The 144,179-nt window shown below is 40.0% G+C and overlaps 4 protein-coding genes across 16 annotated transcripts; 3 read left to right on the top strand and 1 right to left on the bottom strand.

Moving 5' to 3' along the window:
- Positions 1-18,935: 18,935 nt before the first annotated feature.
- Positions 18,936-26,902, top strand: calr3a (calreticulin 3a). The gene is made up of 9 exons (XM_022214409.2): positions 18,936-19,118; positions 19,929-20,030; positions 21,196-21,399; positions 21,595-21,689; positions 21,782-21,991; positions 22,484-22,597; positions 22,768-22,911; positions 23,086-23,178; positions 25,923-26,902. Exons 1-9 carry the CDS (start codon positions 19,025-19,027, stop codon positions 26,145-26,147), a joined length of 1,281 nt encoding a protein of 426 aa, XP_022070101.1. The 5' UTR covers positions 18,936-19,024; the 3' UTR covers positions 26,148-26,902.
- Positions 26,903-27,818: 916 nt separating this feature from the next.
- rad23ab (RAD23 homolog A, nucleotide excision repair protein b) lies at positions 27,819-42,491 on the top strand. 2 transcript variants are annotated; one of them, XM_051947164.1, is made up of 11 exons: positions 27,820-28,029; positions 31,567-31,626; positions 31,748-31,829; positions 32,871-32,950; positions 33,430-33,887; positions 34,672-34,718; positions 35,734-35,861; positions 35,944-36,061; positions 37,112-37,293; positions 37,917-38,063; positions 40,286-42,491. In XM_051947164.1, exons 2-11 carry the CDS (start codon positions 31,621-31,623, stop codon positions 40,397-40,399), a joined length of 1,362 nt encoding a protein of 453 aa, XP_051803124.1. In that variant the 5' UTR covers positions 27,820-28,029; positions 31,567-31,620; the 3' UTR covers positions 40,400-42,491. The 2 variants fall into 2 exon arrangements, with proteins under 2 accessions (XP_051803123.1, XP_051803124.1); XM_051947163.1 differs by lacking the exon at positions 31,567-31,626 and having other exon boundaries at positions 27,819-28,029.
- A 1,482-nt stretch (positions 42,492-43,973) lies between these two features.
- Positions 43,974-102,095, top strand: LOC110965388 (epidermal growth factor receptor substrate 15-like 1). 12 transcript variants are annotated; one of them, XM_022214412.2, is made up of 27 exons: positions 43,974-44,068; positions 46,223-46,264; positions 46,376-46,465; positions 47,492-47,539; positions 47,805-47,900; positions 48,107-48,175; positions 48,505-48,630; positions 48,830-48,889; positions 49,287-49,529; positions 50,149-50,306; positions 51,004-51,160; positions 54,711-54,773; positions 57,925-58,010; positions 60,079-60,111; positions 61,677-61,749; positions 62,019-62,180; positions 63,327-63,524; positions 65,444-65,623; positions 66,604-66,709; positions 66,967-67,017; positions 69,111-69,250; positions 71,263-71,326; positions 76,462-76,607; positions 76,928-77,021; positions 87,461-87,622; positions 93,786-93,802; positions 95,857-102,095. In XM_022214412.2, the coding sequence occupies exons 1-27, from the start codon at positions 44,042-44,044 to the stop codon at positions 96,001-96,003; spliced, it is 2,838 nt and encodes a 945-aa protein (XP_022070104.2). In that variant the 5' UTR covers positions 43,974-44,041; the 3' UTR covers positions 96,004-102,095. The 12 variants fall into 12 exon arrangements, with proteins under 12 accessions (XP_022070104.2, XP_022070105.2, XP_022070106.2 ...); XM_022214413.2 differs by having other exon boundaries at positions 69,114-69,250; XM_022214414.2 differs by having other exon boundaries at positions 65,444-65,608.
- Positions 102,096-118,311: 16,216 nt separating this feature from the next.
- LOC110965387 (Krueppel-like factor 2) lies at positions 118,312-121,481 on the bottom strand. The gene is made up of 3 exons (XM_022214411.2): positions 120,997-121,481; positions 119,641-120,640; positions 118,312-119,548 (listed from the first exon to the last, which is right to left on the bottom strand). The coding sequence occupies exons 1-3, from the start codon at positions 121,072-121,074 to the stop codon at positions 119,373-119,375; spliced, it is 1,254 nt and encodes a 417-aa protein (XP_022070103.1). The 5' UTR covers positions 121,075-121,481; the 3' UTR covers positions 118,312-119,372.
- Positions 121,482-144,179: the final 22,698 nt, after the last annotated feature.

The raw sequence follows: 144,179 nt of genomic DNA on the forward strand, positions 1-144,179 counted from the left end.
TCTTGTGTGTGACAGTAAAATGCCAAATCATCTTATTTTCATCCATTTACTGACTTTATTCTGCTCAACCAGAAAGTCAGGTCCCAGTGGCATTAGGCTAAGCAAGTCATTCTAAACATCTCGCCCCCCACCTGTGTTTTCCAGCTATTCCTGGGTGATCCCAAGGCATTCCCAGAACAGATGTGTATAGAATCATCCAGATCAGATGCCGAAACAACCTAGTCTGGCCCCTCTTAAGGTGTCTTTGGAAGTCCAAGCTTATCACCTGTCTAAGGATAAGTCGAGGCTCCCTTGGGAGGACATGTCATGTATCCACAACTCTTTCTTCCATCACCCAAAGCTCATGGTTTAAGTGAGGGTGAGAACATAGATAGACTGGTAAATGAAGAACTCTGCCTTCCAGCTCAGCTCCTTCTTCACCAGAACAATGACTGCATCACTGCTGAAGCTGCAACAAATCTCTCAGTCTAACTCACACTCCTTTTTCCTGTCAACAAGATCATAAGATACTCAAACTCCTTCACTTGAGAGAGCAACTGTACCTTAACCCAGAGGGAGCAATCGACCAGTTTACAGCCAAAAAACTGGGCTCCAGACTAACTTTGTCAATGGTGTGGTCAACTTTCTCAGTTGGCCACACCTACTACTGAGGCACAGGAGAGACACCTCACTTGCTTAACATTTTATCAAGACACATTACATTTATGGCTGTTCCTTTATTCGCCTCAGTACAGGCTGCAGCAGATGCTGCTTGGTGACTGATGTGCTCTCACAGGTGTGTGAGCAAAAATTACTTTGAAAAGAGTGAAATGATGACGTAATATCATATTTGTCCAAGATGAAATCGAGTGATTATATCATCACTGTTTTCTATGAGTGGAGAAAACAGCCCTTTTGAAAGTAAATACATCAGTTGATCGTGTTCATATTAGGGCCGAAGAGCAATTTCTGGGCTCTGGACATTAATGATGAGTATCTGAATATTCGGCTCATCTCAAAAATGTGCTTTGCCCCCTCTGCCAGCCCTAATATGAACACAGTTGCTCGTGTTCATATTTCTGATCATTTTGGGGCTTGTCTCAAAAATACGTTTCATATTTGGATCTAAAACTTAATATTCAGGTCCAGCCCTGATTCATATAATGATGGGAAGCTAAAATCATGATTGTACCCATTTATTTTGTGGCCAACTTCTGAATTAGCAAATAAAACTGAATGTAGTGTTCTTTTTTCCTTCAGTCAGTGTGTTCCTGTCTGCACCTGAACTCTGATCATTAGGTGTGTCTGAGTCTGGACTCATGTCCTTAATTTTGTTTTTAAAATAATCAGCGACAGACTGCTCTGTCTTTGGGCCACACAGCAGCTCAACAGCTTGTTCTACTGATGAGGAAGGGACAGACTGACAGAGTCAAAATGGAAATAAAAGTACTACGTTTCACCACTATAGTGAACGCAGTAGCTGGCAGTGGTTAGAGCAATGCCCAAACAGCTGACTGATCACCATGCACTCACAGGCTTGAAGGCGTTGACTCTCATCCTGACTGTTTGCTACTACTTTTCAATATCCTAAGTCTGGGTTAGCAGTTCTTCTGCTCCCCGAAAACAGCCTAGGCTTCATATTTGAGAAGTCGAAGTTAAATATTTGACATTTTTGCTTGAAAAGGACTAAATTCCTGATCAATTATCAAAACAGATTTCAATTAATTGTCAGTTGCTTGACTAATCTATTAATCAAGTGCATCACTGAAGAGTGTTGCAAGAATTTTGGAAAATGGAAAATGATAAAATTAAATTAATATAAAAAACCTGACAGTTTCAGTGAAAGCAGTGTCTTTTCATTATTTCATTATGTGTACCTAGAGATCAATGTTTCTCAAACATGCAACCAGAATTTGCAGTTTAGACCTTGTGTTCCACAGTTTGTCTAATTCAGGAGCAGAAGGAGAAACAAAGAGCACAGACTCCAAGAATCACTAATGTCATATAACAACAAATCAGCCTTGATTAATTGCTGCTTGAAACAATTCAAAGAATCTTGCTTCATCATCTGCTTCTGGAAGTGGTCATCAAATGTCAGTAGAACATTATGATAAAAAGTGGACTATCACATACTCAAGATTGGCATTTACTGAAAGTCTGCTATTTTATGTTCAGCTGTTACGGCACTCCAAGAGAAGCCTGCTGTCCCTTTTGATGACATGTCTGAAATGTGCTAGTAGCAGTGCTGGTACTTTTGCGTCTGTCTGTGTTGAGGATTGTAGACAGATTTTTTTTTAATGCATTGTTCACAACAGAAGCCAAAGGTATTACATTTTAAATGTTATCAAAACCATCCCTGTGGCCTCGAAAATACTTTTGTATACTACAAATCTACAACGGTGAATACGAAGACATTTCCAGCCAGAATATGCTTTCTTTTACATGACAAGCAAATGTAAAGTTACATATCTGGCAAGTTTCTGTGATGCTGACACGGAACATACTAGGAAAATGTTCACTGACAGTCTGTTTGATGTTTCTCCTGCTGAAATCTGCTGTCTCAAACTGCATTATCTGCTCGTGTAATCGACATCAACATAAACCTTTTCAAGGTTATGTTCTGGCTTTCACGGCACATGGGTAAAGTTAGACACTGACCGTGCTCTGGGTTAATACAGAAAAACATCTACAGCACACAACAAATTAAATAACATATAACAAAGCCATGATCGTTGCTTAACATTAACAAAACCACAGATGAATATGTGGATGCAAACACTGGACTCTAACCACCTCCTTCCCTGAGGCCTCCACATCTGTGGACTCACAGAGAGTCAGTTTACAGGGATGAACCAGAAAAGGTTTGATACTCCTGGATTATGTATGACTCGCATTAATACTCCAATATCAAAATTGTTCATGTTAACAATTTTTGTAATGCACTGCCTTTGTAAGCTACACCCAGCTTTAAATTTTAAACTAAGCCTTCATTAGTCAATAAAACAAAGCGCATAAACACATTATCACTCAGTATGACTGTCCTCAAACCAAAAACGACCACATAGGTCCTCTGTACACGCCCGTATTACGACCGAGTGTTACGTTTTGACTATGCGACCTCTGGCGGTTGAGTAAATATCGACACTCCGGTGTTGCAGGTGAAACGTCACCATGAAACAAACTTTGATCTAACACTATCCCTGTCCCTTTCCCTAACCCTAACCCTAACCCTAACCCTAAACCCGTGTTGGGAAAGTGAGGGAAAAGCCGTTTCTCGAATTAAATCCCGTAATGCGTTCCTTTTCCCCGTAGGGGCGCTAACGTAAATACGCTCTCATGGGTCGTATTCCGGTGCACGTTACAAACGACCGATGTGGTCGTATGAATTGGAGGACATCTTGCACTCAGTCAGTGCAGTCATTGTTACTCATGAAATTCTGGGGATATTCCTGGAGTTCCTCCCCTCTTGAGTCTGAGTACAAAACCACGACACATAAGCTACTGTTCAAAAGTTTGGGGTCACCCAGATAATTTCATGCTTTCCATGAAAACTCACACTTATATTCACATGCTAACATAACTGCACAAGGGTTTTCTAATCATCACTGAGCCTTTCAACACCATAAGCTAACACAGTGTAGCATTAGAACACAGGAGTGATGGTTGCTGGAAATGTTCCTCTGTACACCTATAGAGATATTTCATTAAAAATCAGCTGTTTCCAGCTAGAATAGTCATTTACCACATTATCAATGTCTAGACTGGATTTGTCTTCATGTAATGTTGTCTTCATTGAAGAAAACTGTTTTTCTTTCAAAAACCAGGACATTTCTAAGTTGTTTCCTCCTTAATACAAACAATACAAATAGCTGATTTTTGTCTTAAAAAATGTAACAGGCTCTACCTGTTAAGCGCAGAAATGAATTTAAAGCTACCATCTCCCGCCCTGTGTCACCCATTCCCAAAGTTCATGCACCATCTGATCACACCAACCGCTGAGCTTCACATCTGTCAATGCGCATTAAGGCACCTGTGAATGAGCACACTTTGAACAAATCAATAAGTCAGGTGGACTAAGTCTCTGCTCTGTAGGCTAGGATTTTGAGAAACATGCTTGGATTTGTATAATGCTCCACAGCCCACGGGCAGCTTTACATGAGGCCAAATGACCACCAAAAACATAAATTTAACAGCTATCAATTATTAACTCAGGATTATACAGTAAGCTTCTACTTTTCCCATCTTTTTCTCTGGCAGCTGTAGAATACTGACTGCGGAATGACTAGCCTCTGCTGTACTCAATTCTGAAAGCATCATTAACAGGTATTATTGAAAGACTGGCATTTAAACCAAGCAACTCTTCCTCCAGCACACATCTCTGTCGCTCTCCAACATTGGAAGATAATGGCGAACAGAGAGGCGCAGTTTTACTCCATTCATATATTCCACTGATAGGTTGTTTGAACGCCGAACCTCCCACAGGGAACTACTAATGCAAAAACGGCAGTCAATGTGTGCGTTATGAAATACGCAAATTTGTTAAGAAGCAAGTTCAAAAGAAACTGAATGATCTGCAAAGGAGTCTGGTGTTGCAATTTTCCTACGCCTAGCAGAGACAGGCACTGGATAGCTGTGAGGTTTTCCCCAGGTCTTGACAGCTCCAGGGTTAAATAAGATGGTGTTAGCAGGTAACAGGATGGTGCCACACTGTTCCATTTCCAGAGCCTCCTCCTGGGAGGCGCCTGAATCCATCGTAAGAATGAAGGATGCTGCGAGGGAGGATGTGGATGATGGGGCGAGTCCAGCCTCATCCCGACCTGCTCAGGGCTCAGAGGTGGGTCTGCTGCTAGCATACAGACGGAAAAGCAGGTTAGCTGCATTCCAGCAAAGAGATGGGAATTTAGACCGACAGGTGCAACAGCATCCTCCTCCAGCCACACGCAGCCTCCACACACCGCTGCCTCCACCTGGACAAATATTCGGAGCGAGATAGCCAAGCCAACCACCAACAACAGCAGACAGAAGACAAACCCGTAGTCCACAGTGTGAAAATTGTTGGATCGTGTGATGGAATAAGTAAGGAGCTAGCTGATGAGCAGGAGACCGAGCGGAGCGCGGCTAGCCTCGTCGCTGAGCTGGCTGCTCCCTCGGCTCGTCGCTCTTTCCTTTTCCCTTTCGTCAAATAAAACAACGGGCAGGAAAACATAAAACATGTATACTCTTAGACTCACCTCTCTGCCATTTTCCCGACGGTTTTTTAAAAGCCGTTTACGGTAAATCCTACACCGTCTCCCATGTTGCCGAAATTGCGGTCGCCGCAGTCACCGAGTCACTCCTTCCAGACTGCTGTCAAGCAGCCAACAATACCGCACAAAGCTTCCGGCCGGCGCTTTCACAGTAAAGGCAGGACTTCGAAACTACGGTTTTCAGATAGATAGATAGATAGATAGATAGATAGATAGATAGATAGATAGATAGATAGATAGATAGATAGATAGATAGATACTTTATTAATCCCAAGGGAATTTCAAGTAGCTCAGCAGCTTACATGCTGACGGTACTATACTATGCTATGGTATATAGTATAGTACAGTACAAAGTATTTAGTATGCTCTCTCTCTCTCTCTCTCTCTCTCTCTCTCTCTATATATATATATATATATATATACATATATATATATATATATATATATACACTAAATACTTTGCACTATACTATATACTCTATCTTTCTATCTTTTGGCTCCTCTCAGAACAAAACAATAAATCACTGGCTTAAAAATGCAATGGAATTCTAACAGAACATATCATTATTTAATGGAAAACATGTTATCGTTTTAAGAGTGGAAATAGTAATAACAATAATAATAATGATAATAATAATAATAATAATAATAATAATAAATAAGCAAGAATAGTAATAATTGTTGTCCCTCCTATTGTAATGTAACTTGTATAATGAAATGTCATGAATTGATGTTGGCAGCCTGCCATTTGCACCGCAAGATGTTTTTTATCCTGGTGTTTTGTCTCATAACAGCACCACAGCTATGAGATTGTCATGAGATACGTTCAATTGTCTGTGAGAAGATATTAACACCATTGCACAATAATCTTCACTTCACACACCTCATGGAATCACCAACAAACAAAAGGCATGAGATACTAATTAAATAAACCACCAATATTATGTTATGAAGTTACCTTGCACAAACTTCCGGTGTGAGGTAATTTTGGGTGACCTGACACCTGAGGAAACCAACACTTGTGGTGATGCATTGAATGGAAAGGACTGCATATGGATGTGGGCTTGTCCGTGATATGTTGCTCAGCACAGGTTTCATGTGGGATTTTTTGATAAAGGAGAGAGGACGTATGGGATGGCAGCACCCTGTGCAAGTCTATAATACATCACAAAGCTGTCGCAGACACAGACCTTCCTGCTGAGAGCCTACCTGAAGAATATTAGGAGACATACACATGGTGACTAAGGGACGAAACCCGCGTGTCATTTGGTGATATTTACTGTAGTGGAACGTGACCACTGTCTTTTAGAATTAGCCTCCTTGATGTCATTTGGTGTTTGATCGTTTGATCAGGCCTGGGATCTTTCTGCATGGAATTTGCATGTTCTCCCTGTGCATGCGTGGGTTTTCTCTGGGTTCTCCAGCTTCCTCCCAGAGTCCAAAAACAGGCCGAGGTTAATTGGTGATTCTAAAGTGTCCGTAGGTGTGAATGTGAGTGTGATTGTTTGTCTCTCTGTAGCCCTGTGATAGACTACTGACCTAGATGTCCCCTGTCTTCACCCTAAGTCAGCTGGGATAGACTCCAGCCCCCCCATGGCCCTAATGTGGATTAAGGTGCATAGAGGATGGATGGATGAATGGATACATGCTCAGGTAGATAATTCTAGTTGTAATAGGTGCTGGATTGTTGTTAGTCTACAGAGAGCATCATCATTTAGGTCAGGGTTAGAGTCAGTAGTGGGACTGGACACTTGCTACAGTTAAGGTTAGAGTAGAAAGCTGGGACTGTATAATGTCAAAAGGTGTCCTCACAAAAATGGAGGTAGCCTACAAACGTGTGTTTGTTTGATAGCACGCCCGCCTTTTGCGCCTCCCAGTGGAGACTGAGCAGAACTTCTGCAGCCTAAGCATCTGTGGAAGAGAATTCATAACAGATCCTCATAAATATTCAACATGAAGATAAGTCATGTAAATTTACTTTATTCTAAATTAGAAAACAGATGTGTAAATGCATACACATAGCATGCTTTTAGAGAGAGAAGCTTCAACAAAGCATAATACACATTTATCAACTTCTAAACAGATTTCATAGAGACACGAGTTGCCAAGTGTTGGAGCTAAGAATGTCCCAGTCTGGCCTCCCCGCACAACGAATACTGAAGCCAGTTAGGTTGCTACACATTTAAAGAACCAGAGTTATGTGCAGCAAACAGTATTTTTCTGGCAGAATTTTGTTTATTGTTTGTTTTCCTTTTGCAGAATAATTTCTCTGCAACTCTTGTTCCCATTCAGGTGAGTTTAATTTTCTTTTCTGAGGTTCACCAATGTGTAATTCAGTGCTTATTACTCCTCTGTGCTCCTTGATAAAGTTATGTGATGGTTGGCATTGGTTTGTCTGTTTCTCTGCGTATTACTCAAAAACATCCATTTTTGGAGGAAACTTTCAGAGAAGGTCAGAAATGGCACAAGGAACTGGTGATTAGATTTTGGCAGTGATGCGGCTAACATTCTGGATCCATAGATATGTTAAAGATTTCTGTATTATTGTGAGATAGTGGCATGGCGTTACTGTAATTATGACACCAAGTGAACACTATGTCAGCGGGTTGCTGACAATCATACAAATGTGATCGTACTACAAATCGACCATTGCAGACCGCATTTTTTTTTTAAAGATTTCATTCATCGAAAATGATACGACTGAGCGGAGAACTGCACTATCTGTCTGCTTTTCTTGTTGATTTTGTAATCTGAAGATTGTACAGCTGGTGTCTTGTTTTGCTCTTCAAATGTGATATATATATAGTTATTCCAAAGTAAAAAGAAACATAATATTTTCTACCTGCACATCTGCTACCTTGTGATTCTTTTTGTTTTCTTCCTTGTCCCAATTATCTTATCTTAATTCCTTCAGACTTTTGCAATTTGATTTTATCTTTTGCAATAAAAATTAATTAATACCTGCAGTAGTATATGCTTATGTCCTCAGCTCATGTTTGAAAATGAGTTCCTTTATAAGTACCAAGGTCTTAAGTCTTAATCCTGGGTTGTGTGAGATCTCATAGAGATGAAACACACCAGAACCAGACACTGGCACTAAACCTTTCAGGTGATTAACAGACAGATATGGTTGTTCTGTTGTACAGCTTCAGCAGAATTTGATCAAGGAGCTGTTACATGTTGACTGCAGGGTGCAGCTGTAAGATGTACGTGTTTCTTCCAAAGACTTCCTAAGTGTCCACCAGGACATTTATATTGGTTGCAATGGACTGCCTTTGTGTTCACAACAGAAACTACAGATCCCATGCAATTGCTCTGCTCTTGCAATGTCAGCTTCACAGTAAGTATGAGCTAAACACTGGGAATAGTTGCTGATAGAAATGGGGAATGTGTGACCAAGGCTCAAAACATATACATTATATGATGCAAAGATTGGATTACTTCCATTAAATGAGACCCTTTGTGCATTAAACATCAGATCATTCGTGTGTGTTGTTCTTCTGTCACTGGTGTCATTGTGATCTGTGTTCTGCCCAGTTTCCAATGGTCTTCACATTTTCACATGAAAAATTAGTCATCCTCTGAATACCTGATATTGATAGAACATGTTTACTTGTGCTGGTGACCGCTGACTAACTGGTCAAGTGATTTTGTTCTAAATATTTCAGTGACATCATATCATAGCACATTTACTCCTTTGTTTTGTTTCGACCTACTGCAGCAGTACTAACTTAGTATGCGGTACACAATTATATTCCAGAATCCAGACCTTTAACCCTTGTGTTGTCCTTACCAAAAAATGTTGTTGCCTTGTCTGAAAAAAGTCCAAAAATTCAGAAAAAATTTCCCCAAGTTTATAAAAAAATGCAAAATCTTCAGGAAGAAAATTCCTGGAAAGTTTCCCACAGAAGTTTTATTTTTTTAAATGAAAAATCCCCAAATTTGACAGTGAAATTCACTGGATTTTGGTAGATTTTTTCTGAATGTTCTTAAACATTTTTTGATTTGTTTTTTCCACCAAAAAATGTTCAAAAATTTCCTAAAAGAAATTTTGAAAATGTGGAAGTTTTCACAATTTTTCGCAATTTTTTCCCCCCATATTTTTAAAACTTTAAAACGGGTCAATTTGACCCGCATGACGACAGGTGGGTTAATGACATTTTATTATGTTGTCCTAAAAAAATTTTAAAATAGAGAAATATCTACTATAAACAATCAAAAACAAACTACAGCAAATATAAAGGCTGCAGTGCAGAAACTCAGTGGAGCAGAAATGAACCCAGCTGTGATCAGTGACACAGAACTGAACAAACCTGTGATCGCTGAAACTAAACGACTACACCTGTGTTTCCTAATTAGGCTAAACTGGTTACAAAAGGAGTTGTGAATGTCAGAACTTTATCATTTATAGGTTGATGAGGTGTGTCTGTTTTCATGTCTGCATCCTGAGTCCACATTTAATAGAACTGCCAGATGGCCTGAAAAATCTGATTGTGAGATTTCATAACATGGTCATCCTTCTAAAATTTACCCCACAGACTTTGCACGACTTGCACAGCACTGAAAACTGATGGGCAAATGTTTCAGACTTGACACAGAGTTATCAATGGAAATTTGAGTGTTTGTGAGAGCTCAGATGCTGTGAGGGACAATTCATAACATTAGCCTTTGTGGACACTGTCCAAGAAAAAAAACCCTTGTTGCTCTTTGGCACAAAACTGCAAGACAAAACTTTGCCAAAGAACACGAAAAGAAGCCTGATGAATAATGGGGGCACATTTTTCAGTCAAATGAAACCAAAAAAAGAAGTGTTTGACTCAGATGGAGTTCGGCATGTTGCGTAGCCCTGACAGTGAAGCACAGAGATGATATTTATAGATGACACCATGAATGCCTGTGGACAAAGCAAAACACTGGTAAACGGCCAGCATGATAATGGTCATAAGCACACTGGCAAAATTACACCAGAGTTTCTGAAAAGTATGTTGCCTGACTAGAATTTAACAGAACAGCTTTGGGACACACCTCTCCAGCAAAGAGCAGCTGAGAAAAACATTATCTGAATCTCAGTAATGAAAGGTGTATCGGCTTTGTATTTTAAATAAGGTAAATCTAAACGGTTTTAATTTTATGTAAGAACAAATACTGTACTGTTTAAAGTAGAAATAATGCAATTATTAAAAGGTGATACTATGTTGAAACATTTGATGTTTCAATGATATTCTTGGGGGGTGCAGACCTCTATTGTTTACTGTATATGGTAAAAAAAAAAAAAAAAAAATGCAGATTTAGGACAGTGACAGTGTAATAATCTGTCTTTATATGAAACTTTATGAGTTTAATCCTCAGTAAAATCAGTGAGTTTTCAAGTTTGTTTTAAAACTAACAGGGTTTGACTAAAACACAACAGTTTAACCCTTTAAGCCTTTGGTTATTTTTTAAAAATTCCCACCTGGATAAACATTTTGAACATTTGGTCAGGAACAGCTTCCACAACTGTAAAGCTAAAATGAACAATCTTGTCATCTATGGGTCAGAAACACTTGGGAGACATTTTAAACAAGTCTCTATGTCTCCATCATAAGATTTGGGAGAGATTTAAATTACTCCATTAAAACCAAACTGGTCAGACTGTGAATAACAGCAACATAACGATGAGTCACTACTGAACCTGTTCTATTCTAAAACTGCTAACCCAAATGTAACTCCACCAATTTCAAGGAGACAGACAGAAGCACATGGCCTCTTCACTCTATGTTCTCTGAGAGCAAAATTTGTGAGAGTGTTTATAAAACATGATAAACTATATGCAAAAGAAAAAGTGCTTAAGCAGTCAGTAAAGATGCAGATGGCTTTTCTCTTGTGTCAGGGGTCTGTATTGCTTGGTTTCTGGTACATTTTTTTTTACTGTACAGCCACTCTGAACACCCACAGCAGCTGAATGGAGCTTTGAATGAGTTGCACATGCCTCATGGTTCTTCTAGGGAGAGCAGTAAGGAGTACATTACAGTAGCTCACCCTACAAGTAATACAGGCGCAAGTGGATTTTGCTAACTATAGCTTGGATGCAAAGTTCCTCAAGTTGACTATTTATTTAAGATGCCAGAATAAGTTTCAGCTTTGATTTGGCTGCTTACATATATACTCAACAAATTTTTTGCTTTAAAGCCATATTCAGTCAATTATATCAGACGGAATTGGTGATATGAATAAAGTTCTTCATCCAGCTCACTCTGTCCAGCATTGCAGTTAAAAGTTCTTTGCCTTCCAGACCAATGTCTTCTTCTAGAACCTTCCTTGATGTTGTGCTAGACCTGCCATCCCTTTTGACAGCATCAGGTTTCCCTCACAGTACTTGACCAGCTGCTGCGTTGTGTCTTACCACGTGTCCAGTCGGAGCTAGTCTATGTCACCTAAAGATGGTTGACCAGTGAGGATGAGGACCATATAGTGACTCATTGGTGAGATCCAGTAAATGTTTTGTACCATAGCATTCTGGTATAAGTCCCATCAATTCTTTTTGAGAGAGTCTTCGAGAGTGACCAGGAGATGGATTCCACTGACGCCTTGAATATACTCATTTTAGTTGTTGTTTTAATAGGAGATATCCATACTTTTGACAGAGAGTTTAATGCTTAACAAGCTTCATCATTTTTTGTTTCTATGTCATGTGCTGTGTTGGTGTAGCCCCAAAGACTTAGGAAATTGTCAAATTTTTCGATATAAGACCCATCTAGTGCATGCACTGTCTCTTCAGATTTTGGGTTAAGGTCCATGAACTTCGTCTTTCCAACATTTAGGTCGAGTCCAATCAGTTTTGTTTCTTGCTCTAGCCGATGCAGAAGGTCTTGTACTTCACTGACAGTGTTTTCTAGGAGGGCGATGTCATCTGCGAATGCGAGCTCTGAGAGGACTTCTTCAGAGTGTTTTTTACTTTGACGACGCTTTAAAGTCAGGCCATCGGAGGGCAAGATTCCATTCCTCTGTGCATAGTCTAAGCAGATGATGAAGAGGAAAGGTGTGAGAGGGTCTCCTTGAAGTACTTTGGTGTATATGGTGAACAGATCTGTGTTGCCCTCATTAGTCTTGATTACTGCAGAAGTGTTCATACACATAACTTTTATTGCTTCAACAATAGGAGGAGGGATTCCATATGCCAGTAGAATTTCGAACATTTTGTTTCTGTCAAAAGTCATGCATTAAACTCCAAAAAAACTTTGTATGTCAGAGTCACATTTTCTGAACTTTTTTCACCAAAACTACACACATTGCAGTTCGAAGGTGAAAATACTCAGCAATGACAGTGACTGCTGCTGTCACTTGTGATATGTCTTTCAGCATATTAAAACACAACACAAACATGTTCACTAAATTAAAAACTGTTTCACCAGGAAGGGTCTTGAAAAGAGTCTTTGATGTTTCATTCCAACTTTAAAGGTTTTTCAGTAATACCAAGGAATCAGATATCAGAAAATATACAGTAATTGTCATTTGAATATTTCTGTTAGCTTTGCTGTTTTTTACAACTTAAAAAATACAAGAAAGGACTATTTTTTTTTTTAAGAAGAATCTTTAAATTCCAGCATCCAATGTGGAGTTGGGTTCCAGGACATTGCTTTTAAATTGATCGTAGATGGGGCACATTTTCTTCTAAATCATTAGCCTGGATTTTCTATCATCCACACTCAAACAAATGATGCAATGAATACCTTACACATTATACTTATAAAATGTTAAGACTTTTAGTTTTATAAGGTTGTTTTTGAAAATTCAAAAAGCCTACAAAGCTGGCAGCTTTGCTATGAGAGCTCCACCTAGTGGAGCTTTGTTCTAAAACCTTTAGGAATGCCATGCACATGTTGGAAATATTTAAAAAGATGTAAAATATCTGTACACTATAATATAATTCTAATATTTATTTTATTTAAAATTGTGACTAAATAGATTTAAGCCACCTGTTCACTGACAAGCATCATCCAAACATTGAGCTGCCCATGATTGCTTTTTAAGGGAGAATATGTGTGACATTCATTGAAGGTAAGGTAAGCAGTGGGGGAAGGCTTTGGGGAAGGTTTTATTAAGGATCAGTGGCAGCTCCTGGGCTGGCAGGCCCCAGAAAAGCCCCCTTACGAATGGAGAGTAGACTGAGAGACTGAGTAATGTGTAGATCTTTACTGTTGGAGAGGATATAAATTTAGTTAGCTCTAGCTGCTAAATTATATGAAGAGCTTGAAAGGGCTCAGGTGTGGATCTGATTTAAAACACAAGCAAAGGTCAGATTTCCATCGTGGGCAGTTATTTCATTTGAGTGAGTAACCCAGGCAGCATTCAGAGGTACAGTAGGGACAGTCTCTGTTCTATGTCCTGGCAGCTGTGTGTGCATGTTAGCAGCATCGACTGTATAAGAAAGATGGGTGCTGGTACTGTGCTATGCTGATTATGCAGGATAGATATTTTGATTCATTTGACCCACTTCATATTTTAAACCTTACCTTATATTAAAATTTATTAATGTGGTTCAACAGTTTCCATTATGTCCTGGGCCAAGATTATGCAGATCTACTGGCTCTTGGTTACAAGGAAGAGCCTTTCCTCACCATTTGACAGTCAAATCTGTATTGTGTCACTGTCAGTCTGTAAATGTAAACATAATTTATTAGCTAAGCCCTTCTACAAAATTCTCTTTTTCTTTTTAAATCTTGTCAACATGTTCATATGGTGCTTTTATATGATTGACCATACATCCTGCGCAAAACACACAGGTAACACAACTCAGTGGCTGAGCTGATATCTGATATCTGGGCTGATATCTACCTTGAAACAGATATGGACTCACCATAATCACCAAAACACAGTCTCAGGCTTCCTTGGTGTCACATATAGGCAGCATTGGATTGTTGGGTTTTCTGTTCTTTGTTCAAAATTTGTAAGCTCTTCACTTTATCATATGAAGTGCTGTGAGATGACTTATGTTGTGAATTGGTGCATAATAAGTAAAATTAAACTGAACTGAAATGTGTGGCAAACTTAAATAAACAATCCTGCAAACTTTCAGGATATAGCTTTCTGTATCATGATTCTTCCACAGACCTGATTTCCAGCAGCACTGAGTACAAATAGTGTTTGAGCAGAGTTGTAGTTGAACTGGTGTGCTCAAGGGTAAGCTAGTGAGAAGGGAGTGCACATTCATTTAGGAAGCAACAGTGTAGTTACATCTAACAGTATATGGCAGGGAAGGATTAATGTCACGGAAATGCCTCTAAATATATAACTTTGATACCCATAGATGATTTTTTTAGAGGTTTACTCAGTAATTTGACAGTGTGCTGTAGGTATGGTAAAAAATCATGTGACTGTGAATCAAATGGTCTTTCATATTCTTTGTTCTGCTCCATGTGTGTTTTCCCCTCCATCATCAGTGTCGATGATCATTGACACTGAGACCACCTCATTGTCATCATTGCCATCCAAGTCTCGCCATCTTTTTTCTGTCTTCTGTCCAGATCTCTCAATACTCATCTCATTCCTTCCATTTTACTATTTCTTCTTCTGTAGTAACTGTGGGGAAAGGGCGATGTTTACTCTAAGGATAATTTGCAATGCCCTGGTATCTCCTCTAAATCTGTTGCCAAACAGTTTGAATTGATTTTACTAAAAATCAGCCTATCTTAAAACTTCTCCCTCATGGTTGCTGGCTGCTATAGACCTCCCACTGCTCCTGCCTGTGCTCTGCCTACTCTATGTGAACTGGTTGCCCCTCACACCTCCTCTGAATTTATCTTGTTAGGGGACCTGAACTGGGATATGCTCAATATTCCATCATCCGTAAAGTTATAACCAGATGCATTAAATCTTTTCCAGATTGTGCAGGCCCCTACTAGACATATTAAGTGACTGGACTCTGGCAAACTGATTGATTTCATACTCACCAACAGACCTGACAAGTACACATCGGGAGTGTTTTGTCAAAGCATTAGTGACTACTGTGGCATAGCTTGCGTTCGCAAAGGTTCTACCTCAAAACTGCCACCATTGATTGTTATCAAACACCTACTGAAACATTTTAATGAGCAGGCTTTCCAGTGTGATTTGTCATTCCTACAATGGGATAGAATAAGTATTATCCCTGACATTGAAGATAGTCCTACTTTAAAACTCTGTTTACTGCTGTTCTCAGCAACCATGCTCCTTTCAAGTAACTCAGAATCAAAAATCATCCCAGTCCTTGGTTCAGTCCTCATCTGAGCTTATTCATCAGTTACACCAACTATGGCAAAGAGCTACGACCTCTAACAAAACATCTGACTGGCAGTTATACAGGACATCCACAAACAAGTGCACTCAGTCTATAAGACAAGCTAAATCTACTTATTTCAAACAGCAACTGCTCACTAACGACACGAACCCAAAGCATTTCTGGACAACTACTAAGTCACTCGAAAACAAAACCGTACCCTCACGTCCCCCCTCTGCAATTAAGTTTGATAGCATAATTATCACAGATAAAGCTACAATGGTTCAGTGTTTCAATAAGCATTTGGTCGAAGCTGGGTGCACATATAATAACATTACGCCTCCTCCTGTGGATTCCCCAGTCATCTCAGAATCTGTGACTCTCCCAGATTTTGGAACTACTCCCTTCTCCTTTCAGCCTATGCATGACTCCTTTCAGCCTATTCATGATGTACTTACAGAGTTGCTCAGCTTGGACACCCATAAATCTCCCAGACTGGATGGACTTGACCCATTCTTCTTAAGAATCGAAGCTCATGTCACTACAGCTCTCACCTGTGGTTTGTTCAACCTATCACTGCAGACTGGTGTGTTCCCCCAGCACTGGAAATCGGCTGCAGTCATCCCACTTTTTAAAGGAGGTGATAACTTGGACTTGAACTGCTACAGACCCATTTCTATTCTGCGTTGCCTTTTCAAAATTTTCGACAGCTAATAGACCATCTGGAGACCTATAATGTCTTTAACCCCTTGCAGTCTGGTTTTAGATCAGGGCACAGCTTCATTTCTGCCTCACTTAAAGTTATAAATTATATTGTGTGTGCCACTGACAATAGACAGTACGGTATAGCTGTTTTTTGTAGATCTGGCTAAGGAGATTTGGCAGTGGTTTTTCCAAGAATTGTGTAAACTGGTTCAGAAAAGAAAAAGTAAAATCCAGTATCAGCTTTTTCTACCGCAATGAATCTTCATTCACGCATTCTGCTAAATCCCTCCATGTTAAAATATCAGTCTTTCCAATATTTGAGTATGATGACGTGTTATACAGATCTGCTTTAAAAAACCCTCCTCCATAAATTAGATACCATCTACCACTCTGCCATCTGCTTTGCTACCTGAGCTCCTTACAACACTCACCACTGCAGCTTGTGCAGACTGGTGAACTGGTCTTCTCTTCACTCCTGCAGACAATTACACTGGTTTCTCTTCATCTACAAAACCTTCCTTGGTAAAACACCACCTTATTTATGCTCATTACTTACAATTCATAGCTCCACCCATAGTCTTTGTTCCAATAGTTTCATTTACCTCCTCATTCCCAAAGTTGGTACCATTCTTGGTCAATCCTCATTTCAGTTTTCTGCTGCTAACGACTGAAACTCTCTACAAAAGTCCCTAAAACTCTCCTCATAAATATCACTCTTGTCATTTAAAATATCAGCTAGAGAAACATTCAGAACCACTGCACCTGTTTTTCTTTTAGCCTTTCTATTTTTAACAGTCCTTTTTAGTCTTTCTATATATTTTTAAAGTCTTTGTGTATTTTGTTTTTGTAATACTGTCTGATTTGCTGTATATGTAACCTGCTGTTCATCTTGTTGTATGCTGCCTCTTGACCAGGGGCCTCATTTATAAAACATTGGGTAGGATCCATACTAAAGTTTGCGTACGCCGAAAATACGAAATGGGCGTATGCCCTTCGCCCTTGATTTATAAAACTGTGCGTAAGCACAGCTGCACGCTATTTCTTGATAAATCACACACCAGCTGGAAGATTGCTCAGGTGGATCCACCTCACATTCCGCCCACAACACACCCACATTTTACCATGAATGGTCAATGCAAAGTAACTCATGAATGTATCTGTATATAAATAAGCTGCTGATCCACGGCATTTCACGCAGCACCGGCCGGCAGTCTTTTCACTGCTGTGTGTCAGGATGAATGAATCATGTGTTGACCCAGGCCACCCTGCCACTAAATTTGTTATGATCATGTCCGATGTACAAATAATTTTTACACTGATTGAATGTACATTTTTTCGGTTCACATAGAGAAATTCATCTTCACTCGGGGGTTGTGGTGTGAAGCATGTGTGCCTGCGTGCCTGTACAGGGCTGATCAATGGTTGGACGCTCATCCCATTCGGCCGCATATGGACAAATAAACAAAATTCTTTACTTTTTTTTTTTTTTTTTGCCTTTTTACTGTGATAATTGCAGTGAAGAGTGACAGGAAATGGGGAGAAGAGTAGGGGGAAGACATGCATAAAATGCCGCGGGCAGGAATCGAAGCCGGGCCTCTGCGTCGGAGACCACCCCTGCAAATGGGTCTTCTGCTTTCCCCGATGAGCCATACGGACGCCGGGTGATCAGTAAACAAAAGTATTTAATAAAGATCACCGCACCGGCCCCAGATACCGGCCCTTCGGTCAAACGACCGAATGAAATAACGTTCAATCCGCCCCTGTTGATATATGAACATAGTTCTGCAAATATAGTCGTCGGCCGAATGGCGCACTATATGAACATCTACAACAATGAGGGTTTATGATTATCCGGCTCTACAAGTCTAATATGTGATAACAGTAAAGGTTTGAGATCGATCTGGTTTCAATTCTCCACTTCATCCTCCGGCACTGCCGTTCCCTCTGTCTCCAAAATGTGCTTAAGCAAGCATCAAAGTTGGCGCACCGGTGCGCACATTCTCACGCCAAGTTTGTTTTAGAAATCACAACGTACACAGCGTACGCCACTTTCTACGCAAAGTTTGTGATTTACGCCCTGTTGTGCGTAAGCAAGCATCAAGAATCAAGGTTGGCGCACCGGTGCGCACATTCTCACGCCAAGTTTGTTTTTATAAATCACAACCTTTGCGTAGATTTTCTAGCCCTGTTTTGTGCGTAGGTAAGCTTTATAAATGAGGCCCCAGGTCATTATTGAAAACTTACCTGGTAAAATAAAGGTTAAATAAGGGTTAATAAAATAAAATAAAATAAATGGGAAGGGAGGCTAAGTTTTAAGTGATCAGGTGGGAAGAATCACGTGGAAAGGTAAAGAGTGTTTGTGGATGAATGCCTTGCCGGTTAGAAACAAATTAATTAGTTATAACACAAATAAGGTAAAATTAAGACATAAAGACATGGGCACAGTTGCTTCCACGGATGTTGCTTTAACAAAACACCTGTATGCAGTCAAAGCAACAGACTTTTAATTTGAAGCCCAATCTCATATTCGGACCTAAAGCCTCTGTGTACTATTTAGTGGATTGGGAAATGAGCTCTGTGTTATTTTCAGCTAGCAATCGTTGCTTTCTGTCCCACAGCTCCTGAATACAGCAGCACAGCCGAGCAATCCTTCCGATCTTCGTCCGATGCAACACGAGCATTTCCGAAAAGTAACTCGTGGTCTAATTTCATTGGCGAAGCGCTCGTCCAATCAACTGCGGCCATCTGTGCAGGGCTCGGCGCCGTAGAAATTCTCGGGTTCCGTTTCCTCCAGCGTTACTAGCTGCCTGCTCTCGGACCTGCTCTCTGTACTCCCCGGCACCGGACCGAAGCTGCACAAATGAAGCTTCCAGCGGCCGTTCTTGCAGTTCTTGCATCGATAGCTGTCACCATTGAAGCTACGGTCTACTTCAAGGAACAGTTTGCAGATGGAGGTGCAGTATCGCCGGTTTTCTGACCTCTTGTCCTGTCAAGTGTGTGCATGGTTGTGTAGAAAGTCGCTCCTGAACTGTACTGGACAGGAGGCCTGTCACTTGGTCATTTCCGTCAGGCCGACTTAATATCTGGCCATTAAAAAGGACGTTGCTGTTAAAATAACCGTCTTGCGTCGAATAAAGCCGTTATAACAGCGATAGGCCTCTTTATATCTATTAAACAAGTGAGATGTTAGCTTAAAAGTAGCCTAATACAGCCGTAAAGTATATGTTCTAGTATTATTTTTAAAATGCTATTCAAGTAATGTGACTGCGGCCGATTGTGACTTCGAGTTTTTACATCCTTGTCTGAATATAATTTCACTTTTGATTTGACGATCCGTATTTGGGGCATTCAGGTCACTCCAGTTCAGCTGCAGGGCAGTTTTCAGTTTGTTTTTTTGTTAAAGCCTCTTACTTTATGCTCTTAGTCTGCATCAGCAGTGGGAATGAAAGGACAGCTTAGATAAAAATGTTTTTAAAAAACGACCAATTCACTATTAAGATACCATTTGCGCAATAAAGCGCTTAAAAATATAGAACAACCCCTAATTAGTGGTATATAGCTTGTACCAAAACCCCTGTCATGTAAATGTTTTCAAAATGTACACTCTGCATAGGAAGTATAGTACAGTTTGTAGAAGTGATTTTCTACTAATGCATTACAGCAGTTCTAAGCATGTGGGGAACGAGTGCTGTAATAGATATATAATGTCATGTGGTGATTTGATTTTCACAGCAGGAGTAACCAGGTGAGTTTCTGTCTTTCAGATGGATATAAGAGCCGGTGGCTGGAGTCGAAGCACAAGTCAGACTATGGCCAGTGGAAACTGACTGCTGGAAAGTTCTACGGGGAAGCTGAGGCTGATAAAGGTGACTCTTCTATAACTGTCACAGGGATAATTGTGGATTTGCAGGAAGCTGGTTTTCTGGCGTGTCTTTGATTGTTGCAGATGACGACAAGTCATGCAAATGCAGGAAAAACAGGTTTGTTTGTACGACGTGTCCTCAGTACACCTACAAAGACAAGAGCGAATATCTTGCTCTGGAACTTAAAAACTGGACCCTTCCCAACACCCCAAACTCTTATTGTTAGCATGCAGTTTTGCATTTGCTAAACTGAAATAATTTTAAAAATATTTAAAATAAAACATAATTTTTGACACAAGGACTCTCTTCAAGACAAAATTTCATAGATTCCACTAAAAGTCTGTTGCAATCATATCAATTGATAAATAAATGCTGACAGTATTGTTCCCAAAGCAAATTTTCAGTTAAGTGGCACAAACCAGTTTATACACAGTAAGGCCTGTGATGTTCTTCCTGTGTCCACATTCGAGTGAGTTCATGCAGACCTCTGCACACATTGCTGTGTCTGTGTGGACAGTCATCACGGTAACTACACTACAGAACAGTAGTAAGTATCCATGGAATACACAGATCCAATCTGCTGCACATGTATGGCACAGAGTTTTCCTCATGGTACCATTAATAGATACAGATGTCCTATTTTCTATAGTTTTTTATTTTATTTTAACCCTGGACGTTGTCACACCTTCTGATGATTCATTGTGACAGTGTGGTGTTTGTGCATGATTTATTGTCTTTGTTGGTGCTGTGAAGTTGGATGTTTAGGCATGGGGTTTTATGGGGAATGACTCACTTTCAGAACCAGCCTCAAGTGGCCATTGAAGAAACTGCAGTTTTGGCCCTTCTTGGTTACCTTTGTTTTTCAGCCCTGGAGGTTTTTGTATGAAATTGCCCCATGGGGGTAATAAAGTTTTACTCTACTATACTTTACTGCTAAAACTTTAGTGCACTGCATTCCTGGAGCCTTATTGCAGTTGTCAGATTGGTATTGTCTGTCAGTCCAGGTTTGAATAAATGGTATACAAAATCTTTTGATCTTTTTGGATAAGAATAACATAAAAAAAGGAAACCCCATCAAGAAGAAACTAATGCAGAGTCACTAAAAAAGTCATGGATTAGTGTCCGTCTCGCTATCAGTCGTTCACGTCTGTTTTTCTATCCGCACTAGGTCTCCAGACCAGCCAGGATGCCCGCTTTTATGCTCTGTCAGCCCGCTTTGATCCCTTTAGCAATGAAGGAAAGCCCCTGGTCATCCAGTTCACTGTCAAACATGAGCAGAAGATTGACTGTGGAGGCGGCTATGTCAAGATCTTCCCCTCTGACCTCGACCAGAGCGAAATGCACGGAGATTCACAATATTACATCATGTTTGGTAAGTCTCGTTTGCCAGTCGAGGCACTGTGGTCAGGCCCAATGTAGGAGAGAGCATTTGAAAGGACATCTGACCTATTGTCCTTGCTCTTGATTTTGATGTTCAGTAGTTTGAAATGTAGTCCTTACTCCGCTTGTTCTGTAATGCTAAAAAAAGGAAATATAAGAAATAACATCATGTGACTTGTGTGTTCAGGACCTGACATTTGTGGATACAGCACAAAGAAGGTTCACGTGATTTTCAACTACAAGGGCCAGAACCACCTCATCAAGAAAGACGTCAAATGCAAGGTAGCTATGCATAAAGCCTGGTGCATAATTAGGAATATTTTTATGTGAACATAAATTTAAAAACGATTCTTCTCTAACTTCTCTCCTTCCAGGATGATGAGCTGACCCACCTGTACACACTCATCCTGAATCCAGACCAGACCTACGAGGTAAAGATCGACAATGAGAAGGTGGAGTCTGGTTCCTTGGAGGATGACTGGGACATGCTCCCCCCGAAGAAGATTAAGGATCCCGAGGCCAAGAAACCAAGTGACTGGGATGACAGGGCCAAGATCGACGATCCCAGCGACTCCAAGCCTGAAGTAGGAGATCAGTTCTTCACATATCATGACCTGGGTGTTCAGCTCAGTTCCTTCTATCATGTGCAATATCTGAAAAGTATTTCAACTTTTGAAACTTGCTCACTGTCTCTCTAGTATTCGCAGACACAGTGAGTGTCAGTGATGAAAGCTAGGTCACTAGGCTCAAAACTCATATTGTGAAAAAACAGCCATCACAGTTTAAAAATCAAGTTGCCTCAAAACTCTGTGGTGTCTGAATCTGGCTTCATGTTTGGAGTTCATATTGAATGTTGAAGTTTTGGAGATGTTTTGACTTTCTGTGAATAAAGTGCACACTTCAGCATTTTTTGCCACTTCTGTGGAACTGAGAAACTCAGGCTTGTGTCAAATAATCACCAATCAAAGCAATCTAATTTAATTATCTGAATTCAGGGCCCAAGTCATATTACGGTCTTATTTTTCATTGTGTCATACAGTTGTATTTTTAGTGAGACAGTTCTGATGTTTTTCCAGGACTGGGACAAGCCAGAGACCATCCCTGACCCTGATGCCAAGAAACCTGACGACTGGGATGAGGACATGGACGGAGAGTGGGAACCTCCCATGATCAGCAACCCAGAGTATAAGGTACGGCTGCCGCTGCTGAAGACATGGCGTGGAGTTTTACAGATTACAGGATTGATAGCCCATGTTTGTGAGAAATTGAATCTATATTATATTCTGAAGGCATTACATTTAGTATCATGTAATAACCAGTGCCAGCACTAGTCCTAATGCCTGCTGTGACATCTTTGCAGGGTGAGTGGACACCCAAAAAGATTGACAACCCTGACTACAAGGGAGCATGGGTCCACCCTGAGATAGACAACCCAGAGTACACTCATGACCCCAACATGTACAAGTTTGACAACATTGGAGTCCTTGGCCTGGATCTGTGGCAGGTAATGATATCTACTGAGATTGTAATAACTCAGTTATGATGAGAATATGTCCAGGTTTGTTTCATTCAGGTTAAGTTGGAAAGATAGTACATTACTATTGAATCAAGACAAGCAGAAAAACAGGTCATCTGGATTTCTTGAGTAAAGAATCTTACTGTGTTTGTTTGTTCAAAGGTTAAATCTGGAACCATCTTTGACAACTTCCTGATCACTGATGATGTCAAAGAAGCAGAGGAGTTTGGGACGGAAACCTGGGGAGCTACTAAGGTAGGAGCGTAATATGTATGCATGGAAAGATGGTAGAGGCTAACAAACACTAAACAAAGCAATATTTTAGTTCACATTTGATTTCTGTATCACCCTTTGAACCCCAATAACCAGTGCAGCTACTAACTGATGGATGAGGCAGATTAGCAAATAAATAAAACAAACAAACATTAAGAGGGAAGAGAAACCTAGTCTGCGCCACGAGCAATACCCATGTAGTTTTACCTCTCCAGCTCACTTGCTAGGGTGGACAAGATTAAAGACAGTAAAGGGACTAAAAGTAAAGAAAAACTCCTCCCTAAAAAATAACGAAAATAGTTTTACGGCAGCAAGAGCAGCTCATTCCTAGCTGAAATCTGTACTCTCCTTCCCGCTCACTACGCTCGGCCAACAAAAGGGTCCTGATACAATCACCACAACAACGTAGCTAGACTCTTCTCCTCTGTGGTTCTCTGGTGGTGGAATGAGTTTCCAGACTGTGATCTTCAGAATCCCTCTCAGTGTTGAAGAAAAGACTAAAAACCAGCTCTTTGCTGAACACCTTCTTCTTCTTCTTCTTCTTCTTCTTCTTCTTCTTCTTCTTCTTCTTCTTCTTCTTCTTCTTCTTCTACTTGTTTTACGGCGGTTGGCATCCAGCTTCTTGGTGCATTACCGCCACCTTCTGTTCCGGAGTGTGGACCAGACAGTAGACTTACAGACTTTACCCGACCTAGTTCAAACTATCAAATCTACAAACACACACTACAAAGACCAAACAAAAACCCAAACAAACAAATAAACAAAAAAAAACAAAAAAAAACTCTAACTTGCGCTGAACACCTTTGCACTTGACAGACTGCAAAAAGAAAAAGGAAGAAAAATATCCTATTACCTCATGCACTTCCTGTAAGAACCAAAGTCCTGTTACAGCTGATGACACTTATCCAGGTTGTTTTCTCCTGGCTAGGTCCTTGCTTGTGTTGTATCTACTCTCTGATGTAAGTGGCTTTGGACAAAAGCATCTGATAAATTCAATTGTAGAATGGTAGCTGCAAATGGAGCAGTAATGCTCTGCAGGGAAACAAAAACTAACAGTCTTAAAAGCACACTATTACAATAATATTAAAGTACGTATTGATTAAGTGTTAAACAGTCCTACTGACTACCAGCTACCTTCAGCTCCACCAGGAACCAGGTCTGGAAAATGTTACACATTTTCACTTCTGACATCATTAAACAATACACACAAAAACAGACTTAGACCGACCTGTATTCTTGCACGTTTGTCTCTTGCACACCAGTGTGGAATGTGGTGTACATCCCAACATCTCAACCAATGTTCCTCCTGCAAGTAGCCCTGTATTTTCAAATCCACACTAATTTCACCTCCCCTTCATTTTGGTGCAACACACCAAATGGGCTCCCTTAAAATTTATCACTGCTCCCAAGCTGTACTGATTTAAAGAAGCATAAACCCACAGAAAGTACTTTATCTTTAAATTGGTAAACAGAGACTAATGTTTCAAATTTGCTATTACAATGCGCCATTATTGGGTGTCACAGACCCTGGCAGTCAATAAAGGTTAAGATTGTTTACTAAAATTACTGCAGGCACACTTTTGTCCAAATTCAACATCCACATCTAGCAAAGCAGGGTCGAACACAGCCTGCTTGAAAACTGTCTCTAACTTCAGAGAGGTGATGGCTTGCTAGCAGACTAAACTAATCCAGCTGAGATGGCCTATCATCATAGAAGGTGATCTGTAAGTAGGTGAGACGAGCAACTAATGATCATTTGAGCAGTCATATTTCAGCTTTAGCTGTAGTTCACATGGTACAATAGGTCAGCCATTAAACAAAGATATTGTTTGTTTATTAGCTATTGATGATCAGAAATCACAGCAACATAGAATGTATCCTTTTAATATAGATGTACCCACAAACAAAATGACTTTACTCTGAGCACAGGCGTGTGTTATGCATATGTACGTTGTGTACGGATGCTGCATAGTGTGACCTAAATATGTAGCAGGTGGTGGGAATTATGGGACTTGGACCCGCCACTCTTTAATCAATTGTTCCTTGTATGATTCCCGATGGATAAGTCCCAGTAAGTCTACAGTGGTCGATTTTGTACTAGGATCACAGTCATGTGATCGTCAGCAGGCATCTGATGTAGTGTTCACTTGTCATGGTTACAGTGACGCCGTGCCGCTATCTCACAATGACACAGAAATGTTTAACAAATCCACAGATCCAGACTATAAGCCGCATCACTGCCAAAATCGAATCACTTGGTCCTCGTTTCATTTCTGACCTCCCTAAAATTTTCATCTAAACAGACGGACAAACATACGCTGATCATCATATAACTCCGCTGCTTTCTTTGGTGGCGTAATAAACTTGAGTCTTGGTGTCAGTCCAGTTCCAAACTAATTTAATTTGGACACATCTTACCACAGTGCAACTCTATGGCATGTGTTCATACTTGCCATGTTTGACATAAAAGACCTCAGGACTTTGTGCATCAACTATTCTACTGATGGTGGACAAACTGGTATCTTGTGACTCATGCCACTCTACAGATTGCTATCGTTAGCCTTAAACTATCTTCACACTTATTTATGAGTCAATCTTTTATGTTCTTCATATACAGCATAATGTGTTTTCAGATTCAGATAAACTTTATTTATCCTCGAGGGGCAATTGTTAACTTCAACACTGGTCCAAATCATTAATTGAGCTTGTCTTGTTTCCCCACATAGGGACCAGAGAAGAAAATGAAGGAGGAGCAGGAGGACATGGAGAGGAAACTGAGGGAAGAGGAGGAGAAGAGCAAGAATAAGGACACTGAGGGTGATGAGGAGGATGACGATGAGGAGGAGGACAACGAAGATGGTGGGGAAGAGGATGATGAGGCAGAGGGTAAGCAAGATGAGGAAGATGCCGGGACAGAAGAGGAGGATGCCAAACAGAAGGACGAGTTGTAAAGGAGAGGGGCTGGTGGATGGACTGCTGTGTGCTCCTCTTCAAAACTAACGAAAATCAGCAAAAGCCCTCTGGACTCTGGCCTTTCATACAGCAGCCTTTTATTCAGGTGTAGGAATGGGGAAGGGGTGAAAAATAGGGTCAGGTCAGATATATTTTTTATTGATCCTCTTGTTGCTTTTTTAAACCTTCAAATTAGAGAAGGAGAAGGGTTTACGTGTTGTTTTTCCTTCTGTTTGTTTGTCTGCTTCAGTTGCAAGATTTCTAATTTAAGGTGATTTACTGCACATTGCAGGTATCATGGTGTGTGTGCATCCTGCAGTTACTCAGAGAGCCAATTCATTTTCATGTTTTTCCTTTGTGGGGATGTCCAGTAAATTGAGGGTCTATGTCAGGTTTATGCACTTTGATCTCTCATGCAATGTAGTAGTCTGTTTTTTGCAGTGACCCCATCATAATTTATTCAGACATTACATTCATTACCACACCTCCCAAACTCTGTGTGTGTGTGTGTGTGTGTGTGTGTGTGTGTGTGTGTGTGTGTGTGTGTGTGTGTGTGTGTGTGTGTGTGTGTGTGTGTGTGTGTGTGTGTGTGTGTGTGTGTGTGTGTGTGTGTGTGTGTGTGTGTGTGTGTGTGTGTGTGTGTGTGTGTGTGTGACAATCCTCACTTTCTCATTGCTCTGAATGAGTGACTGTACTGTGAGCGCACACTGTTTGAGTTCCAGTGAATAAAATGAAGCTTCTCTCAAAACATCAACGCCTGTTTTCAGAGGTCCTACTTTTATTTCAATGTGCTGTGAAAGAAATTATTCACTGGTGATACAATGGTGACCAAACAAACATGGTATTAATTGTTTTGTTGTAGTTATTAATTCAATATCCTTATTTTTTTACTGGCATACAACTTTGACTGTACCAAAATGGAACCTGTGTTTTGGTACAGCTGTAATAACACATTTCACCCTTCCATAATTGAATTAAGATGACTCAAAATGGATGAAGGCTGGTGATCTCTTAAACTTTTGATTACCTATTTTGGTTGCATGTCTACAGATACAGGTAGTGATCAGTTCAGATTTTTAAGATCGTTTAGTTCCGTCCCAATCTGGTTAGCACCACCATAGTGGGAGGGTGATGATATGGGACTACTGAGAGCAAAAGGTGCTGGGAGTGTGACATTAATAGATGGCATTATAGATGTCTGTGGATAAACAAAAGTACTGGCTGACAAGATGATTCCTAGTCTGCCGAAGTTTTGCAGAAGAAGAATATTCCAACATGACAATGGTCCAGAGCCCAATACCAAATTCACACAAAAGTATATCAAGAAGAACAAAGTCAAAACTACGACCCGAACCAATATGTCTCCTGACTTGAATCCAACAGAACACCTTTGAGGTATTTTAAAGACAAAGGTAGAGCAACACAGCCTCTCCAGCAAAGATCAGCTGAAAAACAGGCTCTAAACAATGGCAGACCATGTCTCCAGAAATCTGTTGAACTCCTCCATGCTAAGGAGGATTGTGTCTGTCATTAGAGATAAAGGTGGATATATAAAGTATTTAAAAGATGTGAATTTCAATTTCAGTGATACTGTACTGGGCACTGCGAAATGGGTAATTCCTACAGCACCTGAAAGCGGCATCGTGTTATACGTGGCCTCCAGCAGCAGATGGCGTCCGTGTCCAGCTTGCTCCGAGACAGCTGAGTCACACATACATTTAGACCCCGATAGATACTGAGCGAAAAGAGCGGCTCGAGTCGACAGTACCGACTGCACTATTTTCCTGAAAGCAGCTGTTACCACGTCGAAAGATGCTGACGATAACACTGAAGACCCTCCAGCAGCAGACGTTCAAAATAGAGATAGACCCAGAACTGACGGTGAGTAGAAGTTAACGGGGCTGAAGTAAACACGGTCAGGCCGGGAGGGTTCCCAGACACGCTGAGGCATACGGGGATGTTGGCCACTGTGAGGACACGGTCGCCCGTCGAAATGAACGCTCTCGTAAATAAAGGAAATAGTTATTTGACGTGTTTGAAAAAGTAATGTCGACGTGACAAATATGCATTCAGTCAAGTTAGCAGTCATGCAGCAGTAGTGGACAGTGAGGGAGTTCATGTGAGGTGATACAGCTGGAGTTAGCGCATGGAAGACCGGACTCTTCTACCTTCAAAGTAAAACTGCAACAGCATCACAGTCATATCAAAGTACGCATACACTTTATCAGAAGAAGGATGCAAGTTCTGGTTTCGTTTGCTTAATCGTATTGTGAAATATTTTTGTCGTAATTCAGCGGCTTTCGTGGTAATCTTATAGGGTTTATATCCCGCAGGGAGGATTTACTTTGAAAGCAGTGAGCGGATTTAGTATGTTTAGTGATATGTGGCTTGACAGTGTTTGACTTGTTTCAGTACCTCACCATGAATGACGGTGCAGTATTTTAAACCTTCTCTCTGCTAATGGAAAAAATGGGAAAACTCATTGGTATATTTTTGTGAGACATAAAGCAAGGCCTTCAGGAGTTTTTCGTCATTTTTAAAAAATGTACAATATGTTTAAATATAGTGTTATTAAAATAATATTTTTTCTTCCAGTGTTATCGCGTGAATTGTAATGATCATAACAGTCACTGGCACGAAGTTATATGAAACTGCTGCAAGCTATTATTATTTTGTCTAAGATAAACAGTAAACATCTTGTTTTAATGGCTGCTGGTCAGACATGCATGTACAGTTTACAACAGTATGTGCAGTCGTTTCATATTCCCACAAATCTCTGATCAGATGTTCAGCCGTTCTTCGTTGGAGGGGCTGTGTTGCTCCACCTTTAAAAACCTTAAAGATGTTCAGTTGGATGCATATCAGGTGACACATTTGGCTAGGTCACAGTTTTCACCTGTTTCTTTTTCTTTCTTTTTTTTTTAGAAAACTCCTGTGTGATTTGGGCACTGTGCTTTACATGTTGTCATGCTGGAATATTTTTGTTTCTGCAGACAAGGAGTCATCTTGTCAACCAGTATTTTGGTTTTTCCAAAGACATTCATAATGCCATCTATTAATGTCACACCCACAGCACTATGGTGGTCCTGACCAGGTTCTTGCCAAATATGCTGGACTCCATCTAAGACAAACAAATGTCCTTTTTGGTGTCATTTGACCAAAGAAGAGCTTATATCTTTTAACGTTGTTCAGTAAAGTTTCATTCTGCAGGTTCATGCCAAGGAACACACAAGAGCTGTCTTTGGGATACTGTCCATAGAAGTTGGTTTTATACAGAGTGACACAAAAAAACGGGAACTTTTTAACAATCCAATAAAACCAAGAGTGATGGAAGAAAAATATTGTATTCATAGTAATTGAAACCTTAAAACATGCCATTTAAGAAACAATGATGGAATTTTCATTTTTTTTAAATTACTTCCTGTAGATGGCATCCTCCTGTACGAATGCATTCTTAAAATCTACCTGGGGCTATCTCAAGAGTAAAGTGTACACGATTCAACCAAGAACTCTGGATGAGTTAAAACAGAGAATTCAGGATGAAATTCACAGTATCCCAGCTGAGATCTTGCAGCTGTCAATGAGGAATCTCAACAGCAGATTTCAAGAATGCATTCGTACAGGAGGACGCCATCTACAGGAAGTAATTTCAAAAAAATGAAAATTCCATCATTGTTTCTTAAATGGCATGTTTTAAGGTTTCAATTACTATGAATAAAATATTTTTCTTCCATCACTCTTGGTTTTATTGGATTGTTAAAAAGTTCCCGTTTTTTTGTGTCACCCTGTATATTGTCCGGCTCACTTTCTGAGCTGTTGGGATATCTTCCTTCTATTGCTGCTCCTCTGATTTGTTGTTCTTTCTGTGTGTGCATGGGCTTTCTCCAGCTTCTGCAACTTCCTCTCACAGTCCAAAAACATGCTGAGGTTAATTAGTAACTCTGAATTGTCCATAGGTGTGAGTGAGTGTGAGTGTGATTGTTTATCTCTATTGTAGCCCTGTGATTGATAGACTGGTGACCTGTCCAAAGTGTCCCCTGCTTTCACCCTAAGTCAGCTGGGATAGACTCCAGCCCCCCGTGACGTATTGCTTACCTTGTTCTGTTTGCTTTATCAGGTTACACCTGTACTTTGTTGTACTGTAACTTTGGTGCAGAGAGAAAAAAACGCTGAATCTCATCCCATCTAATATTGTCTAAAACACACGCACTAGCTATACTACCCTTTCTGATTTCAGGTTTCACCAGATATGGCACTTATCATGTCAATAAATGTAGGGTTATGCCATTATTTAACCCTGCAGCTTTGTTTCATTTTACATTGACACAGACAAAAACAGGGATGTAGAGAATATATGACAAGTTTACAAACTATCCCCATTTTCATTGTATTTCAGATTCCTCTTTCAGTGGATTCAGTACCTGTGTTCTCTTCAGTCTACACATCATAGTCCACTATGATGAAACAAATACGAGTTTTTGGAGTGATTTATTTCAAATTAAAAATCTGGTTATGAAATTGATTATTGGTAGTACAAAAAAATGCTGTCATAGCTACAATTTTATTTTATGTTATTGTATATGTATACATATATGTATGTATTGTTTTTATTTTGATCCAAGTTCGAAATAAACCTAAAAAAAAAAAAAAATCAAAGTAACAGACCAAAACATCCCCTTTACAAAGGTTTTGAGATTCCTAACTTAGTATTTAGTTAAAACACCTTTTCAAATGCAAACGTAACCGTACAAAAGTATTAGTATAAGTGAATCAGACAACCAACAAGTGAAGAACAAAAATGCCTCCATAAGATACTCTGTGGCGAAATTCATTTAACAAAAGGTCAGTCTGTCCACAGAACAAGGATAGCGTGCTGTTTTATTTTCTTCAATATTAAATAAATAATCCTATAAAATAAAGTAATGTTGCTAAGAAATAAATAATCCAACGCACTAAGAGCTTTTTAATTTTAAAATTTCATTTTTCAAAGGACTACTTTTGTTTTTTGGGAATTTATTCCTAATGCTACATACATCATATCAGGATTTATTTTCTATTTTATTTATTTACTTTGTAGGGATATTTATTTGTGTTTAATTTATCTGTTTATTTCTCTGTGCATTTATTTAATATTGATTAAAATGGCATTTCATAGGTAACAAAGGTTTATTCCACATAATGAACACTAACAATTATTAAGCAAGCTTATATTAATAGAAATTAGAAGTTAAGAGATTTCCAGTTATATCATTAGCTCATCATGAATGGATTTTGTAATATTATCTTTCTATTTACAGTACATCAACTTTATACCATGGACCATAGCCATCTTCTTGTTATGCTGTTAATGAAACATTTTCGACAGAAACTCGAATATGCAAACTCTCGAAACTGACTTAAGGCAGGTTGTGGTTTCAGTGCTTACTTTCTGGAGAACATCAACCATTGAACATGAACACATTGCTGTAACATATGATGGTAAGACATTTCCGGCAGCAGCCATCAGGCACTGATCTTTTGTAGTTTTTACTACCATGGTGTAATGTAGAGTTGTTTCTCTCTGAGTAATATTAATGCTTCATCTGTCGATGTTTGTCAGGTGAAAGCCCTGAAGGAGAAAATAGAGGAGGACAGAGGAAAAGATGCATTTCCTTCAGCAGGACAGAAACTCATCTATGCAGGTGAGTTAGTGTGACAGAAACAAATTAAAGACATAGAAAATGTTTTTTTCTATATATTTGGCAGATTTTTCCTGAAAGAGTAAATGGGAACAATCCAGACATTTTCTCTGTCAAGTGTGTCATCATCTTTCAAAATCGTTGCTCAAGATATAGCGCCCTCCATAATTATTGGCACCCCTGGTTAAGATGTGTTGTCAGCCTTAAAATAAATTCAATTTTTATTATTGCAGAAGCAAACTGTCACAATGAAAATTGTACAAAAAATGTATTATAGGAGAAGATTAGGTGCTGTTTTGTTGGCAAAAGGGGGCTGTACAAAGTGTTAACATCAAGGTGCTAATAATTGTGGCACACATGATTTGATGTAAAATAATTTTTTTATTAATGTGTGATATCCCCCCCCCCTTTAGAAGCTAAAGAACACATCTTAACCAGGGGTGCCAATAATTATCGAGGGCACTGTATATTTAAGGTAATAATAGCACCAATACTAATGGTACACACCGTGCAGATCAGTTCCATGAATTGAAGGGACTTTAATAACCTCCACTGATTTTAAGCAGGAGAGCTGTTTTCTCCTACAAAAGTGTAAGAGAATAGATAATGATGGAATGTAAAAATAGCTCTATACTCCACATCAGCTAGCTACAGTCACTTTAGTATTTAAGCAGCAATGAATCAAGTAGGTAATTAGAAAGTTAAATATATCTCCTAAATCTCGGCTCAGGTAAGTATAAAGTTAAAACGTGTGACTATTGTATCTCGTGTGTGCAACTGATGTGAAAGTTACAGTTTTTAAATTCTGCTCTTATCGTTGATTAAACCCCTTGAAACTCCTCTGTGTTCACCTAAATTAAACATTAAAAATATTTACCTGAAAATAATTCCATCTACCATATAGACATGTTAACAAGTTAAAAACAAGATTTTCACTGGAGGCTGTCTTTAGGTTTAATTCTGTTCCATATTTGGAAGTGTCTTTTTAATTTAACAGTTGTGCTATCATACTTGTCTCATGCCGTTTCTCTTTGACTGTCACAGGCAAAATCTTAAATGACGACACCCCACTGGAAGAATATAAAATCGATGAGAAAAACTTTGTGGTGGTCATGGTTACCAAGGTTAGTGACTGTTTAGTGTTTCTTCTTTAGACTTTTCTGCTTTGTGTCTTCCTTGTAACATAAATATTGTTTTCATCAATAATTATTTATTCCCCTACCATTGTTTTGTTTGTTCATATACATATATATATATATATATATATATATATATATATATATATATATACACACATCATATATCTTAAATGTATCGCATAGTAAATTTTGAACAGCTGCATGACAAGCACCTTAAGTGTTCAATACAACTCCATATAATCTTTGAGCACTGAGACCACAGTCAGTCTCAGTGCAGCAGGTGTAGTATGCTGATTGAATAATTTAAAAATAGTGTAAAGTAGTAGAGATTGTTCATTACCAGTTGGCATAAACAGGGCCTTATGCCTGACTTTTGGAATTGTTATAGTGGAGTGAAATCAGTAAGGCTGTGGTCTTTGGTCATCATACCCACACTACTAATCAATTCTTGAATTTCCTTCCAGCCTAAAGCAACCCCTCCTCCACAAACAGCCCCTCAGCCAGCTCTCCAACCAGCTACAACTGCAGCACCACCATCAGCTGCAGCCCCAGAACCAGCCTCTGGAACATCACAAATACCCTCCACACCAACACATGCATTGTCTGCTCCCATACCTGCCCCACAGTCCATGCCTCCCACTGAATCCCCCCTTCCAGCCCCAGAAAACACACAGTTAGCTTCAGTTGAAGCAGCAGCAGCTCTGGACTTACACTCTGCTACAAACTCAGCTCCAGCAGTGTCTGGTTCTTCTGCCACTCTTACCTCTGACTCAGTTCCAGCTCCTGAGGGAGTTCAGGCTGCCCCAGCTTCAGCCCCTGCACTCTGCCCCACCCCTGCTGCCCAGCCAGAGGAGAAACCAAGGGAAGACCCTGAGAGTGAACCACCTGCCACCGTACCAGTCCAACAATCCTCTGCTTCCAGGTTAGAGGAAGCTTGTGTTCATGTGCACAGAGCGAGTGAAGTTAGTGGCTGTAGGAAAGAACTGTGTTTACTTCAACAGTCCTTCATGTTTTCTTCATCATCCGATCAAAAGTGGCTCTACTACTACTTTGTTTCAAAGTAGTAGTACGAGTAATTCCCATCTGCCCCTGCTCTACTTTGTTTACTTCTAATTGGTTACTATGATTTACATGCAATGGGAAGCACTTTGCATGTATAAACATACATACAGATCTCAGTCTAGGTCTGGGATCTGTCTGTGTGGAATTTCCATGTTCTCCCTGTGCATTTCTCCAGGTTCTCCAGCTTCCTCCTACAATCCAAAAACATGTTCAGGTTAATTGGTGTTTCTAAATTGTCCGTAGGTGTGAATGTGAGTATGATTGTCTCTATATGTAGTCCTGTGATGGACTGGTGACCTGTCCAGGGGGACAGAGGGCCGATGGTGGCTAAGAGATGTTTATTTTTGTCCCAGAATGAACAAGATGACTATTTATCAGTGACTACCACCATTTTGTCTGTGTTGATAAAGTTGCTACTAACATGCTAAATGAAGATGCTGAATGTGGTAAACTTTACACCAGTTAAATGCTAGAATTCTGCCACTGTTTATGCTTTTCATTGCATTTAGAAAGCAAACGATAGCATTTAGGTCAAAATGCTATGGTGCCCTAGAAGAACTTGACAGAGCTTTGTAAAACTCTTGTCTTGTAATTTTAACTAAATCTGCTTACTGTCATTTTTTCTGTATTCCTGTGCTCATCAGCCTTGTTGACGAACTGGGTCTCCTTGAAGAAGCAGCATCAATTCTAGGTAATTCACTGTGATTTTTCATGAACACAAACCACTAATGTATACTCTTTGCATGTATGTATATATATATATATATATATATATATATATATACCGGGCTTTGCAAAAGTTCTGTTACACTCGGTTTCATGATCTTCAGAGACGTTTACATGTCGGAGTGAAAAATTCCATTAAATAAACTGAAAGTTCTACCTTATAGGCAGGTGTCCTTAATACAATTTTTTTTCTCCGGTGAAGTTGTATCAAGATGGAAGTCAAAAGAGTTGAGATATCTGCTCTCCTTCATGCTGGCCACAACAAGTCTGACAGAGCCAAGCAGCTGAACATCAGCCGGATGACCGTCCACAGAGTCACGGAGAGGCTCAAGAATGGTGAAGATCTTTCAGGTCTTCACCATTCTTGAAAGATCACTGAAAGATCTTCACCATTCTTTAGCCTCTCCGCGACTCTGTGGACGGTCATCCGGCTGATGTTCAGCTGCTTGGCTCTGTCAGACTTGTTGTGGCCAGCATGAAGGAGAGCAGATATCTCAACTCTTTTGACTTCCATCTTGATACAACTTCACCGGAGAAAAAAAATTGTATTAAGGACACCTGCCTATAAGGTAGAACTTTCAGTTTATTTCATGGAATTTTTCACTCCGACATGTAAACGTCTCTAAAGATCATGAAACCGTGTAACAGAACTTTTGCAAAGCCCGGTATATGTGCCTATACAAACAGAGCTAGGTGTACCCAAAAATCTGGTACCAAATATGTTAAACAAGTTTAATTGACATAAAAAGAAGGTCAATGAAAACACTCTGACACTTCTTATGTCCATGAAATATTTGATCTATTCAGATACACATAATTTCTGTGCAGAAATATGTGTAATTAGTCAAGCTTATTCTGAATGTGAAGTGTGTCATGGCATGTAGTGACTACATCATGAATCTACAGAAACCACCTCTATGCTGTATACATTCTTGATTTACTTCCTTGCCACTGCCATTCCTCTCCTGTTGTTTCCCCAGTGACAGGTCCGGCCTATGAGAACCTCGTGTCAGAGATCATGTCTATGGGCTATGAGCGGGAGCAAGTTGTAGCTGCACTCAGAGCCAGCTACAACAACCCAGACAGAGCGGTCGAGTATCTACTAATGGTGAGGATTTATCCAGCAAGCTTGTAGTTCTCCAACCCCATCTGCCACTCTGTTTCAGAGTGTGAATATCTGTGTACTGCAGGGTATTCCTGTGGAGGCCAGTGAGCTTCCACGTCAAGAGCCAGTTAGACAGAGTGCTCCACCCAACCCTTCCACCCCTACTACACAGCCACCACAGCAGCCTCCAGCAGCCTCTAACAGTAAGATCACACATGTACTATTTCCATGTATGTTTATTATGTCATTCTATCTAAAGAGTCCAACTACAGAGGACCTTTTTCCCACCTGAGAAACTTTTCTGGGACCCCAGAAGTCTTTTTAATGATACAAGAACCTAACCTACATTTTCACAGAAGGTTGTGGCCTAAAGCCACAGTCTACCCTAAGAAGTCTTTTCAACATACCTGAGTTTTTCCACCATAGGATTTTGCAAGCTGTTTTAGGACAGTGCAAACCTTTTTGTATGTTCTTAGTCAAAGATCCGTCCCTGTAGAATGTCTTTCAGTGCCAGTTTCAGGTGAGAAAAAAGTTCCTAGTCAAAGGTAGATACTTCTGACCGGTGCTGAAAAACAGCAGCAGTGCTTGCCTTAATGGGGATTAGTTAAACTTACTGAAGACAGATACTGATTGGTCAAGCTTGGAGAAACAAATGCTGATTGATTTAACTCAGACAAGACAAGGGGCATCATTATTTCAGTCCTCTCTGTGTCCTTGCCAAATATAATACCGTCTCTGGTTCCTGGTTTGGGGATTGGCCCTGGCTGTTACTGTGTTAAACAGTTTTTGATAGGTGCTTTGTAGCCTAGTGGTGAAGACATATACCTGAAAAATGCAATGTCAGTCCTTCAAAAACCAGCTTTTGTTGTATGTCTTACCCTCTTGCTCTCCCTGTATTGTTCTTCTGTCTTCATACTGCCACTGCAACAAAAGCTGCTGCTTTAGGTAGTGATGAGCATCTGTCTTGAAGACAGTGGGCTTCTCACATTAGCTCTTTGACCTGGGCTCCCCACAAGGGAGGTCTGCGTTGGGACCTTTTCCCTTTGTGGGTTTCAAATCGGTTTGCAGGACAGCTTCATGGTACCAATGGATTATTTGACTCAGTATCCGTTTTTGTCAAGTACCTTGTTTTCTCAAGCTTTTAGTTAACTGAACTATCCAGCAACAAACTTTCTTATCTGGTTTACTTTGTCTGGTGAAATTGTCTCCCACAAGGAACAAAAACAGTAACCAGCCTGTCCTCTCTCCACCAGGGCCAGTGTCTGCCAGCCAGCCCCCCACTGCTGGAGGAGGCTCTGTGTCCACAGGGAATCCTCTAGAGTTCCTGAGGAACCAGCCTCAGTTCCAGCAGATGAGACAGATCATCCAGCAGAACCCAGCCCTCCTACCAGCTCTGCTGCAACAGCTGGGCAGAGACAACCCCCAGCTGCTGCAGGTACCACACTGACATCCCACAATGACTTCTGCCAGGGATTTGTTTGTTTTTCTGTTTCTAAGATATTCCAAAAACTGTTAACAGAGCAGTAAGAAATCTGTCAGCTTAAGGTAAACATTTTTTTTGTTTGTTGTCAGATCTGAGAATTTTGAGGGTAAATATGACATACGTTACCAATGCACCACTTTTGGATTAAATGTCCACACATGAAATGGTGATTGTAATTAAAAATGTACTGTTTGCTTTACATTACTGTCTTAATTCTCAACAACTGTTGTATTGTGAATTAAAATTCTTGATCTAATCCAATAGAATCCCTCATTATCAGTGGCAGAAATTTGAAAACTGTGTTTTAAATAGGAACCTACTGTTTTACATAATGCATTTTTTGATTGAAAACCATAACCAATTCGAAGTTAAATAATACTTTGACATTGTGAATGAAGTCTGACCAAATGCAGCTGACACGGTCATTGAGGTCAGCTTGCCATGTCTACTGTATGCTGTTTGAATGGGTCATAGATCTATAATCATGATTAGCTGTTTTGAGTCATTTCTGCTAGGAAGTGGACACATACATATTATCTGTATGCTGGTATTTAAATTGATTGTGTGTGTTTCAGCAAATCACACAGCACCAGGAGCGTTTTGTGCAAATGCTGAATGAGCCACGAGGTGGAGACACAGGAGAAGAGGGGGCTGAGGCCCAGGGGTCACCACACACCAACTACATCCAGGTCACCCCACAGGAGAAGGAAGCCATTGAGAGGGTCAGTGTAACAGTCTCACTGACAGTACAGCGCAAGGAGTTAGCGATGTTTGTGCTAAGTTTGGTTGTCTGGTTAATTGCACAACTTCACTCAATAGTTACTAATACTAGAGTACACAAACCTATGAAAGAATATTTGTTTTTCTTTTCAGCGTGATGTTGAATTAACCAAACTACTCCAAGCACAAACAGCTATAGAATTGCAAAAATAAATCCTGAAAAAAATTCTCATGTAGCTTAGAATCTCTTTTTTGTTTTACAGCATTTAGCATCCACCCTTTGGTGCATTTCTGCTATAGTTAGAACTAAAAAGGGGAAAAAACAACGGTGAGGACAAGAAATGTTCACACCAACAAAACCTGTAAGAAGAGACAACACAAAACAATAAGCTAAGCATTATCAAAATCCATTGTCATATTCATAAAAACATAAGCTAATGATGATAATCACGCAAAAACAAAACATAAAAACTACAGTTTCAAGAGACCAAGAAGGCAACATTTTTGGTCATTCTGTGACAGCTGGTTTTGAAAGACCAGACCTTTTTATATACTAAAATGTTTACTTCTATTTTAATTATTGCATGTTGAGTGCAGTTTTCAGTCAACAGTTTATGAAGCGATGCAGCTACACAAGCAGCACCGATGTTTTTAGATCTTTTAAATACAGTGGTGGAGAAAAGTTTTCTTAGACCCCATTCATTTGTGAAATATTGCACTAAGAATCCCTCTTATGTCTTCAAGTGCAATTTTTTTTAGTGCAGTCACCGCCATCATACTAAACAAAACCTAAAAAAGCCATGAAAAAATTAAAATTGATTGGTTTCATAAAAATACATGAGAAATTCTGAGTATTGGGTCATTTTGGAACAAGGAACCAAACCCAGGAAACATGCCTAAAGATACAGATTCTCAGCCAGGAAGAGTACAGCTGCAGCCAGATAGCCAGGAAGTGCAGATGCAGTCCTTCAGCAGTTGGATACACTCTGCAGAAATACAGACAACCAACAGCTTTAAAGATAAACCAAGATCTGGGCATCCAAGTCTTTCTTCAGCAAGAAATGATCGGATGCTGATCTGCAGGTGCAGGAAAACCACCGAATGACATCACAGGAGCTTCAGCAGCAGTACTCAAACCAAACTGGTGTCCAGTGTTCCTCCTGCAGTGTACGTGGCCGACTTTTAGATCATGGCTTAAGGTCCTACAAGGCTGTCAAGAAGCCCCTGATCAATGAGAGACAGAGGTTAATCCAGCATCGCTGGGCCCAAGCACATGAGAACTGGACAGCCAGGAACTGGAAGAAGATTCTGTGATCAGATGAGTCCAGTCTCTGCTAATTTGAGGGTACACAGAAGGAGAAGCATTATTTCCGGCATGACCAGTACCTACTGCCAAGCATGGTGGAGGCAGTATCATGGTTTGGGGATGCATGAGTGCTGCTGATGTTGGTCATCTCACTGTCTGTGATGGTACATTGAACTCTGCCAAGTATTGTACCATTCTCCAAACCCACATGCTCCCTTCTGCACGTTTCAACATTCAAGATAATGCCCTTTGAACACATCCAGGGTCAGTAGAACTTCTACGGAACACTTCTGCTACAGGAACACAGTATCCTGGACATGAGAGTCATTGAAAATCTGTGGTGGATTATCGAAAGGTCTGTTTCAAAGCATAAATCAAAGAATTTAGAAGTATTAAAAGCAGTAATGAAGGAGAATGGGATCAGATTACCCCTCAACAGTGTGAACTGCTTGTGGGGAACATGCCAGCCAGGATTAGAGCTCCACCGCTGCTGATGGCAGGACTTCTACATATTAATTTAATGATGGTTTATTTATTTTTTGGTCATCTTGAACACATTCTCTGCTATTTGTTGACTTTAATACCGACAATGTTGAGAACTAACATATTTTATTTTTTGTTAGTTTTTCTTGTAAACAATAAACAAAAAATATCATTTGTATTTGTGTGTGTCTAATGCAGCCACACCTTTTGAAATTCAAAAAAGATTTTTCCACAAATATTTCATGATAATATTTGAGATTGTGTAAAATGTTAAGGGTATCTGAGAACGTTTTTCCACCGCTGTATGTTATATTTCCATGCATGATTGTCTTTTCTTTGTTCCTCTTGTCATGTCATCACATGCATGCATATGTGTCTGAGACACAGCTGTTCCAGTGTATGTGTGTAATGTCAACATGTTGCTTGTGTTTACAGTTAAAAGCGCTTGGCTTTCCAGAAGGCTTAGTCATCCAGGCTTACTTTGCCTGTGAGAAGAACGAGAATCTGGCTGCTAACTTCCTTCTACAGCAGACATGGGATGATGAGTAACCAAACATCACTCAACACTTCACCGTTCAACAGAGGGCTGCAGAGTGGGTGACAGCACTGCACAAGGCCATCCCGGAGTGACACGGACAGGAGAGGAAGAGGACATTTCTATTCGTGCCATATGACTGTGGTCGGATGATGATGGTGGTAGTGATGATGACATGCTGTTCTAAGTTAGCTGTGCTGCCTACTCTCCATTCAGCTGTGATGATCATGATACCGAGCATTGCCTCACTGCTGCTACATCATTACTGCTACTGCTTGTACTGAGTGTTCACACTGAGAGAAGTCATGTCTGGAAGTATGCCAACAGTCTGCATCACCTTCATAGGTCAGCAGGAGTTTATTTAGAGGGTTTCCTCTGCAGTGAGCTCACAGGCTGCCTGTAGATTGTGTTAAACTACTGTACACATACAGTATACACCAAGTGTATCTGTAGTTAATATATATACATAAGAGAAATGCATTTTCAATGTGTGCATTAGCAAACCCTCCATGTTGGAGTTACCTGAAAGTGTGATGCAAACTGTTGACTTCACAGTTTGAGAGCCAGTATTGCTTTATATTAGAGATCTGGTTTGATCCAGACTTATTTCTTCTGCTTCTGTTGTCCTTGGCAAAAAAAATCCCAAACACTGAAAATATCTCAGACTGAGTGCTTCCAAATAGCAAAAATGCCTTCTTCTGGTGGTTGCTGACCTTTCATTGGCCATGCAGATATGGTTCTGTGTTTTCATAAAATCTGCATGGTGACTGAACTTGCTGCAGGACTGTTTTCAATGTGGCCAACCATTCCTGCCAGAAAAAGAAAATGAAGATAGTAAGTCCAAATTACAAGTATGTAATTTAAGTTTTGACTTTAATTGAATTTTGAGGGAGTAAGTGACTCTTAATTTGGATTTTCTAAGTCAGGACTTACTACCTAAAAATTTCAGTTGAGGATCTCAGAATGTTGTCGGCTGACTTTTATCTTATTTTCACTCTCTATCAGTTATTATTGTCATTATTTGATGTATTCAAAGTTGTTATTTTCAACTTTTTACCATGAATGACAACTACAAACAGTACCCATCCATCATTTGGTCAAATTTGTCTGCTGTAAGCTAACAGTTAACTCCACTACCAGAAGAGGGATGGCACTGAAATGGTGCACAGTATGATGTGATTGCTTGCTAGAACGGTTACACCCTGATGCATTCAGCTTGAGAAATGGTGTTCAGGTCTTTCACTGATGAGGCTATTTTCTTTATGTATTTTGCAGATGAAAGCATTTTAACATTGATTATGATTATGAAGTGCCACTTTTTTCTTAAGAAAAATTGCACTCTTTGCTGGATTGAATAAACATAATCCACTTCCTTCTTTCAGACAATCTTTTTTGTTCAGTTTGCCTCATATCACATCTTCTATGCATCTTACTAATGTAAGAGGTTGAGCCATTGCTCCTTCATGCCTTATGGTTAAAGACTTGAACATGTTTTATTTTACAAATGGTGTTGTAGTTTACAATATAGTGTTTTAAGCAGATTTCAAAGAGTATATTAGGATTTGTGATCATCATTAGCTGTTTAGTTATTATCAGTTATTCTTTCTATAGTGCACTAAAGGGAATTTGAATAAGTGCTAAATCCAAAACAAATATACATGTTTTTTTTCAGCATGTGCTTTACTGTTCTCTGTTTGCTGTTTACTTCACTTCATTATTTTTGAACTGGAAATAACTGGAAGTTTTGTGTTACGGTGGAAAAGGGGAAAGCAAACTGAAGGAAAAAGGTACTTTACTATGACAAATGCTGCTGTATGGGACTGTTGGTTGCATGAAATTGTTATTTATAGCATGACAGTGGGTTAAGGAGAGATGAAACCGCCAATGTGGTGTTGCTCTGATTTCAATTGTTCTGTTATATCCTTTTGTCAATGTCTTGTTTCCTATATATATGTGTGTGTGTGTGTATATATATATATATATATATATATATATATATATACACACACACATACACACACATCACAACCTTAAATACAACAGTTGAGAGGTAGTTGTGATTTTCTTTTGTTTAAGCGTTGTGTAAAATAAATGGCTTTTACAAGATGGGTGAAAAGAGATAATGTTTTATCATAAAGCGAGCAGGCAATCACATGTTTTTACTAACTACACATCTTGAGTTATTTCTAAACTCAGCCTAGGCTTCTAAAGAGCCTCATATCTACTGAAGGAGTGTATATAAGCATTTTCAGTATCATACTTCCAAACAGACAACTGTGATTATAAAATCACAAGTAACCAATTTTTCCTAAAAATGAAGGCTTTCATTTATTTACTCTTGCAAGTTTTAGCATGCAGTTTCCTCATATAAGCATCAAACATCAGATTCCGTAGTACAGACTATGACAAAAGCTGCAATGTAAATAAGAAAAACAAATTATGCTGTACTTTTTGTATATTAAATGTTTGTGCCAAATTATGGAGCTTACCTTAATGATTAATTCAGATGCTTTGTTAGGACCTTGAAACATTGTCCTAAGATCTGAACCTAATAATTGCACCATTTTCAAAGTATTTCAGAGTAAAACGAATGAATGAATGAGACACTACTCTAAGCAAAGTATTGTCATTCCACTTGCTTTCTGTCTTTACATATTGTTCCACATCAGTATCAGTGTGAGCACACAGCTAGACCAGTTACAATCAAAAGTTAAGATGTGCTTAGGGACAAAGATGTCTGAGAATCACCGAACTATTTCAGAGTTGCTAGTTTTAGGTAACATCTGGAGTGTGATTGCACATTTTATCAGCTGTTAATGATCAATTTAATTGTAAATAGTAATTCAATTTATGAGCTATCCTTAAACAGTCCACGAGAAGAGATGCAGGTGAAAACGTTCACTCAGGAAGTTTCCTCCTTTACCTCAAATAAATAACTTGAATATATATATTAATTGAAGGATTTTAATTACATAATCTCTGCAGATCTGCTGCTTGACAATGATAGAAAACACTTGGTGTTGCGCTGAGAAATGTTTAGGATCCACACATAGACTTTTCTTAGGCTATAACAAATATGATTTGAGTTCCTTCTTTAAAAGCACTTGTTGTGGCTGGTGATTGTTCTTTCATCAGGTCCCCAACTCTAATGTAAATGTCAGCATCATGTTAAAAGTCCCTTCTCAAAACTGACCATTACATGATGGTGTTTTTGTAGTTTTCTGTCTAGTCATATCAACTTTTCTTTCTTCGTCTGAATTGATTCTAGTGTTAATTTTAGCCTCTGCTTCCCCCTTTCTTGTTAATAATCAATCAATCAATCAATCAATCAATCAATCAATCAATCAATCAATCAATCAATCAGACTTTATTTAGCGCTCTGATACAAATACACTGCAACACAAAGTGCTTTACGAACAACAGAAATTTAAGAATGCAATAAAACAATGCAAATAACATGACAATTCGACTCTTTTCTAATTAAAAAAAACTATTGAGCTCCGGGGTTGCTGACAAGAGAACTGGAATCATCAGTGGCTGAACGTCATTCTATGTGAAGTGGTTCCTGCTGGCCGTGGTGCTGGATGTCGGGTGGCCGTTAGGGGGCGTGCTGTTCGCAGAGGAAGGGCGGGTGCGTTCCCGCAGCAACAGGGAAGATGGCAGCCCTCACATCTCTCACCCAGGTAAAGATGCAGCGATTTACGACCGCACGCTTCAACTGAAGGCTAAGATATTTAGCGGTGTGACACGGAATGTGCTATTCATGACATTGTCGTTTAATTTGTCGTGAAATAACACATTAGCTGCCTTTTAAAATGCAGATAGAAATAAGATAGTCAGCTGCTCGAATAAGGCCTTTTGCAATACCGTTAGATAGCGGGCTGGTTAGCATCAGTTGGTACTAGCTAGCCGTGTAGCTGTTTACCTAAGACATGACACACACCTAACTAACTAATTATACAGTTACATGGAATAAACAGTATGGACGGTGTAAACAAGCCTAGAACCAGACCGCCATGCGTACGTATGTGTACCAAAGCCTCATAAACTGCAATAGCGTTCACAATCCTAATGCTAGCAAACCTTAGCTAGCCTAGCCTGGATGCCAAGGACTGGGAGGATGAGAATAGCCGCTGAGTAGGCTGACTGAGCACCAGGCTACACTGCATTCATGATACTGATGTGAGCTGACCGGTAGCCAAGTTAATGTTGAGGCTGACGAGCAGACAGAGTAGTGACAGTGTGATAGAGGGCGGCTGCACATCAGTTGCATAATATGGTACTGCTGGTTTATGATGTTTTAGCGCCGGTGTAAAACTGAAATAAGCATCAGAGGAGTATTTGAATGAGCTGTTTTGTCATCTTGATAGTCTATTCTGTTATTTAGTTGTGTTGCAATCTGCACGCACGATATCCACTGCTCGTCTGCTGGTCCTGGAAAATGAGTGTGCCTGCTCCAGTTGAACTGGTGATTATGTTGTGTGGTGACGGTTGTTTACATTCAGCATATCAGAACAAACTACAGATGTTCATAGTCTCACATTCCCAGTATCTATGAAAACTGTGGCCAGAGTTACGTTAAACATGAAAGAAGGCTAAAACCAGGAACGTTTGCTATTTCTCTTAAGACAATATAAAATGCTAGAAAGTATTTAAACTGTAAAGGAATTACAAGGGATTTGAGACACTTGCTTAGAAGGACAACAAATATGAATTTACCTCAGATTTTTCTGTTAGACATCGAAATGCTGCTGTTGCTATTACATTGTTGGTTGAGGTGGATTAAGAACAGATGAGAGAGAGAGATTAAACACCATCTAAACAAGTGTTGAAGATGTACATTGATTGATTAGTCATTGACACGTTTTCATCAGCAGATAGGGAGGCAGTCTTTAGGGCAGGTTTTATAAATAGTTTCTGGCCTTTAACTTCCGGAAGGTCTGTGTCATTTCCTGTTTAAGATGTACACTTTTTTTCCTTTGAGTTATCTGAGGTAATGTTGAATGTAAAGCTGAGGCTTTTATGGTGAAAGGTTGCTCAGGGTTTGTAAAACTATTCATACCAAAATTTGTCTTAAAATTACTTTTATTCAACCAGTAAGTTTTTTTAATTTGAAAATGACTCAGGTGTTTCCCAGAAGATAGTAAGATAATGTACAAGAGGCATCATTGTGGGAAAAAATTTGTCCGCTTGTATTTACATTTAAAAGTAACTTTAAGTTAAAATTTGCTAGGGGTATGAATAATTTCGGGCTTAACTGTATGTGGCTTAGTAATCAGACTAGCTCACTGCAATCTATCTGTTTCAGTTAATCCTTAATTCCTCATTGTACAACAAGGCAGTGGCCATATGTGTCTTCTTAAAAGTTTGCTATGTGAGACAATCATTTGTTTCTGAGGCTTGCTATTAAGCCGGCAGTGTGTGCCTGTGTTAAGTTGTGGCTATCACAAGATAACATAGGTGTATTTCCAGATTCATCAACAGGTGTTAAATAACTGGCAGGGAGAACAGCATGTATGCAGGTAAAGTGGGCCACCATTTGAACAGACTGGTGGCACAACAAGGGAAGTGCCATTTCACTGAGACACAGGGCTTAATAAATATCAGTTTATTTGTCCGGCATGTTTTGCATTGTTGTCTGCAGATGATGCTAATACAAACATACATTTTACATTCACTGGTTGATGTTTTATTTTTTTTGCGAGATTTTTATCTTATCACACTTCACAGACTCTGGTCGAGACTTTTGTGTTAGAACAGATTGCATGGACAAACCTCACCTTCAGAGAGAAGTGCATGTTGTTTTATAGCGTCATAACATTCTCTCTGTGCCACAGCTGTCGAGTGGGAACTCTGTATATGAGAACTTTTACAGACAGGTAAGATGACCCCAAGCATGCTATGTTTGTTCTGTTAGAGAGTTCCATATTACATGGAGAAATTCAGTATCTCAGCATGCCACAGTGCACTCAAAATTGATTTGCTTTAAGGTTGATCCTGGGAATACAGGGAGAGTGGGACCAACAGAAGCTGCCCTATTCTTAAAAAAGTCTGGACTCCCTGACATCACATTAGGAAAGGTAGGTAGCCAGAATACAGCTGTTTAAGTTACACCGTACACAGCAGTTGGCCGCAGCTCTTTGTTGTTTTTATTGCAGATGTTATTGCCAGTGCACTGAAGTTCAGCCTCTGGTCTGAGGCTATGTCATTCTGTGTCAGTTGCTAATGTTGTTTGCAACTGTCCAGAGCAGTAAACTTTTTATTGTCATAAGACATGAGAAGAGATTGTACCAATTAATTATCTCTGCATTATTAAAACAACAATTGGATATGTGCCTGTTTTACACTGTTTGCAGACCTTTCATGCATATGACCTTTACTGTTTGAGACACAACAAAGATTTTAGATGCATCAGTATTTTTTTAGTTTTAGTGTCTTGTGCAAGTCTTGCAATGGAAGGAATAACCCTTTGATTTATCATGTCCAGTCCCTGCCTGCACCTCCAGGCTTTGTTTAGTGTTGTCATATGTGTGTGGCACTTTATACCAACCAGTTTATTTCGGTGACCAGGTAAAATGTTTACCAGACGGGCCATCTTGGCCAAAATGGCCATTGTTGCCATAATGGATTTATAGACACAGTGAAATAGAGGATAGAGTATCCTTATGGCTTCATTGTGGCCTGTTTCTCATGAAATTGAATATTTGGGCAAAAGTAGTCATTCTTTAGATGTGATTGGATTCCTCAAAAGTAGCGAAGTAGCAAACGTGGCAAAGCGATACAGAGCTGTAAAGAGAACAACAGTGCAACACACGAACGTTCATCTTCATGTACACTTTATCTTCACTCTGTTAGACCAGGAGGAGGTTGATATGTGTTAAATGAACAAAGTACACTTCAACCACAGTTTTTCACAAATTCGCCATCTGGAGATCAAATGCACTTCTCTTGTATGCTACTGCTCTGCTAGCTGCATTCTAGCTAAGGATCAAGAGTGAAAGGCATTTTGATGAATATGTTTTTGAGGCATATTTAGATGTACCAAGTGACCAGTAATAAATGTTTTTCATTTCGCTGTTTACTTGTGTTTGTGTCTTGTGTTTCAGATCTGGGATTTGGCAGATCCCGATGGCAAAGGCTATCTGGACAGACAGGTCAGGAAGAGATGATTGGTAGATAAATGATTCTGTTGTTTTATTCTGTATACCAAAGACTTAGCAATAAATAATGAAATAAATGAAATAGGAAATAGATTAAACAGTTTCATGATATATAATACAATGAATAAAACAATAGTTTTTTTCACATTTCTAATGTAATAATAATGACAAATTTTGTCAGTATTTAGAATGCTTCATCATTGTCACACGTTTCAGGAAGAGTCAGAAAGTGAGTTTAACGCTGTGTTTTCTCACTCAGGGGTTTTATATAGCTCTGCGACTGGTGGCCTGTGCTCAGAGTGGTCAGGAAGTCAGTCTGTCCAGCCTTAACCTTACAGTCCCACCTCCAAAGTTTGTGAGTGTGAAATTGTTGTTGTTAAACCTAAAATCCATAACTTCTTTATATACAAACTAGCGACAACCAGCTGCAATGTAGTTCTTATACTCATAAACAATTTCTGTCATTTTCAAGTTATGTTTATGGTTTTGAATGTTGTGTTTGCGGTCAGCAAATGGATCATGTGACAGTGCTGTGGTAGCATTTTATTTGTCTGTTTTCAGAAGGACACCAGCAGTCCATCTCTGAGCACCACAACTTCTGTCTCAGGCGAATCGCACTGGGCCGTCAGGGTGTGTTCAAACACACACACACATAATCACACACACACCGAGAAAAGCAGCCATTACAAAAGTAATGAAGAAATAAGGAGGGAAATATTGAATAGAGCAATAATTAGTCAGAGAGAGAGCCTTGAAGATGTTTTTGTTACATATTATTACATCTACGCTGTTTAACCTTAAAATGTCGATATTTGCTTCAGACTCAGAAGTCTGGTATTGTCTGGGCTCTATCATTGTCTTATAGTAAAACAGTGATTTTGGGAATAAGCATAAACTCTTCCCTTGAGATAAGAGACAGACCAGTCCATCTAACAGGAGTGTGTGTTTTTTCTTTGTAGCACGAGGAAAAGAATAAATTTGATGGGATTTTTGAAAGTTTGGCCCCTGTCAATGGCCTGCTGTCAGGAGAGAAAGTCAAACCAGTCCTGATCAACTCCAAGCTACCTCTGGATGTCCTTGGGAAGGTATCTAGTTTAATTCTGTTTGGTTTAATTCTGATTCGATATTCAGTAATAGGTTGTCAGAGTGGAGTAGACAATCTACTCCACTTGCAGTTGCCTCACAACTGGAAGGTCCTGGGTTTGAATCTCAGGGTTGGCTGGGGTTTGCATATTACTAAATGGTCTCTGTGATCCTTTGCATGTTTATTTTTTATGCTGTTAGGTTTGGGACCTGAGTGACATAGATAAAGATGGCCATCTGGACAAAGATGAGTTTGCAGTGGTGAGTGTTGACGTCCTCATTGTTGCTAAGTGCACTAGAAAAAACTGAAAAGTATAGGCAAGTAATTGGACACTTGTCGACTGAACTCAGCTTCAGAATTCAGACAAAATAAATCACATGCCAAACATTGCACGAAACAGGAGCTATTCAGCAGACGTAATTTTATTTTTAACTTTGGGCTAACCATACATTGTTAAGTCAGCTGTCAAGCACTGGGAAATGATATACAAAATTACAATTAATAAATATTTAATACCAGATTGATGTAAGTACCACCAGATATTAAAAAATAGAACTTGTGTCTGGACTGGGTGCAAATAATGAGTTTGGGATCTACGTGTTTCCACAAAAGCTAATAGACTAGTGTTAGTAGTGATAGCAGGATGTGCTTCTTCAGGCCATGCACCTGGTGTACCGGGCTTTGGAGAAGGAGCCCGTCCCTGCACTTCTTCCATCTGCCCTCATCCCTCCATCTAAGAGGAAGAAGAGTCTTGGCTCAGCAACCAGCTCTGTCCCTGGACTACCTGCAAGCCCTCCACCACCAAAAGACTCACTGCGCTCCACACCCTCCCACGGAAGCATGAACTCACTCAACAGTACCGGCAGCCTGTCTCCCAAGCATACGCTCAAGTCTGGACAGGTAAAATGCACTAAATATACTACCACATCTTTTGTCTTTTTATACTATATACATGTATGTTAGACATCTTAAGCAATAATCAATAACTATAGATTATCCTTTAGATAAAATATTGTTTAACATTTTACTGACATTTATGAACAAACTGAACTAATAAGATTATTTTTAAATTGTGTTATAATCAGTTTTGAGTATATCCAGACTCGTTTATTTTTTTACTCCTTTGTTTTCTGCTTTTCAAAGCCCAGCTGTTTAAAATACCCTGTTGTGCTCCTTCAAAACCCAGTGTTTTGATCAAGAGAACCTTGCAGACACAAAAGCAAATGAGAATGGTGAACATCATACAAATCCAGCAAAGAGTAGCATTGACACAGACAGGTTTTACTAATGAATAAGTAAATGTTGTGTAGATGTAGGAAACATTATGCCAAAGTACAAATTAAATGGTTTATTAGATTAATGTGAGTACCGGTCGGTAATCTGTGTTTTAGTTTTGTGTCTGGGCTGCGGTCAAATAATCAGTTAAAGACATAATGGGTTTTATATGAGCTGAGGATGTCCTAATCAAGTTTTTTTTTAATGCAACAGCTGGTAAAACCTGCATTTTTCTTTGTCTCAGCATTTGGTGAACTGGGTGGTACCAGTATCAGAGCGAGGTCGCTATGATGACATCTTCTTGAAGACGGATGCTGATCTAGATGGATTTGTCAGTGGACAGGAAGTAAAGGATATTTTCATGCAGTCTGGACTTTCACAGAATGTCCTTGCACATATATGGTAGGTTTTCATGCATGTGTGGGCGTAGTCAAGATAGAGGTCTATGTCTTTTGCACCTCTATAGAAATAACAGCAGCACAACCATGGCTACAATTATAGAGAATTACTGGCTTTGTGTGCTGTGCAATAGATATTAAACTATTTGCATATTTTATTTATTCCCGTATTTGTCTCTCTTTGCTCTGTGTAAACAGCCTTCAGTTCAGTCCCTGAATGTTTGTCATGTGACTGCTGGTTGCAGTTGAGTCATTAATGGATTTTATGTATTTAGACAGAGGAGTGCAGAATTTTTAGTTCTTAACAGTATTTGGTGCAAATGGTGTATTGGTGATCAAAGGTGAAAGTCACTGTGGCCTCACAAAACACATTTTTGGCCAAATCATGATAAACTTTTACGCAAATGTTTAACGGAATAGAATGATGAAATGATTACATTGTGTGTCCCAAAAAATGAGCTAAAGGTGATTTTGAACCACCATTATTTGACTTTCTTTGTAAGTGTGTTTCTGCTACAGATGCGTGCATGTATTATGTATTGTTGTAGGAGTGTCACATAATTTGTTGTAGAGACTTCTGACTTCATTCTCTTGTTTTGCCATGGATTTTGGTTAGTCCTGTTATGCTCAGCATTATGATCATCTCAGGAAAACGGAATTAACTCAGTGTGTCTTTGTTGACTGTCTGGTCTTCCATCCAGGGCTTTGGCAGACACACGGCAGATAGGCAAGCTGACCAGGGAGCAGTTTGCCCTCGCCATGCATCTCATCCAGCAGAAAGTTAGCAAGGGCATTGACCCTCCACAAGCCCTGACTGCTGACATGATTCCACCCTCTGAAAGAGGCACTCCTGTACCAGTAGGTTTCCTGCACACAAACTGTGAATGTTTATTAAAGCTGAGTGAGATATTGTTATATCTGCCTATCTTATCATAGCTCTTCCTGTCCACATTTGAAGTGTTGGACAAGAAACTGATCCCTATATTGCTTCTGATGAGCAGTCAAACATTTTACATGGTAGCTCACCAGCATAGCTATGACTGAATAGGAAATCAGAGAAAAACAGTAAATGCAGTGCAACTGTTCGCCTCTTTGATTGTATTTTCTTGCAGATTGAGATAAAAGTATAGTTGTTCCATGGAATAGTGTAGGTAAAACCATACTGAAAGAAAGAGTCTAATTGTGTAATAAAATGAACAATAGATAGAGCTACCCATTTGGTCATGGTGTCTACAGTACTAGCATTCAGTTCTCAAAATGCTGTGTATGTATCAATGGACATCCAGAAAAATTGCTCAAAATATCCTCACCTCAGCTGTATCAACATATTAGCAGGGTTCTCACCAGGATTTTTTTACAGCGTAACGGCAGGTCCTCCCGCACACGCATGCGCAATAGCCTTCAGTAAATCTCGCGAGCGGCCAGCCCAGATGTCAGCCAATGAGCGTCACACGGTTGCTCCTAATGCTCGTGATTTAGGTCACTATTCACCATACATGGCATCACGGAAACAACCGAGACATGCTAATTGTAACCCCGAGATTGGAAGCGACTCTTAATTTTAGATGGGAACGGGTCAATCGACAGGAAGGTATGGCTGTGGTGGGGAGACATAAATTAACCTAGATAGGCACCCAGTCAATAAAAACAAACGTACATGGCGTTATCTGTCAAAATGACAGCGTAGCGGCCCTAATCACAGCGTAATCTTTTAAACTGACAGCGTAACGGCCCGTTACGCTGAAATGCGCTGGCGAGAACCCTGTTTAGTTTATAATACCTTAATAATAAATATTAATGAAAAAAACATAGCACTGTCCAAATGCCATTGTTGAGATCTTTGTGAAGATTTTATGAAAAAAATGTATTGACTAGAACACCTTAAATACCTCCACTTTTGAGCCTTGAAAACATGGTGTTCTCATAAACCCAGATGTCACCTTCATTAACCATATCAAAGCAAGCCTTTCATCATCTTTAGAGATATTGTCGAAATAGGTCAGTTCAATTCAATTTTATTTATATAGTGCCAATTAGAATTCATATGATCTCAAGACGCGTTATAGAACCCATATGTCTGAACCTCCAGAGCAAGCCCTAAGGTGACAGTGGCAAGAAAAAACTCCCTTTTAACAGGAAGAAACCTTGAGCACAACCCGGCTTATATGGGGGAACCCATCTGCCTGCTGACCGGCTGAGTTGAAGGGACAGAAGAGGTAGAGGGGGTGAGGATGGAGGAGAGGGAGGGACAGGGATGGAAGAAGAGGAGGGTGGGGGACAAGGAAACAACACACACATTGGGATAGATGCATAATAAGAGTAACATACATGATACATACAAATACAAGCCAGCGTTGAAACTGATTCATAAATTTACCGTCATGGTGTAGGGCTCTGGCATTAAATATACTACATGTATGTAGCTGGTAAGTGAGATTCAAAGAGTGTGTGGATGAGCATATCAAGTGTAGTAAGAGCGGTGTAAAGCAGATTGGTGGAAATGGGCAGCTGGAAGCCGTGAGCTGGAGGAAGGTCAGCAGCAGCATCCCACAGTGGACATGATGGAGACTAAGCCAGTACTGTAATGGCCTCTTAACTCGACTATTCAATTCAATTCAATTCAATTTTATTTATATAGCGTCAATTACAGTCAACTCGTCTCAAGACGCTTTACAGAACCCAAATGCCTGACCCCCAGAGCAAGCCCAAAGGCGACAGTGGCAAGGAAAACACCCTTTTAACAGGGAAGAAACCTCGAGCAGAACCCGGCTCTATATAGGGGGACCCATCTGCCTGCTGGCCGGGCGGGTTGAGAAGGACAGAAGAGGGCAAGGGGGAGGGATGGGAGAAGAGGGAGGGGTGGGAAAGCAAGGAAAACACAACACACATTTGGATACATGCATGACAGGATATGTGACACAGACAAAGTATAAGCTAACATTGAAAACTGACTCATAGTTTACTCTTATGATGTACGGCTCTGACATTAAACATACTCCATATATAGCTAGCAGTAAAATTCAAACAGTATGTAAGTTAGCATAACAGTATAGTGAAGGCAATGCAGAGTTGACTGGTGGAAAAAGGGAGTTGGAAGCTACTGCACAAAACATCATTAAACAGCTGCAGTTAGTTCACATTTTTGTTACTAGAGTGCTATCCAGGCCCAAGAGAGCAGAGCACGTCACTGCTGCTGTTTTTACACTGGCCCCAGTGAATTCAAGTAGAGATTTTAAAATGCTGATCACGTTTTACAAAGCAGGCAGTATGTTTTTTTTTTCGTGTGCTTATGATTGAGCTTTAAAACTTCCATTATCTACAATATGTTTTGTGAACTTTATTTTTGTTTATTCTTTTACTATTATTTTACTAACCTTTTATAATTACACTACAAATGTATCTTTTTTTAACTGCACACCGTGAATTTTATGATCTTTATCTTTAGCCACATTTATTCTTTTATTTTGCAAAGTTCTATATGTTTGTTTTTACTTCTTTTTTGTTATTTGTCCTTATGTGATATTCTTGATTTTTAAATTATGTAAGGGACATAGAATTGCCCCTATGTACAAAATCCATCCATTCTCCATACACCGCTGTATCCTCATTAGGGTCGCGGGGGGTGCTGGAGCCTATCCCAGCTGACTCAGGCGAAGGCAGGTGACACCCTGGACAGGTCGCCAGTCTGTCACAGGGCTACATATACAGATGAACAATCACACTCGCATTCACACCTACGGGCAATTTAGAGTAATCAATTAACCTCAGCATATTTTTGGACTGTGGGAGGAAGCCAGAGTACCCGGAGAAAACCCACGCATGCTCAGGGAGAACATGCAAACTCCATGCAGAAAGATCCCAGGCCCACCCCGGGATTCGAACCAGGGATCTTCTTGCTGCAAGGTGAAAGTGCTAACCACTACTCCACTGAGCAGCCCTCCTATGTACAAAATGTACTGTATAAATTTGTCTTATCTTAGTACTTTATGGGAGAAATTGACACTCTTTGAAATGGAATGACTGATATTTGTAACTAATATGCATTTGCAGTAAAAATGCAAATCTCTTTGTGTCATAGTATGAGTAACACAAATTCCACCACAAAACTACATTGAAATCCCTACTTCGGTGCCGACAGGCTGTCACTTGTGATGTGTAAGCAGTCATTTAGTGCTGAAGGCAAGACATTGAAAAATAAGGGAGAACAGATCAGACAATCGTCAAGATGTACAATCAGTCAACTTCCTCTTTACGTTACTTCCACACTGACTTCAATTTCAAACTGTAACTGTTGGCACTCTGGTGGGACAAAGGAAATCCAAGTTTCTATAGTTTACAGTGTTAAATCTGTGTCTTGTTTGACATTGGATGAAGACACAACTCTTGCTGTTGTTATTTGTTGTTGCAGAGTATGTCTGGATACATGACTCCAGTGGGATCAGAGATGGCTGCTTTGTCAGAAATGAGACGAGTGAGTGATATTTTCTCCTGCTCTTTGCATCAGCTCTAAGCTGTCTCATGTCTTTTATCGAGATGGGTATAAACGTGTCAACAAGTCTACCAAAAAGCCAGAACAAACACATACCGGGCTTTGCAAAAGTTCTGTTACACTTGCAAAATGAACACAAATATTTTTTGGTGCAATAAGATAATTTTTTATTTTCCAAATATTTCAATATACAGTGCCTTGTGAAAGTATTCGGCCCCATTGAACTTTTCAACCTTTCGCCACATTTCAGGCTTCAAACATAAAGATATAAAATTTTAATTTTTTGTCAAGAATCAACAACAATTGGGACACAATCGTGAAGTGGAATGAAATTTATTGGATATTTTAAACTTTTTTAACAAATAAAAACCTGAAAAGTGGGGCGTGCAATATTATTCGGCCCCCTTGCATTAATACTTTGTAGCGCCACCTTTTGCTGCAATTACAGCTGCAAGTCGCTTGGGGTATGTCTCCATCAGTTTTGCACATCGAGAGACTGAAATTCTTGCCCATTCTTCCTTGCAAAACAGCTGGAGCTCAGTGAGGTTGGATGGAGAGCGTTTGTGAACAGCAGTCTTCAGCTCTGCCCACAGATTCTCGATTGGATTCAGGTCTGGACTTTGACTTGGCCATTCTAACACCTGGATACATTTATTTGTGAACCATTCCATTGTAGATTTGGCTTTATGTTTTGGATCATTGTCCTGTTGGAAGATAAATCTCCGTCCCAGTCTCAGGTCTTTTGCAGACTCCAACAGGTTTTCTTCCAGAATGGTCCTGTATTTGGCTCCATTCATCTTCCCATCAATTTTAACCATCTTCCCTGTCCCTGCTGAAGAAAAACAGGCCCAAACCATGAGGCTGCCACCACCATGTTTGACAGTGGGGATGGTGTGTTCAGGGTGATGAGCTGTGTTGCTTTTACGCCAAACACATCGTTTTGTATTGTGGCCAAAAAGTTGGATTTTGGTTTCATCTGACCAGAGCACCTTCTTCCACATGTTTGGTGAGTCTCTCAGGTGGCTTGTGGCAAACTTCAAACGAGACTTTTGATGGATATCTTTGAGAAATGGCTTTCTTCTTGCCACTCTTCCATAAAGGCCAGATTTGTGCAGTGTACGACTGATTGTTGTCCTATGGACAGACTCTCCCACCTCAGCTGTAGATCTCTGCAGTTCATCCAGAGTGATCATGGGCCTCTTGGCTGCATCTCTGATCAGTCTTCTCCTTGTTGGAGATGAAAGTTTAGAGGGATGGCCGGGTCTTGGTAGATTTGCAGTGGTCTGATACTCCTTCCATTTCAATATGATTGCTTGCACAGTGCTCCTTGAGATGTTTAAAGCTTGGGAAATCTTTTTGTATCCAAATCCGGCTTTAAACTTCTCCACAACAGTATCTGGGACCTGCCTGGTGTGTTCCTTGGTCTTCATGATGCTCTCTGCACTTTAAACAGAACCCTGAGACTATCACAGAGCAGGTGCATTTATACGGAGACTTGATTACACACAGGTGGATTCTATTTATCATCATCAGTCATTTAGGACAACATTGGATCATTCAGAGATCCTCACTGAACTTCTGGAGTGAGTTTGCTGCACTGAAAGTAAAGGGGCCGAATAATATTGCACACCCCACTTTTCAGTTTTTTTTATTTGTTAAAAAAGTCTAAAATATCCAATAAATTTCATTCCACTTCATGATTGTGTCCCAATTGTTGTTGATTCTTGACAAAAAAATTAAAATTTTATATCTTTATGTTTGAAGCCTGAAATGTGGCGAAAGGTTGAAAAGTTCAAGGGGGCCAAATACTTTCACAAGGCACTGTATGTGTTAATGAGAATATTAATCAGAAATGTGGCCACCCAAAAGTTTTATCTTATTGCACCAAAAATTCTGTGTGTTCATTTTCGTGAATGTCTCAACAAGTGTAACACACTTTTGCAAAGCCCGGAATAAATAGAGCCTATCCACCAACCTTCATAGGCTCATTATTCAAAGACATTTACTGCTTAATGTTGTTCTTCTCGTATTTTAACTGTTTTGCTGCTGATGTTTCTACCTTTCCCCTCTTCCTCTTCTCTCAGGCTATATTGTTCAAGTTGTGGGTAGGTAACTTAGACATACAGTCTACCTTTAAATGCTTTCAGTGGGTGGCTCACTGCGAGAAAGCATGCAAGATTTTTCTCTTCATTTCAATGAAGTGCAGTGACAGTGTCTCACTGTCAACTGCCTGATGATGGAGGGAAGATTCAAAATCACTGAAACATCTGTTCTTTGAGAATCAGGATTCTTTGGAAATGCATATTTTGAAACAGCAGCTGCTGTTCTGTTTTAGCAATTACTTGTCACCTTGGAATATGTCAAGAAGTTTAATCAAGGGTGTTTTTTTTTTAAATCTTTTTGTACGCTGTTTTTTTTTCCATGTAATGCAAACACACTCTTGTGATACATGTGTATGAGATCTGCCTTTTCTCTACTTTTCATTCATTGTCTATGTAAGCAGCTGTGTAATACATTCTGGTAATATTGCATTGCATTCTGGCTGCAACAGCCAACCAGTGAAGTGTTCATCAAATCAGGTGCCCCTAGTGTTTGTGTGGTTACAAGAGGTATGAAGCCTGTGTTTTGTTTCTTGTTAGACAGCAGCTGTACGTTATCTAGGGTGGTAGGGCTTTGTCGTACAAACATCCAGCATCCAGTTTTAGGTAGCGGCACAATCTCTTACTTTCTTAAATGCATCAATGCACACGTACCATCAGACTAGCATCATCAACAAAAGCTAGTTGACAAATGCTGGAAATTTGTTGAGAACCACCTTCGAATGTTCTCAGCTCATACAACAAATATATCTTGAATCTTTCCTATCTTTGGCAGTTTGTCAGTGGTCGTGATACTCCCCCATTTGTTGGTAAATGACCCAGGCCTTACCTACTGATTAAACCTCTGTGCTGCTCCTCCTTCTGAACACTGGTTTCTCTCCTATTCCCTCTTTACCTCTTTCTCCTGGCCTGATCTGTCATGGCTCATTTGGTGCCATTTCATCATCCTACTTCCTTCAACAAATAAAGTTTTCTTTGCCAACCTGTCTTCCTTATTTTTCTCTTCTCTTTCTACCTGCTGTCCCTTTCTACAGGACAGCTCTAGTTCAGTGGGTTCAGGAGAGTTTACGGGCATCAAAGAGTTGGATGACATCAGCCAGGAGATAGCCCAACTGCAGAGGTAAGAAACGACATCACAGTCCACATCTATAAATGACAAGAAGGTTAAAACACAAATTTAAGTTTGATACATAAAATTAAACAAACTGTTGCATAAGTATTTCTCTCGTTGTCATTTTTATTTTATAGCACATCATTTAACCCAGACATAATGCAGTAATACCAGCAGCGTTAGTGTAGCCATTTGTAGATTGTTCTAATAGCAGTCATTTACAGGATCCAGCTTGGAATTTATGTTTAGTTTTGTTGTTAAGTCACTATGTGTAAGATGAAGACACTTTGTGATGTCCTGTGTGAAAGCTTTTACTTTTGCTCAACCTATCACTTGTAACATTGGCTCATCACTAGTCCATGTCATCATCCACATTCAGGCTTTGATCACTGCCTGCATTCACATTAAAACACAGACCACATCACGTCTTGACCAGCACGAGCCTGATTACATGATATTATTTAATATTATAAGATAAACTTCAGTAGATAAATCTGAAATATTTTTTTCTCTCCAAGTGTACTACTCCTAGAGATAAATGAGGACCAAATGAAATAGTACAAATATAGTTCACTGATTACAGAAGAACAACGCACATCACTACATTTTTAAAATTTAAATGGTAAAGTGCTTTTTCAATACCTGCACATCATGCCAACATTAGCTTGGTCGAAGATAAGTGCCCCCATGTTCCCGTATATACATTCATTAAGTGTGCAGGTCTTCATGGGAAAAAATAATGTCTGGTTGGGTGAATAACTGGAGGGCACGAAGTACGGTTGTGCCTGAAGAGTCTTACATTTTGGGCAAGATAATCTTCCCTTGTAAGTCACATCTTTACTTTTTAACTCCAAAAATATATTTGCCACAGTCAAAATAATAATTGCAATTACAATTCTCACTTTTGCAAAGTAACTGAATCCTGAGAGTTTGAAATTTTGTTCTGTTATAATCTCACAGACTTCCTCTCCTACCACCTACACTGAAGCTCATTGTAGACACATGCATCATTTAATCTGACCATCTCCGCTTCGTGTATGAAGCTGAGATTCATGAATGAGCACTCTGGTCACTTTCCAGTTGTGGAAATCATCTCACAAGGTCAGGCATAGAAACACTTCTGTATTATTTTCAACACAGCACAGGTCTAAACCACATGCACTTATATTAACTTCTAGTCAAGTCAAGCTCTTAATGTCCCCATGGTGGTAGGAAAAGATGCAGACTTCACTTTTTACATCTGTTCCAGTTGTTCTTTCACTCCCTGGTACCTCTTGATCATCTTGGTACTTACTGTCAGCTGCCCTTTTCTGCTCCTTGTCAACCACCACCATGTCAGATTGGTTGGCCAGCATCTGCTTGCTGCTCTGGAACTTGAAATCTCACAGGATCTTAGCTCTCTTGTTTTGAACTCCTTCTCATCTTGTGTTACATCAAGACACAGGGATTGCTAACCCATACTCAGCACAGATGTTCCTGTACACTTCCCAGCCACTTGATTGTGGCTATTAGTATGCCCTTTCCCAGCTTGCATCTTACACCCTGCTACTATATGCTGGACAGTGGTAGTCCCCTGCCTCTATTGCTCTGGTACTCAGGGCCTGTTTTTGTGCTGTTATGACCAGAGTCTGTGGCATTTTGTAGCCACTGGTAGGATTTCTTGATGTCAGCCACTCTTCCTCCTTATATAGCATGTTATAGTTTGATTGAAAAAGGAAATCTGATGGAATCATTGTTTACTGGCTCTCCAGCAATACACTTCACGTGAATAGCTACCTTGCTTTCCCTAGGGTTATGATCCATCCATCCATCCATCCATCCATCCATCCATCCATCCATCCATCCATCCATCCATCCATCCATCCATCCATCCATCCATCCATCCATCCATCCATCCATCCATCCATCCATCCATCCATCCATCCATCCATCCATCCATCCATCCATCCATCCATCCATCCATCCATCCATCCATCCATCCATCCATCCATCCATCCATCCATCCATCCATCCCTTCTTTGATGTATTATTTTATCAAGTTTTGTTTGTTCACCACTTATTCTTCATGCTGCGTCAGCACTCTTGCCTTTACCCAGTGGAATACTCTCAGGTAAACACACCAGCTACTGAATTTCCATGGGCTGGCATTCTGTCAAATTTACTGTGACACACACAGAATGAATACTGTGTCTGCTCACTACTTTTCACTGGTAGTATCAGTGTCAGATAGATCAGTGGGTTCACATACTTTGAAAAATACCTAATTATTATTTGTTAGAATTATGGAATATTCCATTATTCTTTACCCATTGGTCATGGCGCATGCAGACTGTATGTCAACACACTGTGATAACATTTTGCACACACATTTGTCTGTTTAGAGATAAGGGTCACTGCATTTAGTACAAATTTGTATACAAAGTTATTTCTCCTATTATTAATCACAGCATAGACAGTCCTCTTCTAAGCAGCAGGTGTCACTGCTGGGAAAAACACAATCGACGCTGCTGGAATAGCAATAGAAGAATTATTGTAAAGTAAATATGTCATTAAAACACAAACACAATGGTAGTTTTTCCACGGTTTTAGGCATAATGTTTCATCGTTTCCACTTGTTGCTGCAATCTCCCTCTAAGAGATCTATGCTGTCTAAAAATCAGTTTTCTCCTCGAATAATAGCTTGTAGACATGCCTGTAAGAATGGATATGCTCACAGCCTTGTGCTTCCAGCTTGTACATATGTCAAGCCTACATCATGGATGACAGTTAAGAAAATACTGGAGCTGTGCAATGCATAGGGGTGACAATGGCAAGCACAGACTAAGCTTGATGCAGTTTTAATATGTATCTAGTAAATAGTTTGTTTTAGATGATCAGATATCTTTACCAGGCAGCTTCGCTGCAACATGTCAATATAGCCTCCTGAGAATGGAGAGATCTTTTTTTCCCATTTGGGTGAGTCTTATCAGGAAGTTATTATGTTTGTGTAAAGATTTCATTCACAACTTCACAAGGGGTCAAGGGTCAGGTAGGATCCAAGTTACATAAATCTTCCAAAGAAAGTGTGTATGCGACACTGCACAGTTGTCCTCATACCCTCTGTTTTTGTGACTGCGTGGACTTTGATCATGTAGAAGCAAGATCTGTGAACTCACCCAAAAACGGCAATTTTTTTGCAGAAAGTAAAAATAAGCAGATGATTTATTTTCTCTGGTTCACACACAAATCTAAGAACAGAGACAAGTAAAAACATGTTTCTTTAGTTGTTTTTTTTTTAAAGAAGTGTACCCTCTTTTGAAAGGATATACACATTGCATTTATTATAAGTCTTTGCAGTTCAATTCTGACATAATATAATATGCAACCAAATACTATTTATTTATTTATTTATGTATTTAAAATCATAAATACATAAATAAAATATATAACAATAAATAAATTATTTTTAACACGCTCATTTATTTTTTTTTATTAGAGTTGAGAATGGCTCATGTTTTCCATATCTGTGACATTGTGGATTTGATAGAATCTCAGTCCAGTGTCTTGTTACTCTGATATGTCCGTGTGTCTACACAGCAGGGGTTGGTTAATTATTTAATTCCTGTTCTGTTTTAATTATTTTCTTTGTGTGTTTTTGTGCACTTTTGTCTGTAAATGCTTCCTGATATGTGTCAGGGAGAAGTATACTCTTGAGCAGGACATCAGGGAGACGGAGGAAGCCATCAGACATAAGAGTATCGAGGTACAGGTGAGGACAAATTGTTTATTGATCAGTTAGTACCACTGTGAAAACATGGATTTGCTTTATTTCCGTTAATTTATTAAGATTGATCTGCTTTTAGAATGTTTGGATCTGTAAACTTTGCTTCCCGCTCGGCATATCTTTACGCAAAGCCAGTGGGTGCAGGGTATACTGTATGTAGTGCATTAAAGAGCTCGGCTTGATCTAACACCAAACTAGGAATGTGGTTTTTGATAGCCGTTCATATGTTATTTTCGTTCATGGTCATTCATCAGGAGATGCAGAACGACCTTGACAGAGAGACAACCAGTCTGCAGGAGCTTGACGCTCAGAAACAAGATGCTCAGGACCGCCTGGAGGAGATGGACCAGCAGAAACATAAATTAGAAGACATGCTGAATGAAGTCCGGATGAAGTGCCAGGAGGAGTCCCAGATGGTGAGGAGTAGAGGAGGAACTGGAAAATGTAGAGGAAACTGAAAACAAGGCACAGGTTTACATCCCAGACATGCATTGCTGTAGCTGTCCGTGTTTTTTGGTTGGTTTTTTTGCAATTTTGCAATTCTGTTTCACTCAAGTACAAAAATTAATAATAGGCAAATGAAATATTGCCAAAGAGAAGAAAGCAAAGTATCTTTATTCAGTTCAATTTTTCGATTCAATTTTATTTATATAGTGCCAGTTACAGTCAAATTGTCTCAAGACGCTTTACAGAACCCATATGCCTGACCCCCAGAGCAAGCCCAAAGGCGACAGTGGCAAGGAAAACACCCTTTTAACAGGGAAAAAAACCTTGAGCACAACCCGGCTCTTTATGTGGGGGGACCCATCTGCCTGCTGACCGGGCGGGTTGAGAGGGACAGAAGAGGTAGAGAGGGGGAGGGGAACAGGGACCATAAAACACACAATTTGATACATGCATAAGACAGACGATACATACAAAGTACAAGCTAACATTAAAACTGATTTATAGTTTACTGATATGATGTACAGCTCTGGCAATAAATATACTACACATATAGCTGGCAGGAAGCTCAAAAATATGTAGAAGAGCGTATCAAGTAAAGTGAGGGTGATACATAGTAGATTGGTGGAAATGGGCAGCTGGAAGCAGTCGGCAGGAGGAAGGTCAGCAGCAGCATCCCACAGTGGACATGATGGACACTAGACCAGTTGGTGGAACAGTGACCACAGACTTGAAGCATCAGCTCTGGGACCAGGGACACTCAGAGAAAGAACTCAAGGAGAAACAGAGTTAGTGTAATGCAATAGCAGTATATATATTCACTATAAAGGTAGATAGAGAAGGGCTCAGAGCATCTAGAGAGGTCCCCCAGCAGCCTAGGCCTATAGCAGCATAACTGGGGCAAAACTAAGAGACGTCCAAGAGGACGCCAGATGTGCCAATGAACCCTCCAGCCTACCTCCTCAGGATCACCCGAGTTAGCCCTAAATATAAGCCTTCTCCATCAGGTGGCAGCATAGTTACCAGTTATCGCAATGCTGAATGGATTTTAATGACCATTGTTGCTTGGCTGGTGTTAACTTGTGACCCAACCTCATTTTGTACTCTTTTGTTTTCAGATCTCAACCCTCCAGAGTCAGATCCACTCCCAGGAGTCAGACTTGCAGTGCCAGGAAGAAGAGCTGAGCCGGGCAAAGGCTGACCTTGGCCGGTTGCAACAGGAGGAAAATCAGCTGGAGCAGAGCTTGGCTGCTGGCAAGATCCAACTAGAGACCATCATCAAGTCTTTGAAGGCCACCCAGGATGAGATCAACCAGGTAGAGCATAGGTCCTGTTTGTGTGGGTCTGAAAACTGTCAATAGGAGGCGCCACTGCACTAAATAACCCATCCATCCATTATCTATACACCACTTAATCCTCATTAGAGTTGTTGGGGGCTGGAGTCTATCTCAGCTGACTTAGGGTGAAGGTAGGGGACACCTTGGACAGGTTCCCAGTCTATCACAGGGATACATACAGAGACAAACAATCACACTCAGATTCAAACCGATGGACAATTTAGAATCATCAGTTAACCTCAGCATGTTTTTGACTGTGACATGAAGCTGGAGAATTCGGACAAAACCCACGCATGCACAGGGAGAACATGGAACCTCCACTGTGTAATCTCCTTCTTTATTACCCCAGTAGTTATCTGGTTTTCCTATACCACTAGACGGAGCACAACGTGTGTGTGTGTGTTAGTCTAAGCTGCTGTGGTGTGTCATCTGTTTCCTCACAGCTACCCCTTGCACATACACCACTTAACACCTGCAACATGCATACACAGCTTGGCTTGACACAGATGATTTGTAATTGTATATGGTGTGGTCTTCATCCTCCCTTAATAAAATCCATTTTGGTGAGCCCTAAAAATATGTTCTTTTGAATGTACTTAGTGTCAGATCAACTGTTGCAAAAAAAAAATTGTATTTTCGTTTTTTATGGAGAGCTGCTGCTATGGTCAACTTTAAATAGTGTCATGTAAAACTGTGTCCAATAGTGACACACTTTCATGGTAAAAAGTATGAGACCATCTGACAGGCACTTCTAAAATGACTTCTTCTGCCTAATGCATATGTACACTTATCCTCAGGATATTCAAATATTTTAGAACATGTTCAACCCCCCAAACATATTGGTTTACTTGCCTTACTTGTGCTATCATGAATACCTGCTATTCATAATAGCACAAAAACATTTTTTTTTTAAAAACTATGAATCGGCATCTTCTCTATTCAGACACTCTCAGATGAGGTCTAGGACAAAGACCCAGTACCAAATGTCATATGAATCTGAAAATTGTGTCTAGTTCATGCAGAGAGATGTTTGTTTTCTGGACCTGGGAAGATGTGATATGGATGTTTTTTTCATAAAGAGAGTAAAAGTTTCATAGGTCTAAAACATTTAGTGGTATCTACTAGTTAATCTAAGATGGATATTATTAAGATTGAACTGGTCTTGTTGTCTGATTGGAGACAGTGTGGAAAAATCGCATTACATAAATAAACAAAAGTTTTGATTCGGAGTGAGAGTTGAAACTGGAACTAGAATGTCTCACACCCTTTCACAGCAATATGTGGATCAAAAATTTTGAATCAATTGCTGTGTTATATTGTTGGTATCGTAAGTGTCTCCTTAAGTTTCTCCTAAACCAGTAAAGTCAAAATTGAGAGTTCGCTTTGTATTTTCAGAGATCAGGAAGAGTAGTTGCTGCATAATAGATTAGTCAGTGAAAAGAAGCAAAATGTAATTTAGGTCAGCCCTGCAGTCCACAGTCATCCAGTAAGTGCAGCGCCGCAGATGAACACAAACAACACTGTGCAAGTTTTGGGCCCTAAAAATTAAGTGGAGTCTCTTGCAAAACGTATTATAATGAATACTTTACAGCTATGAACGAACTTGGAGGAAAAAAAAATTAAAAAGCCGGATCAACTGTAGGTGAGCACCCTTTGCCTTTTTAACAGTGCCAGTTCGTCTCAGTACACTTGCAAACATACTTCCAAGGTACTAGGAAGGGAGGCTTTTCAAACATACTGAAGAATGTCTAGACTTTTATTGCACAGTTGTTATGAAGCTGATTTTCACACAGGGATCTGATGAGTTTAAGGGGCTGTCGTTAGCTGTCATACCCATCTTACATCATTGAAAATGTCCGGAAAAGTTGTTTGTAACCGTTTGTGTGTGTATCCTACAGGCTCGAAGCAAATTGTCCCAGATTCAGGACAGTCAGCAAGAAGTGTCTAAAAGCATTGAACAGTACAACAGCACCTTAAATGGAACTCATGGAGGCAGTATGACCAACCTGGCTGACATGAGTGAGGGTTTCAGTGACAGAGAGAATGGAGGATTCCCAGCCATGGTGAGAGCAGCACAGGTCAGAATCTCTATCATATTATACCTCTGCTTTTCCTCCCACTGGCAACATAATTGAATGCTGGACTAAAGCTCCTTACGTACATGTTTTTAACAGGTTACAATGCTTTAATATTTGAAAAAATCAGCTCTGTTTCTCTCCAATGTTTATCACATTTTTTTATCCTCCTTGTTTTCCTTTTTGTCCAGACATGATGCAAACCTAGACAAGGCATTACCAGTGCTTCGCAAACTGCAGCATGCCAATCCTCTAGCTGTCATTTTTGTCACTGAACAAAAAATGAATAGTTTCTTTCTGTTTTCTTCATGCTTGCAGTTCTTCAGAGATCCTACACCCATCATAACCTACTATTTTCATAACTTAATTCCATTGACTTAGTCCATCTCATATCAGGAAGACCACTATTATTTTATTTCAGGATGTCCATCCCAAAGAGGTTACATATACTTCATCATTCGTACAAACACACACATTACATTTGTTATATATTTTAGTACTTTCTATATCTGCCTTTATTTTTGATGACAGATTCCATCCTGGAGGATTGTTCCACAAATTTCTGGAGATGTTCTGTCACTTTTCAAAGACAGTTTATTTATTTCAGCTACTCTTTGCTGGATGGGTTTTGTTGCTCTGCCTTTCTCTTTGCAATACCCTAATGGTGTTCTGTTGCATTCAAGTCAGGCTTGCATGATACATCTTGCCATCATGAAGGTTATGATGTTCAGTTGTTTTTTTTGTGTGTTTTTTTTAACTAATGCATTAATTCCACTGTATGATAATATTAGAGGATTCGCTTTGGGATTTTGATGGCTGCACTCATTTTTTATGTGATGTCATTAGGATTTCTATAGAATAAAGAGAGTAAACATTTCTTTTTCTGTTTTCGTGTGTGGATGTCAATTGGAAATCTTAATTCAATCCATTAAATAGTATAATCTTCCTCTCTCTGTTTGTCTTTGTTTTTCTCCATTCTACAGGAAGATCCATTCAAAGTAAAGCCATCAGTGTTCAACAGCCAGCCACAGGAGCTTCACACTGACCCCTTCCACTCTGAAGACCCCTTCAAAACAGACCCATTCAAAGGTGGTCTCCCCCCTTTTACTTTGTTTGTCCCCCTTTATGCACTAGTGCCCTTCCTCAGAATAGCTCATAACCTTTCTCTGTCATCCGTTTATTCTGCTGCTTTCTTCGTCATCCATTCATATTTCTCCTCTCCTCGCCTCTCCTTTATAACCTTTTGTTTTTCAGCTGAGCTGCTCTCTGACTGTCTTTTATGTCTTCCTCTTTTGATTCCTTTCCTCCTACTTTTACCTCATTTTCCTGCTTAATTTCTCTTGTAGGTGACCCTTTTCAAAATGACCCTTTTGCAAAGCAGCAGCCAACATCCACAGGTATTTACTTGAGGAATTTTTTGACAGATTTAATTTAGCAAAACAACAAAATACTTACATTTAAACTGAATAATTGATATCAGGCTGTTCATTCACTGGGGTTAAGTAAAGTAAATGTATAGAGAAAACGTATTCTCATCAGAACCAACAATGTGCATGTATTACAAGCTTACAGAACTGTATTCACAAAAGGAAATCAGTTATAATGGTCAAATCTACTCCATGAGGACAAATGTGGCCCTGCGAGCACAGGGCTGTGACAAGCGCTCGCCCCAACTTTTGCACACACTCACAACTACTTCACGCTCACTCATCAAGTTGACTTTTGAGACTTAGGAGGCACGACAGTGGCTGATCTCACCACTCTTTTGATTGGTCACCTTCAACTACCACAGTCTCTAGAATGTCTCCAACCCTCTGACAGTGCTAGGAGAAGTACTCAGATCTGGTACTTAAAATAGAATTACAGTACCATAGTGCAAGAAATTCCCTGTTGCAAGTAAAAGTCCTGCATATAAATGTTTACTTGAGGAAAATTATTGGTATCATCATCAAAGTATACTTAAATACTAAAACTGAATTTCAGAATGAAATACTATAAGCAATTGTGAACAAACGTTTGCACAAATAGAAATACTGTTTATCTTGCCAGTTTTAAGTTTCCAATGGCTCTGAAAGCTCTTAATTTTTTTTTATGATGGAATCATTAAAATGCATGCATCGTTGTCACAAAATACAACCACACATTTTGGTTTGTAGAATTATTATAGATCTTTTTTTGGGGGGGGATATATATATGCGCTGTATATAAGCAACGTGAGTGAAGTTACTGACAAAACATTATTTCTGATGCCCTTTAACGTTAAATCACTTTTTCTCTTGTACATTATTTTCTTTGCCATGAAGTCAGGACTCGTACGAACCAAAATAGAAACCAGAGATTCATTTCGCAGATGTAAAACATGTTATTTTTGACAGAGTTGCATTTTAAATATATAATGGTCACAAATAGTCCAACACTAATGTTCCTCCATAACACACACAGTGAGTTGCTGTTACAGCCTGTGTCACTATGTTATAATATTTTCTGACAAAACTATGAGTGACATGGCATCATGATGTTTGCTGAAGACAAACAGTAATGTTAATCTTTTAAACTGAATGAACCCTCTCCCCTCTGCAATCACATCGTTCCTCCTTAAATGCGCCTCAACACACAGCTGACGGAGCGATGAACGATCGTTCTGTACTCTCAAATATTTTGTACACTTTCCTTATTTCTCCAGTCACTTACTGGCTTTTACGCTGTTAGCTAACGCTATGCTAGGTTTGCATAACTACAGCAATGCTATTGCTAACATAAACAGACAGGGAGTAACTTCAGCTAGGCAAGCACAACTTTAGCAATACAGCGTAAATGAAAAGCATGACCGACGCAACGAAGCAGGCGTCACTCGTCGTGACACATGGCAAAGACAGTTAAAGTGAAACAGGAGACTGGTTGACTTATTGTTAACGTTGTTAAAAACATACCTGTCAGCTCAGCCCACTCCTGTAATGTTGCCTGGCAGTAGTTCCTCCTGTACGTTACTGAGAAGACAGCGGTGAGGACTGAGGATTGAATGGAGTCAGAGCACCATGTGTTGGACAAAAAGACATCATTCTTCGCGACTCCGAAATTTTCACAGCATTTACTGTTTTATGACAAATTAAGAATATATCGGCATTTAATCAGGAAAACTCTGGCAGATGATGATTATTTTGAAAAGGGATATAATCAACCGATTTTGTTGGATGACTGATGAATCGGTCGGGCCCTACTTATGTTTTCTGCAGAACACAGCACATAGACAGTTTGTTAAAATTTTAGAGCATGTTGAAGACAACTGTTGTCTGACTGGTCGGGCCTGAAAATACCAGAGAAAAGGTAAATTAAACTTGAGATGTCAATTCTAAGCAGTGCCCAAGTGCATGTTATCTCTTTCCTAGGCAAAAATTGGCCATTTAATATTGTTGAGCATTCCTTGGTTTGGTTGTTTTGTAAACACTACAGTGCAAGTTTCAGTAGCTAAAGTTGTCCATTATTTCTGCAGCAGACCCATTTGGAGGAGACCCATTCAAAGAGACTGATCCATTCAAGGCTTCATCAGAAGATTTCTTCAAAAAGACCACAAAAATGGATCCCTTCTCCACACCAGACCCCTTTAGCAAAAGTGCAACTTTACCTTCCAAGGTACTTACACACACAGCCTAGTGACAAATTAAAATGAAAACCAACAAAGTATCATTGTATAGTGGTGGGCCACTATGTGCCTTCATGTCTCTGAAATTCTATTAGAAGGATGAACACCATTCTCAAAAAGATGGTCTTTGTTTTGGTGTTTTGATGATGGTGGGACAGAGGGCTGTCTACCATGTTGGTCTAAAATCTCCCATTGGTGTTCAACTGGGTTAAGATGTGTTGGCAGCAAAGGCCATAATAGATGATTCACATTCCAATCATACCATCTGATCTCACCACTCTGTGGATGGGGGAACTGTCCTCCTGGGAGAGACCACTACCATCAGGACAAAAATAGTGTATGCAAAGCGGTAATCAAAGCAATTGGGGGATATTTTAAAGAATTCACGCTATAAAACACTCTGATTTAACACTTTTTGTTTGACTTTATGTTCTTTTATACAGTTACACTGCATCTTTAGCCTCTTTAGTACTTAGTAGAGCACTCTTTTGCTGTTATGACCTTCTGCAAATGTGATTCATAGTCAGACACCAGGTTCTGATCGTGTTCCTGACAAATCTTTACCAATGGGCAATAGCCTCCAGCTCTATAGTATTCTTGAGTTTGAGTGCTGCAATATGGCTTCTTCAACTCCCACCAAATTTTTTCTGTGGGATTGAAGTCAGGCAACTATGATGGCCACTCTAGTATCTTCCACGACTTTTTCTGAAGTCAAGCCTTACTGGATTTTGAGGTATGCTTGTGGTCATTGTCCTGTTGGAAAGTCCAGTGACACCCAAGCTTCAGCTTCTTCATGGACGGCATGACATTTTCTCCGAGGATTTACTGATAATGGACTTAATCCATCTTGCCTTCCGAACGCTGCAGGTTTCCACTGCCAGAAGATGGAAAGCAACCCAAGGCATCACCGAGCCACCACCATGCTTCACTGTAGGCAGGGTGTTCTTTTCAGTGTATATGTCTTGCTGCAGGTCTTTTGCAGTCATTTCAGGGTTTTTGGCCAAGTGATTCCTTAGACATCTGATGGCAGCTGTTGCTAGCTTCCTCTTTCTGCCACGTCCAGGTAGTACAGCCTCTGTTCCTTTATCTGTGAGCTTTTGAACTATGCGTCCAACAGTATCTGTAGAAGCCTTCAGTGCCTTTACTATCTTACTATACTTTCTGTATCCTTTTCCTTGTCTGTGCAAGGCAATGATCTCTGCTCTAAACTTTTGGGGCAATTCCCTTAACTGAAACGTATTTCTAACATGCAGTCAAGCGTCACTGTGAACAAACCCCAAGCCAGTCCAGGTATTTGTGTTTTATTTGTGTTTTATCACACATCTAATGCCACCATTGAAGCCTTTGATTGGTGATGTCAGGTGTGCTTGAGACAACTCCTGATTTGCAAAGGAGTGCTCTTATGTGGGATTCTTTTCAGGGTTTGAATAATTTTGAAACAGCAGTAGTCATTAAAAATGGCATTTTGTCTTGAATGTAGAGAAACCACTTGTAATACTGGCTGTCTTGAGCTATTTCAATTGTTGTTGATCAAAAACAGCTGGAAGTTTGTACATTTTGCCAATAAGCCTAATTTGCAATGGGGGTTGAATAATTTTGAATGCAACTGTAGTTCAGATGTCTTCAGCATATCTACAGTGTAGAAAATAATTAAAATACATAAAAAGATTGAATGAGAAGGTGTGTTCAAACTTTTGATTGGAACTGTATGTGTAATAAGTCTATATTAGAATTTTTTTATATGTAGTCTTCAAGAGCCCCTATTGTGCTTTATGAGTGTGCCATTTTCTACTGTGCGTTGTATAATTTCTTCTTTGTGCAAGTAAAAGATCTGCAAATGTTAAAAGCCCAAAGCCCATGCCAAAAGGAGTTATTTTCTCACACAAAAAACAGAAATGTGGACATTTTCTGATAATGTGAAGAAGAAAACTCTAATCTGAGTTTGAGTGGGACTTGATCTGGGTTGCTGTTAACAGTGTATTTCTTTCTATGCTTCCTACAGCAAGCCAGTCACTTCACAAGCAGTGACCCATTTTCCTCAAGCCACCCGAAACCCAAAGGACCAGGTATGATTCATTGCCACAATTTTGCAGGATTAAAAATTTGAAGGCTTGCACAATGATTCGACACATTTTTCAAATGTCCGCAGACATTGGTTCCTTCTTTACAACTGCAACACATTTTTACAGTATTTCCCCAACACTTTTTCAGAATTTGAAGTTTGCCATTTTTTCCCCATTACAGTAGTATCCTGCCCATTGCTGGGAGCGAGTCAACCACACAGTGCAGGGAACAAAGCATCTCGTTTTTACTGGGCGCCGCTGTGATTGGTTGAGCAGTCTGTCGATCCTATGTAATCATAGCACAAACATTTTTAAATCAAGATCTGGTTACCTTAACTTTATTGTATTATATAACTGTACATTTTTTTGGCAATTTTTTAAAATGAAACCTGTAAAGTACAATTTTTTATGAAATATCTCATTTTTTCTGTTTTTTTTTTGCTAAAATTATCAGTTCAAGGACTGTTGTAAAATTGGAAATGCAATGATTGTCTTAAAATTTGTTGCTCTAAATGGTGTAATTTTGAATATTCAAAAAAAAAAAAGAAACATGTCTTTCAAAGCCAGCAGCAGGTTTGGGAGATGGGAGGGCTAAAACCTGGAAATATACACACAATGGGAGAAAACCAATACCAAACTTAAAACTCTGAAAATGTGTTGGGGTAACACTAAAAACAGTGATGAAGATGTGTAGGGTCAATCATGTGAATAAATCAGTCTCCATTAACCAATCTTGTGAAGAATCAGGTCACCAAATTAAATTGAAAGAAAATCAGTCTCATGAACGATGTTGCACTGTCAATATGAGTCTCTGATTAATAGTTAAATAACTACAAACAAAATTACCATATCAGTAGTAAATTTTAAGTATTTTGGATTTCTGGGCAGAGCAAAGGTAGTGTCTACAGATACGTACCCGTAGCCTGTGGCCTACGGATACGGCACTTTACCTTACCATAAATATTAATGAGACGCACATGAATATTAATGAGCCGGCTGATGAACGCGCTTTGTGATTGGCTGGTAATCCGACGTACATAAATATTAATGAGCCGGTTTGGTAATCCGAGTGATGAAGGCGCTTCCGTGATTCGAGGTGAATCTGCGTGCCGAGCCTGTCATGTCAGTCATCTGTTGTTCTCTTTTCTCTCATGCATAATGTCTTATAAATATCATTATCTGACTTTTTCACGGACAGCGATTTGGGGGTTGAAATCAGCACTACTATTAAAAATAGCAAAACTTTTTATTCACGTGACCCTGTTCTAATAAAGCACAAACAGCAAACAAAACAAATGGCGGAACTAACAGCCAGCAAACTACAAGTATTTTTTTTACCTTCAAAAGCAGCAACAGACTATTACATATTAACAACCTGAACAAAACCCTGACGTATTTTCTACGTCTGTCAACACAGACACTGCACGTCAGTCACTTTAATGTTAGCGGACTCTGTTGAATGGCTAAGTTACATAACCACAAACAAATCTCACAATATCCCAGTAAATCGAGTTTGTGTTTTTTTTTTTTTTAATTCATGCCGAATTAAAGAGCTGCTCCTCACCATTCACGAGTGTTTGTTTCATATTCGACATCCTTAACTTTATCTTGTAAATTAGCGTCCGAAATTAAATGGGAACATTTGCAATGGAGTTCGTCAGCCGCTTCCACCACTGAACGCGGTAAACTAATTAATAGGAACTGGACTTCAAACAATTTAGACACGGCGTCTAAAAGCGTAAAAACTGCAATGTCTAAAGTGTGAGAGGAGACGGTGTATTTTTGGTTAAATTATACAATGTTCGCCGTCAAAGTCATTCATATAAACTGCCTGTAATGTGCAGCAAATAGTAGTTAACCGGCGCCAGCTCTTCAGTGACCTTAACGGGTCCGTACCTCTAGTACAGATGCTACAGGTACGGGTCCGTACCTGTAGCATTAATCCAAGCAAAAGCAGAGTCTACAATATGTACAGTATGATCATTCCCTCCAGAATTTCGCGGGCATTTGTCAAGATTGTTGCGGCTGAAATTGCCTGAATTCGCAGCAGCTTTTCTAAAAAATTGCGATAAAAGTTGCGATGTTTTAAGCTTATTTGTTGTGATGAAACTGCGGGAGATGGTGACAATTGCTAAAAAGCTGCATTTTTTTCTAGCTTGTAGAACATGTTCCAACACTGAAATTGACAATATTTATTCCGAAATTAATTATTAACCGTTCCAACCATTTACATAAAAATTGGCACACCATGGTGAGAAATTAGCAGCAGCCAGATACTGGTTTAACATGACGTGGTTGGTAGATTTGTGGCACAAAATGATATTTTACTATTGAATGAATCATATTAGGACATATCTGTCAATGGCTTAAAAAGTTAATTTCACTTCCTGGCACACACCTGTTCACACACACGCTCACAGCTTGTCACATCAATTAACAAGAACAGCACTGAGAGAGCACAGTCCTCTACCAAGACTGTTCATTACCTGACCCTGTGCTCAACACAGGTGTGTGTTATGCCTGTTTACATACCGAATCGCGTGACCTAAATATGTAGCAGTGACATATGTAGTGACGGGAATTGATGGGACTCAGAAACACCCCCACAATTTAATCAACTGTTCCTTGTATCATTACCGATGCGTCCACAGTGGTGAATTTGTAGTAGGATCGCAATGATGTGATCGACAGCAGGCCGCTGAGCTAGTGTTCACTTGTTGCCATGGTTACCATGCTGCTATCAGATGCAGTGCCGCTATCTCAATGGGAAATCCCTAACAAATTCGTGAATCCAAACTTTAAGCTGCCTCCCTGCCGAAGTCTATTCATTTGGTCCTTGTGTCATTTCTGACTGACCCTGAAAATTTCATTTAAATCCTTTAGTCTGTTTTTGAGTAATGTTGCGAACATAGGAAGGACTCACATACACCGATCGTCACATAACTCCGCCGTGTACCTTGGTAGAATAAATAACCTAATTTACCTTCATTCTTTCAGAGCTCTAATGGATCTGAATGCAACAGTTTCCATCATCGTGATTCGTCTGTTGTCCGCTCATTTCAGCCGTTCTAATATGTTTTGTGATTTAAAAAAAGTGATATCAATGAATGATTTTTTTCTCTTTTTTTTGTATTCCACCACAATATTGCACGGGTGTAAAACAGTTTAGCTGCGCTTTGGTGAAGAACATCAGGGAATTAATTGTTTATCACGGTCTTCGGCAGTATTTTTTGTTGGTAAATTGGAGAGATTAGTATCACACATGTCTGCATCTTCAAACCATAAACAAGGAAGTGAATTCGGTGAGGTATGTGTGTTACGCTTGTGGTGGCGACTGCTATGATTGGTGGAATTCGTGGGAGGCGGGCCAAAATTGCGGCATAGTTGCGGTGATTGGACAAAATTGCAAAGCCACGCAAAATTCGTGGAGATTGGTTGATTTCGCGTGAATTTGTGCGATCACAACATCGCGAATTCCTGGAGGGCCTGTATAATGTAGCTAAATGTACATAGCTAAAAAGCCAAAGTGTGTGTGTGTGTGTGTGTGTGTGTGTCTCAGTGAGTGTGCATGCTTGGAGGAGCTGTGTCTGTCCAAGCTTTATGCAAGACTTTTAAAACTTTGTTTTAGTTTTGTAATACATTTTTTTGATATCAAGCTGTTAAACACTGAGTTTCAACCTTTCGAAACCTTTTTGTAGTTCTGAAATAATACTCATGCCATGGCTTAATCCTTTTATGTCTGTTGTCAGAGAGTGCATGGTGCCGTTTTCAGCAACTGTTTGTTCTGTAGCACAAAATAAACCTCTTTTCATTTTCAAGAAAAGCTTTATTTTATTCATTCCAGGATATTAATGAAGTTCATGCAAACATATGTGCGCTATGGGTCAGCTTGAACGCCTCACTAATTGGAGAAACTTGAGCCTGTCAACACACTCTGACCACTGTTTCCTCAGACAGTTAATCAACCAACCATGTTGATTTGCCTTTTAAAAGCAATGGCTGGAGACCAAAGGTGTTTGCCTACTTAGTGCTACAAGTGAACTTGCCCGCTCAGATTTTGTTATCTCGATACTACTTCAAATACGTCTTGATAATAGTCACACAAGGTCTGGTAAGGCCCAGTATTTGCATCTGTAAAGAATTTAAATTTCTATTCTTCTAGTGAGATCAAATGATAACATATCTTATTTTGTGCAATGTGTAAGCAGGCCTGCCACTGCTTAGAAAGACTTTAAAAATATAGAAAATTCTGGATGGTGTCATAACATACAGTATACAACAAAAGTGAGGGGACCCCTCAGCCATAATACCTAAATATCACATGATTTAACGCTGTATCTACTCTCAATAAGTGCATTATTTCTAAACATTTCTGAACGACCTAATGCACATATTGAAAATACTGAAAGTATACTAAAGTAGAAACTCAGGCAACAAAAGTAAATATACCAGACCACTGACACACAAGTTAGAAAATCTATGAATACTGAAACAAAACTGAATACAATCATTTCTAATATGAATTGCATTAACATGGTTATTAAATGAGCTGTGAATACCAGACCATTCTCTGTTCGGAACATATAGGCTATGTCTCTCTGCATGTCTGCATAACGGCTCCACATGGGAAAGAATTTCTTCAGTTACGTGCCCAGGACTGCACCAGTTAATGCACCCTCCAGGCAGTCCAGCACTAAGTCTCATGCAGATATGAGGCTGTATGAGTGTAAAAGGTGTGAGGAAGAGATGACATTCATAGATCCCACCATACATTCCTGTGGATATACTAAAATATCTGTTGACAAGATTACAGTCCGCTGAACCTTGGCAGAAGCAAAATACTTCATCCAAAGCACAATGTCAAAATCACAGAAAGCTGTGACCTGGCTTAGCATGTGTGCTGACTTAAATCCAACAGATCACGTTTGGGTTGTTTTAAAGGGAGAGGTAGAGGCGCACAAAGTCTGGAGGACAAAGGTCAGCTGCAAAAAAATATTCTCACAAATATCAGAAAATACTTTATCAATCCAAAATTATTTAGTTTAATATTTGTCCAAGGCGTTCTCTAAAAATACTAAACATTTGAAGGAAGCTAGTGATTCAAACTTGTAAATTTGTTGTACCTGTGTCATTTTTAGATCTCTTTGGAACATTGGACCCGTTTGGCAGCAGTTCATTCAGCAGTAGCAGTAACAACTCCCCTGGATTTGCAGACTTCAGCCACATGTCAAAGCCCAGAGACCCTTTTGAAGGAAGGGCTAGCTGGCTACCAGACTACCAGAAGGTACCAGAAGCCAAACCTTCTCCTGAATGCACACTTTTTAGGCTGATTGACTTTCAGTCTCCCATTGTAGAGATGATGCTTTGATGACTTATTTCTTTGTCAGTTTAATAATTACTAAAGGGTTTCTTTTTCATCGTGCAAGGACAGTATAGTAACAGAAATGATAACAGGACCATTCATGTGAGTCGTTTATCATTATGGTGGTAATGGTGCCATCTTTTATTGGTCATCTTTCAAATGTTAAGTTTCAGAGCCTGTATTACTGAATTTTGTCTTACAGCCAGTCACATTATATTTCTCCCCCCACTCTTTCTTTCTAGCCAGTTTTTGTGGAGGACCCATTTAGCAGGAAGAATGACACACCAGCTCTGCCTCCGAAGAAAAGTGTTCCCCCGAGACCCAAACCACCCAGTGGTGAGTGTCCTACTGCATCTGCTTATAGTGGAATCAGATTTGTGATGGTATAATCAGACAAAAACATTTTCAATATCAAACAAAAATTCAAGTTGAAGAACAAAACTCATTGAACTTCAAAAAAAAAAAAAAAGCAATTGGTCTTCACAGTTTCCTCTGCTCCTTTCTCATTATTGAGACTTCTGCCCTTACTGTGAACTTTGAGGTTACGCTTTCAGCTGTTTTGTTTGTGCTGCCTGATTTTTGTTTTCAGTTCTGACAAACAACTCTTGCTGTGTTTGCATTGGCCAATGGGTTTTTATGTAGCAGCATCTCAAATACAGTTAAGGCCATAATTATTAGGTCCCCTGGTGATATCATTTGTAGTTTACTTGTTTCCAGAACAACAGGGAAAAAATGTTCACTCGGTTTGATTTGGATATTTTATTGATGCAGTGAGTTAAAACAACTGTCCTTCTGACAGGGCTGATTTTTTTTTCAGCACATCCACAAATGTATGACAGAAGTTTGACTCAGTGCAACCTATAGTCAATTCAGAGTCCGTCACTTGTATTGAAAATATGAGCATTATTGCGATCTTTTCAAAATGACTGATGAAAACAAGCCTGTGAATACTGGCCAAGGTGATCAGAACAAGGCCTATCTTAAAATGGAAATGGGTCTTTGGCTTCTTTATCCAAAACCAAGATACGTGTCTATATGTCCTCTCAAAAAGTGATCAGAAAAAATATACAGTGAGTAAGTGAATGAGACATAATTCGATAGTGAGGAAATTATTGCACTGATAAATTAATGGTTGATAAATCGAACCAATAAATGATAGTTGCCATTCAAATAATGGAAGTTTTAAAGGTAATTTCATCCTCAAATACAGAACATAGCAGCAGAGTTGGGATTTTTGCCTGGTGGCCTTTGTCTCCTGTTGTCTGCACTCTGTTTGCACAAGGGTGGGGCTGAGGTCCTCACACACAGCAGACAGCACGGAGGAGACCACAGCACAGAGAATGAAGCAGACCTGAGGTTTCATTTTACTTGAGTATATGACAACAGTACTCACTACCCACAAGTGCTCTTCAATTCACCTGTGAGGAATATGTTCTCAATACCTGCTGAATGGGCAGAACATAACTGTGCATGAGTCTGATGCGCTCACTGCCCTCTGCATGCAGAGTCATTGCTACATCCTAATCCACATCTGATGGTGAATAGAAGAAGCTCAAAATAAAGGCTAATGACTTAGCCAGACAGTAATTGGATGTTGCAAGTACAACAAATTTGGTTGGTGTTTCAAAATTAGTTGAGTTGCTTGTAGACTTTAAGGCTGAGATAAAAAAAAAGAGCTCCTATTTCTTTACACCAGCATCATCTGTTAGTCTATTGTAGTTATTGCCACAGATATGAGAACAACTATGTCACATCACTGTTAGTCACTTCATTCAGTGACGGTAAAAATTAATTAGTTCAACAGTATGATAAGCCTTGATGTTTTTTGTAGCCTGTATCTGTCAATCAGGAGGATAAGGTGTGGTATTAGTTATTGTGTAGAATACCATTGTGCGGTGTTGATCTGTTATCTTTTTGAAAAATCTTTTTTTTTTTTCTAAGTTGAAAGTACAGCTTAAACTAAGATCTGATATGACAACAGGAAAGAATGACATTATGGGTACAGAGAAGATAAAAGTATTCATGTTTTTGCCAAACCATCCACTCTTGTCAGAGACTGTATTTTCGATGTTGTTCCTCAAGTCAAGTTGACTTGCAAAGGCAAGGAATGGTGCACGCTGCAGCATGTCCTATTTTGTTTTATATTCGTTTGTACTGACATGACGAAGTTTTGACAGGGGTGTGAAAATGTGCTTTTCTCACTACTCAGATGGTGTTTTGATACAGAACTGGCTTTGATTCACTTTCACATCAGTGGATTTTCTTCACATGTAATGTTTGATGTGAGAAGATCACACTTACCTATGAAACTGACGTAGTAGTTGAAATAAAACAGAAATGTGAAGCAATATTTTGTTTTTATTCATTTTAGAAATCAAGTGCACCACAGCACTCATATGTTTGAGCTGTGCTGCATTGTCACATCAGCTGTCACACATAATTTACCATTCGTCTGTTGGCAGTTTACGCCAATATTTGCCAAAAATGCTTTTGTGTTTGTGTCTGGCCTAGAAATGGCAAAATTTTAAAGGGTGCCCTTCTAGTGCAATGGAGAATATTTTGAGAAAAAAATCTAATATACACAGTTTAGATCAGTGAAGTTTGAAGCTTTCATAAACTGGCAAGAGTAAAATAGCTTTTGGGTTAAAAGAATCAACACAAAAGTGATTTCAAATGTGCTTTTCTATAAGTTTTACAGACAGGCAGTTTATTCATTTTAGTGTAAGGGAAATTAATTTACCTGTGATGAAAGAGCTTTATAAGTAACATTTCTGGGCGCTGTCTAAAGTACGGATATCTGCAATGTTGTTCGCTGACATCTGAATGTACAGAAAATTAATTTAAAATTAAATTTAAATCTGCTAGTTAGTCACTAAAATTAACCACGTGCTTTTATTGGTTGTTATACCTCTTTACCGGATGTTGGTCTCAACCCAGTCAGGTACAGACTCTGTATCTCTCCATGTGAAATGTGATTATATGCATAATTTCCTTGTTTTGTTGCTTTCTGGAGTGGCATAGCTAGCATTTGATTCTTTGTCGTGGCATTCCCTCAGAGTCAAGGATGAAGGTCTCCTTTGTAGTTGTATTTTCTAGTTTACATTGTCATGTGTGAGTCTCCATGTGATTGATGTATGCAATTCTTGTTCTGAAGTTCCGATTGTAGCAAGGGCAGATCGTTACGGGTTGCAAGGTCACCAATGGTTGTTGTTCTTTCTCTTTTCTTTTAATGTGCTTCTCTTTGACCTTCTTGCACTGTTTGGCTTTCACTGTTTGGGTTCCTTGTTCCTTGGTTATTGCTCATCCTGACAACATGGCTGCTCCATCTCAGTTGGTTCTTAATGATGCAGGCTTCAAGACTGGATATGTTGGCTTCCTTCAGGATGCAGAGGTTCGTTCTTTGGTTTTCCCAGATGATCTTGAGGATGCTTCAGAGACAGCATTTGTGGAATTTTTCAAGTGTCTTGAAATGGTGATGATATGGAGTCCATGTCTCTGATGTGTACAGGAGGATTAGAACTATTATTGCTTTGTAGACTATCATCTTGGAGTTGGTTCTCAATCCAGGAAGACTCACCAACAGACAACTGAAAGTGCTGCCAGCACAGTTCAGGCGGTGTTGAATTTTGGTGTCAGGATCAGTCCTGGCCAAGACATAAATTCCTAGGTAGTAGAAGACTCTCTTTCAAGACTCTCAAAATTGCAGTGTGAAATTATGCACCAGATTACAGTACTTTGCTGAACAAAATGCTTTTCATTCAAAACACCATGAAATCACACAAAAATGTGAAAAAAAAGTGTAATGATTTGTCAAAAATGCTATAGATTTGCTGATTAGTACTAATGTAAGAGGATTCATTTCAAAATGTGAACAAGTTTTGTTTTTTTTTATCTTGCATAGCTGATCATTTGTACAAACATGGGATAGAGTTCATGAATTGTTCAAAAATGGCTCTAATTTCCAAGTTGCTTTTCAAGATGGTTGTCCCGTCTTTGCTCTCGAGGGGAGCAGTTCTGCGTGCTGATGGTCTAAAGATGACGTTGGTGACTTCGAAGAAACCTCCAGTTGCTGGGTCCCGCAAGCTTTATCCGTCCACCACTGATTATTGAGGGGACAGATTGCTCTTTGCACTGCAGCCTTGCATTCTTAATGGATCTTTTATTTGGCAGTAGACTGCACATCATTTTTGAGAGCACAGAAGGCTTGTCTTTTCATGTTGATGAGATCTTTGAGTGTTTTGTCATTCTCATCAAACCAGTTTTGATTTTTCTTCTTCCTGAGGCCAGTGGTTTCCGTACAGGTAGTGATGATGGTATCCTTCACTTGGTTCCGGTCTTCTTGGACAGACAGGGTTTGCTGTCTGCATTGCAGTTCTTGTTCTAAGCATTCCTGGAACTTGTCACAGCTGCTTGGGTATTGCAGGGCTTCCATGCCCTCTCCAGTTCTTCAGGTCTTCCTGAGAGCGACAATGTGGAGGTGGAATTTGCCGAATTCTCAGGCAATGATGGAGGTTCATTGTACACTGGTCTCTCCCTGTTCGCAGAGTCCATGAATGTTCAGGTTCCAAACTTCATTTCCAGATATGAGTGGTAGGGCTGGACCCGAATATCCTGAATATTCGTTCGCTATGGCAGTATCCGGATATTAATTTTTGGTATCCGAATATTCCAGCTATCACAAGCCTGCTCCTGTTGTCCTTCCCCAATCACTGAAAGACTTTTTTTGAGTTGACACAAAGACACCTTTGTGTGAGTTTGTTTTGTGTGTACTTGATGTTGCATCACTCAGGAAGTACACGACCTTCAAAAGTGCCCAACTGAGTCCAATGGCAAGGAGATCCCAGTCAACTGGAGTTGAGAGACTTGTTGCAGCCTTTGTCTGCCTTCACAACCGTTGAGTTCTCCAGGTAAATTCATCCACCTGGTCCATCGTTGAGGACTTGAGGTTTGGATTGTTCTTCGTCTGGACCCTCATCCTCAACCTTACCACCGTGGGTGGCCCTACCAGAAGCTAAAGCTTCTGACATCATCGCTCTCTGAGTCCTCGGGCCACACAAGCCCTCCACCGCAGCAAGGTGACGATCCGTCGTTGAGCATTTGATTAAACCCAGAGCCCTAGAGATAGTAAGAGTTGCGACACTCATGCTCTCGCAGCGGGGCGGTCACGTGGTTCATGTAAGCCTGAGTAGTTCCAAACAGGCAGCACTGTGTCATTTCCTTCTATGGGACTGAGAGCGGCGATTTCACTGTAAAAAAGGAATAAAATCACACCTCCAAGTACTTGTTTGATTATTAATTAATTGGAGTATGTATGTAAATGTCAGTTTTACATTTTGAGCCGTAAGGTGACATATTAAAGACACTTTTGGGGTTTTGGAGGGAATGTTTCACATTCATGTTAGCATGGAAAATCGACTTTTACACAGAAATGTAAGATGATTGAAGATGTTAATTTTTGCCCAGCTGGATTATTGTATTTCCAGACAATGTCTATATTTCTCTGATTCACTTACCCGTAGTCTGGGAGTTATTGAAAAGCAGAGTAACAACAGTCCATTCAGCAGATAGTGTCCAGCCACTTCTGATGAGGCAGGAGTTGACTCACTATAACCATTTTAAGACATACACAAAATATATATTCAAGAATAACAACTCATTATGCTTTGATGAATGAAATAGTATGTTTTATTGACAATGGGAGAAACAATGAGGGTCGTCGTGTCTTCAGTGAGGGCTCTCGGGATATATACGATAGATATTAATAAATATATTTGTTAAATACTTACAAGTATAAGTTTATGCATTATAAAGGGTCTCATATAAAGGACGTAGTCTTGACAATTAAAAAGAGGTAGCGATGTAGCTAGGTAGCTTTCAAAGAAGAGCTAACGAGCACATGGCAATGCCTGAAAGTCGGTCATCTGCCAATATTCACAAATACAGATAAATGTATGCACCACAAAGGGTTTCTGATATAATATAAAGACGTTAAAATTAAAAAGAGGTAGTGACTCATCAACAATTAATCCGTCAGTATATCCCTGGAGATAACTTCACAGCTAACAGCAGAGTCGAGCTAAAAAAAGTAGCAGAAATTCGGTCGTCTACCAAGATAAAAAATATATATAATTACGCTGCGCAAATACAAGTAAAGCTCAGCATATGCATCATAAAGAGCCTCTGATAAAGTATAGGCAGTTGACAATTCAAAAGAGGTAGGCATTTCATCAACTTACCTCCACATATACTCAACGACCTGCAGTGCAAATGAACGGTGGCTATCACTGTCGAAGCAGTGCTAGGAACTAAACAAGCCTCCACAACCCAGAAGTAGACTGGAAGAAAGCGTACAACGGCACCCTTTGGGAGTGTCGCAACTCTTACTATCTCTAGGGCTCTGATTAAACCATTTCCCACTGGAAGTGCATTGCCTTGTGAGGCTAAAAAATGAATATAAATACAACAAATCCCATCTAAAATTACATTAGTACTGATAAAATTGGTCTCTCTCTTTTTCAAATACTTTATGTGGCTTCAAAATGCCAACTGCTAGCTAAGATGATAAATGATACCTCTTTTGTCCCTCTCAACCCACCGACCAGCATGCAGATGGGTCCCCCCATATAAAGAGCCGGGTTCTACCCAATGTTTCTTTCCGTTAAAAGGGATTTTTTTTCTTGCCACTGTCACCTTAGCACTTGTTCTAGGGCAGGGGTCGACAACCTGCAGCTCTGGAGCCGTGTGCGGCTCTTTCGTCCCTCTGTTGCGGCTCCCTGTAGCTTTGGAAAATGTATAATCAGTGTCTAATTCAAATTTCTTTTATTTTAGTTTGTTAGTTTTTAAAACGTAATTCTAAATTTGACGATTATGGTGATCTTGTAACATCAAAATAAAACATTTTTATTTTTTGTCTGTCAAAATATGCGTCCCAGCCGTCAATCTCCGACACTCGCTGGCCTGCGTGTATTCATTTGGAGTCCTGTTGTTCTTCAGATCCCAGTGTTTCCTCTACATTCATTCAGCAGCGGCGGGCCACCATTCCTAAGTCCTAGCCATCGCTCCTTCAAATTTCTTTCTTTTTTTATTGTCGCAAATACACCACCGCCGCACGTTTCCGCTTTCACAGCAGAGTCCTGCATTGTGTCGGGTACTCGTGAGTAGCTACTAAGGTAAACTACAGATAATTGTCTTGCTCAGTATCTACTCTTTGATATGTCGAGTTGATACGACGTTACTTGCGAGAGCACGGCTTGACGTCACGTCCAGCATCCAGGCAGCAGTTCAGAGAGTCAGACGACTGTTGTCTTGGAAAATAGGGCAGCGACTTACCGGAGAAAAATTATTAGCTTACGGTAACTCATAATAGATTTTACAAGTTAAATAGACATTCGCAAAATATTGATGTCCAGCTAATGTTACGTAGCCTAACATATGGGGTTCAGAAGCAAAAATGATATTAACCAAGTAAGATAAATATTAGTGGTAGGACGCAATTTAAAAAAAGAATCTAATTAATTAGAGGCTTTGTAGTTAATTAATCATGACTGATGGAATCAAATAGCAATGTTTGACATAATCAGCAAAGTTTTTGAATCCAAATAAATTTTGGTTGATGACTAAAATTGATGAACAGACATATATGTTAACCTAAACAACAAATATGTTTCTTTCATTTATATTGATCCGCATTTTTCATCCATCTACCACATTTAGAGATTACTGCAAACCAAAGTTCATTTATAACAATTATATTCAATATTTTAAAGCTTTTTGTAAACTCAAGCACCTTTAGCATCTCGAAAAGTGGTCTATTAGGGAATGGCTACACCACCTTGAAGTGCTGCGGTGTTCAGAAAACTCTTTGTTGCACAATTTGCAACATCAGCTGCCATCAGGAAGATTTTTAAAAGAAACTTTCTCCCCGACACATTCAAAGTGTTCTCGTCTTCGATCACTGTTCACCAGACTTTCTTGTGTGCTGACAGTGCATCCTGTGAATCTTCTTCACGGCTGGAAAACAGACTTTAGGTTCATTGGCACTACCTGCCTGACCAGAGTGTTCACCAGCGTTACCAGTGTGCCAGAAATTTGGGAACTGAGAAAGGTGTGATTAAATACATTGTTATTTTTAATGAGTTATTTTTTAAAATTAATTAATTAGCCAAATTAACAAGGGCATAGAGGTAAAAAGCGATATATGCAGTGTTGTCTTCATTTTAAATGTCAAAAGGATTTTGCGGCTCCCAGTGTTTTCTGTGGGAAACGGGTCGAAATGGCTCTTTGAGTGTTAAAGGTTGCAGACCCCTGTTCGAGGAGTTCAGGCATATGGGTTCTGTAAAGCGTCTTAAGATAATTTGAGTTGTAATTGGCGCTATATAAGTAAAATTGAATATTAAGAATATGTTGGATTTGATACTTTAATTTGTAGTAATTGCAAAAAATCTTCTCAAATGGCCGTGATGACTAAAGTCTTTTGGGGAAAGTATGACTTTGGCTGCTGGAACTTAGTGTTCATACTGACAATGTGGTGTTGCAGGATTAGCCACTCTTGCTGCTGTTGCATATCTCACACACTTGCTGACTCAGTGATTGTAAAAGGGGATCTAGAGAGCAGTCTGTCAGAGCTTGGATATCAGTGTTTTGTTTGCTCAGACTCCAGTCAGATTTAACTCCAAAGTTCACTCTGTGTGAGACAGGGTTAAATGTCACATTAATACTTTTGTAATTTTTCCATAGATCTTATATTATTATTGCTCACAAATTGCTGCGTTGATGTTTGTGCATGTGAAGGTGATGGTGTAAGAGCGATGATGTGTGGTTTACTTGGCCTGCTGTTAGCAGACACACCCTAACTTGCTTCCTCTCTCCTTCCCTTAAATGTATGTGTTTACAAGGGTTAGTGGTTCAGAGAAATTCACCCTGCAGGTTGTGTGCAGTGGGTGAATGCCAACAGTTCTACAGTTGTCTCTAGTGTCTCTTCAGTGTCTTTGTGTTTCTTTTTACCTTACTCATCTGCACACGCACATGCATGCTGTGGTGCATTGCTGTAGCTTTTTTGCGTTCAAGTTGCATGATGCATGTATGATACACATTAACATTACATGCCACAAATGAGGTGGATAATTTTAAAACAGGGTGGAGTTCATCATTGTGGTTTCTGAAGTGTGAGTGCACCCATGTACACAGTTTACTGAAAGAGGAAAAAACTGATTGCCAGGCAGGCAGTTTTGTTCAGCGTGGAGTGTGAAATGAACTGCTCACCCCAATCAACCGGGTTCTCTGGGTAGTAGGACTGAATATGCATGTTGTATGACAACGGTTTCACTGGTACTGTGGTTTAACACCTACAGAAGCACCACAATGTAGTCTTAACATTCCCACGATCCTCTGCCAGGCCCAGCTATTACTATGATTACTGTTGGGTTATGTTTTTGCTCAAGCGTGTATATGCATTACTGTGTTTAATACACAGGCATTTTTATACAAAAATTACATTTTATAATTACTTTTCGTAAAATGCTGGTTTGTTTGTTCTTCGGGGATAGCAGTTAGCAGCATCTAATGTAAATGGACAAATTCATTACAAGTAAACAATAAAGACACTAGTGGACACATAATGCTTCACAATGATAAGAAAAGAATAGACTCAAGATTTCAGAATTTTTTACAAGAATTTTTAATCAAATTAGGTATGTTTGGGATTTTTTTTTCTGTTTCACATTTTACAGAGCTGAGTAAATGAAATAGATTTTTAGCTTTGTATGCATATATCCTGACTTTGACAACTCATGTGGAAGTTAACCAGACATATACAATAGAATTTGCTATAGTAGTATTTAATTTTTTCTACAGTGTGCTTCCAAGTAACTGAACTGATAATTTTGCCAAAAATGTTGTTTTGAAGTTTAAGGATAGACTTTCTAATATTTTCTAGTATTAATTACAAGTTAAATTACATTATTACAACTAAAATAGTCTCTGTGGAACATGACCACAAATGTGGTTATATGTGCTCTCGGAGTTCAAACAACATTGTTGTGTTCATGTAGTTGGTAAATTGGTGCACCAACATTTGGTATTGTGGGCAGAAACCCAACCAAGTGATTTCCCAGAAAACCGTTAAAAATTGTTTTGGTGGTTATGGGGTATCGCTTTTGTTTTTAGGTCTTAGGGTGTTGTCTTTCTCTGTGTTTTTCCTTTACCAGCTGTTTGTATATATATTTCCGTTCTCCAGAAGATGTTGTACTACAGGTCATGACTTAAAGAAAGATTTGTGATGGAACTTGATTTGAATTATTTGCAGCGCTGCATGTGGATGTGAAACTTGTGTGGGTTTCAGAAGATGGTCGGTAAGTTTGAGGCGACACTGGAAGTGAAGCAGGGTGTGGACTGAACTATGAGAGCCAGAGAAATTTGAGTTTGTGTGATCGTATCGGGTCTTGTATTATCAACAGCGTTCACTAAGCTGAGAATTGTGAGACTTCAGCTAAAGTGATGAGTCATGGGTCATCATTTCTCTCAGCTATCAGTGAGCACATCTGCTTATTTTGTTTACATCCTCCTCTGGAGATATGAGTAACCTGAAGCCTGTGAGTCGTCAAATTGTTCTCACCTGAGAAACATCAGTGTCGTGACTAGGCTGATAATACTGTTTTGTTTTTTTTCATTTATTTAAGAGGTGGAAAAATACATAAATTTGCTGATGATATAAAAAGTGTTTCATAAGGGAAACTGTTTTCTGTGATGATGACTACCTCCATTTTTTATGTCTTCAGGTAAGACTACACCTGTGAGCATGAGTGGCACAGCTGACTCTTCCAAACCATGTGACCCCTTTCAGCCATTCAGCGGTGACGTCATTGACCCGTTTCAGAACAAAAAGGGCCTGGGAGACCCATTCAGCGGCAAAGACCCTTTTGCCTCATCCTCAGCATCAAGTAAACCTCCTAAAGACTGTACCTCAGGTTTTACAGGCTTCAGATCTGTAAGTTGAGATGGGTGATACTGGTTACTAGTGTCCACACCAGGCTACACAGCTCTGCACACACACTGGCACAGTCACAAGATTTAAAAGCACTGTGACTGAAGTGCACTGCTTAAACCTTCTGAACACTGATCCATAGTTAATCCATATAGATCCTCACCCACAATCCGGTTTGCATGTGAATCATGGACTAATGGCAAAGTTTAACTACCATAACGTGAAAAACGGTTTTACTACCAGTGTCAATCTTAAAGTAACTAGAAGGATAGGATAGGATAGGATAGGATAGGAACTGAGATTTTCATGATTCACGGCACTCCTAATTCTGAGTGCCAAATGTTCCATTCAGGAATATAATATGGCATCTCAGTGAGTATGATATATTATTGCTGTATTGTTATTTGGCCATTCCACCCACTTACTCACTGAGACCTAATTACAAAGAGAGCAGAGCACTACTAAGACTAAGAATGTGAAGGCTCATCATCATGTATCCTGTCCAGATTAGAACTAAAGCTATTTTAACTGCTAAGTTAAGTTTTTATATTCTCTTTATCAATTAGTTTAGAAAATTAGATTCTGATGGTAACATATTAAAATTTTGTTAGACCAATGGTCTACAACCATAGGTCAGTCAGTTATTACAGAAAGCTTAAACAATCTATCTTATTTACACTTGATAATGTATGAGATAAAAATCACTTGTTTGTACCAGGCAGAAATGGGGTGCTTTGACAGCAGTATACAAGTTAAGTAGTTAGTATACCCGATTACTAGATGTTGTCCAAATAGCATAGGTAATGCTTTTTGGCCAAGTAGGCCTGGGTAATCATATAATACTACAGACTAAGTGTCTATCACATTGTATTCTGACAATATACACACATTGAGTTCTTTATTAGGAGCACTACATCACTCCTGGTTAGTACTTCCCTTTGATCTCACAACCACCTCGGTTCTTCATGGCATGGATCTTTGGATGTTGAAAATTGCATTGACATTCTGGTCCAAGCTGACATTATTGCATCACGTCTTTTCTGCAGATTTGTCTGCTGCAGTCGTGCTGTCAATCCCAGAGCTGTTTTATTGATGCAAGTCTAGTGACAGGAAATGCAGTTAAAGTCCAGTGAATTAATCAAAGTGTTTGTGAAACCAGTTTGAAACGACACATGCTTCATAACATGGTACGTTATGATGTTAGAAGTAGTCATTAGAAAATGGTAAATTGCAGCCCTAAAGAGATGCAAACCATAAATGATTGGTAGGGTAAGGGACCTGAAGTGTGTCTGTGTGGGTCAATGAATTCATGCTGTTGATGCTAAATTCTGTCATCATTTGTGTGTCCCAATGGAAATTGAGATTTATTGACCAAACTGCATTTTTGAGCATCTGTTGTCCAGTTTTGTGAGTCTATGGCCACTGCAGCCTCAGATATTTGTTTTAGGCTGACTGGAACCTGTTTTGGTCTTCTGTTGGTGGACCAAAACATGTACCTTAGGATTGGATGTGTTGTCCATTTTGAGGTGTTTTCTGTGTACCACAATGGAAGAGAGTGTTTATCCGGGTAACCAGATGCTCTTTTTGGCCATTCTCCTCTTGCTCTCTCCACAAAGAGCTATCATTCCACAGAACCGACCCTCACTGGTTGTTTTTTGCACTTTTTAGCACTTTTTTGAGTAAATTCTAGTGAAGTTGTGATAACAATCTCAGATTAGAAGTTTCTGTAAAAATGAAACCAGCCATCCACGTGACACCCACAATGATGGGAACGTAAACTAACTCCCCAGAAGTGAGTCTGCCGCCTGATTGACTGAATGGATAAGTGCACAAGTGTTTGTTCATAGTGACATGATTGCTTAGTGTAGTTATTTCATGTTTCGGGGATGGTGAGTTTGATTTTGAAAGAAAGAAAGAATTGTTTTCCAAAGCAGAACAAAACTAGTCTCATGTCTGTTGATATACAGACCTGAAGTCCAAACATTGTTCCTTAGCTTCTATACATATATATATATATATTAAAAAGACTCGCATATATACAATATATACCAATATATTGAAAGCTCACTGATTAACATATTGCTGTTCCTTAAACCACAAACTATCTCATATACAGGGACATTAAAATCAGTTTACATGGGACCTGTTATTCCTCTTTCATTCTGAATAAAAGGTAATTCCGCTTTAAAATGTCCTTGTAAACACTTAATTCCAAATTTAAACCTTCATTCCGAATAAACTATCTGGTTTATTCCGATGTGAATTCCAAATAAACTACTTCCTGTGTACGTTCTATTCATGTATACAATTAATTCCACTTTAGTTAATTCCGGTCATTCTGCGCATGCTTGGCTCCTCACGTAGCGATGACATAGCGACGTGCATGTTCTGTGACCTTTGTCGAGTTACTGTTTCAAAATGACATTAAAAAGCAAAACAAAGAGTGTCTGTATAGCTCAATCTGTTAAGCGGGTGAACCATATACGGGGCTGGTCCCTGACGCAGCGGCCTGGGTTCGATTCCTGCTTGTGGCCTTTTGCTGCATGTCTTCCGCCTACTCTTCTCCCCTGTTTCCTCAGTCTCTCACTTCACCTATCAAATAAAGCCAAAAAAATAACATTAAACAAAAAAAGAAAAGCGTGCTTATTAGTTGTTTCTCCGTGTTGTTGGGGAAAAGAAATGCCATTGCAAGTGGAGTTTGTTTTCTTCTAGTAAACGGATACTCACTGTCCAATCAGAATCCTTTCCAACACCCAAGCGTTATAGCGGAATTAAGGAAGGGGAAAAAACGTGCGGTCCATGTAAACCGTAGTTTGGAATTAATATTTCCATGTATACTCGAAGAACAAAACTTTAATTTCGAATGAGTTAAATCCGAATGAAAAACTCCATGTAACCGTGACCGATGTATTTTTCTCCATTCCTTACTAGGAGAAGCAAAAATTGCTTGAGACTACAGTGTGGTGATTACTAAAACAGAGAGGAGGCTACATCAGAGCCAAAGTTGCAAGTTTGTAATTAATGTATTTTAATGAGAATACAGAAAAATGACAATGATAGTTTGAAAAATACTAAATATCGGATCTCAAAATCGGTCAGACCAGTTTCCATCAAGACCTGCCAGCGATAAGACAGTACTGGTGGAATAAACTGATGTTTGTTAAGAAGTAGTTTCAGCAAGAAACAACAAGAAGCAAAGTGTTCATCAGTGAGCTTTAGAGGTGTTGGCAAGTGTTTTTTTTTTTTTTTTTAAACTTTGGACAGAGCCAGACTAGCTGTTTGAACTTGCTTCAAGTCTTTCTGCTAGGCTTTGCTAATTCCATCCTGAGGCCAGCTCAATACAGACATGAGACAGACAGCCCAAAAACAAAAGGAAAAAAATTGTATATTGTAAAATGTTACACAATTCCTTAATTTCTCTTTGGAGATTAATAAAGTATCTATCTATCTATCTATCTATCTATCTATCTATCTTAAATCCTCTATTTAGCACCCGCAATTTAATGCTAAAGTAAAGTAGTCTGCCATTTTTGTGGGAACAATGACAGTTGATCTTCTAAAGACCAACCAAAATAAATATTCTAGAACTAGGTCTAAGTATCTGACGAGCCCATTTTAACTGGACCAGAAACACTATGACTGACAATGACTAGGAGGCAAAATCTAAAATTTCACTCATTCTCCACTGTGACACAACATTTCAACTCACTTTAACAACTGCAGCTTAATAATTCAGCTGTACAGGTTGCAGAGCTAAAATGGGACTCTTATCTTCCTCTAACGCAGGGAAGGGTGTGACCCTGTTTGTGGTTAGTTTGTTTTGGCAGGAAGAATATCATAGGTTTCCCCACACAGAGGCTAAGGGTACTATCAGCAGTCTGTTGCACTGATACTTGCAGCCTGTGCTAGTAGAGTCACTGAGAGCACACATGAAAATGAACACACACCTGATGTGCCATTGAACAGGTCGCCAGTCCAACACGAGGCCAACACAAAGCCTTTTGTTGGACTGTTTCCAACAGGCAATGTTACATTCTAACATTGACACCTGTGACCAGTTTACTAACAATACTTACAGTTTGACACAGTAATCCTTCTGATTATCACAAAATACTATACATTTCACTTTCCAGTTTTCCAGATAATAATTGGGAATAATGCTTGTGTCTAAATAGCTACAGTAACTGAGACCACTCGGTTCAATTACTTGTCAAATTTCTTCATCTAGTACAAGACACAGCAGTATCACTACTCAACTGTCAGTTTCTGAGTCTGCCCTGCATGACCCTTCTCTCTCTCTCTCTCACTCCCTCACTCCCTCACTCTCTCACTCTCTCTCTCTCTCTCTCTCTCTCACTGCCATATTTACCATTTATGTTGTTGTCAGTAGTTGATTAGTGTTTCATATATACTATTTATTTTGGCTATGCTTGCCTTTGTCTATTTTGTCTTTTTTTTCACTACTTTGGAGAATCGGTCCATGTTTCTCTGTAGTCTGACACAGCGGGTAGCACTGCTTCACCATGTGTTTTTGTTGAACTTCAGACACACACAGTATATAGATGACAGCATTAATTCTGAAAATGTATTCATTAGTGAGACTTTTAAAAATCACTGTGGCATTTTAATCCTCTGGTCCTTAAGCAGTTTCTTGATGTTTTTCCTCACAGTGGGCTCATATTTCACTGCAGTATAAACTCCTACACCACTATAGAAACAGCACAACCATTGCTAGCAGTAGGGAGAAGTTAAACATCATTTATTTGCAGTATGACAAAGTTGTAATGCCACATATCATAAAAACAGAATAGTAGCTCTGCATACTATAGACAATTAATATTTATGTTTTTCATTTGTGTAAACACAGCCTGCAGTTCAGCAGAAAGCACTCAAATTTTGTGACTCATAACTGTCATTGCCGAGTCACTGTTGACTTCTTGCACTCAGGAATGTAGAATTTTTAATCTTTTACACAATCTGGGTATTGGAAAAAGTTATTTTTTTCAAAATTTGAAATGAAACTACTAAAATAAAGTAAATAGTTTGTTTTTACTGCTCTAATTGAAAATTCTGCCATTAGTATTTCAAGGACTATTACTCTGCTATTTCATTTAGCAGAGTGTCAGAAAGTTTTTTGCTTGAAAATGTGACATTTGTTGAACAACAAGCATGACTTGGCTTTTAAGGCCTGCCTTCAGATTTCAAGGTTTTCAGGGTAATGTGATCATTTCAGGGCTTCAAAATATAGACATTCTTTCCTACTATAGTAAATAGTATGGGATTATAATTGTAATTTGAGATAACAGGGGAACTGTCCTACCCTCAAGGAATAACAGAATAATAGACTGAGGTTTTTCTCTGAATTCTACTTGACCAAGGTTTGTAAAAGTCACTCCATTTATTTCTGTACTGTCTGGTCTCACTGTTCCAGATAGTGAATTTCATCAAACTTTTGCACAAGTTCCTTTCTTGTAATTTACTACTTAATAGTCCAGAAACAATCCCACTGCACTTACATATGTTTAAATAATTTGAGGACACATTTAATTCATCAGTCATGTGATATGGTCAAATATCATAAAGCAGTAAAACAAGGCGCTGGGTAAAACAAGACATGTCCTTTAAAGGGCATGTTTCCTAGAATAAACACAATATATTCTACAGTTTTAGTCTGGCAGAAACAATGGATTTGTCTGTCTTTTTTCTCCCACTCTCTGCATGCCACATCTGTTGTGCAAAAAGTCTTCTCTTTCTTTAGTTGTCAGTGTCATTTGTTTCTACTTGAAGAGATTCACTCTAAGTTCTCTTTCATTACAGTCCATTTGTCTCGTGTGGCACTTCAGCAGCCAATTTCTACTTCAGTAACTTTTAGCTTTGTAAGACTTGCTGATTGACTTTGATTTAATACTAGTAGTTTGAAGGTTGTTGAATCATTTGCAAATGACTAAAAGGTAGCTAAAGACTATATTTGAAAGAGGACTGCACAGAAACTCTTCAGGTATCCCTTTGCAGTATGCATGTGCTTTGGCGTAGTGTCTTGTATACTAACCTAGATCCGCTGAGCTGAGGTTTTTTTTTGGTTTGTAACTTCTCTGTTCTGTAATCCCCCTCTCTGACAGGACCTGACAAAGTCAAGGTAAGAGACTAAACACACATGAAATAACAATTTGGCAATGTTTCTCAAAAGTCTTGTTAATGAGAATTTTTCATATGTACATCACAAAAGTGCAAATGTTTTAGGCACTAAAATTGAGTTGACAAGGCTCCTAAAAATAGAATGGTTTATATTGATTAATTACCTCTTATTAAATACAGTAAATAGACAATAATGGTCTGAATCGTGTCAGCACCAGTTCTCCTTGGAACACTTAGATTTTTTTTTTTGGAGGGACAGTACCAGTTACTTGTTTACTTTTGGATATTGTGACTAGATGGTTAGAAATTGTATCACCTTACAGTCATTGAATTACTTCTAAGTAACACTAGCACATTTGCTCTTGTCTAAAATTAACAGTTTAGATTTATTATGTTAAAATTACAGGCCCCAAAGTAAAAACTCAGTGCAACTAAGGTCAGTACATCTTTACTGAGATTATCCATCCATCCATCCATCCATCCATCCATCCATTCATCCATTCTCTATACACCGTTTTATCCTCACTCGGGTCGCTGGAGCCTATCCCAGCTGCGAAGGCAGGGGACACCCTGGGCAGGTCACCAGTCTGTCTCAGGGCTACATATAGAGACAAACAATCACTCTCGCATTCACACCTATGGGTAATTTTAGAATAATCAATTAACCTCAGCATATTTTTGGACTGTGGGAGGAAGCCGGAGTACCCGGAGAAAACCCACGCATGCACAGGGAGAACATGCAAACTCCATGCAGAAAGATCCCAGGCCCAGGCTGGGATCTTCTTGCTGCAAGGCGAAAGTGCCTAACCACTATCCCACTGTGCATCCCCCTTTACTGAGATTAAATCTTTTATTTTTGAAATATATGTCCCTGATGTTTTTGATGATGATCTCAATTCTCCTCATGAAGGATACCAGTGTTGCTCCATCTTACATACCTGGTAAGATGTTCTGTCATTCTGAGAGATTATTTTTCTTAGCTGCTGGTGGGGTTGTGGTTCTCTGCCTTTCTCTTTAAAATACCCCAAAGATCTTCTATTGGATTCAGTCAGGTACTATACTTAGCCAGGTCATAGTTACAGCTTCTACTTTTTTAAAAACTCTTGTGTGATTTTCAAAATATGTCCAAAGTTGTTTAAATCAATCCACTGGACTTTAAGAAAGTTCCTTGAAGATGTTTCACCTCTCATCCAACGTCTTCAAGGAACTTTCTTAAAGTCCAGTGGATTGATTTAAACAACTTTGAATAACCATGACCTGGATGAATGAGAACCTACACAGACATTTTTCAAAGTGTGCTTTGCATCATTATTGAACTATTTCTCTGCCAGAATTTTTTTTTCTTGGATATAGTCCACAGAGGTAGAATTTTCTTCACACTGTTTGAGCTTTCACAGTAACTGATTTCTATTGATAGCCACTGTACCAAATCTGAAGCACTTACCTGTCTGTTTTTCAGAGCAAGACTGTGCGAGTAGCACAGTTTTAGTAGAATTTCCTTTGCAGATTTGATCAGTGGTACTGTGGCTCATTCTTTACCTGCTCAATACTTCTGCAACTGTGTTTCCACTGATTTTTCGTTAGTCACCCATCTCCCTGCATCCTTTTCGTCTTCGAAAAGGCTGACATTCAGATTTTTTTCATTCATACAATTCAGACATGCCGATAGACACAGGTCTTAGCTCCAAAACTGACAACGTCCTGGTGTTCACGGCTTATTTTATTACTATCTTCATGCATTTAGGCTGAATCACAGGTGTCTTCAGTTTAGTTTCAGGTGACAGATTTTCTGACTTGCCAGTCAGCAATCACAGGTATATTCACTTTTGTTGCATTGAGTTTCTACTTTGGGATTTGTATTTTCACTATAGTCTTTCTCAGTTAGTATTTGTCTGTGATCGTTCACAAAAGGTTATGATCTCGTGTTCAGTTAAGAAATAATGCAGTTGGTATGAGTTTTTAAATCACTTGCCATTTAAGTGATATTGCAATGGGATGTACTCCCTTTACTTGTCTGAAAAGGGCTTCTTTGTCTTTCTTTGTTTCTGTCTGTAGCTTGGGAATGAGGCTCAACAGTTGGAGTGGGCAAAGCGTGAGAGTGAGCGAGCAGAGCGTGAGCGACTGAAAAGGCTCAGACAGCAGGAGCAGGAGGACCTGGAGCTGGCCATTGCCCTCAGCAAGGCAGAGATGTCCAATGCATGACCTGGAATCCTCCCCACACACAAATGCACTCATGGCCATAGACTGGCTAACATACAGATAAATGTGACTGACATCTAAATATTCAGACATGAAGTACTTCACTGGACTAACTTCCAAGTGTTTGTGGAAACTGCTATACACACACCCACACACACACACACACACACACACACACAGGACCAGCATCTCCACATGCACACTCAATGAGTCGAAGCAGAAAGAACTCCTAGGTAAGTCTGGTGGTTGACCTACGTTTAAAATCATTACAACCAAACTGTGGGCCAAAAACTCATCACTGCAAAACTCTCCTGCTGACACGAAGAGAAGGAGAGCTGAGGTATGAATGACATTAGGAAGAGAAGGAAAGCGGGATTGATGGGAACGAACGGATGCACTGTGTATATGCACAATAGTGGCTGGATAATGATGTGATGAATCCGTTCACTGGACTAAGCAGACTAGCTGATCATCGCAGATGAAACACCTCGACAGTTTGTATTTGGGCATGTTATATTTTTTTCTCCCGCTACTCTCAAAATGTTGGCAAATGGCATGATAAAAAAATTTCCTGTCATTAGCAAAAGCAGAAATAGATGTTTTCCTTCAGTGTAAGAAGCATCAGTGAAGAAAAATGATACTACAAACTGGCCAGGTTGTTCTTGGAGGGGATTTCTTTCTCTTCTGTAGCGGTGGCGTGCACTGTGCTGCTGATGGTTCTAGACTGTGTCACTTACTATACTGTGTTGAGTTGTTTTGCTTGTCAGAAAATGCAACTGAAGGAGATGCTACATAAGTATTTGTTATTGAGGGGCCTATGGGGATGACTGAATTTAGCACTGCTCAGGATTGAGAATTTTCAACTCCTAGGTTTTAGGTCGTCGTCTTTTTTTCATAAATACCTTCACTAACCCAGACTCGGATGGGATGTGAGAACATCAATATTGAGTTTTTTTCCCTCTGATGGAAGCCGTTTTCATCTGCTGCATAGGCAAAACTCTGCAGAGATTTAAAAAAAAAAAAAAAAAAGTTGTTTGTTTTTATCATCTGACTCAATTTAAACCACCAGGTTAGAGACATTCACCTGAAGTAAGAATCCAAGGCTGGATTATTCACCAGACCAAGTGAGCAGCGCAGAGCCGTATGGCCCAAAATGTGACACTTAGTTTGTGGTAATTTATTTTAGGAAAATGGTACACACTACTGAACCACGGTATACACTACTTGCATTATTTTCTGTTCAAAAGACCAGCGAGTCAAAGTGGAGACAAAACCAGTGAAGTCACGAGGACGGCATGAGGAGGGATTTTTCTTAGAACTGATGAAGCTCCCTTTAGGCCTCATTACACAGATCTTACATAGACATCTTGTTTTTCATTGTGCTTGTAGAGTAGTACTGATCACAACATGACAACATATTTATTTGGAAAACAAATAGATGTTTATGTTGTAACTGTGTTGAATTACCACAAACTAGCTATATCTGCTTTACGCTTACAAGTTGGTCACGCAGAAAAAGAGAAACTTTGACCCAACATTAGTCCGATATTTTCACATTTGATTCTTGTTCATATTATGGGATGTATAGAAAAAGCTAAATGCTTCTCAGCAGCTTAAAAAACACAAACCAGTTTCCTCTAATGTAACAAGTACCTGATATATGACCAGATGTCAGCATATCCTTTGGAGTGACAGTAACAAATTGTATAAATATGTATTCTTTGTCCATGACTGTGATAGTACTGTAGAGAGATGTCTGAAGTGACTTGCAGTACTTCTAATCTCTGGCCAGCGTATATAGACAGAGCTAACTATGCCTCTCCTCGAAAGCTGCACTCTGATCCTAATGCTGTGATGTCACACCACATGTAAAAAATGAAAGGCAAGATGAGGGAAATAATTTTTCCACGTTTAACATAGTTTTTGTTTGTTTAAATTAAGGATATTAAACAGTTTTTATTTAATGATCTAGATATTATTACATTATATTTTGACATGTTTTTGTTTCAAGAGCATCCAAGTTGATGTAGTTCTTTTGTGATATTATCTGTAGTTGAGCTTTAGTCATCCCAGTGCTCTACAGAGCAGCAAGCACAAGCTGCAGTGTTTGGAAAAGTTTGTGATTGGCTGAAAACTGGAAAGATGTGAACAAGTGCTATTTCTGATGTGTCATAGCTTGATGTTCCAACACGGACTTAACCACTCACCTTATGTTTTTATATGTTGTCCCTTTACTTGAAGGAGTGGCTAATGTTTGAAGGAGGCAGACTGAAGTGACTAGAGTACGATTTCATCTGTGCTTAAAAAAACAAAAGAGAGCTTCTGCTGAACTCCAATTCTGAAGACATCGTGTTCCACCCAGACCCCCTTTGTCACAGTCGCAGCCAAATGTCATGCCGTGTTTTATGTACGTGATGCTCTATGCTGTGTGTGACCTTGACCAATCATGTACTTTGCTCAGTGTTTTGCCGCGTGCTTGGTATGGAGTTGTATTCTCCTCAATGCTACTTTAACAGATGACCTGTCCTACGCTTGTTGGCTTGTTTTAAGCCGAGCTTGCTGACAGAGATTTTGGTCTCAGGACCATTATGTAATGCAGTCCTGGATGTATTCTGATAGAACCAAAATATTTCAATCACTCTTTCAATATTTAATTAATATCTTATATTAATATTATTAATATTTACTAAATTTGTAGCAGAGAAACTACTTAGTCTTTTTTAAGCTGAAAAAATAGTTACACGGGGAAAAAAGGAATGTTATAATAAAATGGCACCACATGTCTTCATTCTTTACTAGCAGGAGTCTGAACAGAAGTGCTCCTGTCCTGCCTGTTGGCTGAATAGAAATGCTTCCAACCACCAGTGGCACTGGAGCTGCATAGATTCCTGTTTGTGAATGAGGCTGAAATGACTAAATGTGGTTTTGTATCGTTTGTATTGACCTCAAAGTAAATAACCTCGCACTGTCACTGTAACTTTTTTGTAGTCCTCTTTAAATGGTGCGATATTAATTGGCCATAATGAAAGGGAGATGCTTCCATCATTACCGTAACAAATGTTAAGCACGCCCACTTTACGCAAATGTGCAGGTTCTGTCAGATGTCTTTCCAGGACTGTAATACTGTAGTCCTCAACAAAATTCAGAAAGCTGTGTCTTGTGTGAAACTCCCAGAAAAACAAAATAGCATGTAATTGGATGAGCACATTGTCATCAAAAATACTTTGCAAGTACTCAGATTGTAAGTTGACATTGTCTGGGTTGCAGTAGCCTCTGATGAAGGCTTTGCTGTGATACGGCAAGATGAGCACACGGTGTTCAGTATTACAGCCACCACATTAAACAGATGATGGTACTACGGAGGCCAAAAGCATGACTGAAATACAGAACGAGAATTCAGCATGAAACTGCTTCATATTGGGGTTAACATGCTAAAAACCCTCGTAATGTGAATTCACCCAAATCAGACAGAAATGCTTGAGTTAAGGTTGAAATGCATCACTGACTGCCAGACAGAAATGTGAACTGCCTCTCCCTGCCATTCTTTGTGTTGTTTACATATCATGAATATTAACTTTGCTGTAGCTGTTGCATGTTTTTCTGTAGGAGAGGAGTGCCCCTGGTACAGAACTGTACACATCTTATACCTCCCGAAGAGCTTTTATCAACTTCTGAGACATAAAACACGTGTTTGCATTTTGAGTCTTTGCCTTGCTCCTGTCACACTGTAGTGAAAATGTTGCAGTCTGAGGAACTCTTAGTTTTTTTTTTCTTCCTCACTGAAATGAAATCTAACAAGCAAGTGTGATGTCATCTACCCATTTGCTTTCACTGCTTTATTATCAGGGCAGTTTATCTGGTAATCCATCTAAAGTAAAAGATTAATGAAGTAGAACTACTATCTTATCTCTCTTCTCCTGAAACAGCTGAACACTGTACTTTAAAGTGTTATTTTAATACTAATAGTCAATGTTATTAGCATGCTCTTAGCCACCGAATAAACCTGCTTGTGATATTGGAAGTGAACACACTGGCTCCTCTTCAACCCTCTGTGGCCATTGGTTAATTAGCTTTTCTGCTAAGATAATTGATGATGATCTGTGTCTGCAGAAGCATAAACCTGTCTAACAGATACAGTGTATCTCAGGAAGTATCTGACCCATTTCTTTTCTAATACACTCCTGTTTTCATCAGCTCAGTACAGGCTGTATAGTGACTTTTTTGTAAACACAACCGGGAGCTTAGTTTTGTGTTTCAGTGCAGCTTTCTCCCATTTTAAGTGCCCAGTGATTCTAAGATGAGTTCAGTTGGAAGAGTGAAGCTGCTGCTACTGCTTCCTCCCTAAAATCTGTGGAGACAGTGTTGGTTTAATGAAATGCCCTTGTTAACAAACTTAATCAAAATCTAATTTTTTTCTCAACAATGTGGCAGGCAGCTTGTGCAGCAGTCAAAATTAAAAGGTAATGTTTAAATGTCTCTTCAAGTTTGGTCTCAGTGTATCTGTGCTGTTAATCACACTTGGATAACTGCTGCATTTTGAAAGCAAACCGTCTGTGAAAGGTGAACAGAAATCTGTCATGTAGAATAGATGTGTGCATCACTAGACACGGTGGTACGTTCTGCTGTGGGACGGGGTTTGAGCAGCTCAGAGGGTAACAACAGAGTTTAGTTCTGGTATTAAACCAGATGTTCTTTAAAGTGCAACTGACATTTTGTGGTCACTGATGTTTGTTTGTTCATCATCTGTCTGAGTTGTGAGGTCTTCACTCCGTAGAAATAGCAGCATCTACAAAGCAGAGGGCTACATAGACAACGTGCCAGTAATCATGATCCCTGCAGTACCTCCCAGAAACAATGTGAAATATTAGAAAAGGTACAAAATCAATTGAGTCAGCGTGGCCTTCTTGGTTTGAATGAAAAGCTGTGCTCATGCCAACACATTTATGCTGGGTGTCATTTCTAACTCTTTCATGTTGGTGCTGATATCATACCCAAGTTTCTGTACCACTAAAAAAAAAACACCTAAAGTAAGCCAAAGTTCTGGAATGAGAAGTGTGTCCAAAACTGCTAAAATGATGCAAAGAAGGATTTGATCAAAGAGAAAACGAGAGTATTATGGATGATGCCAACTCTTGGTACAACATACCTGTTGCTCAGTCCCAAGAAGTCTTGATCCTCACCTTCCTGTGAACTGTGACCCTGTATCTGTTCTCGTCTTCCTCTGAGCTCAGCCTGTCTGCTGTGTGCTGCTTAGAGGAGTGTGTTACAGACAGTACCATCATTCATACCATGTGTGTTACCTAATACCTCCACTGTGCAATAGATCATGTTTACGTTTGTTGTTTTGTATGTTATTTGAAACCAGTCTGATGTTTTTGACGTTATGTAGCGTATGTTCTTAACATGATTATTTATAGATCCTCAGCCAGCCACTCCTCTGTCCTGACTTTGTTAAAGAAATCATGTTTTGATTTCATTCCACTACTTACAGAATTTACAAGGTTTTTCGTTGCACAGTGAAAAGAAAACACCGTGTTCATTATTCAAAATTATTTAAATATCAGCAATGTTTGTAGTTGTTGAAGAAATATTTAAAGATCGGTTGTAGATGACAAATATCATATTTCCTGAATAATAATTTTCTAGTTTTAATGTTCATTTCATCAAAATGCTGAATATTTTTATTTTGGTGTGAAGTGTTTGAATTCAGTCTGTACTGACATGCTGATGCTTAGTAGTAAGCGGTCTGATTTGGAGGGACTTCTGTCATTTTTTTGTTTACTCTGGAGCTTGTTGGAATCTATTTTTCCTGCCTTCGACTGCTCACCATCCCATGTAGGCAAAGTAACCAGAGCTGTCTTTATCCAGATGCATACAATGTGTATACAGTCTATATAGTATCATGTCTGTTATATTTGTCCGATAAAGAGTGAGGATGAAGAAGAAAAAGTAAACTTGTTAAGAAACCATTTGGGGGATTGGCTACAATTATACTAACAGCTGAGGAGAGAACAGATGTTGGTTTACTTTGAACAGTGATCCTCTCTACATGGTCTGTACTGTTTACTAGAATAAACATTTCAGTTAAAAGAGAATGGACTGCGGCCTGATTTGTCTGTTCTGTGTTAATACAGAGCATCAGAGTTTCAAAGGGCTGCAGTAGAGGACGACTGGACTTCTCTTTTTGTTTAACAGCGTTTTTCACCTCTCATAGGTTTTTGAAATTTTAACTGACAGATGGGGATGTTCAAAAACTTATTCTAACCCCCAAATCACATGGGTCTGTTGATGACTGAAGACTCTCATGTCTTGAGGTGGAAGTGATTTTGAAACTGTCTGGTGCAGGATGACTTGGGGTGTAAATAGTGGGGAAACTGTTTAGAGAGGGACCTCAGATCTGCGTTCTAAGTACCTGATAAGGGGTGTTATAGACTCCCTTTCACTATTAAGTGTTGGCTGTTTCATTTAACATAGATGGCTTCCTTCATTCCTCTCTTTAACCATCTGTCCTCTGTCCAGAATGAGAACATTGCTGTCCCTTATCCTTTTCCTGCAGGTGGACTGCTGAGTCTTGTTTTGATGAGTTTCTCTCCTGAGTTGGTCCATGTGCCTGTCAAGTGAATGTTTAGTCTCCCAGTGTACTCCACATTGCATTAGGTGGCAGATACAATGTTGCATAAATAGACTGTATATATAGTGGACGTAGCATCTGGCTCCAGAATTGAAGCCAACCCGAAGTGTCAAAAACTTGCAATATCACGCCGTCCGCTAGGGTTGACTCCAAAAAGCTTTTGCTCCATAGACCCCAATTCATTTTTGGAAAAAATAAAATTTGATAAACTGATGTTCTACAGCTCAGGATTTTTTCCCCCGTTACTTTTCATGGTCAAAATGAGAGATCAGGTGGCCGATCTTAAAATAAATCAATACTGAATTTTAAATAAATCGTTAAAGTTGGCAGAGCCAGGGGGCGTGGCTATACTTGATAGACAGCAACAGAAGCCTCTGCGGTAAAATGTGGGCGGGATAAAAGAGTCCTCAGCCAATCCTGCCCCTAGTAGCTCTCCGGTCCAGTCTGTTTGATGACGCTTTTTACGTTACTGGCTCCAAAAAATCCAAAACGGCGACCAGGAAGTAGCAAAATCCGGGCTTCATTTTCTCGGCGTTGAAACCAACGGGTGACGTCACGGTTATTTTACGCCTGGGTTGCGTAGCCCCTGAGTTTTGCTTAGGTAGCAAAACAACTCTTTTCACAGCCTAGCAGTACAGTAGTACTCACCAGCAAACTGACATTATAAAATCAATGAAATGCCTCCTTATTAGTTAAATAGACTTTTTGTGTGACAGCACTCTCATGTCACAGAAGAAAAGCACAGGTGTAACTGCAGTCATTTTGGAGAGTATTCAGACCCTTACTTTTCTTTCTTCATTGTATCTAATTTTCCATGTATGATGTTGAGATTCTTCCCATCAATCTATACTCAATAACTCAAAGTTACAACATGTTTTTAAATTCCTTTGCAAATCTATTGTAAATCAAAAGCCAAAAGCTCTCAGTTTCAAAAATATTTAGAACTTTTTACTGTGACTCTTAATTGTAGTTAATTGCACACTGTTTGCTTTATTTATGCCAGAGATGTATTTAGAACTTAACTGGAGTCCACAGACACACTTGCCTATATTAGATTCTAAAGCCAAGCCATGAAGTACAAGGAACCCTCTGGAGAATCAATGCAGTCAAATACAAAGAGGTCCTTATACAGTATTTGCTCCAGACTGCAGAGAACCGGGGGATACGCTACACTCTTCAAGCATGACAGTGAACCTAAGCAAACAACCAAGACAACACAGGAGTGGTTTCAGGACAGATCTCTGCATGTCCCTGAATGGCACAGACCCTCAGAGCCATCATGATGGACAGCAGACCCTTCCCATCCAGTCTGATAGAACTTGACAGAATCTACAGGAAGAATGGAACAAACTGCCTGAACCTACATGTGCAAAGCCTGAAAAGACTTACTCAAGAAGACTCTAAGCTGCCATGGCTGCCGAAGCGGCTGCTACAAAGAACTGGATTAAAAATCAGAATATTCTTCTAAATAAGAGATTTCAGTTTGTCTTTTTTTTTGTAATTCACTTTTTATAGTCTTTATTTTTTGCAGCATTGAAACAATCTTAAACCCAAGGAAAATATTTACATTAAAAAAGTAAATTACAAAAGCAAAAAAAGCAAAACAAGACAAAACTAAGTCTATCACATTACACCGAGAAAACAGTTACATAATTTATCTTGCCAAAAGAAAAACAGGCATAGACTAAGGCAAGAAAACACTGACCAGTTTTTCCTTTTTAATACATATGCAAAATTTCTAAAAAAATGATTTTTATTGTGTCATTATGAGTTATAGAGTGTAGATTGACGACCCCTTTTTTCCATTGAGAATGAAATCTACAACAGTGTGCAGAAGGTGAAGAGATCAGAATGTCATCTGAAGTGACTGGAACTTAAAGTACATGATGGTATACGTGCTGTTTTAAAGAAGTCTCCATATTGTCAGGTGTATATCATCATTCTTTATTTTGGTTTCATTGAACTTCATTTTATTAAACAAAATGATTTTAAGGCATGTTGACTCATATTTGCATAAGCAAATATGAGGCTCATCCTGAAGACATGTAACTGGCCTGCAGTCAGAGAAGTAGAATGAACTTCAACTGGGTCATTTAAATGTCACAATAAGCAGAAACAGCGAGGACATAATCCAAGTACCAATAATATTACAGTGACGGACTGACTGACTCTGGGGCAAAAGCTGCAAAAAGCTGAGACACAAGCTGCAGTAAGAAGCCATCTCTCCCAGACAGCCACAATGTGCAGTGAATTACATTCAAACATTTGAAGGATACAGCTGTGCAGTGTGAAATAAATGCTGTGCAAACACAGTGGCTGTCTCAGGACATATTAGCTGTAACCCAAGCAGTCTGCGATGTTAGCAAATGCTAACTGTCTCCTTATGGAATAACAGGAAATTCCTTGCTAGGTTTGTGTTTACCCTATGGTAATGGAGAGGAGGAAATGAAAAGCCTATTGGCTTTTACCTGGAAATGTGGGTCAGAGAAAATTGAGAGGGAAAACTCCTTACTGCCCAAAGACCATAAACAGATACAACAGCTGGTTGAAAATAATGGCAGCCGCAGGACTTTATCACCAGCATTTGTGTAAACTTGTCGTAGTCTGAGGATGAGTTTACATTTGATGAATACAATTTATAAAGACATTTATTGCCTGAATGAGAGTCAGAACATTTAAATTTGTCTGATTTAAAAACACATACAAACAACATAAAATTGCTTTAAAAATAGTTTCAGGATTAAACAGTTCCCCACCAAAATGATATTCTTCACACTGGAAATAGGCTTTGAGATGGTATTACCACAAAAAACAGAGTAGTCTATATTTCTAAAGTGGTTCACTGGAAAGAACTGAGTGATCTGGAACTACTTATAGATAAATAAACTAGAAACAAAGCTGTTAGAGACGTTTGTTTCAGACAGAATTGGTAATGCTGCCATGTTTTTTTGTTAATTTCCATATTACTTTCCTGAAAGAACTGTTCCATTAAATAAAAAAAATAAAATTTGAAAGATTTTGACACGTAACTTTCATATGTTAAAAGGAAAATCAAGGCTTTAAGGGAATAAATGTGCTATATATATTTTTCCGTGTGTGTGTGTGTGTGTGTGTGTGTGTGTGTGTGTGTGTGTGTGTGTGTGTGTATAAGTCTCTTATTTAGCATAGAAGCACCTCAATGTTAAATACTACAATGTTCTGTTTGTCACAGATTTTTTTTTTATTCAAATAAGATGATTTAGTTGTGTAGTTCACTTTAGGACACAGACTATTTTTCATTATACCTGTTGATGATCACCATGTTAGCATGGAGAGTGTCAGCGTGCTGACTCCAGCATTTCTTCCATGGAGAGCCTCGTGGAGCTGCCAGCACGCTACAGACTTGGCTTGATAGCTGCACAAACAGAAATCAGCTGCCCAAACACCAGATCCGTTTCATATGAGACAATGCAAATCCAACTAGATTGTATCTGTTTTCACAGAAATTAATGCAGCAAATTGGAGAGCCTCTCTGGCACATTGTTTTTATAGGAGTGTAAATCTTACCCTTGACACAGTCTGTATTCAATCAGCCTTGGCACCAAACACATTTAATCCCCTGGTGAAATTCTAAACTGGCCTAAACATTTTTTCACACACAAACAGGCCCACGCACAACGACACACACACACACACACACACACATATCAAAGGGTTGTTGTGTGTACGGTCCATGGAGACACAGCTACTGTTACTTATATTAATGGCTATTCCTGCTTAGTTAGAGGGATGCATGTGTCTGTGAGTGAGTGAGTGAGTGAGTGAGTGAGTGAGTGAGTGAGTGAGTGAGTGAGTGAGTGAGTGAGTGAGTGAGTGAGTGAGTGAGTGAGTGAGTGAGTGAGTGAGTGAGTGAGTGAGTGAGTGAGTGAGTATTACCCACTGGATCGAGATAACCAAGAAGTAGCTGATAGCAACAGGTCTGTTAGCAATCTGAATGCTGACATAAACCATGAGTTAAAACCTGACAATGGCTACAGAAATTAATGCTGAAATAAAGGCTTTGTGTAAAATACACACACATGTTCTCACTCCAGGGACAACCATTTCTGAATGTCATGGTCACACTGAATTGGAGGACATTTTACGTCACACCATTCAAACTTCAAATAATCCATGTAGAAAATCTGAAAACATGCAGTTGTGATGTAAATGTTCTTGACCTGAGACCAAATTTTAAAAAAAAATAGGAGATGAGAATGTTTGAAAATATTTTTTAAGATACCAAATAAGTCTAAATTCCCCCTAAAATGCCATTTTCTCTTGTTCATCTCCCTGATGACCAAACTGAATCTGAAATAAAACAGTTAAAATTAAAAAAAAAAAATTTATTTTGGTATCATTTTTTTTCATTGACATCTCTTGTAGTTGTGGGAAAAAAATTTAAATCAACATATTTTAAATAATATTTATTTTGCTTGTAATGTGTATTCCACAACATGCTAACAAAACCTTTTTAGCTGGTAGAAGAAGAAAACAGTGAATCACATGAAATGCTGGAATTAACATCATCAAACAGTTTTCCTAAAGAATGGGTAGAGCAAAGCTATGTCCTCTCTTCTATTTTTTCATATTTTCACAACATTGTCAGCCTTGATTGAATTCTATTGACTATTTTCCATCAGTCAGTTTGTCCTCTTGGTCAGCAGTAACAGCTAGCTAAATATCTAGCTTCTACTGCTGAGAAAAAGCTAACATTAGCATGGATTAGCAACCCTGTTACTGTAGGGTTAGTAAACAACAAATAAAGCATGGAATAAAATTAGTACCATTGATGTGTAAGTTGAGCCAATCAAGCCTTTATTAGTTTACTACCTATTATTGATAATATGGAGCAGAAAATTGTAAAAGAGAAAGTTTATTTTTTTAAAATTTTGAAGCCCAAATGTCCTCCAGTTATGGACTGACCCATCAATATGCAGAGCTTTTTGACTTGTTGATTAGACTCTACATTTTTACATCAGTATTTGAAATAACCGGAAAAAATGTGCAGCCAAAGTACCATGAAAGTTGTGACTTTTTCTACCTTTATGGCTAACTTCTGTAAACACATGCTTTTTTAGGCATCTATGCCGTGCACGACACAACAGGTATCACACCAGCCACATTTCAGGGCTGCAACATGAGAAAATGTGAATAGGTTTTATTTGGAGGCTGTTTTATTTTTGTACTGATTTGGAGAATCAACACTCATTTTTCTATGCAACTTCTTGTAGGAAGATGGATCCATTTATCAGGTTCTTGCAGGTCATTGTGTTTACCCTTGTTGACATAAATGGGACATACAAATTATGTCTTGTGTTTTTAACTTATAATTGTTTTATGTGTTTATTATTGTTATTACTATTTTTAATATAAGGCTCCCTTGTTCTGGGGTGTTACCTTATTTTTTTCTAATTCTATCTTTTCATTAATTTAATGTGTTGTTTTTGGTGCCTTTGTTATTATATTTTATCCATTGGTGTTTCTTGTATTGATTTTTTTGTAAATGCCTCCCGTGTTTAACTACACTTTTGCTTCTTTGGTTGTTTTTCTTTTAGCTTGGTCTGATTAAGCATCTGTTGTTCAAAGGTCTTCCTGAGTATCCTTCTTTTTTTGGCCTCTCTGTACAGCAAAACTCTGTTTTAAAAAGATGCTGTATAAATAAAGTTAGCACAGTCAGCTAGACCAACTTCCCATTAGAAAAATATCGGTATCAGTAAGTGTTAAGAGGGCTTCAGAGGCTGGATTCCAGCTGAAGTCTCCAGCGGTCCACTGCGGTGCTGCTCTCCCAGTAGATGGCAACCTCTTCCCAGAAACAGAATTCCCACTTTTCTTTAGAAAGTGCTGGGTCTGTGGAAGCTTTCAGATAAAAGTCTCCAGTTAAGGCAAATTTTTCCCAAACCGTAGATAACGATCACTGCTTCACTGTATTTCACCAGAAAAATGCTTTTAGTACAACCGTCACGCATCATGCCAAGTCTAGTGCTTTACTCATGAGGTGAAGAATCCGCCGTTAATGTACGGGACATAAGGCTCTGTTTCAGCCTCTGGCCACAAAAACAAACAACATGTAATCTCATTATGTGATTCACCAAAGGAAGAGCAGAATGAAAACATACCACAGTGCAGGTGGCAAAATGTGGAATGGCTTCATCTCCACTGGCCTTTTGAACCCACTGCATGAACACTCTCAGGAGGAACGTTTTTTTGTCTCCACCTGTCTCATATCACTTTTCTCCACAGACTTATGGTTTATTGGGTGAGTGTTGTTGCAACTGGAGAAGAATATGCTTCCAAATTCTCTAGAGGGAAGAAAGAGTGTTACACAAGAAGTTGAGCTGTTTACAGCCTCTTGTTCACTGGAAGTACTGGAATATGGCCATGGATAGTGAGGTAGGGGCAAGAATTATTGGAAAGTGAAAATCATTTCTTGCATCAGAATAGGGAAGAATACTTCACTGCAAGAATGTCACACATTTGTGTTTTATCACTCAGATTTATAGATCTGAGGTGGAGGAGTTGCTGTGCTGAGCAGTGGTGCAACCCTTTCTCTGTCTGGAATGGTTTATGTGCAATCAGGAAACCAAAAAAGCCTGTTTTTGTATCTTAGTCAAGTGAAATCAGCTGTAAAACGGAGAGGAGAGGAGAGGAGAGGAGAGGAGAGGAGAGGAGAGGAGAGGAGAGGAGGCCTTTTTTTTTAATCTTTACACACACAAAAACATCCAATATGTATATACATTTCAATCAAAAAAAAACAAACTTTCCTCCGAAATTGAAATCAACTGCTGTTGGCAGAGGACATCCCCAATACCCCGAACAGAAACAAGTTTTTCAAAGTCGACATCTTTTTAAAGTGTATAAATTCTTCTTTGATACGTTCAGCCGCCAGATATCTGAACATCAGTTCAACATTTACCTATCCTGTCCCTTTCATTTTGTTCCTTCTTGTTAGCCATATGCTCACCTTGGCTTGACCAGTTAGAAAATTGATCAAACAGACCTCTCTGAGATTTGCTACAGATAGGACCAAAGACAAGGAGCTCATCATCTAAGCTACATATATCCTAAACCCACCAACCACTGCCTAGAGAATGGCTCTGCCATAGAGAAAAGAGAGGAGTCAGTCTGGGACAACCAAGTCAAAGATGTTTTAAATTTTCCTCAGCTTGGCAGTAAGCACATGTCTGTTTGTAGCCATGGCTTCATGAACTACACTCCACTGGAAAGTCGCACTCCGTTTCTCAGTGGGAGGTTTGTACAGGGACATCCAAACTGCCTCTGGGAGATGTCCCCGGTGTCAACACACCCAACCACCTCGACTCCCTGACACCAACCAGAGCTTTTCTGTTGAGAACCTTCACAAACATCACATACAGACCCTTTTTGGACACAATGGAGAAGTTCCCTAACTCTGGTGTTCGAAAAGATAATAAAGCACCATTTTCTTCTTTGTACTCCACTGCAGCACAAACAGCTCAGTCTAGGTTATTTACTCCATTAAGCAGTACCAATGCTGTTTCAGTCCGGAGCTGCAGTCTCGAGACAAAAAACAAGCAGCACCGGTGGTCAATTAGTCCCTGACCTTACTCTGATACAGGTAAAAACAACACTGCGGATCTCAGTCAAAGGAATCCTTCCCAGAAAAGCTGACAAGACTCCTCAGCAGTTCCTTAATAACGATCTGGAGGTTCTACAATGGAAAGTCGATGCCAGAGCATGGAGGCAGCCAGGTTGTTCTCAACCAGAGCTGTCCCCTTGAAAGATAACTGGGGCAAGATCCAAGTCCATCGAGACAATCTTGCATATTCCTCAGAAAGACACCTAGACACTTCATCCTCTCTTTACTCCACTGCAGCCCAGCCAGTAGTATTGACTGTTCTTTGTTTGTCCAGTCTCCCAGAAAATGGCCTTCATATTTTGTTCAGATGACTTTTGCAGAAGAAGCCTGTTGATGAAATGCCAACTTCTGCTCTAGAATACTAACATCATTTTGTTTAGACATAAATACAGTAACTCGCAGCTCTCCATCCAACACTGGTCTGCTCCAAACACAGAAGTGTTGAAATCCACTGCATGGCTCCTCATCTTGTCTGAGGGGGTCAAAGGTCACTCTGCCTCTTGGGAGCTTCAGGCAGATCACCTGCTTCTTGCTCTTCAGGTTAAAAGAAGGAGTTTGGGGCATTCATATCTTTAGGCTGGAGGAAGCAAGACCTGACTAGAGCTATTCTGATTCTCTCCTGTCAGCTCCAACTTTCTCTCGTGCAGCATATGACTAGTGGTGGCGTCTGGGCCCCTCTGTAACTCTTTCATGTTCTTAATGCTTGTTTCCAGCTCCAAAACTGCTACGTTGATCTTTGCAATGGAGAATGAAGTGTACTGCCAACAGAAAACATGAATCTGTGCCTCTCCAATCTCCCACCAAAGAGCTATATATTTTTTTAATCTTCCAGTGCCCAAAAAAAGTGCTCAAAACTCTGACAGAAAGTCCTGTCTTGCAAAAGCTTGTTGTCAAAATACCAGTAGGACTTAAACTTTTCCCTAGGTGAGATTATCAGGTTTGTAGTGGTCAGTGAAGTCATCTGGTCCTATGATACTTTGGGGAAAACTTTGACCTAGGTTCAGGGAGATCTAATTTAGCTGCACTCACTCTGTTATTTATGACCCTTGCCCATGTGTAAAGTCTAGTTTGCGGGTGTTTCACCCTCCATGCGTCCAACAGGTCCAGCTGTGTGATGACGCTGTGGGTGGGGCTCCTCACCTGCTCAGTCCATTCTAAAATCTACTGTGCAGAAAAAATCCCCACCAATGATTAGATGTCCTGGTGATAATTGTTCACTTAATTTTTTAGTTTAGTAAAGAAACATACTCTCTCATTCATAAAGATTTCTATTTTTGCATTGACAACCTGCAGCTGACCTTCAGCTACCTAAGTAACTGATAAAATCATAGCATTTGCAGTTGTTTTAAACCAAACTACCTCATCTACCACATCAACAAGGGACCCAGAGTCATAAAGTCATGGAATCCTACTCCATGAAGTCACCCTTCACCTGATACCAGTAGAACACAGCCTTTACATTCTGTCCTCCACTAATGTTTACTGTCTATTTTGCATTGGTAGAACTTGTGGAAGCCACTTCCTTAATCATTTCTGCATACTGAAGTTGTTTGCTATTACTCTGGTTCTCTGCTGCCACAGATGTTGCTATTTTTGAAACTAAGCCTGCCTATCAAAATTAGAAACACCTGCCACTGTGCACTCGGTGTCAGCCGCAGGACCGATAGCAGGCTCGGCTCCAGCACAAGCCGTGGACTCAGCGTTGCTCTGTGTGTCAGCTCAAGGCCCAGCCAATAGTATGTGTCTGCAGTGCTAAAGGCCACATTTTCAAGACCATATCTGCAGGGCTTCACTTCAAAGGACACACATCACAAGCTCTTTGTTTTGAGATGCCACGTGCTGCCATGGATGATTGCTAAGGTGTGCAACTTTCAGTTTTAGAGGCTGATGACATCTGAAATACTACTACCCTGCAGGAGTCACCATCATGTTTTACACTGAATGACGCCATGAGAGTTTGTGTTGGCCAATGCAGGGACATGAATACCTGCTGCCTCAAAGACTGCACATGCTTCAGTGACACAAGGACAAGTCACATTCTACAATTCATTAGAGACAGAGACAGGTATCCTTAAAACCTGGATGAGTAAACCTGGATTATCTGCACAGATAGATACAGTTAGAGATAAGTGGCCTGATTTTTTTTGTCAGTCTGAAAATACCTTTAAATTCAATCATTCTAATAGCACATGCAGCTTGTTCTACTGATTCACTGATTAAATGCTGCATCTCCACAGGAGATGGAAAAGTTCTAGGTCTTATACATTTTCTTTACACATTACCCAAATTTGCTTAACTTTAGAAACGTTGGGATTTCCACCAAAATTTTAGACAAAGCCTGGACAGACAACAGGAGGTTCTTCCATCAGACTAGACTTGCTGATTAAGTTCTTAGACTTGCTGAGAAGTCCCTTCTCTCTATTTGAAGTCCAATCTCAGCTCATTCCTACAGACACATGGCTGCATATCTGAGAAAACACAGAAACCAGTGCATACACCATCTGACCACCTCAGGTCGGAGCTTCCCACGCTCTGCAGTAGCAGCCTCCCTCATGTACCCAGCTGAAAAAGTGAAATGAAAATGTGAAATTTTTCGCATGAGCAGATGTTCTAATGATAGATGTGGGGGTTCCTCTTTTCTCAAGGCTGGCATGAGGCCACCCTTGAAATGATAATGAGATACGTGGCCTTTCATAACCAAAAATAGACGTTGGTGTTCTGACTGGTGTTCAAGTACAAGTGTGAAATGGCGTAGTTTCAAGACTTCAATTATCTCCTATCATATGTAGTAGTCAACAACAGCTATTTGGAAATTGTCAGATTTACACATAAAAGATTATCTGAGTTATTCATTTTTATGGCTTTTCTGATATATTATTATATTATTTATTTATATAATATCCATTACAATAAACTTTGTGATGACCACCTTGAACAGTAATAAATTAAATGAACTGCAGGGCCTGTTTCCAACCAATCTGAAATAAGAATGATGGCTAAACTACAAAATTAATTTTTTAAAAATGGTACCTTACTCTATATTTTTCACCCCTCTAAACATTTATACTTCCTTCAGCGATACCTCAAATAACCCAGGGTGTACACTATATCATTTGCATGCCTTCTTGCAAAAAAAAAATAATGTTTTTACCTCTCCATAATTCCCATATTAATTATCCATAAGCCTCCTGCACTGAAACTGAAGTGATGTGATGATTTTTGCAAACAAGGATAAACAGCACATATTTGCAGACAGTAATAGAAATACGAAGCTGTATGAAGAGTGAAAATGAGGCATTTTTGAGCATTTTTGTCTGCTGACTATTTGTTTCAGGAGGTGATACAAATTTTTCCCTTTGGACATCTTTAGAATGAGAGTTTTAGACAGGGATCTAAACAACATTTTATCTGAAGCATATACACACGTGGACAAAATTGTTGGTACCCCTCAGTTAAAGAAGGAAAAACCCACAATTCTCACTGAAATCACTTGAAACTCACAAAAGTAACAATAAATAAAAATTTATTGAAAATTAAATAATCAAAATCAGCCAACACTTTTGAATTGTTGATTAACATAATTATTTAAAAAAACAAACTAATGAAATAGGGCTGGACAAAAATGATGGTACCCATAACTTAATATTTTGTTGCACAACCTTTTGAGGCAATCACTGCAATTAAACGATTTCTGTATTTGTCAATGAGCGTTCTGCAGCTGTCAACAGGTATTTTGGCCCACTCCTCATGAGCAAACAGCTCCAGTTGTCTCAGGTTTGATGGGTGTCTTCTCCAAATGGCATGTTTCAGCTCCTTCCACATATGTTCAATGGGATTCAGATCTGGGCTCATAGAAGGCCACTTTAGAATAGTCCAACACTTTTCTCTCAGCCATTCTTGGGTGTTTTTGGCTGTGTGTTTTGGATCGTTGTCCTGTTGGAAGACCCATGACCTGCGACTGAGACCAAGCTTTCTGACACTAGGCAGCACATTTCTCTCCAGAATGCCTTGATAGTCTTCAGATTTCATCGTACCTTGCACACTTTCAAGACACCCTGTGCCAGATGCAGCAAAGCAGCCCCAAAACATTACTGAGCCTCCTCCATGTTTCACCGTAGGGACAGTGTTCTTTTCTTCGTATGCTTGGTTTTTGAGTCTATGAATATAGAGTTGATGTGCCTTACCAAAAAGCTCCAGTTTGGTCTCATCTGTCCAAAGGACATTCTTCCAGAAGCTTTGTGGCTTGTCAACATGCATTTTTGCAAATTCCAGTCTGGCTTTTTTATGAGTTTTTTTCAGCAGTGGTGTCCTCCTTGGTCGTCTCCCATGAAGTCCACTTTGGCTCAAACAACGACGAATGGTGCGATCTGACACGGATGTACCTTGGCCTTGGAGTTTACCTTTAATTTCTTTGGAGGTTGCTCTGGGCTCTTTGGATACAATTCGAACGATCCGTCTCTTCAATTTGTCATCAATTTTCCTCTTGCGGCCACGTCCAGGGAGGTTGGCTACTGTCCCGTGGGTCTTGAACTTCTGAATAATATGAGCCACTGTTGTCACAGGAACTTCAAGCTGTTTAGAGATGGTCTTATAGCCTTTACCTTTAAGATGTTTGTCTATAATTTTTTTCGGATGTCCTGGGACAATTCTCTCCTTCGCTTTCTGTTGTCCGTGTTCAGTGTGGTACACACCTTTTCACCAAACAGCAGGGTGACTACTTGTCTCCCTTTAAATAGGCAGACTGACTGATTATGAGTTTGGAAACACCTGTGATGTCAATTAAATGACACACCTGAGTTAATCATGTCACTCTGGTCAAATAGTTTTCAATCTTTTATAGAGGTACCATCATTTTTGTCCAGGCCTGTTTCATTAGTTTGTTTTTTTAAATAATTATGTTAATCAACAATTCAAAAGTAATGGCTGTTTTTGATTATTTAATTTTCAATAAATTTTTATTTATTGTTACTTTTGTGAGTTTCAAGTGATTTCAGTGAGAATTGTGGGTTTTTCCTTCTTTAACTGAGGGGTACCAACAATTTTGTCCACGTGTGTAGAGGCCTTCCTTTTGTCCGTCTTACTATGTTTTCTATATTTTCAGTCCCTCCTTAGGGCAGGGCAACAAAAAGAATTTCATCAGACCTTTTCTTAGAAGTGACACAGAAGCACTCAGATGATCAAACTCATACTGACTCCCCCTCAACCAGTTCTGTCATGCTCCAGTGGACTTTCCGGCAACAGTCATTCTCATACTGAAAATTCCATATTGTGGCTCTCTTATCACTGACTTCTGATGTAACAAAACAACGATTCAAACCACAGTACTGATCTCACCATTTTCATCTAAACACCTGCTTTCTAGGAGGGTGAAGGATGCCGGCTCACAGGCATCAAGGAATCAACCATCACTTTACGTTTTTTTGAAATGCAAAGATAACATTTAAAATAACAGATTGCTTAACTAAACAGAAATTTTTCCAAAGTCATTGTCTGCTAAAATATAAATAGGTTTAAAATTCCTCCTAGAATGTTTTGGTATCAGTGTCTTTTCCCTACTATTACCATTTCTACAGTGCCTTGAAAACACTGGTCCATGAAGCAGATTTTTCCTCCACATTCCTTCTGAACTTTCCTTTCTTCCAGTGGGTCTTTTTCAGTTTATTTGAGACAGTGTTTGTCTTTCTTTTCACCACTCCATCCCTCCCACTCATTGTGGTTTGCCCCTATGCCCCGACGCAGCCTTCATCTATATCGGGCCTCTGTAATTATGTCAATGTAATGTTTGTATTTATAGGCGGCTGCCACAGCGCTCTGGCAGCCACTGTGTCCCAGCTGGGAAACATCAGCCTGATGCTGCCGGCAGGATGCTCAAGGCCTGATCGGGACAGCTTCAGAGGATGGTCACCTGTCAGTAAATATCTATCCATTAGCTTCAGGATCAACACACACACACACACACACACACACACACACACACACACACACACACACACACACACACACACACACACACACACACACACACACACACACACACACACACAAAGCAATTTTTTTTCAGTGAAGATAACATTAAGTGAATGATAAATCCAGTCTAGACATTGTTAATGTGGTAAATGACTATTCTAGCTGGAAATGGCTGATTTTTAATGGAATATCTCCATAGAGGTACAGAGGAACATTTCCAGCAACCATCACTCCTGTGTTCTAATGCTACATTGTGTTAGCTAATGGTGTTGAAAGGCTCATTGATGATTAGAAAACCCTTGAGCTAGCTTGGAAAATCCAAACTGAATCTCCTATCTCCATGTTAGGAGATACAGGAGAGTCAGTTTGGCATTGGGCGAATTGAATCGCGTTTCCCTCCCGGGACAGTTTGGTACGACCAATCATAGCACGGGAGGTGGGAGTTAATGCTGCGTCATCTTCAGCACCTCGAAGATGATGCTGGAGGAGGAGGAGGGGGGCCAAAGCAAATCTTTTTGTGGTCTCTTGGCGTTTTAGATGGCGTTAGACGTTGCCTCTTTTCACTTGACGTTTCCGACGATGAGGAGGCAGTGGATGGCTCGTTACTTTCGGCATCTTGCCATTGTTTGTACAGAGGAAAATCCCGTTCCAAACGTGTGAATAAATTTAAGCAACTTTTACACATACGCACCGACTTGGTTTGGCTCCGATTTAAAGTTATTCCTAACACCGCTAATCGTTCGGAAGGAGTCTTTTGTTGCGTAGCCTTTTCAAAAATAAGTGTTGTACTTGAGAGTACCCCATGTATTCGCAGATTTTTGTGACAAAAACGGCAGTAATCATTCACCGCGACGCTTTCTCGGCTGCATGCCATTGTTGTTTGGACGACATGGACTACAAGGTCGATTTGTTTGTGCGTCACATCCGTGTTACGCTGATTGGTTCTTTCTCGTTCAAGCTGCATTCGTTAGCCCCTCCTTTTTGAAATCGTCTCCTATCATCACAGTGCCAGACTGCCTTTATTTGTATTTATATTAATACATAAATAAAGTCAGTCTGGATTTTCCAGGCAACCCTTGAGCAGTTATGTTAGTAAATGAAGAAAAATTTGAGTTTTCATGGAAAACATGAAATTGCCTGGATGACCCAAAACATTTGAATGGTAGTGTACATATAAAACATGGAACAAAACTCCACATCCAAACCATATTAGGAAAGTGACAAAGGCACGCTTTTTCTTTTTCTTTCTGATCTAAAATCCAACTTCAAATATTTGTATCTCCTTCAATGTGTAAGTTATTCAAAGCAAACAATCTGAAAGCGAAGCTATACTTTTAAGTGATTGTGAGTTCCATTTCACAGTTTTCTGTTAGAAGTTTAACCAGTGTGTTTCCTTTTCCATTTTATTTCAGGTTAATAGTTCTTATTTGTGAAAGAGTATTAGTCTCTCCTATTAAAAACAACTGAATATTTTTTCTGTGCACCATGTCTCCTTTTCACTTGCAGTGGTGACTAATCAGATCTGTCTTAGGGCGTCCAGAAATGCATGTTATCAGGCCATCTCTGACCTTTTAAAATGTGAAGATGCATGTGTGTAAGGTGCTTGTAACACTTTGCATTCTTGTTCAATGTGTGCTATTAAAAGTAATCAATTAGAATGGGTTTAAAACTTTCACAAACTTTTTTTCAGTTACTTCACAAATTCTAGAAATGTCTTTGTATTATGCACTGTTGGTATTATTACATGCATACACCCTCTTGGGTCAGTTGCAATTGGTGGGTTTAGGCACACTCACACTTTTAAGGCTGCTATTATTCTGAACAGCAATAACAATACATTGGTCTGTGGCTGCAGTCTCTGAGTAGTGTTCACATAAGTCTGCAAACCTTCTCAACGTGGAGTAACTGATCAGTTATTGACAGTCTGATGTGGTAAATAAACTGCATAATGCATCTGTCCTCTGGGTCTGCAGCTCACAGCAGACTCAATCCACTGCTAATTACACAGTCCAGCAAGTTTTATACAACTGCCAACACTCCATCCAGCTCTGTGACAATCACAAACAGGACTCAGAGATCATGTTGTTCACTTAGTTTAATATGTACATTAAAATAAACTATTTACATTATATAAAAAGATTTTATTTACAAGGCAGTACATTTCTTCAAGACACAAACTAACAAATGTTATTGCCAAAGACTGTGTAGCCCTTTGTCAATCACGAGGAGCTGAGATGACATGCACTTCTGTGAGAATTTCTACTGGAAGACCCTGACTTAAAATGCTAGTAGACAACAGACAGACTCACAGACATGACATTCAGTTCAAGCCTTCAAGGAGGACATAATGAAAGGCAGTTTTATAACAAAACATTGTCTTAAAGCTTGTTTCGTGTGCTTTTTACACTTAAAATATAACACAGAATAAAACTTTTATAGTCCTTTAGCCAGTAAGAAATATGGCACTTGTAAAATGTGTAATAATTTGATATAAAAGGCACTAATGGTGAAAATACAAAGAAAGACATCCCTCTTCAATGGATTATCTGCGTCCAGTTGCTTCAGTTGCATGTGCCTGACATGTTGAGTAGAATGTGTTCCTTCCACTTGCTGTCTATAGAAACAGCATTTCATACAAAGACGTAGTACCAGCTACATAGTTCTGAAAGAAGTCTGAACAGAATTCATCTGTTTCTGTCATATCTGGCTGCATTTGCTTGCTACTTGTGTTTTGTCAAAAAATAACATTTAAATTAATTTTAATTTCTGTTTTTTCTTTTTCTTTCTGTCATCTTTTTTTTTTTTTTTTTTTTTTTTTTTTTTTTACAAAATATAGCTTTATATGAGGACATCTCATCTCGATGCTTCATTACACTCAATGAAAAATCACTATAATATTCATATAACATACATATAGATATTACAGTGTAGTCAATAGTGGCATCATCATACTGTATGGCAGTTTAACCTGCCATGGTACCACTACAGTTAATACTTCTATAGGAAGTTGTATGTGGCCTGCATGTCTTCAGAGCATCCGCCTATAGCTGACCACAGGATTACTAGAGCTCTCTTAGCCTTGTTGATGCGGGGCATACAAGTCCTTATCTGTTCCTTTCATGACCCTCGGGACTCTCCTCACATGTGCCTTTTCATGTGCAGAGCCAGATGGTCGGATCGGGAGAAAGCACGTTCACACAGGTGACACTGGAATGGCCGGTGCCCGGTGTGCTTCCTGAAGTGGCGTGTGAGCTCATCCGAACGAGCGAACTTCCAGCCGCAGCCCTCCCAGCTGCAGTGGTACGGTTTCTCTCCTGCAAACACAAAGAACAACAATGAGTGACTTCTTAGTTCGATGGCAGGTGGCTAAATTAAGCGTCCATCACATGCAGCATGCGGATCTTACCTGTGTGCGTCCTGAGATGCGCCTTCAGGTGGGAGCTCTTGGTGTATGTCTTTCCACAGCCACTGAAAGTGCAGGTGTGAGTCGCAGTCCGTTTCCTCGGCCAGGACCGACGGCCCCTTTTAGGCTTAGTGTCCATCATTTCTAGCGGGGAGGACGGCGGGGTGAGCAGCACCCGCTGGCCGGTCGCCGGCTGCTGCTGCATGCCCATGGCCGTGTCCTCCACGAAGATGCCGGGGAACTGGTGATGGTGGTGCGCCCCGGAGAAGGGGAGCTGCATCCCGTTGTGCTGGTGAGTAAATCCCCCTGGCGCGCTGTGGTGGTGCGGATGGAACCTCTGTGGGAACGTCAGCGAGGTGGAGTTGCACATCTGGGGCTGCTGACACTCGGAGCTCATCAGGTCGGCCGGACTGAGCGGCGGGGTCATGCTGCCCATCGCAGCCTGCGGCGAGTTGGCCAGCCGCGGCTGCTGTTCGTAAGACATCATGCAGGAGACGTTTCCTTCGTGCTTGACTTTAGTGCAGCTCTGAGGCACCAGACCCATCACAGGTCCGTATGTGTCCATTGAAACAGGCTCAGCTTTAATGTTCGGGTGCTCAGGGAATAAATCCTGGGTGGTCTGGAAAGGCGCCGAGCCGATCACGAATCTCCCCTGGATAGTGGGGCTGCTGCCCGGGAGGAAGCCGGTATCCACGTCTGAACGGAGGAGCTCCGCCATCAGGCTGTTGTAGGGCGGTGGAGGACTGTTCATGTCTGGGACAGTGGTGTAACTGGCCGGCTGCTGGGGCATCCCAGTGTGCTGCTGCTGGTGATACATGGACGTCCCGGTCTCCTGAAGTCGGTAGGACTCTGCTTCTGTCCCGGTGGCTGGCGGACTGTCAGAGCCAGCCGTGTTTGCGAGAATAAATTCAAGGTCCAAGAACTTATCCAGGTCCTCTTCGTCTCTTCTGCCCAGGCAGCTGCTGTCCATGCCGTGCGCGCTGCCCAGATCTCCTTTCCACCTCTGGAGCGAGTGAGAGAACAGTTAGTTTGTTGGAAAACGCTAAACTTTTTCACAGCTCGTCCAGATAACTCATTAGGACTACAGACATTTGTTTAAAAAAGCCCCCCAAACTACACAAAAGTGCCCAAGATATTCGTGAATAATCCCCAAAAACAACTTGAAACATTATTTAACCACTGCCTACAAACTCCTGCATACAAAATAATGGTAAGAAAAACTACTTAAGTCTTAAATATCATTCTGGCAAATTCGATCTACAGCAAAACAAGTGCGCGGAGCTGTGTGATTAACTCAAAACATCTGTATCTGTGCTCACAGCAAGAGTATAGTATAGTATATAGAAGTGTGCAACTTACATCTTCCCAACATTTCTCCTTTTGGTTTGCAAATGTAGAGATTGAGGGTAAAATGGTCCCACTCAAGGCCATTTCCATACGTGATTATATGAAGCTGAAGAATCCTTAATTACTCAGAAGAGGGCACTTCTTTTTGGTGCAAAGAAAGTTTCTGGTCTGCTGACTGTCCAGGAAAAAAAACCTGTAGAGCGCGTCGTTTCTTCTGCCGACTGATGAGCTGCTGTTCCTCACTCATGTGCAGCTGTGCATCTGAAAGGAACTACTTTTCTTATAAATATCGCTTCAAAAATCAGACCAATGCGAGGAAGGGGGAAGGGAGCTCGTCCAGGATGGGGACACTGCGCACCGACCAGCCCCCTAAATTTAGCCCCGGTATAAAAGTCCGAGTTTTCCTGCGAGTCAGAGACAGAGAGGTGGCGACAGAGTCGGAGGAAGGCTGGTGTGGAATGTTCTCTATGCTCCGCTGCGGGCAGCTACTTAACCGTAGCAGGGAGGAGAAAAACCCGCCTCCCCGTCAAACCTGTCCAACAACTGGCAGGGCAAGAGAGAAACAGAGCCACCGATCCCACCCCCTCACTAAAAAATAATAAGCAATTAGCACGTTGCTGGAAAAGAGCAACCAAAACTACACTAAAGGGCTCTCAGACTTTGCACACAGAGGAGGAGAGATGCTTCAGGTGGCATTACGCATTTGAACACGGTGCGCTTTTACGCGCACAAAGAATCTGTTGTTATCGTGTTCTAAACAATTTCATCAGTTAAATTTTCACCATGGTGCTGAGTGTGTGACAACAATAGTTTTATAAACATTCAAGAAGGAGGGATTTCGTCTCTGTCAGAACATGAGTGAACAGTCAGAGTTATGATGTCTGTTCAGCGTCTGTGCTCCTGCACGCAGCGACTATTTTCTGCTGCAGGCTTCAGCCACTAGGCGCCAATACATCGTCGCCTTCTTCACAACTCCGTGAATCTTCAGTGAGCCTTCAGGAGGCTGTAGAAAATTCACACTTGTATTGGCAGGAAAACAAGGATCCCTCCTCCATCCATCATTTCTTTATATAATATTAAATCACACCAACATGGAGCCTTCTAAATTTGAATTTGCTTGTTTATTCTGAGCATAAGTACCAGAAGGGAAGTCGTATTTCTTAAATTTTATTAATATAATCTTGTATTTATTTTATATTGATGTTTAATGATTACTTAGGACCGGTTCCCACCAACTTTGTTCAGTTTTACGAGTTAATTTGAGGTGAGTGTCTCTTTGTGTAAACATATTTACCACTTTTGCATGTTGTGTCCAAAGGATTTATTACACTCATCAACTCCTCAGTCTGTGGGGGATTTTTGTCTTTAGCCTATTTTGATTTTGCTCATTTGTCAACACCCCTGTGGATCCTGATTACGATGTACATACAAGCCTGTGCTGTAACAATTTAAGACCAATCTGAAGGTTTGATCATTTCATTACCCCGCCAAGGAACGCAGCAGAGTCATTTGACAATTAGTGTTGGTTTGTCGATTAGCAACATTACTCAAAAATGGACTAACAGATTTGGATGACATTTTAGGAGAAGGTCAGAAATGACACAAGGACCAAATGGTTCCACGGATTTGTTAAAGATTTCTGTATCATGCGTGATAGCAGCACGACATCACTGTAACTATGACTACAAATGAACGCTACGTTAGCTGTCTGCTGATGATCACATGATTGTGATCCTGCTACAAAGCCACAAAATTTTTTTAAAGATTTCATCCATCACAAATCATAGAACAACTGAGCAGCCTTGGCGGAGTACTGCGCTCTCTGTGTGCTTTTCTTGTTTGATAATGTGCTCAAGTGCCACATATTCATAAACAAAGTGGCAGTAAATCAAATTCCTGCCCATAATGTGATGTATGTTTGTCCAGTTGGTAATTCAGCCCTGCTCACTGCTCTGTTTCATTAGGTTTGAGAAGAGAGGAACACTGCTACCATCCATTTACAATGGTGGGATGTTACTAACTCAATGATTATCATTCCAGTTCACATACAAGTGAAACAAAACTGCAGGTAATAGAGCTTTTACTGCAGATTTTTGTCTTCACTTTCTCTGTGCCTCTTCCTTCAAAGCTAAATGTAAAGTTGTCGTACGGCTGACACACATCTTTTCAGCGTGTGAACAGCTTCAATAAATGACTTTAATGACTCACAAAGGACAGACAGATCACATGTATTTCTAAGAGCAATCTGTACTATCTGTTTGCTTGTGCTGGAGCTTGTTCCTGGTTAATAATGGTAGAAGTACAGCCAACTGGCAGCAGACACAGAGAAAAGAGGTGTGCCATAAAACATATACTGTACTTTTACATTGTTATGCCCTGCGGTGAACACAGATTTGAATTGTTAATTAAAGAGCGACTGGCCTTTAATGGGTGTTTTTGGAGGCTTGGCAGCCAATGGTGATTGGGTGACATTCCACTGTGGTTAGTCAGACATGCACAGCATGTTGAGAAGAAGGTGAAGATGTGTACCCAGTAGCCTGCCAACCAAAACTGTAACAGTCAACAGCAGGGAACAAGAACAAGTACAGCAATGGAATGTACTTCCTTTGTAGACAATCAAGCCCTATAATTGTAGTTCACATGTCATCAAAAGCTGTAAAATCTCTACAACAGGAAACAACAATGCGTTTTTAGTTTTAGAAAGAAACTAACAAAATAACCCTATACATTCCTTCATTTTCTTAAATAATTTGTTGACCTAAATACACTCACTGGCCACTTTATTACTTACACCTTGCTAGTAAAAGATGGGACCTCCTGTTGCCTTTGGAACTGTCTTAATTCTTCATGGCATACTTTTAACAAGGTGTTGGAAACATTCCTCAGAGATTTTGGTCCAAATTGACATGATGGCATCACACAGTTTCTGCAGCTTTGTCAGCTGCACATCCATGATGCTAATCTCCCATTCCATCACATCCCTAAAGGTTCTCTATTGGACTGAGATCTGGTGACTGTGGAGGTCATTGGAGTACAGTGAACTTGTTGTCGTATTCAAGAAACCAGGTTGAGATGATTTGAGCTTTGTGACATGATACATTATCCTGCTGGAAGTAGCATCAGAAGATGAGTCCACTGTGGTGATAAAGGGATGGACATGGTTAGCAACAATACTCAGGAAGGCTGTGGAGTTTAAACGATGCTCAGTTGGTACTAAGGAGCTCAAAATATCCCCCACACCCTTACACCACCAGCAACCTGAACCATTGATACAAGGCAGGATGGAGCGATGCTTTCATGTTGTTTAAGGCAACTTCTATTGCCCATCTGAATGTCACAGTTGAAATCAAGACTCATCAGACCAGGCAACGTTTTTCCAGTCTTCTATTGTCCAATTATGGCGAGCCTGTTTGAATTGTAGCCTCAGTTTCCTGTCCTTACCTGATAGGAGTGGTGTGGTCTTCTGCTGCTTCTTCAAGGTTGGATGTGTCATGTGTTCAGAGATGGTATTTTACATTCCTTGGTTGTAAACAGTGGTTATTTGAGTTGTTGTTGCCTTTCTGTCATCTCCAACCAGTCTGCCCATTCTCCTCTGACCTCTCACATCAACAAGGCATTTTAGTCCACGGAACTGCCACTCACTGAAAAATTTCTCTTTTTTTGGACCATTCTCTGCAAACCCCAGAAATGGTTGTGCGTAAAAATCCTGACAGATCAACAGTTTCTGAAATACACAGACCAGCCCGTCTGGCATCAACAACCATGCCACATTCAAAGTCACTAAAATCCTCTTTCTTCCCTGTTCTGATGCTTAATTTGAACTTCAGCAGGTTGTCTTCACCACGTCGATGTCTAAATCCATTGATTAGCTATTTGTGTGAACAAGCAATTGAACAGTTGTACGTGAAGTGGCCAGTGAGTGTATACCTTTGGGATTGCTCAGTGTCCTTAAGGTGCGCTGTTTCTTCAGTAGAAGTTGTCATCTATTTACAGTAGTTTTTCTACTTTTTTTTTTGCCTTTCTTGACAAACCCACTCTTTTAGGGAGAAAAACCTGACACTAACATTAACTCTTGATTGTCTTGTAAGTTAAAAATCCCCATTCACTGATTGTATCTTTAGAGTTCAATGTATTGTTGATCTCACCTTAAAGACCATTCATAAAGTGTTATGATTCATAATGGTGGAGATGGATGGTTCATGGTGGAGCTGATGAAATGAGACGTCTCATCAGCTAGTTATTAATATATCAGCACTGTGAAAATACAGATGCAGTCAAAAAAACTGACTAAGGTAACTAAATCTCCTGAAACCTTCATTATATTTTTGGCATGGACACCCACAGATGCGTTAGTTGTGGATTTTACACTACTTTTGTAGTTTGCAAGCGTCTGTATGGATGACGCTCCCACATGCATCTGCAGTAAATTGTATCTACATATTCTGCACAGGGCTGCACGGTGTTACAGTGGTTAGCACTTTCGCCTTGCAGCAAGAAGATCCCCGGTTCAAATCCCGGGGTGGGCCTGTTATCGTTCTGCATGGAGTTTGCATGTTCTCTCTGTGCATGCGTGGGTTTTCTCCGGGTACTCTGGCTTCCTCCCACAGTCCAAAAATATGCTGAGGTTAATTGATCACTCTAAATTGTCCGTAGGTGTGAATGTGAGTGTGATTGTTTGTCTGTATATGTAGCCCTGTGACAGGCTGGCGACCTGTCCAGGGTGTCCCCTGCCTTCGCCTGAGTCAGCTGGGATAGGCTTCAGCCCCACTGTGACCCTAGTGAGGATAAAGATAGTATAGAGAATGGATGGATGGAAATTCTGCACATCCACAAACTGTCAAGCATACACACTATTCCTCTTGTACCATAGCTAGTTTTGGGACCAATTTTTATCAAAGTAACCATCACTCATATGAAAGCCATGAACTGCTGACCTTAACACCGTCCTTATGCTGTATGAGTAATATTGTTTACAGGATGATACTTTATGTGTGGGTTTTTGAGTCTACATTAGTGAAGTGTGTGTGTCTAAATACTTCCCATGTGTGTAATCAGTATTATTGACTGGGATTTGGTCAGTGTCAGACTCCTTATTCTGTGGTTTCCACTAACCCTAACCCATTCACTAGATGGGAACTGAGAGTGTTAAGCACTCCCTTATTCACAGGAACAGAGACACAGGTTCACATTCCAGAGCCTATAAGTAAGATGATTGATAGAGGATTCTACGTATTGTCTTGGTCATTGCAGCATATGATTCAGAAGTTACTTTTTGACCTAGTGATGAACTCAGGGTGCTTTACCAGAACGAGCAGCTGTTCAGACAAATATTTTTTGTAACAATTATCAGTGACCTGATGTCCCTGTTATGATGGACTGATGATTATTCGGTTATTATTATATCAGGCTGGAGACACCACTGTCACAGAGTGTCACACCTCTCAATTTGAATAGTTTGGAAAATACATGTTCTGCCTTATCTAGACACATACTGTGTTCCAGTAAATGGAAAGTCATCAGATGACTCCTCATGGCTGTTAAATATACTGCAATGTGAAAAAACAAATTAAACAATGGAAATTATCTTTTTGAATGTATTTGAACTAGAAAGTTGTTGTCAGTACCTACGGTAGTCTCCTTTGGTACTTTCTTGTAGGTGTTTTGCTTCATTGTCCACCAGGCTCTGACTTTGATTTGCTGAAATGTTTGTTCTTGCCAAATTCCTTCAGTTCTTACTTTTACTGTCCATTTCAAATTCCCCCACAACACTTCAGAAAGATTCAGATCTAGTCTTTGACAAGGTCATTGAATCACCTTCCATTTTTTCCTCTTTCTCATCCATTCCTTGGTGGATGTGTTTGCATACTTAGGATCATTGCCCCAGTGAATAGTTTCACTTGCTGTTCAACGTCAACTTTCACATTATCTTCGAACAGAATTCATAGCTGATGTGATGTTCTCCTAAAACTTTCTCTTTGGTCTGTCCTAAACATGTCTACTATTACTGTGACCAACTTTATCTTTGATTCATCTGTCCAGAACATATTATTCCTTAAGGCCTACTGTATGCCTGCATGCTCACTGACAAACTGCAGCTTTTCTTTAATGCAGATCCTTGGGTGAACTTAGGGATTCTTGGAGACTTTCTGGTATCAACAATCTAATTTGCAGGGCAGTCAGTCGTGGAAAAATTGTCCGTCATTTAAAATTTGTGCCCTTTATTGATGATTTTCCTCACTGTTGAATGATGTATTTATAATCACTTTACGATCTTTTAAAATCTCAAAAAAATCTCAAAATGATTATAAATACAAGCTCACAGGCATCCACAAACATTTCCTGAAGACTCGTAGAGCTCTTTAGATCTTGGAATGATGTTACCACACATTTCAATAACAAAGACAACAGCAGGGCCTACATGTCAAAAGTTTAAGCAAGACAGGTTCCACCTGTCACTTCCTAAAGAGACTGTAATCTTTGGCACTGTTAAGTATATTTCAAAGAGTATGCAATTGCAGAACATGGAGACATGGAAGTCAGTATGGAGACAGTTTAGTAAAACAAAGGCAAGCTTTAATCTAAATGAATTCCAGATCACAAAAATAGGCAAAGCTTTGAAAAAAAAACCCCAAAGAGAATCAGGCTAAGGCCAAAAAAAAAAAAAAAAGGTTCACATGCAGGTGAGTAGACGAACTGGTAACTGACAGGAGAGGACAAAGGTAACTACACGTAGAGATAAGATAGGGGATATTTTGAAAATAAAACAGCCAATCAGCTACAAGCAAAACCAAAGAAAAGGACAGACCCATTCTGGAACCTCTGATTCTATCCATCCAACCATCATCTACACAGCACTCTATCCTGTCGAGGGTTGTGGGGCCTGGAGCCTATCCCAGCTGACTGAGAATGAAAGACAGCGTACACCCGGGACTGGTCTGTTTGATCCTAATTTGCTGTGTTTGAAGTTGTGATAAATCTACTTATTCTACGCAACTGATTTGTTTAATTTGAATAATAAAAATAAAAACAAAATGTTAACTTGTGTGTAATTTTTTCAGACATCGCCTTCATTTATAGACATTGTTTCAAAGCAGATCAAGTGTTTGCTTGGTCAAATATGTAAAACAAAATAAGGACAACAAATTCCATGAGATAAGTACATCCAATGGAAAGCACTGGCTTTCTGTGGGCTGTACTTACATTCTACCTACCTGTATTTTGGACCTAATGGAAACATGAATGTAATGTAACAAACAAAGTGTATATAAGTGTATATTGCAACATGACTGTGTGCTGATGATGCTGTGGCCCCATACCTCAACACTGCACTGTTTATTCTGTTGCTCCCACTTAAATTTCCAACACTGTGTTCAGGCAGGCTGATCATTTCATTGAAATATCAGCAGTAAACAGGACTGTGCAGTTTGCCATTTAGCAACAATAAAAGCTGTACTCTACATGATGACAATATTAGATTTTACATGGTAATGTATGCATATATTTCCATATTTAGCTTGAAAGGCTGTGTTTTGCCCTGCTGTCACACCGTGATGGAGCAGTGCAGGATTTCCATGTGGAAATGAGTCTCGGCTCACTGAATGTTTCTTTGTGCAAATATCAGCGGTCCTCACATGTGTTCCTCTCACTGTCATCCTTAAACAGACTTACGTCATGGAACATGAACCTGGCTGCAAACAGGTTGTCTTTACAGCAGTCCTTACCAGACTTCAGGTATACAAAGATTTCCAGAAAGACTCTCTGAGGCTCATTTCTAAATAAAAACATTCTATTTAAAATAAGCATAGAAAGAGAGACATGAAGACAAGAAGTAGAGGTGTTTCATTTTTGAGAGGACAAATTAACTGTTGTGTTGGACAGTTTGAGATTTTTACAGGTGTGCTTAGTAAAGTGGCCAATGAGTGAATATTCATTATTATACATCTAAGAAAGTAGGTATGTGCCTTTTCTGAAATTCTCTTTTTAGACTACAGTGTACCAATGGTGCTCTCAAAAGCAGAGATTCAGAAATCCAGGGTTCCATACACAACAATCCTAAGGAACCAATCCTGTCCATGCAGGGTAGAACTTTCTGTATCATTACTCCCGTCATGGCAAGTCGGTGTACTGGAGCTGCAGTGAGTGGGGAGGAGTGGATGGAGAGGAGGACAATTATAAATCTGCACCTCCTAGAGGAATCAGCACTGCAGAGTTAAATCTAAGATATTTTTTAAGGCGTGAGGATTATTTTCATGAAGAATTTCATGACTGCATGCATAGTACTACACCAATCTGATATCAGCGTGCAGGCAATTCAGCCTGGCTTACAGTGGGCTGAGGGAAAGTATCAGTTGTCCAAGGCTTATTGGAGTAATGTGTTTCTGCTTAGAGATTTGATTTCTTATTAGAAACAGACGGGACTTTCTCCGTCTGTCAAAGTTATTGAGCTTGTTTGGGGATAAAGGGGTTCTCCTCGGCGCACATACTTTATGTCTTTGTTAAACTTCTTGGAAACACCTGTTTTGACTTCTCCACTTTCCTCTGCACGGCAGGAAAGTCGTGCTGGTCTGCATGTGCATGTGAGAGAACAGAGGCAAACTTCTGGCTGACGCGAGCAGTGTTGGAGCAGAGAGTGAGAGTTTGAGACAGGCAGTGGGCTCTTGCCTCAGCTTATATAGGCGGGTTATTTTTAAACCAACACCCCCTTCCTTATTCCTTATTACTGCACTTCCTCTCTCGCTCTCTCAGGAAGCCCACTTGGCCGAGTTTCCTGCCGGCACGTCGTGCCGACTCTGAGGAAATCGAGAGAGTGATAGCAGTGAGAAAGCCAGGCACTGGAGAGAGAGACACAGAAACATAGAGGCCGGGAGAGAGGGAGAGAAGGGGGAGGAGGAAGCTGGCACTTGTTCAGAGCCTGACATGCGAAGGCCTGGGCCTCTTCCAGCACTTGTTACACTGTCCTTCTAAAATACCTGTGAGAGGAGAGTGAGGCCAGGGGCGGGCTGGAGTGACTTGAAATTACTCCATACTGTAAGAAATTCCCATTCCTATCATCAACTACTTCATTACAACACTACAAACAAGTGTAAAACTTCATTTTTAGGTACATCCCTCCCTACTCCCCCCGCTTCCCCCTCCCTCTCCCCCTCTCCCCCTCTCTCCCTCTCTCCTCTCTCTCTCGCGCGCGCACACACACACACACACACACACACACACACACACACACACACACACACACACACACATGTTTGTACTTCTATCTTAGTGAGGACATCCATAGGCGTAATGCATTTCCTCGAGCCTTACCCTAACCTTAACCATCACAACTGATTGCCTAAACTTAATCCTTACCCTAACCCTAACCAAACCTCAATTCATACCTGTTCTCTAAAAACAAGTCTTCACCCTCAAACATGGCTGTTTCAAAGTGAGGACCGGCCAAAATGTCCTCACTTTGTAAAAATGTCCTCACTTTGATAGTTAAATGCAGAAAATGGTACTCACCATGTAGCAAGTACAAGAACACACACACACACACACACACACACACACACACACACACACAACCAGCAACCCTTTCCATTTAAACATCTTGGCTGATGTCCGCATGCAGCCCAAAATTTGTGTCTGTGCAGACAGTCTGTGTGGCGACGACTCCACAAGGTCACTAGTGCACATGTTTGGCACTGGTGTGCATCTGTAGGAAATGCAGATATGACCTTCTGTACATGTATGGAACACAGTCCTCCAATCAGAAGTATGAGTCTGTGGTGTCTGTCGCTGTCTGTGTGCGTGTCTGCAAGGAAATATAATCAAAACTCAATTGTTTTCCTTGTTTAACAATGCAAATAAGGTACAGGCGCAATGCATTATGTGCAACAAAGTGAGTTATATACCGAATATACATTATGACATGCAATTACATCATATTTTTAAAACACATGTACAAGAAGACCTGAAAAACACAATATCTTCTTTGCACTGTGTGTGTTCATTGAATAACCCATGAATCAGACAATGATATGTAATGACAGGAGAATTTGACATACTTACGATGATGAAAACATGCACAAAAATAGCAGATTTTAACACCTCATATGAGCAGAAAGTCAAATTTTGTGTGAAAGGAACATCCACAGCTGAAATGGGAATGAAGAAGAAAACAGAAATCAGAGGAAATCTAGTAGGAAAAGGCGGGGGAGGATTCCATGCATAGCTGTGGGCTGAGTTGGATGAAGCCACACTCCTGTTACAGTGGATAGCTGGAGCTTCTACGGACACTAGAAAGTACAGTACAGTTTTACTATAAACAAAAAGGGAAATAATTAACACAGAACGTAAAACTAACTCCAGTAGACACAGTGCATATCAATATTAGAGCTTTCTGAGCGGACTGTTGAAGCTTTGTTGTAATTATTTATACCATCAGTTAGACAACTTGGAAATCATCAAGTAATGTCATTTAGAACAGAGGAATGTTTTGTGTGGAGAGATTTATGTAAACATGAGTGTTTTTGGTCCATGCAGATGGAGATCCAAGGAGAGGAAAAGATATTTTTCTGTGAAAGGGTCTGTCAAGCAATTCAATTCAATTCAATTCAATTTTATTTATATAGCGTCAATTACAGTCAAATCGTCTCAAGACGCTTTACAGAACCCATATGCCTGACCCCCAGAGCAAGCCCGAAGGCGACAGTGGCAAGGAAAAACACCCTTTTAACAGGGAAGAAACCTCGAGCAGAACCCGGCTCTAAATAGGGGGGACCCATCTGCCTGCTGGCCGGGCGGGTTGAGAAGGACAGAAGAGGGCAAGGGGGAGGGATGGGAGAAGAGGGAGGGGTGAGAAAGCAAGGAAAACACAACACACATTTGAATACATGCATGACAGGATATGTGACACAGACAAAGTATAAGCTAACATTGAAAACTGACTCATAGTTTACTCTTATGATGTACGGCTCTGACATTAAACATACTCCTTATATAGCTAGCAGTAAAATTCAAACAGTATGTAAGTTAGCATAACAGTATATTGAAGGCGATGCAGAGTTGACTCGTGGAAAAAGGGAATCGGAAGCAGAGGGCTGGTGGAAGGTCAGTAGCAGCATCCCACAGTGGACATGGTGGAGACTGGACCAGCTGGTGGAACATCGACCGCAGATCTGAAGCATCCAGCTCTGGGACCAGGGACACTCGGAGAAATAGCACAGGGGGAAACAGAGTGAATGTACTGCAATAACGGTATACATATTAAATGTAAAGGTAGATAGAGAAGGGCTCAGTGCGTCAAGAAAAGTCCCCCAGCAGCCTAGGCCTATAGCAGCATGACTAGGGGCAGAACGAAGGGACGTCCAAGAAGGAGTCAGCTGTACAATGAAGACACAAGCCGAACCTCTGTGGGTCACCCAGTCAGCCCCAACTATAAGATTTGTCAAAAAGGAACGCTTTAAGCCTGGTCTTAAAAATAGAGAGGGTGTATGCCTCATGTTCCTCTGCATGAATCACATGGCTAGTTGGACATTTTGGGTAACACTTGTATTCTTTGATAAAGTAAAATTTAAAAAAAAAACACAGGAAAGATACCAATCCAGTATTGGAGAGACATGAATCAAAGCTTAGAAGGTGTTCGGTATCTCTCAGTATAAGCAATATTGTTCAATTTTGAACAACCCATCAACAATAAATAATAAAAACTAATCTAAGAGAATCATGGTTTTCTAAGAATGTTTGAAAAGTTACTGATTTGTGCGGCAAGACAGAGAGCGAGTAAGTGGAGAGGAGAGTATTTGGCAGTATCTACAAAACAGAAACTGCATAAACAGAAAGGATAGTATTTTAGGTTTTTAAAAAAAGCTGAATAAACTATTCCTTTGTTATATTAAAAAAAATAGCATGGTGTATGGTAACTGGGATGCCAGGGATTCCCAACTCAGTTTTTTTTAAAACAATTTTGATAGTTGTTTTCCTGTTGAATAACCTACATATCTGATGGAGAAATAGCAGAAATCAGAGACAGTGGAGTCCTTTTCATCAAACTCAGCCACCTCAGAAGCAACCTTAAAAATTGTATTATTTTAATTTTCATCTGAATTATTGAGTAAATTTAGGGATTTCATAGAAATGCTGCATCTTCAACATTTTTGATGATAGAAAGAGGCATATACTTTCTGTACAAGAATCTGCCTTGTTTGACAGATCAGATTGCAGACTGTTTGAGATACATACACTTTAAATAGAAAGGAAGCACTGACAGATCTTGGGTGTTATTTTCCCCACTGCTCAAAATGGCTTGAAATTTTCCAATGAACAATCAGTCCCTTCCTTTCTGACAAATATTACTATGAATCAGAGCACGTTCAAGTCTGTGCAGGGCTTCATCTGCCAGTAATTGACCTGCAAAGATGTCTCCAGATTGAACATTTTTTGCACAATTTCAGTAATTAAAAATAACCTGTGGGACACAAAGTACAAAAAATTCATTTAAATACATACTCATAAAGAGCGCAGTCTGGTGTAAAAAGAATGTAAAAATCTAAGATTTTTTTGCTTTTATTTTCTTATTTAATGAACTCCTGACAAAATGTTGTTTTTGTGGCTAAAATGACCACATAAAGACCAGAATCTACATAAATACATTCTAGTGACTAGATTCCTCTTAAAACACACAATTCTAAATGTTTAAAATGTATTTTGTTAGCGATGATGAAAGAAAAAAACTTGTTAGGTTGTGAAAACTTTTATTTCAAATTCACTGTAACAGACCACCTCCAAATGTACTGACACTTCAAAATGAAAAACATTTTTATTTTAATCACGTGGCTCTGAATGTCATATACAACACTTTGAACAACTTACTTTTGCATACTGCATGTGTGTTCAGGGGTTCCTGAACTTCCAGACCTCAGAGGTGTCAAGTTTGCTGTACATTCAATATAACCTTCTACATTTAACTACATATACCGTTCAAAAGTTTGGGGTCATTTAGGCAATTCCATGTTTTCCATGAAAACTCACACTTTTATTCATGTGCTATCATAACTGCACAAGGGTTTTCTAATCATCAATGAGCCTTTCAACACCATCAGCTAACACAATGTAGCATTAGAACACAGGAGTGATGGTTGATGAAATGTTCCTCTGTACCCCTATGGAGATATTCCATTAAAAATCAGCCGTTTCCAGCTAGAATAGTCATTTACCATATTAACAATGTCTAGACTGGATTTCAGATTCATTTAATATTATCTTCACTGAAAAAAAACTGTTTTTCTTTCAAAAGTAAGAACATTTGTAAGTAACCCCAAACCTTTAAAGGGGACATATTATGCAAACCGCACTTTGTGAAAGTGTTCTTACAGTAGTGTGTGTTGCAGTAGCTCATTATGAGGTTCGAATTTGAACACTGTCTGTTTCCTCCCTGCCTTGTTACAGCACATTTTGTGAAAATGCCTGCTCAAACGTCCGATTTTGATTTGGGTCCGCTTATGACGAAATAAGCGGATTTAACTCCTCCCCCTGACTGTGCCCCCCCTCCGCACTGTCCTACCAGCGTGCGTTGTCCTGGGTGAGGGAGGGGGTTCTGGAGTGGCGGTTCCCTCACAGCGCCACTCTTCTCTCGTTTCCCAGAGCTCGGCTTCTCAGTGCGGGCGCCGGGCAGTCTCGTGCGAAGTGACCAGGCTCATGGCACCGGTAGCAGCTGTCTGGAGAGCAGCGGCGACGAGGCGACGTAGGCGGCTTGGTCTCTCGCCCCTCTTCTTCTCTGGGCCCGCTCTCAGCCATCCTGACGTGTGGCTTGAACGCGGAAATCGTTGGGGGCCGTTACGTGAGCCTCTCTCGGCTTCTCGTCGTGCCTCGGCTGCCAGAGCATCTCCCCAGCCGCCGGCAGCCAGCCGCCGGGCACCACTAGCCAAGAGTGGGGAGCCGCCCGGCGCCGCTGCTGTGTGGAAAGCAAACACTCAGCGAGGCACTACGAGAAGCCAAGAGAGCGGAACGCGCGCTTACGTCCCGGCCCCCCACGACTTCTGCATTCAAGCCACACGTCAGGATGGCTGAGTGCGGGCCTGGGGAAGAAGAGGAGCGAGAGACCGAGCCGCCTACGTCGCCGCCGCTCTCCAGACGGCTGCTACCGGTGCCATGAGCCTGGTCACTTCGCACGAGACTGCCCGGCGCCCGCACCGAGAAGCCGAGCCGGGAAACGAGAGAAGAGTGGCGTTGTGAAGGAACCGCCACTCCAGAACCCCCTGGCTGGCTGCCGGAGGCTGATGAGATGCTCCGGCAGCCGGCAGAGCATCTCTCCTGCTAGCGGCTGCTGCCTGTGGCGGCCCACCGTTTCGCCACGGCGGGTTCTTGGTGTGGTGGAGCTGTCGGGGATTACGGGAGTGAACTCTCCGCTGGCCAGCTCTTTTCCTCTTTGGTTTGCTCCCAAGAGGCGGCTCAGTCCCTCGGTGACAGCTTGTTGGAGCTCCCTCAGTTCTTCCTCCATCTGTAGTCAGGCGAGCGCCATCCCACTTCTGACACCAATGTAGCACTGAGCGTGTCCTCTCCCAGAGAGGGGAGGGGGAGTGGATAGATGCGTTCATTTGCATACCTGGAAGCAGGCCCAGAAACAGCTTGTTCTGAGGAGGGCTGGGGAGAGTGAATTTTTCGACTGCTGAAACTCCAAACAAAGGATGATTTTGGGGCGAACAAACTTAAATACTATGTTTTTGGGCTTCTGAGACCTATATGACATGACTGAAAAATAGCATAATATGGGACCTTTAAACGGTAACATAACTATTTTCTACAAACAAGCCCAGAACACTACATGTGCACATACAGAACATTAATGTGTATGTAATAACTGGCAGATATTGATAGCTGGATGTGGATCCTATTGGGTGAGTTATCCAGCAGAGAGAAAAAGTAATTTATTACCTGTTAGCATGTCTACATAGTGACACACACACACACACACACACACACACACACACACACACACACACACACACACACACACACACACACACACACACGCAAACATAGCCCCTCCCACCACACACACAAAGCCAAAATACAGAAACTTGACTTGAATGCTATTGTTGATCTGTCTGCAGATGTAAATTGTTGCTAACTTGTTTGCCATAGTTTTAGGCAAATATAACACTTGGTTAAATTTAGGTAAGGACTGCAGTTGGGATTGTTGATGCCCAACTTCCATAGCTTTATTTTTCTGACATACTGGAACACTCTTCTACCTGCACTGACACTGAATGTTTGCACTAAATGTACAAAGTGCACTGCAGAACTGTTTAATATAAATGTTATATTATGGATATATTTATGTATACTATCTTTGTTTTTTCTAGAAACAAAAAGGGCTACGCAGAGCAACACTGTATTGCTGCTGAATAAAGTGTGAGACATGATATTGTATTGCAGGGATCTGTGCACATTGTGCTTCTTACCAACAGTCTATGTTGGTATCTTTCAAGCATGTCCACTATCTTACTCTTATCTTTTTCAGCTCTTTTTGGTTGTTCATATCCAACTGAAGTGGAACCATAGATGTGGCAAATCAGAGAGTGTTCATACTTATTTGCACAGGTACCTCATATGACTTATTGGTAAACATTCATAAACTATGTCAACCTACTAATTAGAGCACAAGATCATAAATAATTAACATGACTTGACAAATGACTATGATTTTGAACTAATTGAATATGAATCTATTTCCGAGTATAAGCTATATGTTGTGATACTTTGATCCACAAACACGCCTAAGTGTTTCATCTCACAACATTTCCTTATGTAAAGTTCTGCATGCTAGCGAAGCAAATAAAAGAAAAGCTCTCAGAGAATGCAGTACTTCCCCAAGGCTGCTCAGTCATTGTATAATTTCCAACGGATGAAAATTTGTGGCAGAAATTACGGCAACATAGAATGTGACCAATTAATATAGATGAACCCTCAAACATCATGGCCTCTGATGGATAAATCCCAATAGGTTGCAGTAGGATCATAATTGTGTGATTGTCAGCAGACAGCTGATGTAGTGTTCACTTGTCATAGTTACAGTGATGCCATTCTGCTATCTCGTAATGATACAGAAGTCTAACAAATAAGTGGATCCAGACTATAAGCACCATCACTGCCAAAATCTAATCACTTGGTCTTTGTGCCATTTCAAGACCTTCCCTGAAAATTTCATCCAAATCCGTTGATCTGTTTTTGAGTCCTGTCGTACACAGACAGAGAGACAGAGAGACAAACAGACAGACAGACAAATAGACAGACAGACAAAGGTACACCGATCGTCACATAACTCCACTGTTCCTTGGCTGAGTAACAAATTATATTGTGATCTTGAGATTGCAGTGCTGTTGTTGTGTATCAGTATGTGGACTGTTTCTTGTTTTGCCAACAGTAAGACAGATATGCTTCTGCCAGATACTAGAGAATCAGAGAGCCTGGCAGACACACATATGTATGCACAGTTTCTGAGCCTGCTTTTAATTGTACCAGAGGGAGCTGTGGAGCTGGAGAGCAGCAGGACAAAGTGTCCAGACGCTGCTAGAAGAGGAAATTATAAGGTTGAGTTGAAATTTTCTGGAGCCGAAACTAAGTTGGAAGCATTTAGGTAAACTCTAACATCTTAGACAACCTCTTTGTCTCTCTCGCTGTCTTTTTCTCTCATCCCTTATTTCTTTCTGTTTTTATGAAAATGCCAAAGCCACAAGATTGCTGTTGGGATGGCCTGCCAGAGACCCGAGCTCTCTTTTTACTGATGGATAGGAATTGCAAAGTGAATGTCTACAATGTAGGGCAGACGTTTTGGTAAAGAGAGGAAAGCGGTGTCAGGCAGAAGAAAATAAAAGAGGAAAAAGAGGTAAAAGAGGGAGAGAATGTGGAATCACAGAGAAAGGAATTACAAGAAAGACACTGACCAACAGATCAGCAGGGATTGCGAGGCCCACAGGATTTTCATGCACAAATCTTAACCACAAACTCATTCACACACTGACATGTCTCCTTAAACGGTGTCAGCTGTCCAAATAGTCTGTCCTGGCTGCAGAACAGGTTCTCCACTGTAATCTAACTTTGAACTCCCTGCTGTACCAACACTACTCTTGCTGCTCACAAGAATTTTCGGACCCTGAATACCAAGGTTTCCTAACCACAAATTACTCAAGCATTCCTCCTCAGCCCGAGCCTTTCAGAGGGTCGTTCATACCATCATTTATGATATTGAAATTTTACATAGTTTGTTTTAAGACTATCTTCAGAAAAGGGTTTTGTGCAGACACTTTTGCTAGAACCAAAGGAGCTCAGCTGAATTTTAAGTACACTCAGTCAGGCCTTTAAATTCAAATGGTATTGTTTTTGGATCTTCAAACCGGATAATAGCAGCTGATCATGGGGCCTTTGCATTTACATTATAAGCATTCTTGTCTTGACTCAATCTTGTCTAGTTTTGCATAGCCAGGCCATTCTCCTGCTCCTGCTGCTGGAGAACCTCTGACTTGTTTGAATTTTTTGTCTTGTTTGCTTGCTCTTGTACCACGACTGAACAAAATCACTTTTCTTGTTTCAAAAGAGGACTCATCTTTGCATGTTGATAGGCAGCTTCAGAAAAAAGGCACTCTTTGTTTTCTCAAGCTGCCTATCAACATTTAGTTGGATTTTTTTTTTATTAATGATTGTTGTCCCCCTGGACATCAGTTACTTACATATGGCTAAGTGCAAAACTTGCATTATCATGTAATTTTTCTGATCCAGGAAAGATAGCCAAATCATATTGTCAAACATGAGGTCAGATTTATTCATGTCAGCTATGTGAAACCAATACAGGTCCAAGGAAGTCTGAGAGAGACTTCCTTGGACCTGTTCAAATCAAGAAGCTACAAGATTTTCATGTTACCCGCCTCTCTGAATTTGTGATCGTCATCAATTTTCTCGAAATCATCAATACATGATCAAAAATACAAAGAGTACTGAAGCAGTTCTGGTGGATGAAGAAGGGTTAGTACATTACTAACTGCACATGCATTGTATTCACTAAGGATGCCTGATTTTAATGGCCTCTGCAACTCAGAACTACAGCTTGTCACTCTTAATTTCTCATTAAGAGAAAAGCTCAACATCTAGTAATTCTTTTTGCCCCTCTTAATTACAGCATAACTGGTATTACATTGTATTCTGTGTCTTTTAGATTCTATGACCTGTTCGGAAGATTCAGCTATCCAAACAGCATCATAGTATTCAGATAGTATTACAGTTCTGGCAGCATGGATGTACTTTTGATATGTGACCTTGTATCCAATCAGAGTGTGCTTTCATTTTGAAGCATTTCAGATGTCCAATGTTGACACACTTGTTGTTATTCTTACTGGTTTGCCATTCTTAAGCCAGGCTGACATAGAAGGTGTAGCTTGAGCAGCCTGTGAGCAGAACAGAAGCAGAAGGCTCAGCACTGCATGTGTGTCTACACAGGAGGAGTTCAGGAACAGCACTGACCTATGGGGCACCCACATTTTAGTCAAGAAAACAAGACTTTGAAGCACAAAAACAGACTTCAGGCCACATTTGTGAGCAAACACAATCCAGAATTTCAGAAGAATGTGAGCTCTTACACGTGTTTTGCATTGCAGGATCTATGCTTCAGCACACTGAATTTGAAATAAAATGAAAGAACATCTTAGGATGTGATCATAGCAGCAATGAACCAAATGTAATATTTACTACGTTGTTACATGTGGTCTTTCTGTTTGGCTGACACCCACATTCTGCCTTCACTTTATTCTCATGTCCACACCTGTTGCAATCACAAGTTTTTGACTGCCTCTTGCACAGCTGTGACACTGTCATGTTGAAGAAACCGGTTCACACACACACAGACATATAAAAAGATGTGTAATGCCCTCCACCTCTTTTGCTTAGTGGCACCCTTACCTCTCCCTTTCCCTCTCCCTCTTTTTCCTTTCCCTCATGTGGGCGTGGGTGAGGTGTGTGTGGAATGTTTGCAGGTCAAGAAGCTCATTCGGTAATTACCTGATCGTGGACACCAGGAGTGGGGAGTGGCTCACCTACAACTCGTCACCTTCTTACAATATAAGCTGACTTTGGCTGTGTCCGAAATCGCATACTAACGTACTACATACTACATACTCAATGAGTATATACTGTATACTACGTACTATAAGTATGATTAGAATGCCAACCGTTCACACTGTAGTATACTACTACATTTCCCATAATGCATTTCAAACCTCCAACGACAAAAACCGGAAGTACGGCTATCAAATATCTCGGCTGAATGCCGGCTTCAGGTGGATTTTACGCTAACAAACAGTCGCATAATTAATGTGGCAATTTCAAGCCAGCACTCCTCATGCAGTTATTAGCCAGATTATGCGAATCGTTTCAATTGTAGTTGCAGGCTACTGGAGGTAGCTGCTACTTGTTCTGTATGCAAAGCGAGCTGCTGCAACTAGCTGCTAGCATTCAGTAGCACGTTGTGAGGCGTCTGACAAATTTAAAACGTTGGTCAGAAAACGCCTATTTCTCAAATCTGTGGGGTGATTAGGATGACTACTTAACCACATAAAATAAAATAAAAATCGCCCCGGTTCGGCCACATATCCCGCGGAGGCTTCCATTTCGGTGGATAGCTCGCAAAGCATTATGGGGCGGTTGAGTATGACTAGTGTGGTCACCGCGCATACTTAAAAATTTTCCAGATATAGTATACATCCGGGTATTTCTCGCGTACTCAGTCTTTCCATACTATCTAATGTGAACGCACTACATACTTATTTTGACGTCACACTTAGTATGAGCAGTACGTTAGTATGCGATTTCGGACACAGCCTTTGACTCACCATTTGACACCGGACAGTTGAACTACTCCAGTCAGTCAGCCATGCCAATATTCTGCTCAGTTGTTGCACTACCCTGTATCTAACCTGCCTTTTCATCTGCTACAGCCTCCACCACTGCCTGCCTGCTGTTCTGCCTCTGTGGTCACCCTCGAACCCTGCCATACCAATCTGAACCAGTTCCACCTGCAACCTGCCGCTTCACAGATTTGCTTTCTAGTGTATGGTGCATGTTTTGTGCTTGTGCTTACCTCACGTGGTTGTTAGCCTAGCGTCTCGACGCATCAGCATCTAGTGCTTAGTGTAATCTGTTTGCATTTTGTTACCACACTGTTAATTTCTGCTTTCCTTTGTCCTTCCTAGCGTGGTGTTACCAAGTCCTGCTTAGCTCTGCTCCTGGATTCTTGTCTCTATTAGAATTCACAGTTTAGCATTTGTTTAGTCTTAAGTCCAGTTAGTGTTCCTGTAGTTATTTCCGGTTCACAGAATTCTTTAGATGTTTAGTTACAGCAGTTCCTTCGTGTTATCTGAATTGTTTATACAACTCTGATTATGTAGATAAATACATTTACTGTGTCCGTTCATCTGCAGTGTCTTTGCTGTGTGCACCTGAGTCTCAGAACGCATTGGGACATGTGTGTTATTTCTTCATTATTTCATTTACAAGGAGCAGATGAAAGGTCTAGAGTTCATTTCAAGCATGGTATTTGCAAAATTTAAATTGTGATTTCTTAGAAAATTATGTCTGTGTAGGTTCTCATTCATCCAGGTCATGGTTATCCAAAGTAGTTTAAATCAATCCACTGCACTTTAAGAAAGTTCCTTGAAGACGTTTCACCTCTCATCCAAGAGGCTTCTTCAGCTCTGGTGGCGGTTGGTGTTGCCTCAGCTTTTAAACCTCTTTGAGGTGTGTCCAGGGCTATTATTCCAACGACCCAAAACCAAAACTCATCTGACTACTCAACGATGGTCGTTGTATCGGTGAGAGTCGTTGAAATGCACAGATGTCACTGGGCCCTCGTGTGCTAATGGTGGTCATTAGCATGAGTCTGCTGAGTAGTTCTTTTGTAGAGTTTTGAAAGGACCTGATTGTAAATTGGCGAAAGATGATGTCGCAGACGCAGACCACCCCCCATGTTCAGAGATGGCTTCTTTCACTCCTCTCTAAAACCATCTGTCCTCCATGTCCAAAATCTGAACATTGGTGTCCTGAAACGAGTGTCCTTCTTCCTTAAGGTGAAGGAAGACTGCCAAATCCTGTCCTGAGGAACTGGCTCTCCTGTGTTGAGCCATGCGCTTGTTAAGTGGCTGTTTGGTTTCTCCCTATGTAGAGATCTGAGCGGTCCTCGCTGCATTTAACTGCATACACCAGGTTGCTCTTCTGGCTGTGTGGTGTGGGGTCTTTTGGGTGGACCAGTCTTTGCCTGAGGGTGTTATTTGGCTTATAAAAGACAGGGATCTGGTGTTTGTTGAAAATCCTCCTCAGTTTTTCAGACACACTAGACACATATGGGATCACTATATTGTTGTGCCTGCTCTCCTTCTCTTCTGTCTTCACTGGGTTGTTCTCCTTTCTGGATCTTGTGTGAGCCTTCACAAAGGTCCAGTCAGGGCATCCACAAGTTTTCAGTGCCCCTTTCAGGTGTTTGTGTTCTTTTTCCTGGCCTTGGGTACTTGTCAGCCCTGTGTTGCAGGGTCCTGATGACTTCTAGCTTGTGCTCCAGTGGATGGTGAGAGTCAAAAAGCAGGTACACAAACACCTGAAAGGGGCACTGAAAACTTGTCAAGCAACACCAACCACCACCAGAACTGAAGAAGCCTCTTGGATGAGAGGTGAAACATCTTCAAGGAACTTTCTTAAAGTCCAGTGGATTGATTTAAACTACTTTGGATACTTAGAAAGTGATGGTACTTTATTTAACCAATATGTCCATGTACAGTGCCTATCATAAGTATTCACCCCCTTTGATGTTTTACCCTTTTATTGCTTTCATAAATGAATCATGGTCAATAAAATTTAGCTTTTTTAACAAAAAAATATTGGAAAAAACTCTTTAAAGCTCGTGTCCAGAGTTTCCGTTTGTTTTCAATTTATGTATCATTGTTTAACAAAGCTTAAATGTGTTAGTCTAGTTCGATACTATAATATAATGTTAGTATGACGCGATATGAAAATTTATTCATGAGCTCCGCCTTACTCTCATAGACCCCCATGTTATTCCAAAAAGCGCCGGTCGCTGCCGACCAATCAAGTTCGAGCTTCCGTTTGTCATGTTGTCAATCAACGGTTACGCGCACAGCAAGCAAGCCCATGCAGAGAGCTCAGTGAAGCTGACCCAGCTCCCACAGCTGTGGGCGAGCTACGTACTACGCAACCGCGCGCACATTTGTTTTGCTTGTGGAGGAGAGAGCATCAGGGATCAGCAACTTCCAGAAAAGTTACCAATCCCACGGCTTGTCAGGCCAAGAGACTGCAGGACGTTTTTTGGCTCGGGGTGCTCGCGTCACTCCCCGACCACGGCCTCCATAGCCTGCTTGACGGCTTCGTTTAGATGCCCGACCTCTGGAGGAAGATGTTGGGGCGTCTGGGACATACTCTTCGTCAGAGGAGTCATGCAATTCTGAACTCTAGATAGAAATAAATAAACAATGTAACACATATACACGCGTAAATTCACTAAGTTTGATAAACAACGTCATCGAGAGGGATACACGAGTGTAATCACATATTGAAACTTTACTCGTTCGTCCTAGCAGATTCATGTTATTTTGGTATTAGGACAAGTTAGACTCAATACAGAATTATAACGTAATTCCTTTATTATTGACTAAATGTACTAAATGTAGAAGAGTGGAAAACAGCAAAACAGGCGAGATGCTGCAGCACTCCGGGCACTCCTCTCTCAGGTACTGTGCGCGTGCACAAATAAAGGGGCGAAATCAGAGGAAGGGAGGATGGGACCACCAGTGTTTTGGGAGACGCTGCGATTCAAACTCCGGACACGAGCTTTAATGTCAAAGTGAAAACAGATTTCTAGAAAGTAATGTCAATGAAAGAAAATTATATAAATGAAAATAATTGTTTGCATAATTATTCACCCCATTCAAGTCTGTATTTAGTAGATACACCTTTGGCTGCAATCACAGCAGTGAGTCTGTGTGGATAGGTCTCAATCAGTCTTGCACATCTGCCCACTGCAATTTTGCTCCATTCTTCTTTGCAGAACTGCTCAAGCTCTGTCAGGTTGCGCGGGTATCGCATGAACAGCCCTTTTGAAGTTCAGCCACAAATTCTCTATAGGATTGAGGTCTGGGCTTTGACTCGCCCACTCCAGAACA

This window comes from Acanthochromis polyacanthus, chromosome 4 (assembly GCF_021347895.1).
Source record: "Acanthochromis polyacanthus isolate Apoly-LR-REF ecotype Palm Island chromosome 4, KAUST_Apoly_ChrSc, whole genome shotgun sequence".
Taxonomy (NCBI): domain Eukaryota; kingdom Metazoa; phylum Chordata; class Actinopteri; family Pomacentridae; genus Acanthochromis; species Acanthochromis polyacanthus.

Bases quoted from the DNA above. Each gene is read 5' to 3' on its own strand.
- calr3a (XM_022214409.2), top strand. From the start codon at position 19,025: ATGAAGCTTCCAGCGGCCGTTCTTGCAGTTCTTGCATCGATAGCTGTC. The intron at 21,992-22,483 runs GTAGGAGATCAG...ATGTTTTTCCAG, and splicing joins CCAGCGACTCCAAGCCTGAA to GACTGGGACAAGCCAGAGAC. The intron at 23,179-25,922 runs GTAGGAGCGTAA...TTCCCCACATAG, and splicing joins AAACCTGGGGAGCTACTAAG to GGACCAGAGAAGAAAATGAA.
- rad23ab (XM_051947163.1), top strand. From the start codon at position 27,961: ATGCTGACGATAACACTGAAGACCCTCCAGCAGCAGACGTTCAAAATA. The intron at 33,888-34,671 runs GTTAGAGGAAGC...TGTGCTCATCAG, and splicing joins CAACAATCCTCTGCTTCCAG to CCTTGTTGACGAACTGGGTC. The intron at 35,862-35,943 runs GTGAGGATTTAT...TGTGTACTGCAG, and splicing joins CGGTCGAGTATCTACTAATG to GGTATTCCTGTGGAGGCCAG.
- LOC110965388 (XM_022214412.2), top strand. From the start codon at position 44,042: ATGGCAGCCCTCACATCTCTCACCCAG. The intron at 67,018-69,110 runs GTATTTACTTGA...TTATTTCTGCAG, and splicing joins GCAGCAGCCAACATCCACAG to CAGACCCATTTGGAGGAGAC. The intron at 77,022-87,460 runs GTGAGTGTCCTA...TTATGTCTTCAG, and splicing joins GAGACCCAAACCACCCAGTG to GTAAGACTACACCTGTGAGC.
- LOC110965387 (XM_022214411.2), bottom strand. From the start codon at position 121,074: ATGGAAATGGCCTTGAGTGGGACCATTTTACCCTCAATCTCTACATTT. The intron at 120,641-120,996 runs GTAAGTTGCACA...CACTCGCTCCAG, and splicing joins AGGAGAAATGTTGGGAAGAT to AGGTGGAAAGGAGATCTGGG. The intron at 119,549-119,640 runs GTAAGATCCGCA...TTGTGTTTGCAG, and splicing joins GCATCTCAGGACGCACACAG to GAGAGAAACCGTACCACTGC.